Here is a 109,211-nt window from a genome sequence, read left to right on the forward strand (position 1 = left end):
ATATGTAGTAGGAGAGGAATGAACGAGAAAGGAGGAGAAGGGGAGTAAAATAATAGCTATTGGCAGTAATTTTTAAGCCCCTTTGAATGCTTCACTGCATTTTGTAAGGGAAGTTTGTCTTTTTTGTTCACTTTTTTTTTGCACATACATGCAATTTTCTCATGACTGAGACAATTCAATGAAAGCCACATTTGAGAAAATAATAATGTACACAATATACTGGCAGGTAAATGTAGACATTGGCCAAAAAAGGGGATAAATAGGAAAAAAAAACCAGTTCCACGGGAATGTTATGGCTTCAACCACAATTCAGCGATGAAAAAATAATTCCTCTGGCTGCTGAGAGCAAATAATTAAAATTTTCTGGGAGCTTCTGGTGAAAAATAGTGTATTTCTTGATGTATATGTCAAAATCCAGCACAGAGCATGTGGTGTTCCTGTGGCTAATGAATTCCAAAGCAAAGGCAGGAGCTGGAAGCACACAGAAACTCCCCACTGCAGGGATCTTTGGCACCATTGTGTGCCTCTGTGGCTGAGACAATGGGAACAATTTTATGCTAATCAGCGGAAATAAAATGCAACATTTTGGTACAAGAGAAATTAGCTGACACCAGCACTTGAACTCCTCTAAGCACAAGTTTGGTGTGTAGGTTATCAAAGTGGGTAATGGTGTGAGGCACTTCAAACCTCATGCAAGTTCTGGCAACTGCATCATGTACAGGAGCTTCTTTATTTTGCCTTTGTTTTCTTGGGTTTTTTGGCGGCTAAAACACGCAAAACCTTTTTATTTTCCTGGCTTTGCTGCCTTAAGGGACACAAACTGCCCAGAGCAGTTTATTTCTTTGCACGGCAGGATCTAGCACTTTCACATGCCTAGGTTAAATGTCCTGCTTCAGGGTGCTTAAAAGTGATTGATAACAGGTCCTGAGAAAACAAATACAAACCCGGAGGCAGTGGCAGAGGGAGGTCAAAGGCAAAGGGCCAGCGGGGGTGAATGTGGTCAAGGGGGTGGCAGGCTGCAGGAATGGATCTGTGGGGAAATGCCCGAATTTTGCATTGGCTCTAAGTGTTCCCAGCCAGTTCTGCTTCCAGGCTGGAGGTGTTTCCAAAATTTTATAAAGCCCAGGCTAGCACAGGGGACAGTAATTAACTGAATGTGCACATCAGCAGGACGTGCTGCACAAGCCTTGGAGACACACACACACACACATTTACATGGGCTGCTCTCCTTGTAACCAAAGCCCTTCCGCTTAAAGGAATAGTGAAAGAAGTAATTGAATGGATTACTTGTTAGAATTGTTATACTCGTGCTGCTTTCATTGGGGTTTCTGATTTTGGAGGGCAAGATAAGGAAGCAGTGTCAGGGCACGGGAGGGGGAGCCTGAGTGATGTCAGAAGCTGCCCTTTCTTTGGTTAAAGAGGTTACCCACCTTCATGAAACCAGGACAGCCAGTGCATCTGCCCCTGCTGGAAATGGGGTTTGTCTAACAAAGCCTTCCCTGGTTAATTTGCATTAGCTTGTGCTGGAGTATTTACCACTAGTGATGTTTCATGGTTCAAACAGCGGAGAAGTGCTTTGATTACCAGGTAACAATAATCTATATCCAATGTCCAAATGAATGCAGGTGTCCAGCCACTGGTTTTGCATAAGGTACAAGAAAAAAATCAGAATAGCATTTAAAAATTGAAGCATTTTATGGCAAAATACAGGCTGTCTGAGAAGAGCACAGAGTGTGAATGCAGTTTGCAATATTGGCATCCAGCAATATCAGTGGAACTGGTTGAAAAAGAATCTTAAAATATATGGAGCATTTGTGTACAGTCTGCTGGATTCAAAGGGCTTTTTCACAGAAGCAGAAGTCACTCTTCTTTTTCTTGATTTATCAATAAAGTGGGAAACATTGATACTAATAAGCTAAAGGGAAAAATGTTGGTATTACCCACACTAAAAAGAAATTGTAAAAATTATCAAAAGCATGTCTTTCAAAGTATTTTGACTAATTTTTACATGCTGAAAACAACTTTGTAGACACTAAAATAGAAACAAATTGCTTACACTAACAACTAAATATTCTTCAAATGAAAATTCTCATTCCACGTGTTTGATAAACTCTGAGCAGGAGAGGATTCATATCTCTATAATGTAAGCCAGCCTGGATCTTGCAAGACTGCAGTTCTGACTGTGGGACAATAAGTGAATATTTAGGTAAACAGTAACTTTGGAAATAGTGACAAGAGACAGTTTTTCTCTGACACTAGGGCAGATCCCATATGAGGATGAGTTTTTAGAGATGACATCTTAGAGATGAGGAATTCCTCAGTTGCAGCCTGTTATTAGAGGGGTTATTAGAGATCCCATCACACCTCTCACCCCCTATCAAATAAATGAATGGTATCCAATCATTCCACAAGTAAAATCTTTGTTGTGTTGGTGCTTTGGCTGACTTGTTCAGGATTTTATTCTGGATGTGAGTTGATCTATTTTTTAAGAGAAGCCTTCTTTGTACCTCAGATAGCCTCAGGTGCTGGTGTGATAGACTTACTGTGTGCAGACTCAGTCCAACAGGGTTTAGTGGAATCAGAGGTGATGGGCTGCAACTTTGTTCATGTTTACATTTCCATATTGTGACATTAATGCTGTTGAAAAGTTTCTTAAGTTTCCCCTGCTGATTAAGGATTGAACCTTCAGGATTAAATTTTCATTACACACTTTTTACACACCAGTAAGGTGTTACTGGTACATGTGAGATGCCTTTGGTAGATTGGATTTTTGAGTATGGAATTTCAGCATTATTTTCTTTCTTTTAGCATTATTGTCTTTCTTTAGAGAAATTGCTCAATTTTTTCCATTCACTTCACATGAGACAACACCAGATAAGAATGCTATCAGTAAAAGCAGTCACATCCTCATTCTGCATTCTCTACAAACTCACAGAAGGAAAAGAAAAATACACCCTTACTTACAGAAAAGTAGAAAAGAATCTAGAAGTCCTTAAGGCACATTTGGCATGACATAGTGGTGCAAAGGGGGAAGAATTTGGCCTTTATACAAGCTGAACTAGGGAGCTTTTGTGCTTGCTGCTGCACAGAAGTATCCACAGGATGTGCAAGGTTTCATGTTTTACTTAGGGAATGGGGAGTTCGTTTGTCCCCATTCCTGTTCTAGGATGCACCAAAACCTTTCTGGTCCAGGACTGTATGTAAATTGACATAAGACTACCTCTGCCTTCCTAAGGTTTGAATTTTGCTCTGCAGCACACATTTTCTAGAATCAAGTAGTGACAGGAGCAGAGCAAGAGATATAAGAAAAGGGCAAGGTCAGGAAGAGAAAGGAATGGGGGTAAACACTTTGCTTCAGGTTTAAATTACACTTATGAGTCCCTGCTTTCTTACCCTGAAGTCTTTCTCTGCTGTCCCAAGGCTCTGTGAGTTTATCTGAGCCAGGTCCCCCACCCAGCCCTGGCGTGGCAAAGAGGTGTCCAGGAACTCTCTGCTTGTCCTTAGTGCCTGCTCAGGGCAGCTCTGCTGGGGCCCCTTCCCTCTGGGACAAACAGTGATGGTGTGGGTGCCCAGGCACACGTGTGCAGCCTCCTGCACCCTGCTTTGTCAGCACTTGGCTCACTGACACGGCTCCTGGCCAGCGAGAAAAGCTGGGGAATGCACAGCTCACATTTTCATTTACTTGCTAGTACTGTAATGCAGGAGGAGTTAGGGGTACAACAACAGAGATGAGATGCAAGTTTTCTTGTGTTAGTTCATATTCCAACTTTGCCAAAAGAAGGGAGACTGCTGAAGACCAATGAAGAATGTTGATCTCTTATTTATGGTTGGTTTTCGCGTGATACCACGACATTGCAAGAGTGAGAACTGACACTTAGAGAAGAATCTCTTTTGATGTAGAGATATCAAAATACATTGTGTGCAGTATCATTCTTTTCAGGCCTGCTCCAGCCTTAGAAGAATTGCCACTTTTGCAGTCAAATCCAAGTAACATCTGCTCTGTGCAACCAGTCAATATTGTGGAAAAGTTCAAAGAATGAAGATCATTAGTAGTGTCAGCTTTACAACCAGAAGGTAATGGCATTGAAGTGAGCAAGGATAATACCCAACAATACCAGGCTCATTAACCAGTGATTTATCATGATGAAAAGACCTGTTTAACCTTTAGTCTTCACATGCTTTCTGTTTTTAACAAAAAGATCTATTATTTCTAGTTGTCAAGTGATAATTTGTGGGTTGTTCAAGGGATGTATTAAATTATACTTTAAACTATTATGCACAATTACACAAATATTGCTTTTGCAATGGGATGAGTTGATGCTAAATATGATTTTTATTTTCCCCTCCTCTTATAATTTTGTTCATCCATTTGGGAAGTGAAATGATGGCATTATATATATTAAGGGTACCACTATGTGACTTCTAGGCAAGTTAAATGGAATTTGATGGGTGCAGCAAGTGACAATGCTGTTTCACAGAAGTAGCAAAACCCACATAAAATATTTTAATAATAAAATATACCAGTGCAGAAAGCTTGTTTGTACCTCTGAGTAAAGAGGTGCATGGAGCTGACTGTCCCATAAAACTAAGTTTCATTTATGCCTGTGTTGGGTTGTTTCATTAATTGATTTTATTTTTTTTAAAGACAGCACTGCTGATTTTAGACAGCTTTTGGCAGCTGCCATGTAACATTTTCTTCCAGAGAAGCAGGCAGCACAGCTTCTCCTGAACCACAGCATCTGTGCCTTGCAAGCAATAAGCCTCTTGGAAAATGTAATTGTGTCAAAATGTGGCAAACTGTATGGTGACTTTTGTCATGCAGAAAAACATCCATCAAGGGTTGCAAAGTCCATGAGACCCATTTCAATCTAATAGATGATTTGTGATCTAATTCAGATCTGCATTTCAGGTCACTGGAAACATCATATTATCTCCTGTCTAGTTCCACATCTTTTCTACCCATTTGGTGCTCTGTATTAATTGATAACTGGTTTAGTAATTCTCCAAATATTTTTGTACACTAATAGACTCTAAACCAAGCTCCAGGAGCAGATAATACAGAATGATTGTGGGCTTCCTGCCTGTCTTTTATGCCTGCATTTTGTACATCATCCATTTAAAGGTATTGATGTTTCATATATAAATTTGAGAGAAATCAGCATTTAAGTTAGTAGGAGCAAAATGAGAGGGCTTAACATGGTAGTAGAGACAGCATATACAGTATTCAAAATGAACAATAAGGAAGGATTTTCTGATCTATAATTGTGATTTCTTAGTTGTAGGGCAGCTTGGTAATTTATAGGCAATGCAGTATTTGTGACAGAGTTCTTCTGAGGTTTAATTGCAATACTTTTAATTGCACACATTTAATTGCAATACTTTTGAAATGAGCAGAGATGTGAGATGTTTTCTTTCCCTCCAGCTTTAACATAGATTTCAATCAATTATTGAGAAAATGTCTAGGTACACCTTTTTAAGTAACAAAGACTCCATATAGATCTCTGTAGGTAGATCTATATGGAGTCTTTGTTACTTAAAGTTCCTCTGTTCCTACAATACTAAAATACCGAGCTCTGTTTTCTACTGCATTTGTGGTGTAAATTTTTAGGCAGAACACTTGAGATTGTTTCATTCTTAGTGATGCTGATCACCATGTTTGATGATCATTTCCAGGTCTGAATGAACATTTGGAGATGTACCACTGTCTACCAATTTGACTGTAAAATAATCTTGGTTGTCAAAAAAAAAAAGTGAAAATCTTGCTGCATTTCAGAAAAAGCTTGGACTGAAAATAAGTCATAATGATCTCTTTTTATCTAATATTTTAGTAGAAGTGTATTTGTTCATATTTCTGGAGTGCTAGTTTTGTTATTCTCCTGAATCTGGAAAAAATCAAATCTTGTCTTCCTTTCTGCAAGGTGACCACCCCAAGCCCCATGGTGAGAGGGTGAGCTGAGCCTCCCTTGCTTCACCATGTATGGAATAAATATTCAGTAAGAGAGAAAATGAAAAATGAGACTTGAAGAACCTCACGTTCTTCAGGTTAGGACCCTGCTCTGGCAGAAAAGGACATTCCTGCTGCTGTCTTCAAATACGTGTTCTCTTTATGCATGGTGGGAATGCAGTAATACAAGAGACTGCAATCACAAATCAAAAATCAGACAGCACCCAGGTCATTGCATGTCCTGGTGCCTTTACAGTCCGATTGTCTCTGAATGCAAACTTTCTCTCTCTTTTTTAAAAATGTTTTTTTGGTATTTCTATAGTTTGTGTTTGATTAGGAAGCTAAAAACTCCCGTGAGTCTGAAATGAATGCTTCACATAAATTGGACTGAAAAGCCCACCACAGACATATTTGAGAGGATCAGGCTCCTGACAAACAGTGCTTTTATAGCATTCTATCTCAGCCCTTTCCCAAGAATCTAGTAAGAAATGTGGACCCTTCCCTGTCTAACCAGCAGGCTCTGATTGCTGCTGCTGATGCAGGACCCAGCAGATTGGGTTAAATTCAGAAATTTGACCATTGACTCCTGTAGGAACAGGGTCTCAGCTTCTGTGGGAAGGGCAGGGGCAGAAAGACAGACATCTCTGAAGGGAAGAAAGGACAACTTCTGTATCTTTTTTTTTCCTGTTTGCCTTTGCAGTTACAAGATTTGAGCAATTGACTGCAATATCTTCAAAAAGGAAAAGCATCTCTGTCTCTTGGCTTGCAATTTTGCCTGAAAAAGAACTTTCAGTACATTTTAGCCTGTGGAAAAAGCCTGCAGCGCAAAATGGGAATATGCATAAGCTTGTAATTGTCCTTTAAAAATGTGGAAAACACCCAAATCTTGTGTTTGGCTTTCAAAAAATTGTGAATGATGTGGTTGTGAATTCTCACAGGGAGGGAAAAATAACCAAACAAACTAACAAGAAGAACTTGATAGGTTCATCTTTTGTTTGCAGCTATTTGTAGCACTCTAGTGGTGACACCAGAGCAGTTTCACAGCTGTAACAAACACCTGCTGTTCTTGGGTTCCATTTTGTGCATTCCTGTTTTGTCTCCCATGGACCACACATCTCAGAGCAGCTTTCCTCAGAGATGCCTCACATGCAAGTTCTGCTGTACATCTGGGTGGAAATGCACCTTTCCAAATCCTGTGCAGAAACACAGTGTATGGGATCAGGAGCAGCACAGTGCCCCTAGCAGGAGCCAGTGTGGGAACTGGAATGTGGTTGAGGCATGGTCTGGGCTTTTCTTTGGGGTTGTCTGTCCAGTTAGATGGACTTCTAGTAATTCTGCAACAGCAAAAAATGGATATTCTTTTATCACCAGCCAGGGTCTGTGCACAAATCACAAACAGGGCAGGGCTGCTGGGAACATCCTTGAGCTGTTTGATTTTCCAGCATCAGCCTCATTCCATGGTTATGGCAATGGGAAGATGCCACCAGCTCACATCCCAGGCAGCAGACCAAGAACTCAATGTCACAACTCACTTTATCAGTTTTTTGCCCAATCACACAAAGCAAAAGCACATTGACAGTAGCTCTATCCAACCACTGTAAGCACAGGTACCTTTGCTTAAACAATGCTTGCTTATTTCAAACACAATACCTGCTTGTGAGCCTTAAACACAATGCACAGAGCTCCAGTGTTAAGCTTAGAACTTCCTAATATCTTGCTAGATAAACTTTCTGTAGCTTAGGGAGTTATTCTAGGCAAGTGTTAATACACAGACCATTGTTCTATTTGTCCTTGCTTTTCTACTTTTTAAATAATTTTTCTGCTGACCAATCTCATGGCTGCTGCTCAGCTCTGATCACAGTTCTGCTGTCTCTGAGGCCTGCCTTTTGCAGCTTTCCCAAACCCTCTGATTTTGTGGATTCCCGCATTCTATTCTTATTGAGAAAAAAAAAAAATGTGAGTCGATTTTATTTGGATTTCAGTCTCATTTGGTCTAACAAACTGAAGTAGCAGCATGAACAGGAGCAAAGGAAAGGACGACGAGTGGCTGTGAAAGATGTGCTGAGGGCTCAGAGGCAGCCCAGAAACGCAGGGCTGGCTCCCCCACAGCTTGGCACATCCGTGGTGTCTGTGCACACACATTAAAATGACATTAAAATGCGCCTGCTCTCAGAACCGGCTCCCTGCACTCCCTCCACCCTGCTCCCCTCCCCGTCCTGCGCCGCCAACAAAAGGTTTCCCACAAAAGAAATTCTTCCTGGTTTGTAAAACAGTTGTGTAAAACTCGGACTGTAAAGGCACAGTTGAGTGCTTTAATGTGGAACAGTTGGGAGGGTGGGGAATTGCTGGCAGGTTGGGACAGGACACAGCCATGGTGCCCCTATTCTGTCGGGGCTCTGCTTAGTCACACCACCTGCTCCCCCTATTCTTCCAGGGGCAAACCAGCCCTGACAGGATGAACAGACGGATGTTTAAGCTCAATACCTTGGACACACTGCACCAGACGGAGCAAGGGGAGCTAAGAAAAGATAAATTAAGTGATCAATAAAGATAAGGGACCTGTTTAGCAGTAAATGGCGGGGACAGAGCGGGCAGAACAAGGGGTGAACGTGTGTTAAATAATGCAAGTGTGTCTGTGGGCACACACAGGCCCCCCAATATAAGCTCTTCCAGAGTCACTGATGCTGTTTGGTGCTGGCTGGAGGGTGGGGAAGGGGAAGAGAGAGGGGGCTGTGGCCAGGGCTGTCAGTGACCCATTTGCACCTCCCACCTCTGTGGCAGCTGGGAGAGAACAGCAAGGAGCAATGAGGTTCTGATAGAGGATCAGTAACTGTGCTTTGACGGTTGATGGACAGTTAGGTGATGCAAAAGAGTGGACTCATTTTAATCACCTATGACAGTCAGGAACAACCCTTTGTTCTGTCATTTTGCCCAGCACAGCAAAGGTCTTGATTTCAGGATCAAACTTCTAACCCCTTCTCTTCAAGAAGATCTAAAAAGCAGCTTACAATCACTTCCCATGACAACTGACCTGTGACAGGTACAAAAGATGCCACCGATATAAATAATCACGCACAGCCCAAATGAGAGTTGGTTTTTAAATATGAGCATGTCTGTGGTTCTTCTCTAATAACCCAAAAAAGGATGTGCTTTCCTCTGTGAAAGACTCAGGGTTACAATTACATTCATTACTGCCACGGAAGTGATGATGTTTCTTACTGAGCTGCAACTGCCCTGTGGCAGCAGCACTCAAGGGAGCAACTACTCTGTCTTTGGCCAGGGGGAGCCCTGGAGCAAGCACAGACACAGGGAAGGTGATACCAGGTGTTGGAGGTTTATAACTTGCCTTGTTCTTGTGCTTAGGCCACCAGTATCAGCCACTCATTCAGGAAATTGCACTTTAGGTATTACTAATCATAGAATAGTCATGCAGTTAGTAGGGACCTAAACAATCATGCAGTACAGTGTCCTGAGAATCAGCAAGCAAGGTGCTCACTGGACTGGAGCTTTTTGCACTCTCAGCTCTCACATTATGGTCCAAACCCCAAAGAACAAACCCCAGTCCATTAAGGTGATCAATCTTTTCTGCTCATTGTTGTCCCACCATGATTACAGACATTGTAATTCTGTTTAAATAGATAACTGCCAGGTTTTGCTGTTACATAGCTCCTATCCTTTCCATTATTTTATTTGTATACCTGTTATGCAATGCTGGTGGTGTAGAATAAATAGTAAAATGCTGGGAGTCTTTCAGGTGTCATTCACCAAAATGTCCCGGGATGTGAAGGTGAATTGTAGTGGTACAATGGGGCACAAACTCTATTTCCATATTATAAAGGTATATTGAAGTCTGTTCCTTTTCACTGGCAGAATAAAATGCAGAGCCCTACAAGGCACTGTTGGGTAGGCAAAAGGGGCAGGGAGATAAAGTCAATCCACAGAATTATTCAGCCTTTAAGCTTTGGTGATGGCTTGTAAGTGCAGCTGAGCCTCAGCTGTTCTCTCAAGTGTCATCCTTGGATTTTTGCTTTGCAGCTGAAATGTTTCCCACTGAGTGTCCCCCCCCAGCTGATCCTGTGCAGCTGTGGGGCTTGGGCAGCAGGAATGCATTTCCTGAGGGGAGGGAGGCCAGCACAGCTGCATGGACACAGCTGCTAGGGCCAGGTGCTTCCCATCACTGGGGAGGTGGAGGTGTCCTCACAAACCATCCCAGCATTTCACACAGAGAGCCCCAGGTAGCAAGTGACAGGACAAGAGCTAAGGGCCACAGGATGCACCAGGGGAGGTTCACTTTGGACGTTAGGAAACATCTCTTTACTGAAAGGTTGTCAAGCCCTGGCACACAGGCTGTCCAGGGGAGTGGTGGGGTCACCATCTTTGAAAGTGTCCAAAGATGAGCTGGACCTGGGGACGTGGTTTCATGGAGGGCTTGGCAGTGGTGGGTTAATGGTTGGACTCCATGATCCTAGAGGGCTTTTCCAACCTAAATGTTTCTGTGATTTACAAGCACTCCACAAGTCATGGCAGTACAGGTTAGCCCAAACTTACAGCCCAAACTGGGAGGTCTCCTGTGCTCCAGGTAGTGCTGTCACAGCCTCTCTCCAAAGACCACCTCACATGATATAGGTTCCACTGACACCTTGCTGATCTCATTAGGAGGATCCTTCTTTTTTTTTCTCTACACTGCTTTTACTGATCATGAGAGTTCCAATATAAAGATGGAAAATGTAGACAACCTGAGTAATGAGCTTTCTGCCCATTTTACATGTGAGCCACAGGCTTGTTGCAGACATCTTTTATGGAAAATCCTTTCCTTAGGATTTTTCCTCCTGAGAAGCTGAGAGGCCTCAGGAACAAAATGTGAACATTGATTATCTGCTGCTGTGGAATGCAACAGGTGCATCTGGGATTGGTCTCATGTGGTTGTTTCTAATTAATGGCCAATCACAGTCAGCTGGCTCAGACAGAGAGTCTGAGACGAAGCCTTTATCATTCTTTCCTATTCTATTCTTAGCCAGCCTTCTGATGAAATCCTTTCTTCCATTCTTTTAGTATAGTTTTAATGTAATATCTATAATAAAATAATAAATCAGCCTTCTGAAACATGGAGTCAGAGCCTCATCTCTTCCCTCATCCTCAGACCCCTGTGGACATGGTCACACAGGCTCTTTAGGGGTACCTGGTTGTATGCAATATGGAAAGCTGGACAAATGTTTGGAATAACTCCAGCAACTGAGAGTTAGTGATTCTGGACCAAGGTACAGATCATTTTTTTATTTCCTCCCACATGAGACAGCGGAGCTTTCTCTCAAGGTGTGTCTGGGCTGCCCAGAATCCCAGGGCTAAGCTGTGCTTTGGAGAATAGCCTAGGCTGGATTTTGTAATAGTATTTCCCCTCTTATACTTGTAATGGTTTTTTGGGGGGTTGGTGGTAGAGGGAGAAGGTATGAGGGAAAAACATCTTCCTGCAGTGTTGTTAAACCCGCTTGAGAGTCTGAGTTCAGAGAGTCTGAACTCTGTTCTTGGCAGGAACGAGTGGCTGCCACAAATGTCATGGTAGTGTTGGACATGGGATGGTGATGCTGACTAGAAACAAAATAAATTGTCAAAGATGGCAGAAATTAAAATTATTAGCAGATATCTTCGTGCAAAATGTTTCCATTTTAAAAGTGAGTTTGGTCTTCATATACAAAGGTTTGAAGTGAGGAGAAAAACAACTCACTGCCCTCATTCTGTACTTCATTCTCTCATTACTCACCAGCAACAGAATTGACAAGGAGATGACAGCTCTGTGAGAGTCAGGCCCTTTTTCTGGTTTATGAATTGCACCTTGTTGAGCTTAAGCATGCAATGAAGATTTTTTTGGTTCCCAGCAGTGATGTTGAGATGTCTGCATGTGTGCTAAATGAAAGTGACAGGGGAAGGTTCAGTGCAGTACACTGATAGAGCTGGGATGAACGTGGGCTGGCTGAACACTGGCTTTACTAACATCTGATCCTTGTGGGCACTGAGGGATTTCAGCCGCAGGCAACTGCTGTCTGCTTTGTGCAAAAAGAACTTAGTCTTACCCACAAACTCCATAAAACAGATCCCTTCTTTGGTAATTACCTGATTAATGGCTTTTCTCTGTGGGATTATCATTCCTGGTGAGCCTGGCAATAAAGCTGGTTATTTTTATGAGATATTTTATGAATCTAACTCCAAGAACAGCATGATGCATTAGTGTTGGTACATCAGCTAAATGTGCATGCAGCACCATAAGATGACTCAAAGAAACAAATGGGAGCATTATTATGTGCTCTGGAATTTAGCACAGTGCAGCCAGAGCATGATTCATTTGGCAGCCTTCTCTCACAGCTCAGTACAGTCATTTTAGAAAACTGTTGGTCTTTCTGCACAAAGAGTCAGCCTAATAGTAAGACACATCCCATGAATAAAGTGTGTGATCACCAACAGCAACCATCATCCTCATCTACTCACAGGACATTGTGACTCTTAACTAAAACATGCTGAATTGCAGAGGTGCTGAACTCCCTTCACTTTGGGGCACAAAATGATTTTTGTCTTCCCCCAAGTGATTGAACAAATTTAAGTGGTTTATTTTCTCAAATTCCATGAAGTGTGTGCTCTGCATTTCAGTTTTTATCTTGTGGAAAGGCACATCCATAGCAGGCCTGAGGGATTTCCTCCAGTGAAAGTACTACAAGGTGCCTCTGTAATCTACAAAAAATGTTCTGTTCCTTAGCTTGTTTCTGAAGTTGTCAAGCACTTTGGTATTTATCTCTCCCTATCTCTCACAGCCTGCTGATTTAATTCTTTCTACTGCCTCACAGACAACAGCCCAGCTTGGAAGGGAATTGAGGAGGAAATGTTGTTCTGTTTAGAATTTAAGCATTGCCCTTTACATCCACTCAAAAATACAGAAGGGTGTTCTTGCTTTATGATCTTCAGGCAATAAATGACCACAGAACCATTCCAATATGCACTGATTTACATGGAATCAGTAATACAGACTGAATCACTACCTGATAAATAGGTTCTGTGTCATTATAACTCCATGCTGATAAAACTATTGCAGTGAGGAAATCCTGGAGTAACACAAGGACAGGTCACACATTATCCCTAATGCTGCATTGCTACTGTGCATTTATTGGTTCTGATGTTTAGCCATAAATGCCAGAATATTTCCAGCTTTCACACAACTCTAACTAAAGGAATTTTTAGTTTCTCTTATTCCAAAAATCAACTACCATTGTTTGGGATAAAAACATAAAATAAAAGAGTGGTATAAAACAAACTATCATATTTCAGGGAAGTGTAATTAACAGAATGATGATGTTATGTTTTGGGGATGAAAATGCTTTTTAAAAAGGGAAAGGATATGCTGCCTGTGGGTTATTGTTTTTACTATTTTGAATAGCCCCATCTTCCCTGTGCCCCACAGCTTCATTCTCATAGGAATTTTCCAAAGTTTTAGCTATCCTGAACAAAAGAAAGCATCCCCCAAACCATTGTGGAAATGATGTAGCAATGTTAAATGCCTGAATTGTTCCTCCCATCTAAATAATGTCTGTTAATAATGTCTATTGCATGTAACTTGTGCCTTGACACCCTGCCAAACCTATCACTGGCACCAGACTTCCCAGAACTATTTGGTTGTTTTCTTCCTGTTGTGGCTGAAGGTGCATTTTTGGCACTATGGGAGAGACAGGCTTGCAATTATTTTTTTTTTACATCATCACACAAAGTGATTACTCCAGCTGTACAAATAATGTAGGAAATGGATTTTTTTTTGCATTAGAATTATGCAAGCCCAGCAAAGAATCCCAACAATTGCTTCTTAAGTCAGTGAAATTTCAAGCCATTCAGTTTACTTGTAAGGAGCTCACGGCTTCTTTGATGATGGGGTTTGCTAAGCCCAAATGTGGAGAGCTAATAAAATAATAAAAAGGCTCCGGAGGTGTTTATAGATTTCAATTATCTCTTACTTTCTCTCCCAGGGCTGGGCTGGGCAGGATTGGGCTGCCCTCAAGTAGCACTTGAGTCCAGGCTGCATTTGTGCTGCTGTCTCGGAGGTTTCTCCTTTGTGGCTGAATCCCCTCAGTGCGGGCAGCGTACAGAGGTGCTAAGGGCTTGCCTAGACAAAGCGCCAGGCCCCACAAAGGCAGGGGAGCAAAGGAAGCCAAATTGAATCCCCAGCACCCAGCTCCTGGGCAAACAGACAAAACTAATGGATCCACTCCTGCTCCTCCCATCCAATTACTGTGATCCAGTGGAGAGAATATGGCAACATGAGTTCACACAAGCTCCAACACCGCTAATCCCTTCCATACATATAAACCTCACATTCAGCGCCGTGCCTTCATTACCGCGCCAGCCACCCAGGCAGCCACCCAGGCCGCACACCCTGCCTCCTGCAGCCCCCAATCAGCTAATGAGGGTATGCAAATGAGCAGCTTATGGGATTAGGCCTTGTCTGGCAGCAGAGCTCCTCGCAGCGATGCTGGGCTAATACAGGTGTTGGCAAACTGGCTCTTAGGCGCGGCCTCATTCAGGCCCATTCCAGCCGGGATTGTGCAGGCAGCCCTGTTTGTGCTGGGGTTTGTGGCCCGCTAGGACAGCTATTAGGGCTGTGGTGGGTCCGGGCACACCTCTTGCTGCTCGATATGAAGTTAATAAATCCGGTTGGTTTGGTCTTTAGCCGTAGACAAGGACCCAAGGCTGACGTGGGGATCTCCCCCTCCACCCCAGCTGCCTGGGAAATTGCCACCGCAGGGCAAAGGGGAACTTTAATTGACAGTTACTTAACATTTATATGAGATTCACACATGCTTTTGAATAAAATGTAAAGCACAGAACTATGATTAACCTGTATTTTCCCTTGGTCACAACCAGCCAACTCTCTTCCATGAAAAAACCTGCAGCCCAGAAATCTGCAGTGAGAACAAAACACACTGTGTCTGGGAATGAGCCATTTCTCTGGGGTTTTGGACATTTCAGCGGTCCAGTACATCTTTCTGCTGTTTAATTTCTATTATTCAGTGATATCTCTTTAAAAAGTTCCTTCGCTGTGCAAAGAATCCTGCATTGCAGGACGTTCACTCGCCAGATCAGTGAAGAAAAGTGGAGTGGCATCAGTATTCACAGAGCAGAGCACACGATGCCAACACTGTTAGCTGATAGCCCTGCTACAGGTTTGTCTAAAATCTCCTGAAATATACTCTTTATGTAAACAGCAAATATTCCATACACGTAAACAAAAGTGCCAAGCCTACAGCAATTTTCATTTTTTCCCAAAAGGACTTTGGTGGAAACTAAGATAGGACTAGCAAATTATTTCAAAGATCTCCACTTTATGAAGAAGGACATATAGAAGCATAGTTTCTTCTGCCTAGGAGGGACACAGAATGTAATAGAAGTCCATAAGGACATCATCTGACAAGTGCTAAAATTGATTAGAAGATGCTCAATTAATTACAGATTTTATCTCTTCCAGTCATCAGAGGAAAGGTTGTATTTTAATGTAGATATCTGTTTAAGACCCATTTTGAGGATTTTGCCAAAAAAGATGTGATGTTTGGGGTTTCTTTTCATTACAATAGTAATACCTCCAGCTGTACCTTGAGCTTCATTTAAATACTATTTAAAATTGAAGGCCCTCATTAAAGTATTGAGCTGTTCTAGTAAAAGCCAGAAATTCAGGGGCACAGGTAGCTTTTAATGAGTTCAAAGGTCTGATTTCATCTTTCAATCAATTAAGTTGGAATTGTGATCTTCTATATTGGGAGTTTCAAACAAAGGTTTAAAGGGCAAAGTATTCAAAAGTGAGCCCAGGAATGTCAATAAGCAAAGCCTCTTAGCTTTAATGCCCACGTATCCATTGTTCTGTGTTTGCTCTGACTGACCCTAACTAAATGTGTATCTTTAGGGCAAAGTTCTGTGCTGAACTTTGCTCTGCCTTTCACTTTCAGGTGTTTGAAAATCAAATATTGATTTGAAATTTGAAAATTCAGATCAATGATCAAGCTCTTGAATCTGAGGGATCTAGATAAGTGAGTCTGGCTCATCTGCTCATCCATCACCTGTACTAAGGTTGCCTTGTTCTCCTGGTCTGCAAACTGAGGTGTTCTGTGGCCACTGTCCTGTCAACCTTTGCCTTGGGATAACCTGCTCCTGTGTATAATGAATTTGTCTGCGACACACAAGATCTTGTATGAGCTAAAAAGCACTGAGTAATGGGTGGGGAAAATCCAGCCATAATGGAACGGTTTACATGGAGCATGTATTTCTAGTTTATCTATCATTTGGTCACCCTGCCCTTTCCCTGCCTCTGAAATAACCTGGAGGATATGATCAGGAGAATGTGAATTGTATGGATTAAGCCCAGTGGAGTCCTGCTGATGGAATGTTGCTGTGCTATTTATAGATAACAAAAGAATCACTTCTATTTATCCTTATGCTTTGTCATAAGGATAAGCATGTTGTTACTTCAGACACTGAGAAGGTGAGGAAAGTTTAGCAAGTCTGGACTTATTCAAAATCCCAGAAGCCAGAATCCCTGAATGTTCATAATGAACATAAATCCTCAGAAGGATTTAGAAATTCTTTAGAACAACAGAAAAAAAATATGTTTCTTTCTTTTAATATTTCAGTGATCAGCAGCACCTCCCTGTCACTATAGGACATGAAAGAACACAAGTGCACACCACTGTTCTCAAAGTGAAGAAAAAAGGGAAGTTTAATTTCTGACTCCAACATTTATAGATTTCCAAAAGTGACAGTGGATTGGAGGGTGACAGTGCCACCTCTCCAATGACACTGGACAGACCAACAGTCCATCACATTTCTCTTCTTCTATAAAGGAATGCAAAACAATGAGTTATTTACAGAAAGTGTGTAAAAAAGTTCACTACAAGAATGTTAACATAGAAGACTTAGAAAATCTTAAAAAACTAGGGTGACACCTCCCAATGCTGATGGCTCTGTTTTAGTTGAGAGCTGAGAAGGTGAATCATATTAAATTTATGAAATGCATCATACCTAAGTAAAAAGACATGGTAGGAAAAAAGCCTACTTGCACCTGGACAGACCATATCAGAAATAGTGTTAAAGCATTAAAGAAACAATTGATTAGTTAACAGTAGTAGCTGCCACAAATGGGAGCAAAAGAATTGGTTCTAAGAGTGTAGTTACACAATAAATTTTCTTGTGTGTTTCTTTTTATCTCTTGCTTTTCTTTTCTCCTTTAACACACAGATGATTAACTCTGACACCTTGAGGAGAGTGCATGCTGCATCTGAGAAAAAGGTAGCACCTTCATTGGTCAGGAAAATATAACAATGCACTGTTCCAGAATGAATGTGTGTGTGAAAAATTGTCTGTGCTCCAGTGGAGAGAAACACATGGGCTATGGGAATGAAAACATGCTGAGGGATGAAATACTGATGGTCAGTGTTAAATGAAGATTTAACTGAATTTAGAATCCACTCATGCTGCTTTCCATTGGATGACAGAATATACATTATCCCAGAAGGGTAAATCCTGGAGGCTGGAAGAGAAAGGAATATCGGCCTTCACTTCTGCCCAGGAATTATCAGCCCCTAACACCTGTTTAATTTCCCAGATACTATTCATTTGTCTCTTGGAAATGAATCCTTCAAATGCTAAGTGTCCTTGACTTCCACATAGATTGTAATCAAAGGATCAGTGAAACTGCAGCTTCAAGCATTCCAATTAAACCTGCTTTATTGAAATGCTCTTTGAAATCTGCTTCTTTGGCTCTAAGATGGACACAATGATATTGCCAGGATTCATAACAGTTTTATTTTGAAGAGCATTCTCTTCTAGATTTCAGGAAATAAGTTTTTCTGCCTGATGTTTTACTTAATATTTTTGCCAATAGAAGCTGGGAGTTTGATGAATCATACATCTGTTTTGAGGAATGTCACAGACATCTTTTATGAAAAATCCTTTTGCTAGGATTTTTCCTCCTGAGCATCTGAGAGGCCTCAGGAACAAAATGTGAACATTGATTATCTGCTGCTGTGGAATGCAACAGGTGCATCTGTGATTGCTCTCATGGGGTTGTTTCTAATTAATGGCCAGTCACAGTCAGCTGGCTCAGACTGTCTGGTCAGTCACAAGATTTTATTATCATTCCATTCTCTTCTTTTCCTTTCTAGCCTTCTGATGAAATCCTTTCTTCTATTCTTTTAGTATAGTTTTAATATATAATTTTCTTTTAATATAATAGATATAATAAAATAATAAATCAGCCTTCTGAACCATGGAGTCAAGATTCTCATCTCTTCCCTCGTCCTGGGACCCCTGTGAACATCCCCACAGAGGAACTCACTGTAAGACATTTATTTCCCATACATGTAGACGAAATAGACGAAATAAAAATTAAAACCAAACACAAACTGCCCTTGTAAACAGGACACAGAATGTTTTATGCATCTGACTGGCTGAGAGTTTCAGCTTGAGTTCCAGGTGCTGGGATAAATCTATAGCTGCAAGAAATCTAATCTAGTAGAGTAACCTAATCTGGGATCTATCTACATGAAAGTAATTTTTAAATTACTTCATGGAAACAAACAAATTCATAGAAAAGTGAATCCATTTTTGTCCTCCCTTACTTTGAAGACAGTCCTTCACCATGCTAAACAGAATATATTATTCCCAGCCTACCAGAACTATCTTTAAGGATGTTGTGGGGCCATCAGCAAAGAATTCTATACTGCTTAAAGAAATCCTGTGTTCTGCTCACTAACAGAAGAAAATATTTCAGACAAGAGGAGGTGCCTAACCAAGCTAACTTTGGAGCTCCAGACTATGAATTTAGCTGAGTAAGTGAGTTTTGCCCTGAACTGTGTCTCAGGGTGTCACCCATGAGCAGGTGACACACTGTGGAGCAGGGCCCCTGCTCTGGGCCCTTCTACATCTGCATCCTCCCCACTGTGCCTTTGCTTCTCTCAATGCTGTGCCTTCTTTTCAAGCGAGTTTCCATATCTGGATGCAACAGTTATACTCTATTTATTTGTTCTAGATGGTCATTTTCTATTACACAACATTTTTATGGCATCTGTCTGGAACACAGAGTTTTCTTTCCAGTGGCATGCATAAGGCAGGTCTGTACCAAGCTTTTCACTTTTCCCAGAGGATGATTTCTGGTCCCTTGGGATAACTCTATTATCAGAAAGATCAGTTGTGAAAATCAGCTTATGTACCCCATCCCAGGGAAAGTAAATACAGCTTCTTTCTTAGGCACTTCTAAATCCTAAATTGTTTCTGGAAAGAATTCTCAGTTCCCTCACTGCTGAAATGGGATCACAAAATGGGAAAAAATAAAAGAATAGTAATGAAAATACCATGAAAAGTGAGTTTGTTAAAATTCTTGTTTAAGGAGTTATTTGCAAATGCAAAAAGATGTGAGAAAATTAAGTCCAAGTTACCTTCAGAAAATCCTGAGGTCAAACTGCCTTAATGCTACTCCTTGTGTATCTTTACAATGAGAATTGTAAGCGGATTCCTCCTGCATGGCAGTACACAAGGTTAAAGGTTAACAACTGGCCAATTCCTTGGACAAGGTGTTATTCAGAATCAGGTACTTAAAACATTTGCCAGAGGACTTAGCCATTATGGCTGTTTGGAATCAGTGCATTTTCCAGCAGGGAAAGCATTTAGGAGAACAAAAAGAGTGCAGAGACAGGGAATTCCAGAAAGCCTGTCACCATATAAACTAAAACCCACCATTAGAAGCTGAGTTCTCTTAAGGAAAATCTGACAGTATCCAAATAGGTTGTGTGGAAATCGTGGTCACCAGAAAGAGATGAGAGCATTCTCCACAAATACTTAAGCCTGGCTCTATTTAAGCTCTGTTTTCCATGTATACATGAGTTTTCTGTTCCCATGTTGCTTTCCTTTGATGTAGTTATGCCCCTCAGGATCTGGCTTCTCTTTTTTTAAGAGCTTGTAAAGCAAGCGGTGATTTTACAGCCAGGTCTGAATCAAAGGGCAAAGCTGTGTGAGGTTTCTATCTTGCAATGTTCAGAGTAATGTCTCTCTAGGGACTGGAGTTTACTTGGTGGAAACCCGAAATAATAACAAATCTTAAAGTTATATTGTCCTCTTTTGAGGTAGAGTTTATAATATAGGTGGCCAGAGACATTCTAATTGTCTAAGCAGTGAGCACAGGTGTTGGATCTCCTTTTGATCTGGGTTGCAGGGTTTCTTCTCTCATTTTTGGGGATTTGTATCTGGATCTTTTGGGGTTTTGAGAGGTTGGCTGTTGTGGACAGCACAGCTGTTTCCTTTGTTGGATATGGAAAAGTCCACAGGGGTTTTGAATGTGGTTTAGGGAAGAAAAGAAGGCACTTCCACAGCCTTAAAGGACCAGTACAGCTATCAGGACTAAAACTTTGTGCATGTGTGAAAGTGAATGTACTTTTAGAGCTAAGTTTACAAAAATGTCACTATTGGATTCCACAGCTGTCACGAGGGGGAAGATGTTCATTCCACCTTGCACTAAAACACTGCCTTGACTCAGGACATTAAACAGCTGCTCTGCTGCTGCTGCAATGTGGCTTTTCCACAGCAGATCTGAGCTGCAGCCTCATGGTGGCCAAAAAGGCATTTGTGATGTCGAAATCAAAGGCATCCTGCTTGGAAGGAAGAACAGGAAGTGTTATATTTAGGTATATTTTGGAGAAAGTAATACTGGATAGCAATGCAACACATATATTTTCAAGAGCTGAATATAGAAATGGGTTCTTCAGTGTACTTGCTTTAACACACACGTTCATATTCAGGAGAATTCTGAAACCCCAATCAAAAACAGTTGTTTCTCTAAAAAGAATATAAGAAGAGTTGAGCTTCAAGCATGATTCAAAGACTAAGCAAACAATGATAGCTTTGTATAGTTTTCAAAATAAGGGTTTTTTTTTTAATCTCATACTCTTCTCATTGTGGAAATAAATTTCTCAATGAATATTTCAAGGAGATTCTTTTAACCTGTTTATCTCTTCTTCCTGCAGATATGAAAAAAGTTATTAGAATACTAGTCTTAGAGATGAAGTTTAGGAGCTGCTATTGTCTCACTGGATATTAGTCAGTAGCCTTTGGTTCCATCCAACCTTAAAATGCATTTTGAAAAGAATAATAACAAAAAAATAGAGTGATTGGTTAAAAGAATGTATTCATGGGAGCACATGAAATGATGTTTAGAATTATTTGCTTAAAATTACTTTGCAGAACAGGATAGTCAAACAAACAAACAAACAAAAAAAGACAAAGCAGAAATGTAATCTATCCAAAGTCACAGATGGATAGATCTATTTCAAATCAGTTCTGAGGCCAGGACCAATAGTTGGATTTTATGATCTGTAACTTAACTCCTTGTCTAAACAATTATTAATGGTGCTGAGTAAGATGAGTGTGCCCAGCCTAACCAAACACAGCAGAACAAGTAGGGGGAATGCATGTAGAGAAAAGAAAAGAAAAGAACCTTCATCTAACAAGAATAAATGTTTTTAACTTATGAAATAGGACCCAGGTCCAGCTCCCCAAACTTGAATGATAATTTGCACTCCATCATGTAAAAGCTTTTTATTTATTGTTATAATGATTTGTAATTTGGTTGAGATATATCTTGCTATTCTGTAGAATGATTTCTAAAGAACTGTAGGATGAGGAATTAGAAACAGAGTTTTTAAATCTCTTTTTCCTAGTTGAGTTATGAAGATAATTTGGTGGGAATTGGGGCTGGTAAGCAAGATTGGGTTAACCAGAATTTCTTACCAAATGTAGGTAAGACTGTAAAAGACCTATTTGTCATTTGTTGTAGTGCATGAATGCTCCTGGGTTGATGGTTTTGCTGTTGACTCCAAAGAGATAACATGTGGGAATGATTTTTACTCAAGTGCTACTACTAATTCTATTCAAGTACTCCAGCTTAACTGCAGTTTTAGATAAAGCACATGAATTACAGAAGCTGTGATGATTTCTTAGAGGAGAACAGCTCACTCCATGAAAAAGCAGGATTGGAGCACTTTCATTTGTCATGCAGCATATTTCCTTTTCCAATGAGACAGCAGGTTGTGGGGCTGGAGCGTGTAGCAGGAGAAGGGGATGGTGAGATGGTGGATTTGCAAAGGGAGTGACACCTCCCACTGCCAGCTGCAGGAAAGGGGGAGGTCACACATTCAGCCCCCAGATGAGTAAATTGATATGGGTGTGAATCATCTAAACACTTATTCCACTGATGGAATGGATGCCTTCTTCCCAGATGAACCCCTCCTTGCTTTTGTGCATTTATTGTCACGGATAATAAGGCAGAAACAATTTCCTATGTGTAGAAGACAAACAACAAACCCCAAGAATTATGTCCCTGTTTTCATCTGGATATCACTTGGATTTCACTTCAGGAGAAACCTCTGGTGTTTAATTGTGTGAATATCCAAGGCTCAGGATTTATCCCTCCTGCAGGTTGCCCATGCAGCCATATATTTATGTTTCAGGGGTGAGCAGGAGGGTGTGCTCTGTACCGCCCCAGCTCTGGAGGGCCAGGTTTGTCCCCAGCTCACTGACATGTCTGTTGTTCTAAGGCACAGAGAATGGCCTTTCTCTTACTCTGTCACTTCAGTTTGAACAATACACAAGAGGCAGCCCCACATCCACTTTGCAGGTATGGTTTAGGCATTATTGTAGCTGTGGAGGTAACTCAGCCTAAATACCAAAACCAGGCAGATAGGAAATTTTATTTGACCTACAGGTGCTTCCATGACCTCTTCTAAACTCCCACTGGTGTTTTAAAGGGCTTAAATACTGTAGAAATTTGAGTAAGAGACCAGATCCTACTCCTTTGGACGTTGGCATCAAAAGACTTGTGAGAAGAAAAGGGAGACATGCTTTGTGGAGCTGGAAATGCTGGGCCAGTTACACCCAGCTGTGCAAGCTCTGCCTCTGCAGTGTGGTGCAGACTGCTCCATCAGTCTGGGCTCTCCTCTGAGCCCTCTCCAGCCCTCAGCGTTTTGTCTCTGCACTGAGAATAAAGCATTTCCAATTCTGCTTATCAGCAATGCCATAATAAAACATTTATTTAACACTTCTTATGAGAAAGTGCCTTAATTTTTTTTATTTTAAAGAGGTGAAGTTAATAAAGCAAAGTCAGTTTTCACCAGTTGGGTCTAGCAGGTATTTTGCCTACTTTTCCCATTCTTCTTACACATTATGAGAGGTATTAAATCAAGTCAGGGATTTTTTTCCTTGTTCAGCTCCCTGCTCCCTGACACAGCTACTAAAATTATGTATTCTTTACTGCTTTCTAAGAAGATTATTAAGCCAGCTGACCCAAACAGTAGTGGCACCAATTAGACATCATTCAAAATTAATAACCACTACGATGATAACAAATCAAAAGATTGATTCTTCTGATGGAAGAATCATTTTAATTAATTTAATCCTTGTTGAAAGATCAGCTGTGCACAGTCCTGCTCACCAGTGGGGCCCATTTGTCCCTGTCTATCCCTGTCAGCTAAAGCCAGTGAATATGATCAGTAGCCAGCACTTAGGGAACAATAAGAAACAGATTGTACTGTCAGGCTTCATTAAAGATCATCATTAGTATTCCAATTTGGAAACAGTCAATCTATCCTAACCTTTTACCAATTCTTTTCAGCTGCTTTTGTGAAGTTTGGTTCAGCTGCTAAACGTAGAAATGCTGCAGAGGCTTTTTTAAAACAACAAGTTGTGTCTGGCTGATGCCTGTCAGGCAGCAGCTTAGGGACAAAGCTCGGGGGAAATGCGGGTTACGCAACCAGGCTCTAAATGATATCGTGTGCAGCTGCTTATCATCAGGGCATTTATGGGCAATGAAACTTTTCCTAAACTTGGAGCTTAGCGATGATGAATGCAAATGCAATGGATATGGCACTTTCTTTCATGCCCTGCTGGGGCTTTGTGGTCCCAAGGGTGTTTGTGCAGGGCTGGCTCTCCCTGCGCCCCTCTCAGCATTTGGGGCACGCTGATCCCACGTTTGTCTGCAGTTCACTTTGTCTTTTCTGCCGAGGTCAGATTGCTTTGTTTGTTTGTTCTTCGTTTTGGTGGCTGGAAATAATTATGGAGAAATGGATTACAGGATTTGGAGGCATATTTCTGGACAGTCACCCCTTTATCTCAGCCATGTCCTGTGGCTGTGCAGGAGATGCATCTAGAATCCTTAAAATAATGAGATGCTTGCATGGCAGACAAACTGTTTTGTAAACAGGATCTCATTATTTTAATATTCTTGACATTTATGATTTGATAACCTTCCCAGTTGTCCAACCATCTTCCTGAAAACATTTCAGGAATGCTCTGCCTGAAAAACTAAAAGAAAAGTACAATCCTGTCGTTTTGAATAATCTCCTTCTAAAAGTGCTTTTTTTTAAAAAAAGGCAAGTTTGATTTCTTCTGATGTTCTTGTGTATCAGAAGGGATTTCACAGAGATTGCAAAGGAAATCAGAATTAGCCCAGTAAAACAGAGAGAAACATTAGATTTCACATTTCTTCTCAAAGGAAAAAAAGGGAACAACTCACTCTCCAAATTTGAATTTAAAATATTATTATTACTGTAACAGAATGACCAAGAAAATCCCAACCAAAAGTACAAAGTACTTTTCAGCTGCTTTTGTGTAGTTTGGTTCAGCTGCTCTCTGTAAAAGTTCAAATACTTTCCTATAGTTTAGGCAAGTATAGTATTGTAAAAGTTCAATACTCTCCTATAGTTTAGTACTAATCTAACTTCTGAATGCTTCATACAATTCCCTAACCCTCTTGGAAATAATTATTTGCAATAACTGGTTGCTCATTGCAGACACATGAAGATTTCTGCTATTTAAATCCATGAATAGGTGGAGTTTTCTGTAACAAAAATAGTCATAATAAATGTAGGTACTTCATAAGGATGATCCAGCCCAAAATCCACATTTCAAATGTTTTCCAAAACTAAGCCAGCATAGTGAAAACATCAGTTTTTCACCACAGAAGAATAGAAAATCCCTTAGTAGAGAATTGCAACTGAAACCAATGTTAATGAAGATTCTCTGTGAACTTGATTACATTTTCTTTAGTTTTATGCTTGCTATCTGGGAAAATACAAAACCAAAACCAAAACCAAACAAAGAAAAATTCAGACCTCATTATTTTTCTCTGAGGAAATGAAAAACCTAATTTGCTGAAAAAATAAGATTCTGCTGTAACTGAATTTCAGATGGCTTGGGGAATGTTTTTTGCTGTGTATAAGCTCTTGTATAATTTTTCACTTTGACAAGATGGTTTTAATCTGAGTTCAAAGCCTGTCATAGGTTTTATAGGTTAGAACTCATTTATTGCAATGTAATTGGCTATGTAAGTAACTACACAAATAATAATAATTAACAACATACATTGCAGCGGTGAATAACACAAATATTGATAGGAATGTAGATTAAAATATCTAGCTCTCACTGAAGAATGTCAGTCTTTCAAACAACTTATATTCTGGGGGTCCTTTCATTCTAGAATTTATTTCTAATTTTCCAGTGACTGTTTTGGTTATTTTGTCAGTTTTGCCCATGACAAGCCTGTTACAAAAGGAAAAGCAGAGGGAGCTGTTCCATATTTTATATCAGTGCAGCTGAGTTCCAAAGTATTGGCTTGTTAGATGTTTTTAGTTGTTTCTTAATGTATCTCTTTGTGAAGTCAATCTTCTCAATTTCAGTCGTTTTTCTTTTTTTTTTTTTTTTTTCCCTGAGGCTACTGATTTTACTGTGATTTTTTTCTTTTACCACTTGATTTTTAGCCTTTTTTTTCTTTTTTACATCACATACACCCTTCTTTGAAAGGAATCCTTTCAGAAGAAGTATATGCAGTGTGTTATTACCTCAATATTTTCAACTTGTTTTTGTAAAATGGATTTAGCTTTTTTTGAAAGACTTTTTGAGAAAAGGGCCACAATGAAAGGCTCTCAGAGTGCCGTGACTCCCTTGAACTCGATGGAAGCTGGTCTCAGGCTATGGCCTCGGTTTACACCAATCTAAATCAAAGGTGTTGCTGATAAGAGCAGTCCCCTCCCTGCCCTGAGCAGCACCATCCCACCTCTCCTCTTCACCAGGCTGTTGAAACAGCACTGACACCAACCTGCCTGATCCATTCTTTGCACATTCCGTTTTCAGACAAACTAGGTTTTCATGCATATGGGAATGTGTTAGTGCAGTAGGAATGTGAAACCGCAAAGAGAAACAGGGTACCTCCTCTCTTGTCAGAAGCTGCTACTACTATTATTATTGTTATTATTATTATTAGTTGATTTACTAGGTGGTTGTAAAGGTGATATTCTCCTAGTAAGTCTTGTACTATTTTTTTACTCTTCCTAAGATGTTATCTAGAAATGTTCCTAAAACAACAGCATAAACCAATGGTTGCAGATATATGTAGTCACATTTCTCTTCACACAGAAATGCAAGGCACTATTCTTCCCAAGAATATTTCTAGGATTCACATTCTCTGAACCTCAGAGAAAGGAAAAACAATTATCTCATTTGCTGCTCCTGTGTTGCTCACAAGTGGAATGCATTGTGGAAGATGGTTTGCCTGAAGGGAGTTGGTGACTGGATTCTGGGGTAGTGTTGTGATTCACTGACCAGTTGGATCCAGGTGTGTGTGGGACTGTCACTGACAGCCACGGATGCTGTGCAGGGAGTGCAGCTGAGTGCTGGGCAGGTCCAGTTCAGATGTAATGTAATATAGTGTAATATAGTATAATAAAGTAATTAATTAGCCTTCTGATAAGATGGAGTTCTCTCCATCATTCCTTTCCTTTGTCAGGGCATTCCCTGCAAATACTATAGATATAGTCAATGATTTCTACAATTTCTTTATAACTCCAAGGAACAATATCACCTACCAAAAGGATCAAAGAGAAAAAGGCTAGGAAATGCCACAAGTGGATGACCTGCAGAATTGGTATTTCCCAGTTAAGAACTATTGCAGCACCAAATCTTCTCTGCCAATGTGGCTGCAGAAGATTCTGTGTGATCTTGTGTGCTGTGCATGGAATAAAACATGCTGATAAAACCTCATGTGGCTGCATGTTCTCAGTGGTTCCTAGCCCTGTGGTTTGTGATGGGATCCAGGTAAGAGCCTGGTTAAAGTCAGCATCTTGCCAACTACAGACTTCTGCTCCGAAGAGCTGACTTGGCTTCAATGTGTTGTGGGGGGAAATAAGTGCGTAAAGAACCAAATTATTGTACAAAACAAGGCACTCTACTGCACCAAACTACTCCTTTACTTCAGTGATTAACTTGTTTTGGTGGTGTTAGTAATTTACCTGGCAAAATGCCTTTGCACTAGGGAATCTGGTTGGAAGAACCCCTGTGAAATGAATACAGTGAAAGTAACAGTGGCAGTGGAAATCCATTTCACAGAGGAAATTCCAATGAAGAGGCTGTGACCCATCAGAAGGAACCTGACCAAATCTGCCAGAGTTAGCAGGTATTTTTATCCTGGATACCCTTTACCTATTTCACATGTTTTCAAACCATGCAGCTACTGTTTATGCTGCAAGTACAATTTCTGAGCTGCTCTTAGAGGTGTAGCTGACTTGACATTTTTGATGCCTTTGAGTCCAGCAGCGTGTTTATGTGTGGTACAGATAAATGCAACAGCAACTTCGTTTATTTTATTTTAATCTTAAACCCCATCGTAAACTCCCCCTTCTTCCTCCCCTTCTTTCCCTTCTCCTCTTTTTCTTCCCACCTTTTCTCCTCCTTCCCCCCTTCTTTTCCTCCCCCTCCTCTGCCTTGCATCCTTTCTTTGGCAGTACCGATTTGCTGCTCATGTAAAGAGGGAAAATAATTTCTTTTTTAAAGTCTAGCTACAGGTGGGTTGCCAAGTGTAATAATGAAGAAAAGATTAGAAATTCCTTTAACTGGAACTGGAGGCTTTACGTGGACTAGGGCTGAGCTTTGCTTAGGACCATCTGAGGCTCCGAAGATGCCTGGATCCAAGCTGGAATTGCACTGCCCTCCTGCGTTCACAACGGAAAAGGGAGAAGTTTGTGACTTCCCCGGCACAGAGGAAGCGTCTGGTTTAAATACCATGAACGAGAAACAAAAGGAACACAATTATTCCTGCGCCCGCCTGCTTAGAAGAGCCCAGAACCGAACTTATTTTGGCTAATCAGAGCAGGTTTTGCTCTCAGGCTCACCCAGAACATACAGAAAAAGTGGATAGTCCAAACAATTTGGAGTGTTTTTTCCTGCTATGCATTCCTTGCCTAAACACTGTGGAAGTGTTGCAGGATGCTCTGCTTTTACAGGCAGCCAGTTCGGGCTGCAAAGACTTCGGCAGTTCTGAAGAGACCATCTTGTAGCTGATCAGATTCCAGAGCCATCCCTGACAACACATCCAGCATTAAAAAGCTCCTAGCACATATGGAAGCTGCCCAGTTATTTCCTATCATCTCCCCACATGCTGAATTAGACAACTCATCCATTTCTGGGAAGCAGCAAAGGGCTCACGGCACAGCCAGGCTGTACCACACAAAGATGTGCACGCAGCCATGAGCTGCTGGAGCTGGCAAGATCTATGGATATTATGCAAAAACATTTTTTGCTTCTTTACCCCGGACTTTACTAGCAGCAATTCCAGCTGCAGCATTCTCCTTATATCCCTTTTTCTTTAAAACCACTTCCCTTCCTCTCCCTCATCCTGCTTGCAGCAGAGTGGGCTTGCAGGCTCCTGGAGAGGTGATACTTGTGAATGGTCCTGGCCCCAGCTCCATCCACAGTTCTGCTAGAAACGAAATAGCTCCTGAGCATTAGGAAAACAGGCTCTGGAGCAACCTTCTAATGAAAGCCCAGGAATAAGAAGAACAGCTCATTTTAAAATGAGTCAGTTAAAAGGGACTTAAAAGGGCTTAAAAGGAACCAGAGTGGCCTGCAAGAGCAATTAGGCAGAATGCGAACATCTATGTAAATACACAGAAAATGACACCGGCACAGGGTGCCCAGAGAAGCTGTGGCTGCCCCATCCCTGGAAGTGTCCAAGGCCAGGTTGTCTGAGACTTTGAGCAGTCTGGCCCAGAGAAAGGTGTTCCTGCCCGTGCCAGGGGGGATTGGAAAGAGTGGTGAGGTCCCTTCCAACCCAAAGCGTTCTGTGATTCTGTGAAAGATGTTGCTTGTTAGGGAGTGCTTCATACAAATCAGGGGTTATACAAATCAGAGGTTCCCTGAAGGGTCACACACTTTCTCATTTAAGGACCTTACACCACATATTAGGTAAAGCCTTCCTCCCTCTATTATGCTGCTGTATTTTGGTAATGTCTCTTCAAAATGAGTTTGTTCTTCGAGGACAAGGAGTGACACCTGCACAAACAGAATAAATAAATAAAGTATGCAGGCAAGGAAAGCAGGAAACAGGAGACCAAACACACCTTTAGACACTGTGGCTGATAGAGATAATCAGGAGAGCTCCTGGGGAGGGCAGATTTGGGATAACACAGCAAAGTATTAGGTCAATAGGGTTGCACCAGCTTTATTGTAATGGTAACATAAAAGTGGCAATTGACATTTTTGGAAGTTTTTTGAAGACAGACTCTTTCATGTTTTTGCAGTCACAGATTTTTTCTGGGGAACAAAAGTGAAAATAATATTGATAGAAGGATCATTCATTGTGAGGTGTTTCTGAACATGGAAGCTGGAAGTCAAAATAGACCAGAGACTTAATCTAAGTTTTATTGAACTGCTGTGCATCCAGATGAATTAGTTTGAAAATTGGCTGTTGGCTCAAATTCTACCCTGATCTAGATTTCTAGTCTCCAGCTACTCTGACAGTTATTCAGTTGGGGGCTTTGAAGTTCAGAAGACAGAATTTCAGCATGCAAATATGGTCATTAAAGAAACCAAGCAAATACCACCCAAACCCGTGTCTGATCAATTGATAGCAAAGCTGCACAACTGTTGTCTCCAGCATGCTCTGAATGTTGCCAGAGAGATGAAGCAGTGGTTTGGAGAACTTGAGCAAAGCAGGAAATCTCCTTGCTGCTCATGTAACTTGGACAGCAGCTGCTTGAGCATCTGCCTCCGCTCTCAGCCATAGGATTTGGCTGCCAGCTCCAGTAAACAAGTTGGGTGACCTCAGTTTTGTAAAAATGCATGAGCATCACTAATCTCAGTCTGCAGAGGCAGGTGACTTGTAGCACCAAGTGAAACTTCAGAGGAATTACTCAGAATGTGTAATGACTCACAGAGATTATTCCTGTGGGGAAGAGCTCTGAACAACAGCTCGCTCAATGTGACAGCAAAAAATAGTATGTTTACAGGGTTTCTTAGGAGCAGATCAATAAACAGAAGCAAGGCAGATGTAAGAATTTCAGCTTCTGAAATTCTTACATCTACAGCACAATAAATTCAGTCTTTCTGTACTTAAAGGGGCCTTATAAGAAAGATGGGGACAGGCTTTTTAGTGGGGCCTGTAGAGATAGAACAAAATGTGATGGTCCTGACAGAGGAAGCTGCTGAAAGAAGAGTTGGAGAAGAGCCTGTAAAAGACCTGAGTTTATATGGAAGAATCATTTGAAACAATTACTGAACAGCCAAATTTAGAGCTATTTTAACATTACTCTCCAAGTATATATGCTCCCAGTAATTGTGCTGAATTTTGGAAGTCCCTGACCTGAATTGTTGCCTCTGAGACTTTACATCTGCAGTCTGTTTCAGAACCAGGACCCTGCTCTCAAGGCTGATGACTTAGGAAATCTATGTTTTGTTTCAATAGACTTTCCAGAAGATTTTATCAGCTGAAATAACTTTCCCCCTTCTACTTAAAACACAGCTTGGGTATTTTAGGTCCCTGCACAAAGAGCATACAATGTGTCTCAGTTCATTTTTTACTTTTATTTAAGCCCTTCAGTGTCAACAAGAACTTTTCCTAGAGTTAGCTGCCTTTTACTGAAGACTAAAGACCCCCCATTTCAAGACTTGTTTCAGGCAGGGTATGTGCAACATTGCCAAGGCACCAGCTTGCCCACAGCCCTTCCTTCCCTGTTGTGGCAGAGGGAGCACATCTACAGGAACAATCCAGCAGGGGTGAGAACAGTAAAACCCAGAGTAAAACCCAGGCTTGCAAAGCCAGCTCACCGAGCCAGCATTGTGTCCCTGGGTGCTTCAGAGGCTCAGTGTGTGCCTGTGGACACTGCCTGTCTGCCTGAGCCCTGAATTGTCCTGCACACCTGAGTCAAGTGCCATTGGATCACAGCTCTCACACCCAACGTCCCCAGGGCAAGGCAGGCAGTGAGGAGGAGTAAAGCCAAGAGGAGCTGTGTGTAATGCTGCTCCCCTCGTGCCTCACAGATGTGTGTGTGAGCCACCATGCACACACAGGTAACATCCCAGCCTGTGCCTGTGCCTTGCAGGTGAACTCAGCACAGGCAGGCAGTGAGGAGAAGTAAAGCCAAGAGGAGCTGTGTGTAATGCTGCTCCCCTCGTGCCTCACAAATCTGTGTGTGAGCCACCAGGCACACACAGGTAACATCCCAGCCTGTGTGCCTTGCAGGTGAGCTCAGCACAGGCAGGCAGTGAGGAGGAGTAAAGCCAAGAGGAGCTGTGTGTAATGCTGCTCCCCTTGTGCCTCACAAATCTGTGTGTGAGCCACCAGGCACACAGGTAACATCCCAGCCTGTGCCTGTGCCTTGCAGGTGAATTCAGCATGGCCCAACAGTGCGACAGCTGCTTTGTTGGCATTTCATATACTGCAAATCAAAGAAGCTTACTTCTCTCACTCCTCAGTGCCCCAGCCCACAGACTAAGCAAGATTTTACCATATTGCTGTAAAAAGAAAAGGGAAGGCTCAGGAGCTCTTGTATTCTAACATTTCAAACTGATGGATTGAAAGTGGAGGAGGCAGTAAATGTGCTGAGGGTTTGGTGGCATAGGCTTGCTCATGTTTAACTGTGAAACATTTGCAAATGTCTACTTAAAGGCAACATTAAAACAACAGGCCTCTTTTGCTTTTGGGGCTTTGCTTACCAGTACAATGTGCCATATCAGAGTGTGAGGGCTGGGAGGACAGATCTAAAATTTAGCAGCTTAAAAAAAAAGAAAAAAAACCAAACCAAAAAAAACCCAAAAAACAACCCAAACGTTTTTAATCAGCTTGAGAGCCCAGTGGATTTGTGAAATCGTTTGGGATTAACAGGCTATTGATTGCTAATAAAACAATATTTAGCTTTGTGTGATGAACAGCAATGGAAAAAAGGTGTGGGCACCTTGTCAAGCAGGCCCCATTGAGGAGGGATGATGGGTTAAGTGTGGGGCCCTGAGTGGCAGCGTGGGTGCCCAGGCTTCAAGGAGAACTTGTCAGTTGTTAGTGAGGCTGCTGAAAGGAAGGACGCCAGCGCCTGATGGCTGGGGTAGTATTGATGCAAGTTAGCTGACTAATCAGATTGGAAAAGTCCCATGGTATTTATGTCACTTTAATTTTCATCAAACAATTGGAGACGACAGCACTCTATTAAGAGGAGGTTGATCCAGAACTAAAGCTAAATAAATTAGGGTCTCAGTTTAATCAAATTATCCCTCTGCTGGCCTTGGATTAACCGAGGGAGACAGCATCAGTCTAGGCACTTTTCATTGGCTGGTTTATTTTTTTTTAAAGAAGCTGGTACAAAGAATGGGAGATTTAACACACAGCTACTACTCATAATACCTCAAATAAGCACCTTTTAAAGAAGCAGGAATTAATATTTATCAGGAAAATTTGCAGTTTTAGTGAAGGATATTTCCATTTTTACGTTAGGAGGTTTTTTTCCAGTGAAATGAAGTGAGAATGAGGCTAAACTTTGTCAACAAAAATCTAGACTGAGAGAACCTGAAACAAACTGGCACAGAAATGGAAACATTAGCCTAATGCTACCTAATGATTCCTTGTTAGACTTATAATATTTTAGTTTACCTGCTCTAAAAAGGCTTTGGTTGCACAGTTACATTTTGCTATTGTTTACTTACATTTTTCGTGCAGGGTAAGAAATTCTTTTTCCTCTTCCCTACATTCTTTACACCTCTAGGTGTAAAAATCTTTGAGGTATCCAGATTGCCTCTGAGAAAATAATTTTCCCAAGCTGCCTTATATCTTCTGCAAAGTTTTCACTAGAAGTTTACAGCAAGAGATAGTAACTGTCTTTTCAATAGTATTAACATGAAAAAAAAAAATCCCATGTTTATATTTCTTCTACAATGATTTAACTGAACTGTTGCAATAAATCTTTCAAGATCCTGAACTCTTGAAATATTCCAAATCTGTGTGTTGTCATAATCGTTGTAAAAGTAACTCTGGATTTCTAGACATAGAAATGAAAGTAAAATATTACATCCTTTGCTGGAAGCAATGAACTGAATTCATCCCAGTTAACCACAACATTTTTTTTTACAAATGCAACACGATGAATAAACACCTCCTTCCATCCTTGTTGCAAAACTAAAAATAATTTTGTGAGAAAAGCAGTGTAAACAGATGTAGTATTGTGCCTGAGTCTACTTTCTGAGCACTTCTATCTCTGACTTCTAACTGGGGTTTTGCTGCCCATGATCATCAATGTTGTTCCTCATTCTTCTGAGGCAATCCCAGCTTAGGGAAAGTGAAGTTGAACAAATGAGTACTTGTATTTTTATTACATCTGTCAAAATGGAAGTAATGGGATCAGCTGTGATCTAGTGCACACTCAGGAAAATAATTTTCACTGCATGTGTAATAGACCTGATAAGTATGACTGGCTTCTGTTGTCCCTATTCTCCCATAATCTACACAATTTCATAGTCTTCCTCTGCTTGCATGTCATTTCTGTTCTTATTAAGCCCTTGGAAATGCAGGCACTAAGCACCTGGTTTCTTACACAGCTATGCACACATGTCCAATGCTCCTTTCATTTAGGATTTATACATTTCCACTCAAACAATTTCCTCCCTTCTTTTTTCTCACACGCTTCATGATTCCACTCTTTGGTCAGCTCTGGTGGACCCAATTCAGAAATAACCTTGCAGATGCTCATCCCTGCACAAGAAGGTTTTATTTTTCCCAGGTAACTTTTCTACTTATTTCCTTCCAAATCTTGCTAAATGCCTGACATCCACTCCTGTGACGCTAAGCATCTTGCAGATGCTCTTAAAAAAAGTTAAGGGCCAAATAGTTGCTTTTGGGGAGTTGTTTTTAATGCACAGCACTCACACTTCTGCTAGTTTGACTGAAAACTTAACGGAATGCCACCTGTCTTTGCTTGTTTTCTTACTGTGGATGAAAAAAGATCGTATATTTTCATTGTAAGAGGTGATCTAAGGTAAATGCTTCATTTTACTTCAAACTGGGATAGGATTTTTGGTAGTTTTTCTGCACAGTCATTTACTCTAAGTTCAGGTATTTTTTCCCTGCAGAAAACAGACATTTTCCCCGTAGAAACACAAATATTATGAGACAGAAAAGTTTGAGATGCCTACAGCTGCTATCTCTGTGAACAACGGCTTATCCTCAATGTGCTGATGAATTCTTTTATCTGCTTTTACCCTTTGGACAGAAACAGTCAGTGTAACCCTGAAGATCAGTGATTTTCTAAGTATCTCATTATTTTTGTAACAGTACCTGTTTGGAGAGATCTCAGTTGGATTCCGGTGACCTGTAGCATCTGACATGATCCCATTTTCCTCAAGCTGCTCCACAATGCCCATTTTATGGAGGCACTTCTGTAGAGATATAAGTGTGTGTGCAACACGCTGAGTCCCACATTTTGTAATATAACCCTAAACCTAATTCCAGGGTGAATTTTTGTTAAAAACTAAACCACAACAACCCAAAATCCCCCAAGTAAATAACACCTGCCACCCACTCCCCCCCCAAAAAAACCAAAACCAAAAACCCAAGAACCCAAAACCTGCCCCTGTCCAGATAAGTTTAGTTTTGCAGCCCATACTTTCCTTTGGCAGCCCTTTCCAGCCCCACTTCAGCTCCAGACCTAGGCTTACCTTCTCTCTTAATCTTAAACCTAAGCCTGGTTTGAGGTGAGCCCTACTAATGCTCTGATGGGCTTTGTCCAGATAAAAAATGCCTCAGTCAGTTATCTCAGAATACTAAGGGGAATATGGTCGTCATTTTCTGAGACTTTTAAACTGACTGAGCATTTACATTCAGAATAGCAATTCTGCTTTCAATACTACTAACTTTTTCTTAGTATAGGAATAAAAAATACCTTTGTACTACAATTCATTCCCTCTGCACACAAACTGGCACTCACATGTTCTGATTTATACTTAATTTAACTCTTTCCAAGCTTTTATTATTTTAACAGATTCTGAATTCAGCCTTTGGCTGTGAAGGCAATAAAGGGTGAAGAGGTAACTGTCATTACTGATGTTTTATTGCAGGGATACCATTCTGCAAAAGGTGAGGTGTCTGCACCTGGTTCTGTTGCACCTAAGGCCTCTGGAGCTGTGCTTTTCATTGCTGTGTGATGTGGGGAAGTGGCAGCTTTGTGAGAAAAACCACAGCTTTGATCTCTACACATCTTAAAGGCTCAATGGAAAAGCCACTATCTGTTTTTGGACTGCTGGCTACAGAGAGTTTCCATCATTGAATCAAAAAAATTACAACAAACTGGGGTGGGAGGGCTGAATATAAATGTATCTGCTTTTGGAAGTGTCATTCTTGGCATTTATGTGTAGCAGGCCACCTTTAATATCCAAGGAGTATAAAGCAAAATTTTGGACAGTTTGGACTTTCTGGAGAGAAAATGCTTTTGAAAAATTGTCTTTAGTTTTGAGTTTCATTGTTGTGAGCTGTTGTCTGCTCTGTTGGTGACCTTGAGTAGTTAAAATTTAAAAAATACAACTCTGACTACACAACTAGGAAGTAATTTGTTTTGTTAATGTGAATTTTTAAAAATCTGATCTCTCTCTTTTTTTTTTTCTAATATATTTTACACAGGGTAAAGTCATAGCCATTTAATAATAGTTTGTTTTAATTTTTTTTTCCTACACAATTTCTGTGAAAGTATTTCTTTGGTTTTGTATTATGGCAAGCACAGGAGCCACAAAAAAGTGACGCAGGTAGAGAATAAAGTTACACATGCTTGGAAATCCAGATGAAACAAGTGATATGTCAATACCATATTTTGTATGTGAACACCCTCCAACATTCTCCCCAGTGTTGTGTTTCCAGAACTGAAAAAAAGTTTGAAATGCAGTAAAAAACCCAGCAAATATTTGAAGTTTCTTCCCCTTGGCCCAGATTATGAAATAGTAATCCATTACATTGTAAATCTTCCTGTACCATGCAAATCCCTTTACAAGGATTAGGAGATTGTAACAAAGATGGTCATATTTCAATAGGTACCGGTGTAAATTACATATTTCTGCTGCAGATTTCATACAGTGTTCACCCAACACATTACATACGGTGACCCACACAAACAGGTGCTTTACATTTATTGAGAACCTTCATTCCAGAACAATCAAAAAGAAGGCACATTCAGCCTGTGCTCTCTGAGGGCACTCCACAATAGCTGAGGGTGTGCGATGGAGCAGAGACTGTGCAATCAGTGACCCTTTGGCCTTCGGGGGCGGCAGCGGGAGAGCAGAATCTCACTCAGACACAAAGAAGCTGCTGTTTCTGCTTTTGCTGCTATCAGCCTGGCTGCTGCTGACAGAGCAGTGCCTGCTCAGTCTATTTCTGCTCCTAACTGCTTGGGCAAGAGTAGAGGGAAACTGTGTTTTATCATGCTGCATCACTTCTGTTTCTTTCAGGGGATCAGATCCTACTCGGGGGGCATAAGGTAGGAGCATCTGACTGGGCTAGATTTCCTCTGTACACTAAGGGAATGCAGCACTTTGCTAGCATTTTGCACTAATTCTAATTCATTGGGTAGTACTGAATTGCTACGTAGGAAAAAGAATTCCTTGAGAAGCACTTAGTTCACAGCACTAAGTAGTCTGTGCAAAATTGGTGGTGTCTTCTCATACCTGTAGAAATCTGAATGGATATAGGATTTTTAAAAAGTGCAGGACGAAATTTGTGAAGGAGTTTGACCGAGTTGCTCTTAGACCCTTCTTCAAATTTGGCATTCTGGTCTTATTTAAAACCAGTTTCCAAATTTAGGTTTTTCATGTCCCTCTGGATTTGCCTATAACTAAGCAAACCTTATTTGTTTAATTAGTACCATACTTACAAGTCTTTGTTAGCTTTGTAGCTCCTGGCTGTGCTGATGTCCCCAGGACAGGGCTGGCTGTGCTGATGTCCCCAGGACAGGGATGGCAGTGCCGATGTCCCCAGGACAGGGCTGGCTGTGCCGATGTCCCCAGGACAGGGCTGGCTCTGCCGATGTCCTTAGGACAGGGCTGGCTGTGCTGATGTCCCCAGGACAGGGATGGCAGTGCCGATGTCCCCAGGACAGGGCTGGCTGTGCCGATGTCCCCAGGACAGGGCTGGCTCTGCCGATGTCCTTAGGACAGGGCTGGCTGTGCTGATGTCCCCAGGACAGGGATGGCAGTGCCGATGTCCCCAGGACAGGGATGGCAGTGCCGATGTCCCCAGGACAGGGCTGGCTGTGCCGATGTCCTTAGGACAGGGCTGGCTGTGCTGATGTCCCCAGGACAGGGCTGGCTGTGCCGATGTCCCCAGGACAGGGATGGCAGTGCCGATGTCCCCAGGACAGGGCTGGCTGTGCCGACGTCCCCAGGACAGGGATGGCCCTCCTGGCTGTGCTGATGTCCCCAGGACAGGGCTGGCTGTGCCGATGTCCCCAGGACAGGACTGGCTCCCCTGCTGCAGGGCACTGCTGCCCCACATCGTCAATTTCTTCCGCCGAACCCTGACAGCGGCTTCGAGGCAGGAAGAAGTCAATTTCTTCTGATAAGAGGGCAATAAATTCTTTTTCTCGGAAAGATTCAGGTGTCCTGTGGCTGCTATCTCGCTGCGAGTCCTTTCTTTAAAAAAATCACCGTACATAGCATAGTTTCCATTTCAACATTTTTTGTAACCTAAAACTATATTTAACACACTACTTAAGAGAATTAATACAGCGTTGCTTTCTAACACAACACTTATAATATTCATTTTAATATTTGCCAAAAGCCAATCATAAAATGCATGCATTTTTCACGCTGAGGGACGGGGCCGCGGCTGAGGGACGGGCCGTGGCTGAGGGACGGGCCGCGGCTGAGGGACGGGCCGTGGCCGAGGGACGGGCCGTGGCCGAGGGACAGAGCCGTGGCCGAGGGACAGAGCCGTGGCCGAGGGACAGAGCCGTGGCTGAGGAACGGGCCGTGGCCGAGGGACAGAGCCGTGGCTGAGGAACGGGACCGTGGCTGAGGGCCGGTCCCGCTGCCCCTCTCTCCCGCAGGGTGGCGCCGGCCCGGGCCCTCAGCGCGGCCGCGGCCGGAGGCTGCGCCAGGGGGCGCTCAGCGCGGCCCGGTCCGTCCCCGCCGCCGGAAGCGGCGCGCACGGGGCGGCGGCGGCGGCGGGACATGGATGCCATGGAGCCTGAGCAGGAGGAGATGCCCGAACTGTCCGACGGCGAGGGCGCCTGGGACGACGAGCAGGAGGAGGAGGAGGAGGAAGGCGCTGCCGTGGCCCAGCAGACGCGCTGCCTCTTCTGTGACAGGTGGGGGGACGGGGAGCGCGGAGCCCCGTGCGGGGTGCGCTGCGCTGGGTGCGCTGGGTGCGCTGCGAGCGGCCGGCGAGGCCCGCGGGAGCGGGATCGGGATCGGGATCGGGATTCGCTGCTTTGGGGCTCGCTCTGGAGCGTGCTGATCGCGTACACGGCTCTGCGGAGCCAAGCGTGCGATTGAGGATTCGCATTGAAGGAGGGAGTAGCGTGGTAATCCCTTCCCCTCGTGCTGAAGCAGCGTGGAGGCTCGTCTCCTTTTCTCTTTCATCTCTTCCCCATCGCCAGTATCGAGATGAGAGATTTTATTTCCATCAAACTGCCCCACCCAGCTTGTATTGGTGTGCGTTTTAGATCTCAGGTTTAACGCAGGCTTTGCTCTCAGACAGTGTTTGGAAATTAACAGGATCTGTGGTTTTGTCAAACAGAATTGTTGTGTTCGTTGGCTTTTGTTTCAGAATGTTTGACAAACGAGGTAAAAGCTTTGTCAGGCATGTGAGCCAGTGCCTTTCTCAAAGGCAGGAAATGTGTTCTGCATTGCCCAGTGAGTCAGAACAGAGCATATAGCACTCATAAGTTAGAACTTAATGTGTCAGTATTGCACTTTTAATAGTTTGTTATTTACAGGTTATTTAGTTCTGCTGAAGCTGTGTTCTCCCACTGCAAAACAGAGCATCAGTTTGATGTTAGTGATGTGATCCAGAAACATGGTAAGTTTTTTTTCATGATTTGTCCTTTCCTTTTGTGTATGAGTATAGGGGCCTGAGTAAATGTATGTATTGCAGTGAGAGATCTCTGTATTGTAGAAGTGACCCTGCCCCGATTCTAGTTATTGTAAATGGGCTGCAGCTGTGATGGCCTTAATTGGGCAGCAGCTGTGGCTAATGAAGATAACTGGGATAAAAGGAGTGGGGTGGTCAGGGAGGGCCTTGGAGGAGTTCTGGTGAGGAAGCAGGAGCAGCAGTGCTGTGAGGAGCTGTGTGTGAGGAAACCACTCAGGAGGTACAGGACTCTAGAAATATGGTAACAACAATATGAATACAACATCTGAGTATCTCATTTAAAGTAAATTGCAAATATTAATTTGTTTAGAACTGATCTCCTGGTTTGCAGTTGAAGCTTCCAAGATTGAATAAGATGAGCTATTGTAGAAAAAGGCTTATACGTTTTCTTAACGCTGGCTGCTTCCTGTATGCCTTTTCTACCAGTAAAGCTCTCAGCCAGTGACAAAAGTGAGCTTGATCTTTGCTGGCTTGTGCTGATTCCTCACTGCCTACTTGATTGATCTGAACCAGACACTGCATGATTGATCTGATCTGATCTGCTGGCAGCTCTTGCCTGACCAGTGATGCTGTTGGGCTCAGCATTTAGCAGAGCCCCATGGCTTGTGTCCTTCAGGTGATCACAGGGAGGCTTTCCCTCCCGTGTCTGTTAAATTCTTTTTAGTCAAGTTTAAGGGTGTCTGTCACTTGAAGCAGTCATTATATATCCTAAGATCTAGTCTGGTCTGTTTTCTGTCTAAAATCCAAGAAAAAGTATTTTGGGTTTATCTTTGCTGTTCCTGGGGAGAGAACACAGTTAAACTCCTATTACTTTTGCCAAGGTGGCAATTTTAAATCAGTATTGGTAGGTATTCTTAGTGAGTGGCATCAGTTTACATTCTTTTGAGCAGAAAGCTAAGAATATGAACAGGGGAGCACAGCAGCCTAGAATGCCATCAAGGTAGCTGGAAGGAGATAAGAGTGGCTGTCCTCATGTACTTGCTTGCCAAATGAGTGAAATCCCTGTCCACAGTTCCATTTGGATGTGTTCCATTCTTAATTTGTGGCAAATGTATTTGCCCTGAGGGTGAGGATTTCCTGGGTTAGTACAGTAGGAGTCCTAGTAAAAAATCTGTATTGTATTTGAATATCTGTATTGTATGTGAATATCTGTATATAGGCCTTGCCCTGATAAGCCCTGGTTGTTTTTGGTGGGCTGCAGCTGCGATGTCCTTAATTGGGCTGCAGCTGTAGCTAATGAAGATAACTGGGATAAAAGGGGCTGGGCTTGGCCAGTAAGGGAGACCCTGGAAGGAGTGCTGAGTAGGAAGCAGCAATGGGCAGGGGAAGAAGTCAGAGCTGTGAAGAACTGCCCCAAGAAGTATTGCCAAGAAGGTACGAGGCTTTAGAAATCTGAAATACAACAAGATAATAACAGGTTAGTCCTAAAGAGAAGAAGAACGCAGATGGCAAACTTTAGATAGGAAGAGTGCACTGCATAGTGGTGCACACCCGAGGGGAAGTTTGAAACAGTTTCCAGTTGAACAGGTAATTAGTAGTCACATAACTGTAAAACACGTGGTCTTTTCTGCGATACAAATGCTCTCCCCCCCCTTTTTTTTTTTTCCACTCAGGACTCGATTTTTATGGATACATTAAACTAATAAACTTTGCCAGATTAAAGGTAGGTGTGCCACTTATTACTTCTGTGTTCTGACTCTGGAGAATAGTGATATGCTTTCAGTTTGCCCATTTCTAATAATAGTGTGAGATTTTGTATTGAAGTTTTAGAAAAAGAAACCATGGTAATTAAAGTAGCTGTTGATCTGTTTATGTAGATATGAGGCTGTTTTAGTTGTAAACATATTTAATTAATGTGAAATTTTATTTTCAGAAGTGGATGTTGAGATTTGCATAAAGCCTCCATGCTGTGTAGTATCATCTTGTTTTATTCATGTTTTTTGGGCCTTTGACTCTGCTGTCTCACTTCAGAAATGGGTTCACTTCTCAAGAACTCAAGTTTCTCAGTCCTTGCATGTGTGCTGATGTAAAAACCTTTCCTGAGGGTGTGAGCTGGCCAGACCCCTACTTAGTAAGGACAATAGCTGATCCCTCAAGTTACAGAACTTAAAACTCTGCTAAAATTATACCTGAGTCTGGGAAGCTGATGGGAACCTACAGTTTTAAGATAGGCCTTCATATATTTTGTGTGTCTTGTGACTTTGTTCCTTCATTATTCCCTTAAAGTTTAGGTTAAAACTCAATACCATCTTATCTTACTAAGTAGTTTTTACTTCAGTCTACATATCTTAAATCCTCGAGTAGTTATTTAATGCATAACTGTGTAGAGTAAACACAGGCAAAAACTGAAGTCCAAAACTGACTTCACTTTTCTTAACCAAATATTAACTGGATGCAAACAGGAGAGACAGAAGTTTCTGACTTCTGTTACTACAGCACTGTTCATGTAAGAACCTGACAGGATTAGTAGCTTGGGTTTTTTGATTAGCCACATACCTGAGTGGACTTGGTTCCTGAGAGCAGTGCAATCCTGCAGGTATCCTTCAGCATCTGTCAATGTGCTGTGCATTACTGCTGGCACAGAATTCCTTGGTGTCCTTCAGCATCTGTCAATGTGCTGTGCATTACTGCTGGCACAGAATTCCTTGGTATCTTTCAGCATCTGTCAGTGTGCTGTGCATTACTGCTGGCACAGAATTCCTTGGTCCTGGAGCTGCCTGGGCTTTCCCAGCCTTTGCTGCAAAGCTCCTTCAATAATACCCTGCATATTTCACTGTGTGAAAGAACATGTCTTTGCCTTGTTTTCTTGAATGAAACTGGAGGGCTGGTGTTTTCAAAGAAACTTAGTGTACGTGTTCTTCTCCTGTCTAGAAACCAACTGCAGCATATTTGAGTTCTCTCAGCAGCCCACTGCCTTGGGAAGGAGAGGAATATTTGAAACCAGAACTTGAAGATGATCTCCTTCTTCAGTTTGGTAAATAACTGCTTTAGTGTGAATCCTGCTTTGTGGGGTAAATGTATTGTCAGAGTTGGTGAGCATTGTCACTGTTACTCGATTTATGTGTCTGAAAAAGTCCTGTACTAATTTTATCTAATTTAATTTTGTCTAAACCAAATGTCTCTTCTAGAAATAATCCAACAGTGGTATTTAAGGAAGCCTGAATTCTGGATTTATTTGCCTTAACTTAGACCCTGCTTCTAGCATATTTGCTTCTTCCTAGGCAGAAGAATTGCTTTTTGTGTTTTGTAGTTAGCCCTGTCAAATTCAGTTGTGCCTTTTGTAAAACAACCAGCTTGTACAAAGACAGAACTAGCATGAAGTGTTTATGATCTGCTGCAAACAGATCATAAACATGATCGGTAGGTATTCTTTTTCCTCCCTGTTTTATCAGACATAGAAGATCTTTGTGAGCCTGTGAAAGTTTTTCCTTCTAATGGCTTAAGTGACACCATGGTGCTCCTGGGACAGTTAAAGCATGCAGAACAGAGAGCCAGAGCTGCAGAAGCAGCCTTGGCTAGGGCACAGGATGATCTTCAGAAGATGAAGTAAGTGTCTGAACTGAAGTTTGGGGCTGTTTTTGTTTGATGTGTTTTAGATGTTCATGTTCGAAGACAAACAGAAATTGGAGGAAATAGCAGAATGTAACATGAATGAAACTGACCTTGGGATGGGACTGTAGGTTTGACTTGTCTGTTGCAGATGGTTAGTACATTTCTTGTAGATGGTTAGTAAAAACTGCACAGAAACCTGCACAGATTGAAAGGACAAAGTATGCTTGGGAGAGCTAAGCAAGCACATCACTCGGGTTTTTTCCTTCAGACTGCTCTTTGTCTTTTGAGATACCTTTCTGTTAATTCTTTAGGTAGGCATTTGAACACTGAGGATGCACACACCGGAGAGGAGAGAGAGCAAATTAAATACAGGACTCCAGGGATGTTCAGACTTGGCTTCAAACAGTAGTTGTCAGTAGAGTTCATTTGCAGTCTGGAGAAGCTCTCAGTGGAATTAATAAATCAGCTTTTTTCAGCTACTTTTGGTTTTGGTATCAGATGAGGGTAGTAAGAGTATGCAGTCAGGACATCCCTGTAGCTCTTCTAAACCTTGAGGTCTGCATGTGGATTGATGATGCTCATGGGTAACACAGAAATATAAACTTCATTTAAATCCCCCACAAGCATGAGATCACACTGACTGGGCACTGAGGAACTGAAATTATATTTAAGAGACTTGAAAAAGTAATTCATGTTCTTTTGTGTGAGAAGTTAATCAGAAAACCCTTGTGTTGTAAAGTTTGAGTGTTTGTTGTACATTTTGACAGTACACACTTGGAGCTACAGGTAACTAAGTACACCAAAATATTAAATGTATTCAAATCCCCTAGCTGTGAACAATTATTTATGTCAAAAAGGATCCATTTTGTCTTCAGGTGAGTTTGAATTTTGCACACACTGCTTTTCTGGTATCTCTGTATACATTATGCTTTAACTGATCGTAAACAGCAGGAATTAAAGAAATTTATCATTGTGCTTCAAAAACTTGGGGGTGTTTTCTGTGTATCTTTTTACTTTATGTTCCATTCATTTTAATTTAAAATAAAAAAATCCTCACAGGTTATCAGTAGCAATTTGAGCTCTCTAAACTTCAGTGAGGCTTACAGATTTTTTATTTTAAGTAAGTATATCAAGTTATCTGCTCTTGTAAGAGGGAGCCTTTAATTTTTCTTTCTCAATGCAACATCTTCAATTCAGCAGGGGTCAGCTGGCAGCAAAAATAGCCAGATGTAGATCTGATGAAGCAGCACAGTTTTAAATTATGGACAGACGAGTCAGTTGCATTGTAGCAGTCTAAATGCTGTAATTCAGTGGTTTGTGCTGGAGGTTATTGCACAGAATATCACCTGCTCCCTTTCAGGTAAACCTCTGGGAAATAACGACAGTAACATTTCTATAAATCAGATCACCTCTAGTGTTAGATGTAACTTGGAGACTTCACAGCACAGCTTGTCTATGCTGAGTTTTTAATCTGTCACCTATTTAGAGGTGATGGCTTTTGTTTTTACTTATCCTTTTTCTTGATTAAGAAGCCAGCAGGACAGCTCTGTCTTTGGAATTTCTTTGGTGCTTGTGTTGCATGCATATATTAGAGGAACTATTGGCTTAAATAATTTTGAATTAAGTAATTTAAATCTCACACAGTGCTAATTATATGTAATTGTATGTCACAGAATCCATTTTATGAAAGTTTAAAACTGTATCATGTGGATATTTGTATGGAAGTAAAGAAAATGCAAAGTACTGTAAGGAGCAATATTAAAAGAAGATCCAGACCATTTCTGTGTAAAAAAATATAGGAAGTTTCTGAAACTGACAAAATTTCAATACAAAATCCCTTACCATATTCTCTTCCCCATCCAAACTAGCGGAGCAGGGAAGTATTTGAAATATCAGGAGTGAAATAGTATTTTTGCTTTTGTTCTTCTATAAGGAAGATACTGGTAATGAGATTGTTCCCTACAGTTCCTATATGTGAAGGTCCCATTTAAGGAAGTGTGATTGCTGTTAAAGGTGAGTGTCAGAGGCTTTGGAGTGGTCTAGGATGCAGCTTTTGTTGCTGTTGGACTGCAGACCTTGGAGGAATATTGTCTGGCGGAAGTGTTTGCTTTTTCACTTCTTTGTGGGTGTAGTATGATCTGCTTGTTAATGTCTAATAGTGTTTTCATTATAAACCCCTTGATTTGCGTATTTTGTCATCCAGCCTGCTTTTAGGACTGAGAACATGGAGGGGACCCTAAGGCTCATCCAGTTCCAAGCAGGAACACCTCCCAGGTTGCACAGAGCCCCATCCAGCCTGGCCTGGGACACTTCCAGGGACCCAGGGGCATCCCCAGCTTCTCTGGGCAATCTGTGCTGGGGCCTCACTGCCCTCACAGTAAAAAATTTCATCCTAATATCCTTTGAATTTAAAAGCCACTTGTCCTTGTCCAAAGTCCCTCTCCATATTTCTTGTAGCCCTTTTAGGCGCTAAGAGACACAGTGGGTTCACCCTGGAGGCTTCTTTTCCCCAAGCTGAGCAATCCCAACTCTCTCAGCCTTTCTTTACGTGTTGAAGGAGTGCAGGAGCAGGGAGGAGGGAAAATAAGCAGCATAAAATTCAAGTAATAAATGGAATTTTAAGCTCTTTTTCCTTTTCACCCAAATGCCTCAGTTTTAAAATGCTTCCTTCTCCCTTCCAGTGGTCACCCAGTGTCGTGTGGGCAGCAGTCCTTGTGCTCTTTGAGTCCATATCTGCATTGCACAGCCTGAAGCACCTTGGCACTGCAGTGCTGGCTTTCACACCAGCAAGTTCAAAACAGATCCTTCTGCCTTAGAGCTAGAAAGTGCCCCCCGGTATTTCACCGCTGAGAGCTGCTTGGAGCCGGGCCTGCCGGGGCGCTGCAGCAGCCGCGAGGCGCCTGCAGAGGGAGGATGTGCACACCCAAAGCTGCTGCCGGTGTTACCCGGCCCCAGGGCAGCCCGCATCCATTCCTGCCCCATCCTGGGCCCTTGCCCCTGCCCGGCCTCCCTCCCGAGCTGCCATAAACGCGTCTCAAGGGTGTCTCTCGCACTGATTGCAGGCAGTTTGCTCAGGACTTTGTGATGAGCGCGGATGTCAGGAGCGGCCCGCCGTGCGGCGCCATCGCAGACCTGCGGGAGGACGAGGATGGCGTTTACTTCAGCTCCTACGGGCACCATGGCATACACGAGGAGATGCTAAAGGTCAGGAAGCCAGCGCCGCTGCCCCTTCCTGGGACTCGAGAGGAGAGGTGGAATCAAGTGGGCCGTGTGCCCATAAATATACTGCAGAGCAGCTGCATTTTTAACCCTTTCTGTCCAGGAGAGGTTTTTTGGTGGTACTTGGACTAAGATCGTTTTTCAGTTTTATTTCCTTTGTGTAAGCTCTGTTTACAGGAGGCATTAGGAACAGAAAATCATTTACAGTTGTGTTGATAGTACAGTACCTGTGCCACAGCCCTAACCTGCCAAAAGCAGCTTTTTCCTGTTGTTTAAAACACGAAGGATAAAACATAGTCCAGACAGTGAATATTTTTCTCCAGTTTTACATTTTCCTTATAACTGAAATTTCTTAGGCAAGACCATTTCTCAAATATTGTGGTTGTCTCTTGCACTTCATAAACAGAAAATGTTACTTGTGCATGGTTAGGTGTATTGATAGCATGACAACAAACTGTCGTGTTCATGAACATGCTGGAGCAGTTCCTTTCATATGCTAAAGATTAAAAAAAGTTTATGCTCAAAACTTCTCTAAGGCAAACCTATGTATGCCCTTTTAACTTTAAAATAAGAAAAGCACAAAGCCCAACAGCTTCAAATTAACTTGTAAATTAAAATGTCCTAATGCTTCCTTTCAGAGAAGATGTCATAGTTGTGAGAGTTATAAGCAGTTTTATCATTTTAAGGTGTAAATAAATAAAAATTCCTGTCTAAAGTCAAGGCAGAAATACAGAGCTGTGCAGTGAATTTGTGCCTGCAGCTGGCATATAAAGCTTTCAGCTTTGTAAATCATTCAGTGGCCCCAATGCAGAAATACATGTGAGTATGTGTTAAGAGTAGTGTGACTGTGAGGTTATTATTAAGAGGAAGAGATTTTACAGAAGTACAGAGATGGCTGCAAAACTAAAAATGTTTTCTGAAATGTATGGTCTATGGAAATACAACTTGAAGATAAATAAAAAGATAGGTGTTTGGTTTTGCAGCTGTGTAAAGCTGTCATTTGAGATAATGTAGGTATAGGATGAGGAAGCCTTTCAGTTGGCAAATAAAGTTTACAGTAAATCTGCATCTCTGCACAAGGAGATTGGTACAAAATTGTATTTTACTGATTTAAGGGTATGTTTGTCAATGCTTTTAAGGAGACTTTTGACTTTCCAAAACGTAGGAAAAGTATTACTTTTATTGTGTGCACATTGAGATTTTTTCTTTATGCAAGGCATTCACTGTGGTTGTTTTTCCTGATTACCTTATTTACATAAATACAGTGGCTTACTACATGAACATTTTTAAGATAGCAGTCTTGCTGTCTGAATGTAAGCCCATTTCTGAAACCTTTTTTGTCCTTATGCCTGGTAGTGGTGAGACAGAATTTCAATTTGGGGTATTTTTCTGCAAATACTTGAGAGGAGGAGCAAGAACATTGTTACTTCACACTTGCCGGGTCACTGGTGTTTCCCTTACTCTGCCTTTGTGTTTGAGAATTTCTTGGCTGTCATCTTAATAATGTTTTTTCACCATTTTACTTAAACCAAGAAAGCATTACATGGAAAAGTTGAGTGGGGAGGGGGATTGGTGAATAGAATCCCCGAGTGCTTGGCTGTGGCTCCAGCTGCTTTGGGTTGGGACAGGAGGCAAGGCTGAAAGCTTTCCAGCTGGCTGCTTTCTCTATTGAGTATTTATTTTTACACTTTTTTGGTCCTCCCAGCAAATCCTAATACATACTGCAGTAGAGGTGAAGTACTAAAAATAGTTGCTCTGAACATCATAGCAAAGCAATATGGTTTTAAAGAGTCGTGGTTCTGTTATTAATATTAGTTATGCAGGATTTTAAAGCAGAATTTTCTAAAATAAACCCCAGCTGGTGCTTTGAGTTTTGTGTGTGATTATACTCTTACACATAGAACTGGATTTTAGGATTTCCAAGCCTCAAAATAATTTTTTGTCTCCAAAATTTTTATTATCAAAAGATGTTCCTGTCACTGTTTATCTTGTTCTTTTATTAAAATAGACTTTGTTCTTTCTCAGTGTAGAAAATTTCTGTTTCTCTGTTATTTCTAGAAATTCTTAACTTGCTGTAGTAGAAAAATCCTCTAGATTTAATGGAAGTACTAGAATTTTATACTTCAGCATTTTTTGCACTAGACAAAAAATTGCTGATTTTTATTTGTCTGTAACACTTGAACTGTGACAGCAACTCCAAAACCTATACTTGGCTGTCAATTTGTGTACCTGCTGATGCATGTTGAGAGAATCAGTGTTTTAGTAGGTTACCTTGCTGGTAATCTGAGCTATGCTGCAGGCTTTTTTATACTAAGATACTATATTTGTTTTGTTCTAGGCTTGAAAATATTGCAGCTTCTCTGGCCCTGCTGTATTTCAGTCAAACTTATTTACTGTGTTGGACTTTCAGCAAATGGGCTTTAACTACCAGCTTGTCATCAGGATTGCAGATCTGCAGCTTGTTCAGAAATAAAACCAAGTTAATTTGATGCATAACTTTTTTTTTTTTACTGAAATCTCCATGTCACAGGGGTGTTAGAAAACAAAATGATACAAAACATTTTATGAGCACGTGATTCAAATTTTCACGGTTTCCTGTTTAAGCTGGTTTCTATTTAAGTTGCTGTAATATTGTCACTCTATTACTGCTGTTCCTTGTTAGTGATGAACAGGTATTTAGATCTTTGAAACATTCAAAAGAGAAGGCAGAATCAGGAAACCATAAAATAGTTCCTTATTTTTCCTCCAGCTGAGGCAAATGGCTTCATTTGCTGCAGTGAATTCTGCAATATTATCATACAGAAGTGCCATGATTGCAGTGCCGTGTAAGTACAGTATGTGCAAGGCGTCTGCAGGCCCGGTTGAAAAGCCAGGTGTTCAGCATTTTTGAATTGCGTGCTGTACCTGAGCAGAGCAGTGACCCCTCTTTGTTCTTTGGCTGCCAGGATAAAGTCCGTACGGAGAGCTACCGGGACTTCATCTACCAGAACCCACACATCTTCAAGGACAAGGTGGGTGAACTGCTCAGCAATCCAGTCATTGCTGTGCTTTGTTTTGTCTCAAATGGCAGAAGAGCTGCAGGCTGGCTGCTCTGCAGCTCTGGGGATGGAGGTTCCAGTGGCAGGGTTTGATCTGATGCGCTCTGTGTCAGTGGTGGGGAGCTGCTGAGGGTGCAGCGTGCTGATAAGAGCAGTGCTGATCTCCATTGTCATTGTGCTGTGTGCTGTGGCAGGCAGCTCATTCATTATCCTGGCAGGGTGAAGTTGAGCCTCTCTTGTCGAGGATATTATGTGCAATCTCTCTGAGGGCTCTTTACCAGGATTAAGTGAATTTCTATGTATGCCTGATACAGTAAAAATGTCCTGGAAGCCCTGTGTAATTAGAGCTGGGAAAGAATTGGTGTGGAACTGATTTTTTGGAATTAGTGCTGTTTCCTGTCTCCAGACTGGGTGGTTATTGTTAAAGGGCTTGCAACTGTGAGCTGGTACTTCATTTGCAGTGAGGAGGGATTTCAGTGATGGATCTTACAGTGGTTGTGACCCCTGCACAGTAATAATCCTCTTGCCTTTTGTATTTCTGCTGGCTGTTTCTAATGAGTTTGTTGTGTTTGGAGCTTGTAGAGCTGTAGGATGGTTTGGGTTGGAGGGGGCCTGCAGGATCATGCAGTTCCAGTCCTTCTGCCCTAGGTAGGGACACCTTCCACTAGACCAGGTTGCTCAGAGCCCCATCCAAACTGGCCTTGAATGTTGTTTTTTCAGGGATGGGGCATTCACACTTTCTCTAGGCAACCTGTGCTGGGACCTCACAACCTCACAGGGAAGGATTTTTTCCTAGTATCCTATGTAAGCCTACTCTCTTCCCTTTAAATCCATTCCCCTTTGATCTGTCACTCTAGGCCCTTGTGGAGAGTCTCTCTTCATCCTTCTTTTAGGCTCTTTTCAGGTACTGGAAGGCAGCAATAAGGTCACCCCAAAGCCTTCTCTTTTCCAGGCTGAGCAATCCCAATCCTCTGAGCCTTCCTTTGTAGGGGAGGTGAGAGAGCAGTTTCTGTCCTGACAGAAAGCATTTCAGTGTTTGACAGTGCCTGTGCCTTCTATTCCTTGTATGGTTTAGTTTTCAATTGGCAACTATGGCAAAAAAAAGAAAGTAAATACTTTTCTTCCCTTTTTTGCTTCAATTCATGTCGCAAGCCTCTTTCTACTAAACATTTCTGAACTCTTTGGTTATAGTGAGAGAACAAGCAAAAGTGTCATGGAATTATGCCACCAGGTGACTGTGTAGGTGGGCAGCTCATCCACAAAGCAGAAAGATCAATAAAGGAAAGAAAACTTTCCCCAGAGAAATGTAGTTTCACGTTTTAGCCCCCAAAATTGATAACTGCAGGTTTTTGCAGGTTGAGACTGATCTGAAGTTACTTGAAATGTGAGGCCTTGTGGAACAGTAATTTTTCATGATGGATAGTGTCTCCTGTGCTGCATGGACACTCTGGGAACATTGAAAACAAACCATGGAGTAACTGTTGGAGTCAATGATGCTTCAGCCCCAGGAGGAGATCCCTGTGCTCAGGAAGCAGCTCAGGCACTGTGTGTGCTTACTCTGGTGTAAAAGCACTCAGCTGCTCTGGAGAAGGCTCACAAACTGATTTCTGAACGTGCTTTTTGCAGCAGTTTATTGATCAAGGTTCCCTCAAATCATGGTGCATCCAAACCCATCATGGTGTGTTGAGGTTGAACTGAAAGAATCTGGATTGCTTTGAGTTCCCAGTGTGCCCCGCCCATGTGACCAGTGTCCTGCTTAACTTGTGTGTCTGGCCACATGATGCAGCTTTCTCCTGGGACATTGCTAGAGAATAAATGAAGTTGGCTGCAGAAACCTGGCGTTGGAGTGACATCTGTTACACACTTCTGCTGAAGGAGCTGTGTAGGATACTTTGTTTTACTTAATGTATTTGTATAATGCTCTCAGGCTATACTAATGAATGAAAATTCCAGAGGCTGTTTTCCCTTTAATTTTAATAACAATTCAAAAAAATTGAGGAAAAAGTCTGTTACTGCATTTCCTAGAACTCTTTTGGTAGTCCTCCCTGGAAAATACCTACTGATGCTTTTTGGTTTTTTCTGAGTGGACTATTATGAGGTAGTTGGGGAGGGGCTTGTTCAAAGAGCTGAATTTTTATACTCACTTTTGATGCAAGTCTGCATCCTAGCATTTAGGATACTAAAGAGGTGTGATTGCATGCTGATAGATGATAACATAGTATCTAGGTTTGTTTATTATTTTATTCAGAATCAGCCAATTAGCTTGTTCTGTCTCAGCTTTCAAAATAAATTAGTAAAACTGGAACAAATCCTGCTTGCTGCCTTTGTTTTCAACCTGTCAAATGTATTTGAGATGAGAATAGGGCAATTCAGATTACCTGGCAGGAGTAATGAAGGTGGCTGTACTCAGTAAAAGGAAGTGTGGTCCATTTTACAATGAGAATATTTTTGAGAGGAAAAATAATTTAGTAAAGCACTGTTGCCATGCTTGAGTTTTCATTGTGAGACAGAAATCTGAGGCAAGCATCAGTGCCATATTCAGGGAATAAAATGAGCTTTTAAACTACTGTCCCACTAAGGGTTCATTGATGAAATGAGTTTAGTTGGCCACAGTCCCTGGCCTCCTGTGTTTCTGAGTTTAAGGTAGGCTGTCACTGAAAGCAGGATATCAGTTTTGCTCAGGCTGCAGAGGAGCGTGTGGAGCTGCAGCGTTGTGGTGTGGTGAAATCACCTGTGCAGCTGCTCAGCTCTTTGCTGAGAGGCCATATGTGATCCCTGCAGGAACATGTGGGCTGTAGACCCTTGTCCTCAGGCTAATTGATGATCACTCTGCTTGTCTTTCCCTTCTCACACATATTCCAGCCTGTGTTTTCCCTCCAGTGCCTCCTTTCCATCCCATCCCCTGCCTAAGGCTAGATGGGTTCCATCTGGGTTTTTAAGTGACCAGGGCAGCTGTCCAACATGGTGTCTGTTTTGATTTTTTTTCAATTTGTGGTGATTGCTCTCTTTCATGCAACTGCACATCAAGATGATTCTTTCACAGTGGTTTATTTTTGGCTGTGACTTCCAGCTGTCGTGGCTCAGTGATTTTGTTAACTACCACAGGTGAAATGTTAGGTGATGTTGGAGGGTGGGAGATTTCAGCAGCTGCAAGAATATTGATTTTTATTTTCTATTCCTGTCTCCAGCAGATGGACGGTTTAGGGATTTCTCTCATTTCCGAGTTGCAGAGTTGACTCCTTTTGAAACAAGGCTACAAAAGAGTTGCAGGTGGAACAAGTAACTCTATCCACAAGTTCCCTCTGCACAAGCTGCTGTAAAAGGCCACAGTACTGTTGGGTTTTGGTCTGTCTCCAGGTTCTGAGTGGCTCTACAGAGACAGGTAGTGTCAGTGTTGCAGTCACTGCTTCCCAGAGCACCACAGCAGCAGCTCCCTTGCTCTGTACTGCTGAGGATGAGCAGCTGGTTTTGTTCATGCTGCCTTCAGGATCATTGTTCTGTGTCCATCCTCAGAACGGACAGAATTGTATACAAGGAAGGGGCAGAGCATCCCAGTATTTGCTTTGCTGCTCTTGGCCAGGTGAAATGCCAGGTTTTCTTATGCCAAAGCGAGAGTGATCAGTAGATGATAAGCTGGAAAGTGTATCAGCAGCAGGGTGCATTATTGCTTTATTTTTTGGTGTTTTTAGAAATATTTTATGGGATTATAGTTCTCAAATGTGGTATTGATCAGTGAGCGATTGGATGCCTTCTTTGGGAAAATGTTTGATGTGATGAAAACTGTGAGGGTAGGTTTAACAGCACTGTGCTGTGAGGACAGAGACAGTGACATCAGTTTTCCTTTCTAATAAATTCTTGCTGTGACTGGTAATTCTGACTCTGTGTTCTTGTTAACTCAAGCATGTTTTAAGCTGTACTTTCATTTTAGGTCTTATGTATGGGCAAGTAAGTTCTTTACAGTTCTGGTTCTGTTCATGCTTAAATGCTGTACATGAGATGAGTGGCTCTACGTAGTGTTTAGAAAACTTATTTTGATTTTCAGACTTCAGAACACTTTTGGGTTTGGTGCTGTGAGTTTTTTTACACCATTAGTAAAGCTTAGTTATATCAGATATGAGTCTAACAACAAGACCATTGATGATCTGGCCAATCTAGTAAAATGCACCCTCAGAATCTGCAGAGATGCCTTTCAGCTCCAATTCTGTGAAAACAACAAGCCTGGAACTCGGCTTAAAAATCTGCTCTAACACATTCATTAGGTTTGTAGCTGTTGAGAATTTCCAGCAGTTACAAGAAATACATTGTTGTGATAGCAAGGTCTGAAAAATACTAGTTAGTGAAATATCTGTGACGCCTAAAACTGCTGGCAGCTCAACACCACTTAGTCGTAAATTTGGTGCTCTTTTCCTAGTTGCTTCACATTTTTTAACTTTTCAGTCTTCCTGTAGTAGCTGATACGTGATATACAAAACCCCATGCATTTCCATGGATCTTATGGCATGCTTTTTCCAGCTGTAGTGGTGAAATTCACTCTTTCATGAAAACTCTAGGGATTCCATCCTAACTGGATTCTTTTCACTCTGTTTTGGTTATAAGTAGTGCTAAACAGAAATATTTCCAGGTGTTAAAACTGTGCCAGTGACCATTTTAAAATTTAGACATCTTGAGCCATAGCTGTTTTGAGGCAGTGTGCCCATGTCTGGCAGAGGATTCCTAAATAAAGTTTCTGAATAGACTTTTAGTTAAAAACTGCAGCTAGAATACATTTTCTCAGTTCAATCATTAGTGATTCAGTGATGAAAATTGCTCAGGCTATAATTTCCTTTTTTTTCTCTTCATGTAGCATTTTAGGTGTTTCCCACATGATTGCTTGCTGCTGTTTCCCATGGGACTGGGCTAATCTGCAGCTGGAATTTGTGGCCTTCATTGTCTGCCTGGAAAAGGTGGTAGAGTGGGAGTTAGACCTGCAGTGTGACTTGGGTGTCTCGGCATGTAACAGCAAGACTTTATGCCTTCTGTTGGAATGTGCCATCTCACTGATGTAGAAAGAAGTGTGGAAAAATCATAGCAAGGAAAATAAGATTGTTTTGCTTTTGTTTCTCCCTTTCAGGTGGTTTTGGATGTTGGCTGTGGAACTGGAATTCTCTCCATGTTTGCTGCCAGGGCGGGTGCCAAGAAAGTGATTGGAGTTGACCAATCTGAAATCATCTATCAGGCCATGGACATCATTAGGTAGGAGAAGTTGTGGTTGTTAGTTTTGTTTCTTTATAGGAATTTAAAATAATTTCTATAATTTGTCTGTGTTACAGAAAATAAAAGGCCTACCCTGTCAAGTGCTCTCCCCTAATTCAGCAGTGCTGAGGGTGCACGTTGTCCAGTTAGGTCTCTAAAGGTGTTCATTAACACCAGAACCAGCACTGAGCCCTGAGGGACACCTCTGGTACCTGGCTACCTGTGAGGATTTGTACTCCTCTCAGCTCTTGAACCTCATGGCCCAGACCCATCTCCTCGTTCATTTATCCACTCCACATGTCGCATATTTGCCTGTGGAGGATATTTAGGGAGGCTGAGCGTGTGTAAAAACCAAGCAATGACGTCTGGAGACTTACAAAGGATTTCCTAGGATGAGGTAGGAGGAGTGTAATGTCCATGTGCACTGCTGATAGCTGAAGGCTGTATGTTTTTTCATTTAGGATGATTTTGTAAGAGTAACTGTGAGAATAAAATCCAGGTAGATACTGAAGAACTTGGGAGTGAAGTAATGTTGTCTGTGGGGAATTTGTTGGGTACCACTCACACACTGGTGGTGCAGCACTGCACACTTGGGTGCTGTAAAATTACTCAAATATCTGCTTGGGAAAAGCACCGTGTTGAACCTTAAGTGAATGTTTGACTAAAATACTTCTCTGGCACAAGAACTCATTCCTTAGAGAGAACCTTGCCTCTGAGTTCCTGACATCTTCAGAATGGTTGCAGATGGGAAATAGTGTTTTATATCTAATGTGCTAGATGACAAATTTGGGGCTGTTTTAACTTTCAACAAGTGCATAAAGTCTTTTGAGTGTTATTTATACTTGGGGGAGAGTAGAAGTAACAGTCAGTATGTATTATTCTTTGGGGAGGAGAAGGGCAGGCCTCTAAGAAAAGCAATGAATCAAAACTCTTAAGAGTGATGAATTGCCACTTGAGGTATGCAGCAAATAATCAGTAAGGCTGCACATTTAGAGGTACTTTCTCCTATACAAGGTGCAATTCACATTAAAGTCTGCAGTTCACATCAAAACAATTTATATTTGTCGGTTTAAAGCTACTTTTCCTAAAGGAATAAAGCTGACAAAGTTGCAGTGGAATAACAAATATTTATTGGAGCACTAAACAGCTCTGTAGCTTAAAAAATGACTGTTGAGGCACGCTTCCACCTGTGATTCAAGTGTGTGATCAATGCTTCTGTCCTTCCCAGAATTCAGGTTAATTTCTAGCATGCTAATTACTGGAAACAGTGCCACCCATGTGTGTAAGTGAACCAGAATACATAGCCTGAGTAGCCTTAAAAATAAATTTACTTTAAGCTAAATGATTGCCTTTTCTTTTTCTTGCTGTGAATAGTCCCTGTAAAATTTCAAGCACAGTGAATTACTTGATTTTTGTCATTCATCACTGTTAAGCTAAAATAGAAAGTTGAAATAGACCTCCTAAATTACATCTCAATTTTTCCTACAGTGTGTAAACTACATTGGTTGGTTTGGGTTTTTTAAACATTATAATTGAAAACAAGTATGTAGTGAATGAATCCTTTTCTCTGTTGTTTTAAATCATGTCCTTGGGTCTGGTCATTTAGAAAGTTATCTTTAAATCTCTTAGTTCTTCTTAAATTATTGTTGTGGGTGGTAGCTCTTTAACATTCCTCGCTTTGAACTTCTGATTTTACTTCTGTTTAGACCACTGAATATGATTTTAGTAATGAACTGCTGTCCTCTAACAGAAGACTGTCTTGTGTAGAGGATTTAATTTGTCTTTGCAACAGCCCAAGTGTTCAGGGAGCCCTTTGACCTTTTCCTTTCCCTCCCTTCATAGTGATCGTTCTTCCATTGTCTCTTGGATTGAATTTGTAATGTCATTGCTGGTCTGCACTGAAAGCCAGACAGAATGTAAGAGTAAGATATCAGGAGAGGGAGGGAAGGGGCAGCGATAAGAACTGCGGTGGGAAGATAAATTTCTGTGCTGAGAGTACTTCTCTGCCCTCTGTAGCAGCAGCCACGGTGATAAAGAGAAGTGCAAGAAAGGCTGATATGGTTTGCCAAGAGGAGAAGCAGTGCATTTCAAGCATTGCACACTCGCTGATTTCACCATCGTGCAGTTGTTGTTTCAAAAGCTGTGTCCCGTCCCTCCCTCCTTACGCAGGATGGCTGTACCGTGACGTGGTGTGAGCTCAGCCCTGAGCACTGCAGGTGCTTCTGCCCAAATCCCCGTGGGGAGGGCGCCTTTGCTGTGCAGTAACTGCAGCCCTGATTTAGGGGGGAGCTCTGTTCTCAGTGACTTTGCAGCTGGTTTGGTTAAATAAAAACCGAGTCGTGCAAAGCAGCTTTGTGAGGGAGTTAATTTCCACTGCCATCCTGGGGTGGTGAGTAGGCTCTGATTGCTGTGGAGGTCAGAGGAGGAGAAACGGAAACAAGCAACTTCTAAATCAAGAGGAGCAGCAGTTTTAAATTGTCCTCTTCCCTGTTTTCCTGGTTTCTGAAGCTTGCCTGTTTGCATGCATGGCACGTTGGAGGTATACAGATGTACTGCCTGCCATCTTCTCCCAGCACTAAATCTGCTGCAATTTTTAGCTACTTGGAAATGTTCCCTCTGAAATAAAACTGAGGAATAGTACATTCCAGTGCTTCTTGATTAGTTAAGCCAAAAAGTTTGTGAGGGGAGGAATGTGAAATATAGATGTCAGTATGGCTCTCTTGACAGCATAAATTGGAAATATAAACTAATTTGTTGATGTTTTGACTTGCAGATTAAATAAACTTGAAAAGATTATTACATTAGTCAAAGGAAGAATCGAGGAAGTTGATCTGCCTTTGGAAAAAGTGGATGTAATTATATCTGAGTGGATGGTAAGGTGCATGGCTATTCTTTTCAAGTTATTTTCAGGAAAAAGATGTGTTTTATTTCATTTGAAAAGTTGGATTTTTTTAACCAAAGCATCTATCATGACTCCAGTGGTGTCTTTGACAGTGTCAGAGATGGGATGGCAGTCCTGATTATGTGCACACAATTCCTGGTCCCTCTTGCTCAAGCTCTTTCAAGTCAAGCTTCTCTAAGTACAGTTGAGCTGCTGTAGGTGCAGCAGGTTTCTGTTATGGAGTTGGTTTGGAAATCTATAAGGCACTAAGTCATACTGCTGAAAGCAATGGAGAAATATTGTATTAGTCATCTAGCCAGCTCATTCTGATAGGTAAAATACCTCCAGTCTGCAAATTCAGCCAAGGACTCTCCTGACAGTGCAGGAAAGGTGATAAGGAGGGGAGGTGCTGCCTCTGGAAATCTGCAAACACTGGGAGAGCTTGAAAACAATGTTGCTTTCATTGCTGGTTTCAGCGTGGCAGTAAAAACACTGATTCAAAGGTACAAAATGAGTGTGATGGACAGCGGTGTCTCAATGAGCCATCTCCTGGAATCCACTGGGTTTCAGCTGTTACCTGTTTGTGTGGTGAGCAGTAACTGTTACACCCCTGTCCTTGCTGCCTGCCATTAATCCTAACAAAGAAGTCTGTGTGACAAAACCCAGTGCCAGCCTGAGTTTCATAGTGACATAGGAGTGCCTGTTGCCTGTCAAAAAAGTGGTAGGAAATGTCTCTTTGAACTGTTTTTTGTGAACTTCTGCTATTCAGGATCCTCACAGCACAGGCCTTCAAAAAGCACATCAAAGCACAGGTTTTCTTCGTGTTACTTCCAGCTGCTGGGACTTAAAAATTCCTTTCTGCCTGAAATTTAAGATCGGGAATGAAAGCTTATATTCAATGTTACTTGTTTCTTTGTGAGGTTTGTTTCTTTTTTTAACAAACTGGCTGTTCTGTTATATACAACAGCCTTTGGTGGGGAGGTCAGGCACTCATCTATGAATCCATATGTATCTACCTGTTTTTCAGGGAAAGATGCAAATAAATTGGTTTGCCTTTTTTGTATATATTTGTTTAATATTACATGTGTCAGTGAACTAGGAATTAGAAATCTGCAGTTTTTCCTGCCCTGCTGTGATGTGTGTTATTTGAAGCATGAGCTTAATTTAGTGTTGAGGTCACTAGTTTCAAGGATAGTTTAAGCCATTGGCTTAAACCAGTGATTTAAAAATAGCACATTATGGTTGGTGATTTCAACAGTATGGTGGCTTCACTAGAAATGTAATTATAGTTTTTTCAGAGAAACTTCTGATCAGCCTCCTAATATGTGCACCAAGATTAATGTTCCCAAAATCACGTTTCTCCTTCTGGAGCCCAGATTTGGGTTTATAGAGAACCTGGATAGGTGAGCTGAGGTCATGTTGTAAATCAGTGCCTCTAAGATGAACTAAAGGATTTCAACACTCAGCTCTCGTGAGAAAGTATTGAATGTTGGATATTTTTGTTTTGTGTGCTAATTTACCTGTTTTATGTGAAAATTACATAGCCATGTGCACTTCAGTTAATTAGGTATTGTAAATAGTTTGGAGTGTTAGGATTTTTATAGGTTACTGCATGACAGAGATAAAGAGGACAATGCTGTGCAAGTAAGATTGATAGCTGGATGGGGTACACAATGTTCCAGCCCTGTCCACAAAGGAACATTATGTTCTCTAACGCAGATGAAGATTTTTCTTTGTCTGCCTTTCTTGTGTGAATTTGCTTTTTCATTTCCTTCCCTACATTATGTAGTGTGAAATCACTTCTTAATATGTGAGTGTGAGAGTTAAAAAGAATTCAGTATATGTCAGATTTTGCCTCTTTATGCAGAGAATCTGTATGGGCTGGCAGGAAAATTCTCATGCTTTTCTTCGTAACAAAAATATGGAAAGTTGCTGTTTCTGTTTAGGAAACAAACTGCTTTTAGATTAGTGAATATCAAACCTTTGGTGGAGCCATAGCTTTGTTTTGCTTGATAGAGAATGCTGCTTAAGATCAGTACACAATAAGCTTTTCTTTTTTTTGTGGCGCTGTGTCTGGAACATCAGAAAATTAAAAACAAGTATGAGGCAAGAGAGAGGAAAAATACTGCATTCTCCCAGGATTGTTTTTAGATTAGGCTTTCTGAAAAAGCTGTCACATAGAGCAGTGTCTTGTATTATGAGCATCTCAGTGTGATGGTTTCTAATGATCATTTACTTAATTGCAGAAGTGACCTATGACTGCCACAAACTGCTTCTCTTACTCCCTCTCATTTATAAATTTGTTCCCTTAAATTATGGAAAAATGGGAGAAGCATTTTAAATACTACACAATGGGCAGGTGTGTGTGAGTGCATGTGTGTCTTTGTAGAAATTTGTATTTGAAATGCACACGTACCATCTTCCAAAATAACAGTTTCCCAATTTAAATTCCTTCTGGATATGGTTTTTTTTGTGTTCCAGGTTTAGGGGCTGAATGAAGAGCAGCTGTACCTTCAGTGATTTTCTTTAAGGCTGTGAAAGAAATTAGCATGTTCATGAAATAGTGAACATGTTTGTAACATTCTAAATTCAGCTTGTGACACCTGAAGTTTGGTTACCATGCATTCTATACTGCATCTTAATGCAGTAGAACCAATCTATACCTTAACTATTATCTCTAGCCTATCATAACTGCTGTAATCACCATATTCATGTCACTGTTCTCCAATCACTAACAGTCAGTACATTACAGTCTAAGCTACAAGTTATTTTTCAGTTTTCTTGCAGTGGAAAATTTTGAAATCTTTTTTCTACTTGCAACATTTACTGACTTGTTTGCCTGTGCTATCTTTCTGCTTGGTAAAAACATCATCTTGTTTGGGGTGGGTTTAGCCTTTGCTCTAAATCTTAAAAACTAACTAACACACCCTTTGCCTCCTTGGTTGTCCAGTAAGACTGGCTCAGCCATTCTTTTCTTCTACATCAGAACTTGCTTCCATCTCTATTCCTTCATCAGACTCTACATTCAAAAATCTTCCTGCCAAGCATCCATATCTGTGAGACTTCCTTGTCAAACTTTCATCCTTCCCAACACACCATCCTGCCTGCCTAGAGCTCTGATATGTGAAACCTTTAAAAACCTTAATATGCATAACTAAAGATTTGTATGCTAGTACCAGGCTCTCGTATTTTGTTGCTTGTGTTACAAGTCACCTACAGATAAATCCATTACTTATTGTAAATCCCTTACTTCTTATTCAGTGTGTTGACTTACATGTATTCCTGGGCAGGAAAGTATGACATACAAAAGTGACTGAATTACTGCTCCCATATTTAGGTAGAGTAATTGTAAACTTCATAGGCTGCTTATTGAAAAGATGAGTGCAGAAAGAACCAAAATGTATGTAGTGCTTTTTGGAATGTCCTTGCACAGCTGCATCTGTGTGCAGATTTTTCTTGCCATCAGTATTGTTTTTGCTTCCTTTCTCTAGCTAAAACTATAATGCTAAAGGTTGCTAGTTTTATTCACTTGAGAATATCTGCATTTCTTGTTTGTAAAGCTCTGCTATGAGAGACAATTGTCTGGGAAGGTTGTCTCAAATACAGTGTTAATGTACAGCACGGACTCATAAATTGGGGGTTTTAAATGCAGTGCTTTATGGTGCTGAATGTGCAGCAGAGTTACACAAGATAAAACTGGGGAAGAGATGGACTGTCAGATTAAAATACACTTAGGATACAACCCGGTACTTGTCTTTTAATCATGTCTTTGGTCAGCTAATGTTTTCTTCTCTCCTTTTTCTTCTCTTTGTATTTCTTTCTCTTTTTTTAAAAATACTTTTGAAAATACATGAGAATGGGCTGTGAGCAGAGGCATTCAAGATCTAGGGAAAGACAAGGAAATGAGGATGTCTGAAACACTGGAAAGCATCTTGTCTCTCCTTCCTCCTTTCCCCTGTTTCTGTGAGAGATACACAGTTCTTTCCTTGCATGATTTTTTTTTTTTGTCAACACAAGTAATGGGGATCACACTTCTGCTCTTCACATCTTCCCATTTGGTGTTCTTACTTTTTCTGCTTTAAGGAAACAACAGGGTGTGCAGAATGAGAGTCAAGCTGTGACACTGACATTTGTGAGCTTGCTCTGCCAGTAATGAATTACTTCCTCTTTTTTTTAAAATGAAAATGTTCATGTGAGATCAGCATGAAGGCAAACTTAGCATGTGGGAGATGGTGCTGCAGCAGAGCATGCTGAAGTGTTTGTGTGGCTGCTGCTTGGCATTTAACTGTGCTGCAGGTTTGGAGGGAATTTTGTCAAATAAAAAATATTTTTCCATGACTTAGAGTGGACCACATCAGTTTTGTGCATTTGTTAATGCCAGACTCAATTTTGTGTCGGAGATCAGAATCTGTTGTCTAATCTGTGTTGCATACCTTCTGTAGCTTGCTTTACTCTGTGGGCCCGTGGAAATCTTGTAGTTGAAAACTTCAATTTAAGACAATAATGCACTTTTTTTTTATACCACTGGGCGTTAAAAAAGATAAAACTGACTCTCTGGGCCTGTGATTTGATAGCTGTTTTTCATCTCATTAAATGTTTGGGATTGGGCCTTACTAAATCTGGAGAACCAGATCAGGTTCTGTAATTTAATAATAAAATAATAAAATGCATCTTTGATAGCAAATGGAGGGGAAACACAATGCTTATTCAAGTAGTTAAACAATGCTTCTAAATTCTATCTTTATGCAGGTTTTTTCAGCTGCACCAACAATTCTGCTAATTCTTGCTTGTTCTAAACATGCTAATCCACTTTGATGCTTTTAAAGAATTTAAACTCTTTTTCTCTACAAAGATTATCATGTAAATACTGAAACATTAAAGCTAAAAGAACTTTAATACTTATGTTTTGATCAGTTGGTAAAATATTTTTATGTAGCTTTGAATTAAAATGAAAATGAATATGACAATGCTGTAGTATATTTGAATATTAGGGAAAAATTAACAATGCAAAATATGAAGGCATCAAAGAGCCAGGAGCCTTTTATAATTCTGTGAGGAACACAGAATACAGATACAAAGGAAATATGAGAAATGTAGCAATATTCCCATTCCTAATGGGCTCAGGGGGCTCAGTGGGTGTCTCCTTGGGCTGACATGGGGCAGAGCAGTGTGCTTGAACAGAGTTACAGTGCTGTATTTCTGTTCCTGCCACATCTGTTTATATGGGCCTTTGGTGGTAGCTGGAGAACATTTAGTTTCTGCTTTGGAAATAAAAAAAATATGTTCTTTCTGAGAAGGAAATGGCCAGCTCTTTAGTAGAAAACATGCCATGGGACAACATAAAATCTAAGGAGTTCTCTGCATTCGGGTTGTCTTTAACAGAGAAGGTCACCTTTGCTGTGTCTTAGTTTAGCCACCATCAAGATTGTTCTAATAATATGCAGCTCACAGATTTGTATCGTAGACATCTCTTTGCAGGGATTGATTTTGAGGATGTCACTACATGCTTAAGGGAAAAATAAACCCTCGACCATTTTTGGGGGTGAAGCAAGAGTTCCCCACAGGAGCATCCCAGGATAAGCTGTCAGGTGTAATTCTCTTTCCAGAGAGCTCCCCTACAGGTGGGGCAGCAGGCTGTGAAATTGCATTCTAACTTACACTACAGATGATCACAGCACACTGAGCAAAGCGTTTTGGTGTAGGTAGTAAATTACTTGGTTCAGTACCATTGATGGTTTGTGTAACTTACAGGAATGCTATAATGGATGGGGAGAGAGAAAACTGGGAGTGGGGGAGAACCAGCAGTGCCAGAGTGGAAAGGTCAGGAAAAGGATGGTGAGGATGTCTCTGTATTTCTCCTGAGTGTTTCCAGCTGTTCTCCTTGCACAGCCTGGCAGGCACAGGTAGTGGGCAGAAAGAAGGACCTGCAGACCTAATCCATAAAGATGTCATTTGTCAATTACTGACTCTTGCCAGTGACTAGTCTTCAATGTGTCCTAGAGGTTATCTTTAAAATACTGTGAAAACAGCTCATTTTCACTTAAAGGCATCTATAAATACTTTTTGTGAGCTAAACATATTCTATTTTTAACTGTATAAAGAAGAAAGCCGTGGTTCTATGCTGTGCTTTTGGCTTGCTGTGGGCATCACATTATTCCTGCCTGATGCAACTGGAGCTCCAGGCCTTTTCAGCTGTTCAGCAAGGCTTACTAACAGCAATTGCTCACAAAGCAGTACTCTTCATTCTGGGATTCATTCTGAGGATGTACAGAACTTGGGCAGTGAAACAGAAGAACAGATAAGATTGGGAAGAAAAGTTTTCAGTGAAGCAGTATTACCAGGAGAAATAGATTGAGAAAATGACATGGCCATTATTTTCACACTGTGTTCCCTTTGGTTACAAATATGTCCTGCTTCAAGTTTCTGGGGTTTTCAGTTTTGGTTTTTTGTTCTGAAGGCTGCAGAAAATGGCACTTATAAGCAATTCTGAAGTTTAAGCATTTTTTAAAGATCATTGAGTCTGACCCAGCACTAAACCCTGTCCCCAGTGTCACATTCACATGACTTTTAGATCCCTCCAGGGCTGCCCTGGGCAAGCCTGGTCCAGTGCTTGATAACCATTTCAGTGAAGAAATTTTTCCTAAAACCCATCTGAAACCCCTCTGCTGCAGCTTCCTAGCTTTTCTTTGGTAAATTACTGCAGGTCCAAAGTCTGGGCTTCAGTTGTCCATTTTGTTCTTGCCAACTAAATCAAGCCATGTGGCTGAGCTGTGTTTTAAGTAAAATGAAAATGAGGTTGCTAAATGAAAATTCAAAACCTTTGTTGGTGTTTGTCGTAATTGGTTTGGTGTTGTGAGGCTGTAGATGAAATATGTTACAGTATTGAGTAACAGTGATGCTCAGACATGGAGGACAGGAAGGGTATAAAATCAGTATATCGATGGGAAAACAAAGGGTTATATATCATAAATGTGCAGTTTGTTTATGTTTAGAAGTAATTGAGAAAGGGGATAAATGCTTTGCTCTATAAAATGCAAATTTTGTTTGATACTTCTATTTGAATTTTTTAGTATCTCAAATATTCAAATAAGGAATGTTTCCCTGTTTCAGCAAACGAGTCACTGAAGTTTACAATAAATTATTCTGAACACCAATGGCAGTATCCTATGCCATAAAATTAATTCCAACACAAAAAAGCCCTGTGCAGATCTAGTTATCATTTTTATCCTGGAAATTTTGCAAGTCTGGGTGCTGCTAGATGGTATAGAACACCCAGAAAACCAATGTTTGGTACATTATTTATTTCCACCTCTCTCAGTGAGCACTGCTGGGATTGATGCAGGGCACTATGAGGTTGCAAATATGGGGAAGCAAAGATGCATTCCATCTGACCTTCCTCTGACAATAGTTTCAGTGTTACTTGCAGATCTGAAGCAGAAGGGCTTTTATTTTTATTTATTTTTTTTTATTTTTCTTGGAACCTCACAGTTATTACTAAAAAATCAATACATGCAGCTTTTCACTTACTTTGAGTTGAATTCCATGTCTTTTGTTGTTGTAGGGCTCTTGTTGGGTAGTTGTTGGTGTAGATGGTGTGTTTATTTTCTCTGTGTGCTACGTACTTGCAGTTTGGGAAATTAAAGATGATACTTATATAACAAGTTTTGAAGTGACAGTGCTGTTGTTGTAAAACTCTCTGGGTGTATGGTTTATGATGTTCTTAAACTATGTTGATAAAGCCTCTCTGTAGAATGACTAAGTATAAGAAACACAATGATTTCTAAATTCTTTCCCTTTTCTCTAAACAGGGTTATTTCCTTCTCTTCGAGTCAATGCTGGATTCTGTCATCTATGCCAAGGACAAGTACCTGGCAGAGGGAGGCTCAGGTTGGTGCTCAGTTCTTTCAATAAATTTAGCTCTGGGGGAAGCTAAATGAACTCAGAGCCTTAGAATAAGCTATGCATGGATGAGAAAGTTGCCAGTCTCAGTGAAAAATGTTTCCATTAGTAGGAGCTTCAAGATATTAATTTACTGTATGGGCAATAGGAGAACATTAGATGGGGTACCAATGTCTCAAGTTAATGGTGTTTTTAAGAATAGAGGGGGCTATTTATTCTTAAGTACAGACTAAATTTTTCCTCCCTATTTCTTCCCACACATGTGGATATTTGTTTTCCCCCCTGAAATCCAAGTTTCTGCATAACTATGAACAGAGGAAAATAAGTTTTATCTTGTAAGGTGTGATGCTGTTTGAGTAAGCTACTGTGGATTTGAGGGAAAGTGGATAGGGTGTTTTCCTGAGGGAGGGAAGCTGTGTAGGCAGGATATATTTTCAAACATGAAATAACAAATGGAATGACACTGTTTCAGTTCAGCGTATTTATTCTGGTGGTGATATGGTCTTTATTTTTATGGCTTCAGGGTAGGGTTGTGACAAAACAAAAGTGTTTGCTTTGGAGTTCTTTTACACATTTAAGTAGCTTAGATATTGTTATCTTAGGTAGTGTTTAAATGCCTGTAAGTGTTTATTTCCCATGTGGTGCAGTTTTGTGCATGAGTTCTGCATGTGCTTAATTCCTTTGTCAGTATTTCATATTGACCTTTTCAATTGTAGTCATCAGTCTGGGGTTTTTTTCCCCTTTTGTGCTAACCATGCACACAGTTTCACTACACTGACCTAATGATTGGATTAATGACTGTGTCACAGTGCTTGCTGCAGTGCTTTCCTCTGGTTGCAGTGAGTTTTTGTGTACTACTGACTGCTGCAGGAAAAATGGGCTTTATGCATTTGCTCACAAAGCTGAACATACAAACAAGCTGTGTCTTAGAATATTTAGTAGCCACTTGAGAAATGTGACAGAATAAGAGTTTTTTTTGTTTTCAGTAATAGTCCAGCCACATCAGGAACATGGGGTGCACTCTGTGTATGTATGTGCTGATAATTTTACACTGCAGTACAATTAAATCCAGGGACATTCCCTAAAATCATAAGGAAACATTTTGTTTAGCTACTACTTCCAAAGCCTTCTGAAAAGGGCCAGAAATTTCTGACCTCTGTTTAGACTGTATTGTTGGTGGGTTTGCTCTTGTTTGTAGCTCCCAGAGGTTCCTTTGAGAGATGGGGTGTCCTGGTTCTGCAGTGCACTCATCCTTTGGGGTCTGACAATGATCTTGGGCCCTTCTTTAACTCATGACAAAGCACAGAGTGTTGTACAGGCACTGATGGGATTTTCAGTTCTGCCAGCAGTCTCTTTAAGGTGCTTGCAGTTCCTCTGCCAGCTTGTCCAGCAGGTGAAAGGCTGTGCCCTGGGTCCATGAGAAGCTGCTCAGCACCACAGACTCTCCTGCAGCACAGCTGAATTGCACACCCAAATCCAGATGAGCCAGAACTAAGAGTTCACTCTGAGGTGAAGCCTTACCAGAGAGACTCCTGAATCTGCTTAATTTTGTCTAATGCCACTTGGTACTATTGAGCCCAAGGTCATTATTACCGAGAATGTTTGAAAGCTGAAAAAAGCAATAGCAGCAGCTGCAATCTGACCAGATCTTTCAGTGACTGAGCCGGGAATAGAATCCAAATTTCCAGGTATGTGTGCAGTCAGTCATATCATCATTACTTCAGCTCATCCTATTGCCATGCTGGCGTGGATTGTGTCACACTGTCTGGGGTAATGTGTACAGTATGGAATAGCTTTGGTTGGGAACATAACATTTTTGCTGCCCAGGGCCCATCTGTTTGTTCTTTAGAGCTGTTGCTCAGGTAGAGAGATCTTTTCACACACTTGAGTGGAGGGGTGACAAAGGTAAGGAAGGTGTCATTCAAAACAAAACACATGCAAAACACAATGCTCCTTCACATCACAGTGATGGTGGCATCCATGTGGAGTCGAGGGGTGACAAAGGTAAGGAAGGTGTCATTCAAAACATAATACATCCAAAACACAGTGCTGCTTCACATCACAATGATGATGGCATCCATGTGGAGTCACTGCTGTGTATCTGAGGATTGCTCTCCCACTCCAGCAGCCCGTGAGGCCCTGCTGGGGCCGAGGGTTTCCCATCCCTCTCTCCCAGCACGTGGAGCCATTGCTGTGTATCTGCAGCCCGTGAGGCCCTGCTGGGGCCGAGGGTTCCCCATCCCTCTCTCCCAGCACGTGGAGCCATTGCTGTGTATCTGCAGCCCGTGAGGCCCTGCTGGGGCCGAGGGTTCCCCATCCCTCTCTCCCAGCACGTGGAGCCATTGCTGTGTATCTGCAGCCCGTGAGGCCCTGCTGGGGCCGAGGGTTCCCCATCCCTCTCTCCCAGCACGTGGAGCCATTGCTGTGTATCTGCAGCCCGTGAGGCCCTGCTGGGGCTGAGGGTTTCCCATCCCTCTCTCCCAGCACGTGAGCTGCCCTGGTGACGGATGGCCCGTGGGCACCCAGTCGAGAAGGACACAGATGGTCAAAGCCATGAATCTGGGAGAGCTGGGAGCAGTGCCTGCTCCTGGCCAATCAGCATTTTCCTCATTTCACCTGTGAGGGGGAATAATTACTGAATTATAGGCTTAATGGAGAAAAAAATGACAAGTCTGTCAGGATTGCACAGGAAAGTGTTACAGAAAGAGCAGAGGATTTCCATGAAAATCAAGGGCAATGGGGAAATGGCAAATGCAGTTTCATGCAGGTGCTTTTAAATATGTACAAAACTCCACACTGTTCAGATGATTCAGATAGCATTGCTCACATTTTCAGTCAAATCTCAGTACTGTGTGTAGGACATGGGTGCGTCTGTAAATTAATGAATCTCTGTAGTCTTCTGCCTGAGCCCTGTTGGTGGAACACAGATTTTTTTTTTTGTGAAGTCTGAATAGACATTGTCTATTTTTGCTGCTATTAGTAGTGAAAATGCAAATTAAATTGGAGCATTTTGTGTTTACATTTTCCCTTGTGTAATCGATCATGAGTTCCACTGCTGATTTAAGGATTTCCTGTAAGAACAAAGATTTAATAAAAACTGATTATGATCCAGTTCAAATATTTTATGCTTGATAGAGGTCATTAAATTTCTCCTTGGTTTACAAAATGTGTATGAAATTAGGGCTAGTCAGAAGAAGAAATTTTATAAAATAGTTAACCACATTGTTGTGGCTTTAATTTTCATTTCCAATGGAACTGCAATGCTCCTGTGTGTTCTGTAACCAAGGACTGCCAGTCTTTTCGTCTCTTGTCACCGTGCCATTGCATCCTATGGAACCCATTCCCCTAAAAAATAATCCCTGAAAGGCTCTTAGCCCTTGCTTTTGTTGCTTGTATCACTCTGTCTTTTCATTTTTGGACATCGGTGGTTGCTGTTGAGGGTGAGAGTGCTGCGGGGCAGAGCCCAGTGTTGTACGCAGGCACTGTCAAACAGCAGCGGAAAGCTTGCAGAAGCCATCTTCACCCAGTGGTGGCTCAGAAGGTACCTGTACGTCCTCCCACCACCACACATGGTGCTGATGTGTGACAGCTGGCAGCTGAGCTGGAGCCAAGGGATTTGTTTGGGACAGGACAGTTTAACCCTCCTCCTGTTAGGATTCTTACAGTTATCTTTGAGCTGCTGAGGGAGTTGTAGGCTGTTCCTGAGACACCTTCTGCTCCCACTTCCTCAGCTGCAGAGCAGGGGTGATGATAGTTTACCAATTGGATTCCAATCTCAGCTTGCTGATGCTTGTTTATTCTGCTTGAAATAGTCAGCAAGTGAGAAAAATTGCAGCGTACTTACTTGAATGTCTTCATAGAACAATAAAAAACTTCTTTAGAGAAGGTTATTCTTTACAATCACTATTTATATTTCCTTTGGCCCAAAACTGTATGAAAGGTCTAATTTTAATTTGCTGCCTCTGTCTTCAGTATTTTGCAAGGTAGAAAATACTGCTTTTCTGACCTACCATCCTATAGCAATGATTTATTCATTTTGATAAACTGTAATTTCAAGCAGAGCTGAAGACAAAATTAATTTTACAGTTCACCAGATTCTGGGGAGGAAGAGAGACACTTGCCTTCAGTTGTATTAACACTGCTCCTTTCATGTATTAATATAAGATTAAATTCAATAGGGTGTTTTAGTTGACACTTTTTTCAGAAATCAGGTCAAGAATTTAATGTATATGACTTTAGAGGCTTTAAAACTCTGAAGAACAAAACATGGGAATTTCTTTGTGAAAAGAAACCTGCCTAAATATAAATTGAGGTTCTTTTACTATTTGTTAGGGTTATAGACAGCCATGTAGATAGCAGCTGTTCTTTGTGGGTTTTGCAGTCAGGTGAGATTGTCAAGAGATTGACTGGCTTTGTTGGCAGCTGTTCAGAAGGCAAATGTCAGTTTTCCACTACTATTCGTAAAGCTGTAAGCAGTTCCTTGTTATGAAGATGTTCTTGGGAGAAGGAAAAGCACAAATGTGAAAATAGTGTAGAATGATAGCTTTATCCTGCAAGTGGGAGGGAGGGAATCCATGAGGTTCTCTTCTGTCTGTTGGGCCACTTCCAGCTCTTCAGATGCAGGCAGAAAAGTGGTTATTTCCAGTACACAGAAATAATTGTTTAGGTTGTAAGGTAAGAATCAGCCAGAGCTGACAGCAAACAGGAATAAAGCTCTTGAATAAGAATATATGCTTTTTTCTGAAAATAAGATCTTTCCACAGAGGTTTCCTGGTATTACAAAGCCCTTACCTGAATTTCTGTTTGGCTGTCCTTCTGCTGTTATGGAATATATTTAAGGTTAGTCTCTGTATGGAAACCACAACAGGCTGTTCCAAACTATTTTCTTCAGACATCAAGTTTCCAGTCATTTCCTGGTAGTGGGATTCAACTACAAAGATATTTTGTTATGAATAGGAAGTACCAGACTAGTGTGTGAAAATTAAATTTTTGTTTGTAGTCTCTTCCGTGGACAAATGGGACTCTAGAAAGTAAAGCAGCAGAAAAAGTGTCTTGTCCAAGAGCTAAAAAAAGTTATGTTTTTATTCTCTTGAGATGTTATCACTTTCAGACAAAAGAGTAAAAAATCCTCTGTGTGTATAAATAAAATTTCACTGCTCTGTTTGTGTTGTTGCAGTTTATCCTGACTTGTGCACCATCAGTCTGGTGGCTGTTGGGGACATGAATAAACACGTGGACAAGCTGCTTTTCTGGGAAGATGTGTATGGCTTTGACATGTCTTGTATGAAGAAAGCTGTCGTTCCAGAAGCTGTTGTGGAGGTGCTGGATCCAAACACACTGATATCTACAGCCAGTGTCATTAAGGTACATTGGCATTGAGCAGGTTACTTAGTGCTTAGGAGGCAGGTGAGAATTTTCCTTGGTTTATGGAGGAGGGGCTGAAATTCACATGGCACACACAAACTTTGGCCTTTATAAAAGTGCAGTGAGGTTCTTGCTGCTGAGACTGGAAGGTTTGTATTAACTGCTTTTCTTACCAACTTTTGAGCTTTTTGTAAGGTACTTTTCCCATATTCAGACTGTTCTGTTCTATGGTTTCTTCTATCCAAAGCCACATTTACTTTGGCAATGCTCTGCTGGTAACAGTGCATGCATATCCCTTTCTAATCCATGCTGTCATGAGCAGTCACTGTCCAGCTCAGATGGAGGGGCTTATCAAACTTTGTCAGCATGCAGCATAGCTGTTGTGCTGAATGGCTTTATAGCAATTTGTTCTCATTTAGCCCTCGTGCTTTTTAAAATAACTTAAAATCAATGCATGTGCTTGTTTGCTGGAGTTACAGTACAAAGTAGTAAAATTAATGAGTTGAGGAACAGTGGCATTATAGATAAATTGTTTTAATCAATAGCTATCCCACAGAACAAATGGATTATATTTTGTAGGGAAAGTTTAAAAATGTTCCCATTCATCATTATGATTATTACAGAAGGCACTTTGGTGTATTTGCTCACATCAGGTGCTGCTTATTCTATATAGTTCATAATGTAACTTTTCAAGAAGCAAAACATTCCCTAAAGAAAGACAGGGCAGCATGAAAATTGATTTGGGTGTGTGAGGAAGAGGAGTTTCAGGTGCTCTGTCACGTGGGATTAGGTAGTTGTTTAGTCTCTTCCCGTTTTTTGGAAAGCTGAAATAGTATTGCCTTATAGAAATTGTCTCATAATGAGAACAACTGAACAGCCTTAGTCTAAAGGGAGATCTTAATTGCCATTCCTCACCTTTACTGACAGAATTTTATCATCCTTTCTGACAGCATATTGACTGCAATACTGCATCTACTCCAGACTTGGAATTCTCTTCAGATTTCACCCTGAGCATTACAACGAGCACACAGTGTACGGTAAGACAATTTCAGTTTCTTCATCCATGGCTGGTACTGCACTGGACTAAGAGACAATCCATTAATTATCCTTCATTTATCATCAGTCCTTGCCTTGAAACATTCATTTCTGCAGTACAGAGGTGTCAGATGAGCTCTTTCTAAAGAGAGATGGATGTAAAACTGCAGTAATGGTGTTATGGGGCAATGCAGGTAGGTGAGGAAGGGGAAGGAGCACTGGGATTTTTCTGTTCTCTGGCCCATCTTCTGAAATACAGAAAGTCTGATGTTGGCTTGCCTGAGTAATGCATTGAGCTTCCAAACATTACATTATAAGCAAAGACAGGATGGCCCAATTTCACAGTAATTTTCTTTTATATGCAATACAAATTCTAAATGCTTTCTAATAATTTATTCAAATCCCATCATCAAATTTGACAAAAGAGCATTACGCTCTGAAATCAAGAGTAGGAACTGAAATTTTTGCCCTCTGGAGTATTGTGAAACCTCTGGGAGTTTCATGCTTAAGTCACATCACAAAATCAAGTGTAAAGGGGTAATTTTTAATTTAGTTCTGATATATTGAGATAATTCTGCTACAGCTGGTTTATTGGGATTTTGCGTGAGTGTACAAAGAGGAGCTGCATGCTTCCTCTGACATGGACACAAAGAATGTTTCTGTATGATAGAAGCTGCTTGGGGTGATGACAAACTCTTGGATGCCTGCATCAGGCAGTGTAATTCCTGGTTTGGATGTCAGGTCATGCTGCTGCATTTACAAACATTTTTGCAGAGTAGCAGTCTGCATGAGAGCTTGTTGATGTCAAAAAGTGGAATTTTCCCATGTATACAGTTTAAATCATTATCATTTTTAATTAGTAGCTGTGTACAAATAATTCATATTTACTTGTCATTTATCACCAAATTGGGTGAATACACAATAACATTTTTGAGTTTATTAAATGGAAGTCTGTATACTTTACTGTGCATACAAATGGAACCCCTCCTGTTTCATGTATCATAGGATAAATCTAGTTGCCTCAGGGCAGAGTCAGATTTGAGATCAAGCTCCACTGCAGCCCTGGTTTAATTTTATTAATTTGGCCATATTTGAATAACTGATTAAACAGGAATCTTTACAAATCTTTCTGATGTTTGGGTAAAGTAAAATAGCTTATTTTATAAACATTGTTTTCCCCAGCACTAAGCTCTTACAAAAACTTCATTTCTGCTCTGTGATTCTGTGGCATCATTGGCATATAAATCAAGATGTGTACCTGCATTTTATGACTTCCAAGAAGAAGGGGAGGGAAGTGGGGTAAGAGCAGTGTTTCTGAAATTTTGCAGCAAATGCAGCTTGTAAAAAATTATCAGAATGCTGTGAAGTATTTTGCACTCCATCATTTAGGTTTATTGACACTTGGAGTGAAATTTCCACAGTTTCTATGATGGATTGTAGAAGTTTAGTTGAAGGTTGGCAGTTCATCCATCATATCAGCCTGCCTAACCTTGCAGTAAATGAACAATAAAAGTCCATTATTTATGTCGAAATTTTTGAGGAGATGCTTTAAGATTGCAATTTGCCCTTTAAAAATAATATTTGATGTTTTTCTTGTTTGCATATGTTTTGTTGTTCTACTGGCTTTTCATTTTCTGCACAAAAAGCGAAAGTTACCTACATTTCCCCTAATTCTAGGGTTTGGTACTTGTGTCTCAGGATTTTTCAGGGCTTTTTTAGAATATGAACATTTTAAAATATCTTTGCTTTATTTACAAAAAATACTCCACAAAAATAGCAATTTGGAAATCCATCTTTATATGCTTGCATTTGATTTCAAAGCAGCTTTTCCTCAGCCATGCAAGTGTGGAAGCAGATTTGGTTCTCTTATTCCCGATGTTGCCATCAACATTGCTGATAGCGAAGCGATTTTACCATCAGAACTAGGGCTGTCTGTTGAATAATCTGTCCTTAGAAACCAGGCAAATCATTATCATTTTTAATTAGTAGGTGTGTACAAATACTTCATATTTACTTGTCAGTTATCACCAAATTAGGTGAATACACAGTAACATTTTGGGGTTTATTAAATGGAAGTCTATATTAGACATCTTTTAAGACATCTTTTTAGACATCCTTTTAAGACCTCTTCTAAGACACCTTCCCAGACATTTTTTGTCATTAAAAGATGACCAAAGCAGATGTAGGGGCACATGTTATTTGGGGTACATGTCATGTAGGGTTCTGTTGTTTGTTCTGGGGACCCTCCTGCAGAGCAGCTGGGGGTTTGCAGTGTCCCTGGCTGTGTGGGTGGCTTTCCCTGCTCCCTGCCATGCCCTGTGTGCATGCAGAGCAGTGTGAGGCAGACATTCCTGCACTGGTGTGTCAGCAGCATGGGGTGCACAGCTGCTCTCGCTGAACTTGGGTTTGCAGAGGCTTTGCACTGATGGAGTAATTCAGCAGGTAGTTAGAGACAAGGCTGTGGGCTCCTCTGGTTGGAGTGTGCAGCATGAGAGTTGAATAGCTGAGCTCTCAGCTGGCATCTGTAGCAGTAACAGCCTTATCAGGGTCTGCTGCTTCCTCCTGCAGCCTGTTGGTCTGTCTTTGCTAACAGGACAGAAGGCTGGAAAGGCTGACAGGAGTCAGAGCCACAATCGCAGTTTGTTAGCAGCTCATCACCACACTGGCTTTGGTCATGGCTTGGAAACCCCCAGGGTCCCTCAGGCAGGAGAGGCTGCCCTTCATGGCTCTGTGGCAAAGCCACAGAGTGCTTTGGCTTGGAAGGGATCCTAAAGATCACCTGGTTCACCCCTGGCATGCCCAAGGGGTGCCACCCTGGATCTGGTGGCTCCAAGCACCACTCAGCCTGGCCTGGGACTGCAGGGCTGGGGCATCCCCAGCTTCTCTGGGCAACCCGTGCTGGGCCTCACTCTCCTCACAGGCAGAATGTCCCCTAATCCCAACTCTGAATCTCTCCTCTTTCAGTTCAAAACTATTCCCCCTTGCCCTGTCACTATCTGCCCATGTAAAACAATGCTCAGTTCCTCTAAAATCTGTGCTCAGTTTTTCCTCAGCTGTTTTCTGAGTTTGGATGAAATGTGCTAAGGACATGAATGCCCAGCCACTGTGGTGAGCTTGTGTAAAATAGAGAAGCTGTGCAGTTCACAAACCAAGAGCATAACATTGACACACCTGATTTGTTTGTCCTTCCACCTATTTGAAACTGCTCTCATACTTCTGTGTGACCAAAAAAACCCCTAGCAGAGTACTAGGTCATGCTCATCAGAGATTAATCTCATGTCTTACTGTTGGTGCATCTTGAGTATATTTCAGATTCAGTCCTGTAATACATTGAGTCATAGCCTTAAAAAATTATTAAGGCTCTAAATAGTTGTTTTTCTTCCAGATGTTCAAGAAATTAAATAAGTCTTCCCAAAAAATTCTAATACACATAAGAAATAAAAAAATTATTGAGCAAAAAGAAACATTCTAAGTATGATCTTTTATGTGCTGGTTAGTCTTTTAGAAGTTTTGAGACAGGGTGGTGAGGTAGTTAGTGCTTTTTTCTGAGACTATATTGCTTCTGTTAATTTTTTTTCTTCATTCCTTGCATGCTTTGCCACAAAAGAAGCATTTTGTAGCATTACTTTTATATATGATTATCTTAGCTTTCAAAGATTGAAGGTTTTCAAAGTGTGAAATGGTTGCATGGAATAATTATTTGAAATTGTTCCTAAGTACTTTTATTGCAAGTTGACTTGATTTTGATCCTACAAAGATAATAGCAGAAAAACCTCCATCAATTAGCCTGCAGAAGTGCATTTTCCTAATAAAGAGCTAGAGTTTGTCACTGTTGATTTTAATGAGACATCTGGCTAATATCAGTTAGTAGATGCTGCTAGAAAAATACTCCATTAATTGTATTCTAAGTTGATCACTGTGTGAGCTTTTGAGATAAAATATAATGGTGATTACCCTCAGCACAGAAATCAATTGACAAACTTTCTCTTTTGTTTGCAAGCATTTCCCCTGGGAGTCCATCAAGGTTGATCTTTCCTAGCTGAATAACAATATCCCCTGAGAGGAAAATGGCAGTGTCTCTTCATTGCTCCCAGGAGATTTTGTCAAAGAGCAGGGTATGTGTGTATAAAAAGTGGGAGGGAGGAAGGGGGTGAAGGAAGGATAATGAACTAGAGGACGTGACTGACGTATTAAAACCTTCAGGAGGAAAAAGGAAGTTGAGTTGACTAGAGAAAATAATTCTGACTAAGGAAAAAAATATTTTCTTAAGTGTTTGGCAGTTTCATTTCTTACTATCACGTCTTCCATTTGGGAGCCAACTAGAAGTATTACCATATGAATCTTTGGTTCCAACCTTAGGTGAGAAACGAAATTTATTAAGCTAGAAGTTGGAAATTGGTGTGGGTACCACAGTTAAATGCACCTTGAGTGCCTGATTTCTGAGTAAAGGAAATACTGCTCTACCATGTTACAAAGCAGGCTTTATCCTTCTCATCTCTTTACTTTCTCTGCAGTGACATCCAGATTATGAATCTTTAAAGCACAAAATTGCTGGGTTTTAATTGCCAGGGGTTTCTTTTCCCCATTAAAAGCGCAGCAGCTCTGCTGCATGGATGACAAACATTCCATCTCCATGCTTGGATAAACTCCATCAAAAGCACATTATCTCCCACTTCTGTGGCCAGCTGTCTAATTGTATTTGTTGTAGCCACTCACTGTTGGAACATGATACTGGTGAGGAGCAAGAATGATAAATTACTCACTGTAGGTGATAGTGATGATGATAATTTTTAATTTCCTTGTTCCTAAGTGAATTGGTAAGGCTGCCTTTGAGTTCTCATAAGGAAAGGAGCAGTCTCATTTGTTTTGTCCTGTTAAAATGCTGCATGTACAGCCAGCCATTTTCTTTAGGAAAAAAGCCTTTGTACTCAGATGTATTTGAATTAAAATTTAGATTTTTCTTTGCATTTCAGCTAAAGGCTCAGAGTGGAAGATTGTAAATAATGCATACTCATTTACTATATGTTAAAGCTTTTTCTGGTTTTATTATATTTGGTACATGTTACGTGAATAAATGGGGAGAAAAATAGTCCTGAAATCATTTCTTTGGGAGGGAAGAAAACCAGTGTGAAGACAAGTGAATCTTACTGGGAGGATCTGCTTAAATTACAGGTTTGTCATGTGTTTGCATGGACACTTTAGAAACCCTCAGTAATAAATGAAGACCTTAGGCTACATGAACTCTTCATCAGAATGGTGGCTTGACAAAATCAAGCAGGAGTTTGTGGCTGCTATTTTAATTTGAGGAATATTTTATTCCTAGCTTTTGAACTCTTTGTTGACCTTTGTGAGATGTTGCTCTGCAGCCTCAGTAGTGTATATCTATTAATGTATATCTAATCCTTAATGTTTCCTTCATTCCTTATTTGGCCACCTTAACTCCCTGGCTAAATACATTGGCTTTGTTTTGGAGTTTTTGTCCTCATAGCTTGCCTTTTCTCCTGGCAAGTTGTTTGAGAACAGGAAGAATAATATTTTGGTAGCGTTTTCTAATATTTACTGTCCTTTGAGGCTCGAGCATGTGTCAGGCTGGAGTTGTAATTACTTATTACCAGTTTAGAAGTCATTTTTTTGTATTCCTCTTTCATGGTATTCAGGAGACTGGCACTTGAAAGATTTTTCCAAAGAAGGTTTAAATTCTTACTGATTAGTTGTAGGTGAAGTTGTAAATGAGCTGTCACAGGTGTCACAAAAAGATGAGAGAAATTGCAGTAGGAGAAAAAACAGCTATCATTATGCTTAAAAAAAATAAAAAACAAGAGGAAAAAGAATCCAAGGCAGTAGATGTAAAGCATCATTTAGAATTCATGGAGAAGTTATTTTTCTTTAGTTTGACTTTTAAAAAAGATGTTTAGTTTGACTTGTAAAAAAGATGTTTAATGAAAGTCTGGGCAGCCCTATATTTCATTTTGATATGCATGTGTCTGTGATTGCTTCTAGTGTGCCACTTGTGATTTTTTTCCTTATATTTTGCTGCATGTGATAAATTACACAACAAGAGGGGAAGACTGACTTACTTCAAGTAGTAGATATTGGAAATCTCTTTCTTTGTAGTATTGCATATGTAATAGATGCTTGTGATTATTATAGCTGCTGTAATTTGGAATACTGTTCAAAAGTCAATGAAAGGAAAACATTTTGAACTTCACTTTTACAGAAGTATTTCTCTGAAATGCATTTAAACATAAAAGATACATAACTGTACATTTCAACATAAACATCGACAAGTTACAGAAAGAAAGAAGGGAAGGTATAAATTCCTTAAAAGAAGATAGTAAGCAAACCCACAATATTACAGCTAGTTTTTTGTTATCAAGTATTTCAGCTTTGGTTTGTGTCAGTTTTTAGCAACTCATCCGTTTCTGAAGTGGTGCAGGGTTTACATAGTACAGCTGGAGAGTGGTGGTGATGTTTTGGTTTAGGGGTTTCTGGACTCCCTGTGATGCTATCAGATTTTGGTTTTGCACAGCTCTTTCAGGGAAGACTGAACCATTGGCTCAGCTGGTCAGAGCACAGTGCTCACAATGCCAGGGTTGAGGCATTGATCCCACATGGGCCATGAGCTCAATGATCCTTGTGAGTCCCTTGCAACCCAGAATATTCTGTGCTCCCACTGCTTCATGTAAAAGCAGAAATTCTAATGGTTTGTATCGAGCTTTTTGCAGAGCGCTGAGAGGACAAATAATTAGAACTGTGTTGTGCCTCTGTGCCCTTTGATGCTTTTCTGGAGGCATACATAGAGTTCTTTAATTGGAAGAGACCTTCAAGATGATTGAGTCCAACCTGTAACCCCGCACTTCTGAGTGCAGCCCTAACCCATGTCCCCAGGTGCCACATTGACATGACTGCAATCACTCCAGGGATGGTGCCTCCACTGCCCAGTTTGAACTGACAGCATTTTGAGGAATTCCCAGAGCTGTGCACAGGAGCACATCCTCAGGAACTTGAGCAATAATATTTTTCTATTTTTGGTTTCTTCCGGCTCAACAAATATTTCAGTGTTCAATATTGAAGGGCATCTATCCATTTTAGAGCATAAGAAATTAATGGGTCAATGTAGAGCTCTTGTTCTCTGTAATCCCTGGAGCTCTGATTAAGGTGATCTTTGTGATGTGTAACCATTATTATTACTACTCTGGATTAGCTATTCAAAGCCAGTGTTTTGGGTTGTTTCAGATGGGAAAACCACTGATACTGTAAAGAGTGAAATAGTTATTTTACTCTTAAATCTAGTAATTTACAAAAGGTACAAATCCTGTTTCCCTTAATGCAGCAGAGGCAGAAGGGAACACTTTCTTTGCTTGTAACTTTTCAACCTGAACTTGACCCCAGAAAATATTCTCTGGAGCCTTTTCTCAGGGTAGCACATAGGGTGTTTCTGTCACCTCTTGTTACCAAGTGTATGAACATTTGCTTCCACCTTGGCTAGGTCTGTCTGCTGGAGCTCTTGGCTTTTTGATCCAAGATGTAGCTGGATTGGCTCATTTTCTCTGGAAGCCAGGTTTTGTTTTTTTTCTCTTCGGTTTGTTTTCGGTGTCACAACTTTGTTCTCATGCAGTAATCACATCCTAATTCTTACTTGTAAGTATACCAGCAGTATTGAGCTGATGGTTGAAAAATATTTTCTATGACTTGCTAGATCTCTGACTAATGTCCAGAAAAGATTGTGCATCAATAAAAGTAGTCTGATGGGTCAATAGAACTTTGTCAAAACCTTCTCATTCTTTACTCAAAAGGCATATTAGAGACAAGGCTTTAATTCACTTAGGAATGAGATTCTCAGAGTGAGTGATAGGACTTTACTAAAGGGCAGGAAGAGTTGCTGTTTCCACTGTGTGATGCTCATTTGTCATGGAGGGCTCTCAGTGTCTCCATGGCTTGTTTTGTATTTTAATCCTTTAGCCACCACATTGGAGTTTGGAACTTGCCAGGCTTGTCTAGAGTGCCCTTTGTTGAAAAGCAGCTACTTTAGCACAGTTTTACTGGTTTAATGTATTTAATTCTTCATTGTGTTGGCAACATCTGCTTTGGATTTAGACTAGAGAGGAAAAATACCAGAATGACTTCTTCATATTATATATTACATAGTGATAAAACCCTATTCCCTAGTTCTGTAAACATGTTTTACTTTTTTCCCCATCACTATCTTGTGTGAATCTGTATGAAGGGTGTGCTATAGAAACTGTCCTTTTTAGCTCTTCAGAACAGGCAGTTTCCTGGTGCTGGCCTAGGAGAAGAGCCCTGGTGCAGTGAGAGAGGTTCCAGTGGGTTGTTGGCAGTGAGTTTTCATGGGACAGGCTGGCCATCACTGCACTGGTACATCCTTCCTTTGGATGTTGTTGGCAGTGAGTTTTCATGGGACAGGCTGGCCATCAGTGCACTGGTACATCCTTCCTTTGGATGCAGTTGATGGGGGAGAGTCCCTTGCTCCCATGGCAGCGATGGAGAAAGTCCCCAGCTGAGTAACTTCAGCCCACTGTGGTCACTCAAAAACTCTCTTTGGGTTATTTCTTCAGGCTGGTGTGATAGAAAAGCACAACTGCCTTGGGACCAGGGTCTGATGTGCTTTAGCCTTTTCACAGGACAGGACAAAGCAAATAAAGGTGAGCATGGACAGGATTTCACAGGAACTGAAGTGGATGTTTTATTAGCATCTTCCAGGTGTTTATTTGGGTTTCTGGGACTCTAACAAGGCATTTTCTTGTCAGGAAAGCAGTCCAGCATTAAAAGACTGAGTTGTGATAGTGTCAATATAGTGTTTTGTGTGTGAACATTTTATATCTATTAGTATTAGGAGGATATTCTTCCCTGTGAGGGTGGTGTGGCGCTGGCACAGATTGCCCAGAGAAGCTGTGGAAGTGTTCAGGGTGAGGTTGGATGGGGATGGAGCAACCTGGCTTGGTGAAGTTGTCCCTGCCCACAGCACAGGTTTGGGAACAAGATGATCTTTTAGGCCCCTTCCAACCCAAAGTAGTCCATGATTTCTTTTCCTATTCAAACTGGAAGCAAAGTCCCACTGATGAATTAGGCACTGAAGAGAAAGTCTGTGGATGCTAGGAGTGGGATGGCAGGAGGAGCAGACAAGGAATCATATGGAGAGCTGCTATTAGAATCTGTTAGCTGCTGGAAGGGCCAGCAGGAAGCATTTGTGAGTGTTTTTCCTGGTCTATGTGTGTAGTAAGGAAGAAGAGGATTCCCTGCCTGGTTGTGCTCTGCCTCTGTTCGCAGGGAGCTTCTGTGGAAATTCCTGTTTAGCCTCACAGGGAGGGAACAAATCCTGCAGAATCCCTTGTGGGAAGGATATTGGTGTGAGATTACTGAGGGTCATGGGCAGGAGAAGGACTGAGTTTTGTGTTTGCACACCTGAAAGGCTGTTTTCTCACATATCATTCTGGTTGCGGTTAAGGTGAGTGGGTTGTTTTGGAAATTCATACCAAGATCTGATGTGTAATAAAATGCAGTTACAGTGGGCTGAATATTCTCAAGTGGAGCAAAGGTATAATGGCAGGTTTTTTTTTTTTTAACCTAGAATTTCTAGCATACTTGAAAGCATAAATATAAGCTTGTTCCTCTTGGTAAACACTTGAAAAGAAGTAGAAATTCCAATAAATGCATATATGAATCACAGAATTTTTCTTGAGTGTCATTGTTATTCCTTTATTGTATTTACATTTTCAACTCTTTTTACAGGCAATTGCTGGTTACTTTGATGTATTTTTTGAGAAGAACTGCCATAACAAGGTGAGCATTTGGAGTTATGCATTTTAAAAATGTCTTTGAGAGATGAAGATTTTATTTTGTGTCAAGGTGTTTGGCAGTGAGTCTATTTTGCTGTAGCAAAGACTGCATATGCATCTGTGTTTGGTAATTGATTGATGTGGTGTGATATGAAAAAGATTGTTTTTAATCAAACTCTTGAACTCTCCCATTGCAGGTCTTATTTTCAACGGGTCCCCAGTGTACCAAAACACACTGGAAACAGACAATTTTTCTCCTGGAGAAGCCAATTCCTGTAGAAGCAGGTATATTTAAATTCAGTTGGGGTACAACAACAGTTCTGTTACAGTGCTGTTACCATTAAAGCTAGATACAAAATACTTCAAAAATTATGTAAATTTCAAGTTCAAGAAGAGCTAGTAAATAAATCTTTCAGCTGCTGTTAAAGGAATTTTTTTGTCTCATCAAACCGGGGAAGCATCTGCGTACAAAATTCTGGTCTAAAATTATACATAAATATGTGCATGAGTATCTTGCCAGTGGGCATATCTCTTATACTTGTATAGCTGCATTCTGGAATTTTAGTGAGAAGAGTTCTGTATCAAAGCATTTCTGATGCAGAACAATGTAAGACCAGAACACTGCTATGGACATTCTCTTAATTTTGACGTTACTAATATTCTGAAGTATCAAATTTGTCAAGTGGTTGCACAGGATTCCTTGTAGCCCTCCTGAAGTGTCCTGTATGTAAAGGGATCATGAATATATGCATGGGTTGTATCTGCCACAGTGGGGTTACTCTGGAAAATGAAAACACTTTTAACGAACTCACAGCCATGAACTTCAAGTATTGAATAGGTTTGCTTGGTACACTGTGAAGTTTTATAAAATGGTTAAGTACTGTAATAAGTTTCACCTTGAATTTGATGCAAGTAGAAGGGTTTTCACTGTCATCAGGGATAAGCAAAATTCAGATGATAAACTGTTGAGATGAGGTTTTGAAAACTATAAAGTGATGCTTGTTAGTGGTTTAATTAGGTCTGTTCTTGAGGTCTTGAAAGCACATTTTGTACAAATAGTCAAATATTCCTTGCTTTATAGCAAGGACACAAGTATATCCATGAGTCTCATTGAATGGCCATGCAAGAGGATGGACGTGCCACAGATGAACAGACCCTAACCTCTTATTCCTGTAGAGCTTTCTTTCAGACTCTCACGGACTTTTTACAACGCAAGGAAATGGAGCAGTTACATTTTCATGCTGTTATTTTATTTGTGGCCATTTGGCCACCAGATATTTACTGTTGAACTCTCAGCCAGTGATGAATCTGTTGTCTTTGGGAACCCCTTTTCTTTACACACTAGCAGAACCAAAGGAGGAGCCTCAGAATGGGGCTCATTTTTGCTGGGCAGTTAATAGACTCATGGTAATGTGAGGCCCTGACCAGAGCAGTTTGTAAATAGATCAGGCATACTGGGGGGAAAGCGTAGAAAATGTTGTGTGGACGCTTCTGCACTCAATTGAAGTGCTTTTAGAGTTGCTTCTTCCAGCTACCAGACATGACAACTTTTTACCAGGAGCTTCTTTCCTGGAGGCACTGAGGTTTGTGATACCTGACATACCACTTTTGTCTTTCATGCTTTGAATTTTTATTCTTAAACAATTTTTATTTGCAGTTTCTTAAGTCCTGTCACTTCCTGGGGTGCACCTGTGCTCTGGTGCATTTGTACTTGGCTTGTGTTCTCTGCAGATTCTCTTTCTAGGCAAGGCTGACTAAGATCTCCTTGCTGCTCCTCGTTAAATCTCAATGTCATAGAGTGATTTTTAAAAAGTGCGGTGACATTTATGCACATTATTTCATATTACAGAGATCATTTGACATTTTTCAACTGTGTGAAATTACTGGAGGTGTGCCCCAGCCTAGGTGTGGTGACTTTCTGAAGGCAGCTGCAGAAACAATGTGCCCTGCTAGTGTGAACCCAACCAACCTGACCTTCAAGATCACTTGTGCTGTAACTCCTTCCTTCCTTTTTATTAGCTCGTATTTCTTAACGTTATTCCCATAGCAAATCTTGTTACAGCTGTTTCTCTTTCTTGCTGCCTGTCTCCTTCTCTTTGTAATTGAATTCCCCTTTCCCATCCTTTTGCGCATTCTGTCTGGTTTTCTATCTTACATGAAATTACCACTTACATCTAGGATTGTCTGCCTTTTGCTTCTAGTGTTCAAGAAGATTGAGAGAAACTCCTGATGTAATTTCCTTTTCTTTTGTAATCCCAGTCTTATTTTCTGTAGGATATTTGTTGGTTCTTGATGACATAAGCCCATGCAGAAGGTGCTTCCTGGTACTTACATAGGAATGTATGTTAATTTACATGATTTTTCTGGAGAAACCATTCCCTCTCTTGATCGCTTGACTTTGATCCTTCTCCTTCATTGTTCCAAAAATCTTTCTGCTCAAGACATGTTGTGAGTACAGATTTCCCTATCTTCCTTTTTTATATTCTTCTCTTTGTCTAAATAGTGACTTGAATATTCATCTTGATAATTTGTCATTAGCCAATTTTTTTTGTTTCTTCAGTCTTTCCATTTTCTCAGCTAAACAAACTGTTCAAGCTCATTTTGCAGCCTATTTCAACATGCACTTCCAGCTGTTTCTCTGGTCCCACTTGTTAATGAATTAGCACCACTCCTCATTGAGCCTGGCACGTTGGACTGAGCTGCACTGTGAGTGCCCTGAGCTTTTTGGGAAGCCTTGTCTTCAGAAGGGCTTTCCTCAGTGCAAATGAACTGGAGGCAGAAATAACTGTATTTAGATTAAACATATTTTTGTGTCATTTGAAGCCTTTCTATCTATCCCTGTGTTTACTGGTGTTCATCAGCCCTCTGGAGAAATTCTTAGATTCAGAAATACATCATGGCAATTGAAGGAACATCAAAGATGTACTTTTGACTAAATATATTCATGGAATCATTAAGGTTGGAAAAGACCTTTGGGATCATTGAGTCAAGTCGTTAACCCAGCATTTCCAAGGACACCACTGTAAGAGCCTGAATGAGAGAGGCAGGACTTCAGGGGTCTCCAAAATGCAGTTTATTGTATCCAAGATGTTACAGCAGTCCAGAGTGGTGGGTGACAAAGCTGTGCCTACAGCTGTCAGCTCCAGCTGCAGGCAGGCCTGGAGACCCTTTGGTTTTGGCTACAATGCATTATATACTTTTCTTTTGGTTACAATGCATTATAGACTTTTCTTTGCTGAGCATCTTCATACAGCAGAACCAATCTATACCTTAACTGTTATCTCTAGCCTATCATAACTACTGTAATTACCATATTCATGTTACTGTTCGCCAATCACTAAAAGTCAGTACATTACAGTTTAAGCCAGAAGTTGTTTTTCAGTTTTCTTGCCGTGGAAAATTCTGAGACCTTTTTTCTACTTGCCACATTTGCTGCCTTGTTTGCCTGTGCTCTCTTCCTGCTTGGTAAAAACATCTTCTTGTTTGGGGTGGGTTTATCCTTTGCTCTAAGCCATAAAAGCCCTTCTAACTAATACACCTTGGCCTCCTTGGTTATGCAGTGAGACTGGCTCAGCAATTCTTTTCTTCTATATCAGAACTTGCTTCCATCTCTATTCCTTCATCAGACTGTACATTTAAAAACCTTTCTGCCAAGCATCAATATCTGTGAGACTTCTGTGTCAAGCTTTCATCCTTCTGAACACATCACTAAACCATGTCACTGGGTGATGCATGTACAGTTCCCTGGGCAGCCTGGTCCAGTACTTTACAACCCTTTCCATGAGAAATTTTTCCTAATGTCCAGCCCAGGTGCAACCTGATGCCATTTCCTCTTGTCCTGTTGCTCATGACCTGGGAGAGCACCAGCTCCCACCTGGCTACCAGCTCCTTGCAGGGAGTTGTAGAGAGCCAGAAGGCTGTGGAGAGCCCTGAGCCTTCTTTTCTTTAGGTTGGGCCCCCCCAGGCTCCCTCAGCCCCTTCTCATCAGACGTGTGCTCCAAAGCCTGCCCCAGCTCAGGGCACTCTCCAGCACCCCAAAGTCTTTCTTGTGGAGAGGAGCCCAAAACTGACCCCAGGAGTCAAGGTGGGGCTCAGCAGTGCCCAGAGCAGGGGGACAGCCCTGCTGGCCACACTGCTGCACACCCAAGCCAGAATGCCATTGGTCAAGATAAACTCTTCTTTGTTTCTAGTAAATGTGTGAAAATAAACAGAAATAATGCAACATGAGTCTTACAATAATCTGGCCAATGTTACCATGATGGCGTTCGCTTGTAGCTTTTTAATAGGTAGTGAAAGAAGAATTTGCTAGTGGAAAACACATTTTAAATGTTTTCTTGTTTTGAATGCATCTTTCAGACAGGGCAGTGGCTGTTTTTCCCCAGTGAAGAAAAATGGTTCCCTCAGATTTTTAGTTCTGAGTAAAATAGTAAGGCTGGCTAAAAGCCCCTTATCAGATGCTTTATAGCTTCTGGGGCCATGCCTGGAGTGGTTATAAAGCCCTGATTGTATTTGGTTTTGCTCTGTAAGAGAGGTTGAGCTTACAGATATCCAAACCTGCTGGGTATTTAACTGGAAAATGCTCCTTTATGCCATGGCAAAATTGTTTTGTTCTGCAGTATGAACTAGCTAATTTTCTCAGCTGTTTGATGCCAGGGTGTTTGTTGTAAAAATAGATCTATTTTCTCAGCCATAAAAAGGACTGAATGTTTGATCTACTCTAATGATAGCAGAATCGAGCAGTTGCAAGCCAAAGGATGGGTCTTGGAGCTCATCCTGCCTCCTTTGCTGCTCCTGCACTCCAGGTGTGATGTCTGTGCATCTCTGGGATGGGGTGGGAGAGGTTCATTCTGGCTCCAAAGTCTGGAAAGTGAGGCAATAAAATCCACACCTAATTAATACTGATTGTTTGCCACTGAGTTTCACTGTGATACCTGTGGTAGGTAGATCTGTATATAATGGGAATATGCAAACTGATATATTTAATAGCTAATTGCTGTTCACTTCTCCAGATATAATGTGTGAGTGGGGGATAGCCTCTCACTACTCATGTGTTCTGAAAAACCGGTTTTCTTCCTCATGGACTGTGACAAGAGACTTGAAGCTGATTTTCAGCCAAGTGAAACGAAATAGCATCAGCATGTTGGATATGCTTTAACTGTTTGGCAAGCAATTAAAATTAAACTGGAGAAAGAAGCAATATATCCTGGGTTTTCTCAGACAAAACAGTGATGTATTGTAGGCTCCCTATAGAGTACAAACCTTCTCCTAGAGCCCTTTTAATAGCTTGAACATGTCCTTATTTTGAAGATGGAAATTGAGATCCAAAGCAGTGTCTTTTTCTCCTCAATGGTCAAAAATGAGTCTCTTCCTTTTGTTGTTTGTTGAAATACTCCTGCTAAGCAAACAAAAAATTACATCGCTCTCATTTGGTTGTCTCAATAATTTACTAAATAAGTCAAATGCTTACAAAAATTATTTTAAAGGGCCCATATTTTAAAGAATCTTTTCAATAATAATGCCTTAAGTTAAAACCCAGCTCTGTATGCAGGCAAATTCTATTAGCAATAAAACAGCCTATTGTCAACATTGTGTGCTTTTGCTATTGCCTTGCAGTGCAAATAAAACCTTGATTTGTTTTTCTGTGGTGTTAAAGGGGCTAGCACAGCAAAGCTGGAGCAGAACTCACATGACTGAGCTCCTGTAAAATCCTTGATTATCTTTAGTCCCTCGTCTCTGTAATTGGAAAGCTGTTTGTAAATTTACAAACTGAAAGAATGTTGATTTGTCTACTTAGACAGCACTGTTAAAAGTAGGAAAACAACACTAGCACGATTAATCTGTCTGAATGTTTTGATCCTATACTGAAATACTTCTATATTGTGCATCCCAGTTGGATAATTTGGCTCCTAATTAAGATTTTAGTGTCTGTTTTGCCTGTCTACAGCTGCAACATGGTGTCTGTAGAAATGTGTCTCATTTATTTGCAAGTGGCACCTCCAAAAATGATGCTGGCTTTTAAAATCTAAATGTTAAAACCTGAATTTTGAGGTCACGCTAAGTCTGGCAAGTCCTATGTTGTGTTTATCAAAATCTCCATTTTAAAATGATCATGCTGACTTTTCAGGAACATTTTTGGGTGTGTGTTTCAGGGCACTAAATGGAGAGAATCTCTTCTCATGGCTGTAATAGAGATCCCATATTTAGACAGGAAAACCTGGATGGACTGATGGCACAGATGTTATTTTGGGTGCCTCCCTTTGCAAGTTCTTCAGCTGTGAGGGAATACGGTTCAAACAGCAACAACAATCTGGTTTTCTCAGAATTTTGTCAAACTGCTGAGAGAAAGCTTGGGACAGGGCTATACAGTTTGGAATCTCAGTACAAGAGGTGGTGAATTAAGCTAGTTGTAGGTGAGCGGGTTTGGGCCCTGCAGCTGTGCACTGAGGAGGAGCTGGCTGTCACCATCGCTGTGGCAGCTCTGCGTGCTGCCTGAGCTGTCTGGGCATCTCTGCAGTGCACACAGCTTACCTCAAGCAGCCACACAAACCTGGCTTGCCTCACCCAGCTGGCAGTGCTCACTTCTTTGCAGCAGCCTTGCTCCTGGTTTAAGTTATACATAAATATATGCATAAATTATACATCAATATATGCATGAGTATCTTGCAAGATATGGGCGTATCTCTTATACTTGTATAGCTGCATACTGGAATTTTGGTGAGAAAAGTTCTCTATCAAAGCCTTTCTGATGCAGAACAATGTAAGACCAGAACACTGCTATGGACATTCTCTTTATTTTGACATTGCTCATACTCTGAAGTATCAAATTTGTCAAGTGGTTGCATAGGATTCCTTGTGGCCCTCCTGAAGTGTCCTGTGTTTAAAGGGATCATGGACAAATGTATCTGCCACACTGGGGTTACTCTAGAAAATGAAAACGCTTTTAAAGAACTCACAGCCATCTTTCTTGAGCAGTTGAAAAGTGTCAATTTGGTACCAAAAATCCTCAGAGAATGTACTCAGAACGTGCATGGAGTGGACAGAGCCTCAGGGTAGTTGCAGCAGAGGGTGAGCAGTGATGCAGCAGAAGGCAAACAGCTGATGGGAGCAGCCAGCCCAGAGGGAGGGCACCACAGATGGGTGACACCAAAGGGCAGTGGCTGCTGCTCAGGACAGAAACTGCTGCTTGCATTGCATCACTCTGGCTTGGGGATTCAGTGGGAGAAGTGCCCAGAGGGGAAGGGCGCACTCTGCACTGCTGCAAGTGCCTGAGTTCAAGAGGGTGAATGGGAAGATAAGGATAAGTTCCTGAGTTTAAGGGAAATGCTCTTGGTCCCACTGCAAACTGTGTCAGTCTTTCCTTGTTTTCCATTGTCAGAAGATGGGTGGAATATGCAAACCATTTTCTACCCAAGTAATGCTTTTGAGACATGCTTTTTTTTCTGTTGCATGCTACAAGTCAGTGTTGCATCAGTTATCTAAACTAGATCATGGTTTAATTGTCAGCCTCCAGCAAGGACAACCGTGCTGTGCAGAGCATATCAAATCCTGCTGGTTTGTGACTGGGAAGGCAGAACCCCCTCAGCGGTTCTTTGCATTGTAGGGGAATTGTAAAGGTTCTTTTCACCTGCAGGGCAGTAGTTTGGGTGTGTTCAGCCCAAAGCCCACTGCAGTTTGCTAGCAGCTCTCTGAAACAATTCCAGTGAGCCCTTTCATAAGTTTCTTAGATTTTAATGGTGTTTAGAATAAATAGTGGTTTGAGTACTGTGTTCTTACTTGTCCCACTGTTAGCTTCATAAAACTTTTCCAGGGAAAGAGAAGAAAGAAACCTAGAAGACCTTGATTGCTGGCTGCCTTTGGCAACTCTTTTGAGCCTTTTTTGGGGTCAGAGAGGGAGGAGACACCAAGTTGTGTTGACAGGCAGGGTAGTTCCTCATGTTACAAACTCATTGCCAGGGGTCGTTCCAAGCTTTAAGTGGATGTGATGGATATGCATGCAAGGGACTGTGGATTTCATTTCAGTCTATAAAGGATTTAGGTCAAAACCAAGTCTTTAGATTTCAGTCTATAAAGGATTTGATCAAAACCAAGAATCTTTGGTTTTGATCAAATCCTTTGTAGACTGAAAAGCCATGATCTGTTGGGCCTGGACTCTCCTGATGCTGCAGGATCTCTGCTCTGGGAGATGCCTTGGCTCACAGACTGCAGGCTGGCCCCTGTGTGATTGTATTGCACAGACACAAGTGACAGATGCAGTTGTTTATGGTTTTATGGTGGTAAAAGCCACAATCCAGATAAACTGGCTCAAGTGTGCAGAGCACAGCACTGCAGAGCCTGCAGTCAGACATGCAGTATGTGACAGGGATCAGGATGGACACAGGGATGCCTTTTTTCCTGTGCAGGCCAAGCTTACACAGCACTTCTCCTGAATTTTTCTGCTTTTTCCATTTGGGGGAAAATTTCAAGCCTCTCTGGGGGATAATAAAAATGCAGGGAGGGGATGGTAATGGATTCAGCTTTGTCCTAATCAAACTGCAGTGGCACTGTGTGGTTTACTTGCATTCAGCTGAACGTGATAAGAGCAAGGTGATGCAGCTGAGTCCCAGGGACAGCTTCCTCCAGGCAGCTCCCAGGACAGAGAATGGGGAAAACATCAGTCATTTTCTATCTACATGACATTGATTAATTGTTCAGAACTGCCTTTCAGCTACTGCTGTTGTTTGCTTCAGCCCTCGGAAAAGGCTGCTCCAAAAAGCACATTTAATGTGCTACAGCATGAGGAATAGGGGGAAAATGAATGGATTGCTTTGTTTCATTAACTGTCTTTACTAACAGAGTCTGAAGGTTCTGTTCTCTGAAGTCAGCTATTTATGAAATTATATTTAAGTTTCTGCTTCATTTTTACTGGTTTTTATTAATGTTTGAAATGGGAAGATTGAAGTGTGAATTAATTGAAATAATGGAATTTTAGTTTAGAGAGGCTCTTTAGTCTTACTGAATTGTTATCACAGGATGTTAAAATAAATAGGTCATTTTGTAGCAGTTTTGAAAATCAATGTGTTCAAATCAGGTTAAATTTCCTAGCTGGAGTGGGACTATAATGCCTTTTTTCCTTTATCTTGTCCTTCTCTCTGGCAAACCTTTCTCTGTTTAAATAATCTGTGAAACCGTTTTCACAATTCTCTGCAAGTTGCATTGTGTTATGTCAGTCTTGTAGTGGTGTCTCCAGCTAACTGTTACATGATGAAACAACCCCAAAATGATCAGATTTATTTTTTTCTTCTGATCCTTGGTGCTACAGTTATTCTTGTAGATAAGCCTTTTTGATATTTGAACTGCAACCTTTAACAAAATGTCCTGCATTTGTAACTTACGATTGGGACTTTCTGTCAGTTTACTGTTTGCAGATGCCAGTTGTGCCAAATGGAGAGCTCCAAAATGCTTCCTAAATTTGAAACCAGCTTAGTTTTGAAATTACTATTTATTTTCTTTTTTGCAATAAGGAACCTTTTTATCAGGATATTAACAGCGGCTTGTAGAATCCCAGTGAGTAATGAGCAGCTGGAAGATGCCTTGGATGCAGTGAGATGGAAAAGTAGCAGCAGTGTGGGTGATGAAGATGAGGAGGTCTGATGGGAGAGGAGCAGGGACCTTGCTGCTCTGGACTGGGATCACAGCCTGCTCTCATGTGCTCAGCAGAGTCCTCTGTGAGGATGCAGCTCCTGCAGGTTTAAAATGGGGGGATGAGGTGGCTCAGCAGTGAACTTCCTAAATGTACACATTTACAAGTGTCTGTGTTTATATTTCGTGGGTTACGTATTCCTAATTGACAAATATTCCTTAAATGAAAGGCTTTAGTAAGGACTGGAAAGAAATTGAGATTAGGTTTTTGCCTTTTGTGTAAAAGCATTTGCTCTGGGTGTAACTGAAGGACATGCCTCTCAAATGTTATGACACTGACACCTTCCTGCAATTAATAATATATATACTCGAAATGCCACAGAGATTTCTGTGGTAGTTTCCTGTCAGATTTAGAAAATACGTGGTCAGAATTTAAATGAAATGCAGTGCAAAAACTGAGCACATGGCCCATGCAGCAGGGAGGGAATGTGCTTTTGTGGCTGCATGGTGAATATATCCCAGGGCTGCAGTGGTTTTCCCCAGCCACAGGTGAAGTATTTGGCACATCAGTAATTTGGGTGGACCTCTGAGAAGTGAAGCATCAGCCACAACTTGGCACCTCTCCAGGTTTAACTGCAGTAAAGTTTGACTTAGGCTTGTTGTCAAGAGCTTCGAAAACTTAAACTCCTTTAGACTTTTAAAAATCTGATAATTGAGAACAGCTCCTTGTGCAGCACGGATGCAGCGCATCTCTGCTGTTGCTGTGGGTGGTTGAACACTGTAACCAGAGCCATTCCCTCTTGTTTTCCAGGAGAGGCCCTGAGAGGGAAGGTCACGGTGCGCAAGAACAGGAAGGATCCGCGCTCCCTCTGCATCAGCCTCACCGTGAGGGACACCCAGCAGATCTACAGCCTCCAGTGACACTGGCCATGGCTGGGATGGCTCCTCTCAAATGCTGCACTTGGCTGCTGGTAACTCTCCTGGAGCACCCAAAAATAGTAAACTCCTGTGTTTGTGTGTGTGTGCGCACACAGGAATATGGAAAAGTTACCTGGAGCTGAGGTTTACAACAAAATCAGATCCTGCTGCTTCACGTGGTGTGAGGAAAGCAAGAAAGATGGGTTTGGGTTACCTGAGACTGCTAGGTGAGGAAAAATGAGCCTCAAGTCTTGCTGTAAGGAACAATAAACATGGTCTCTCAAAAATGTTTTATTCTTCCACTGGCAAAATCCTTGTATAGTATTTTTTTGTGAAAGAAGCAGCTTAGTCATGTGTTGAGTCTGTTACTCAACAGTAGCTGGAAAATCCCAATGGGAATAACTTTTGAATTCCAACTGCAAGATTGGGGCAACAAAGATGGTATTTTTACTACACTTCTGCAGTTGAAAAGTTGTACACATTTCAGTTACATTTGTCTAAATAAATGAACCCAGTGTGATATATAATGCAGTTGCTGCTTTCCTTGTGTTCTGTGTAATTGGAAATTCTGTCTATCCTGTGATGGCTCATTTATTTGTGCCTGCAGTTTTTTCTCTACTAACCTGTAGGGCCATAGGTGGGTGGAAGTGTGTATCTTAGCAGCTTTGGGGAAAACACAACAAACCACAAGCAGCTGGGAGGGTGGGTTTGGTTTGGCTTCTTACAGAAACATTGGACACTCAAGGGTTGACTGTTCAAGGGAATGGGGTGTGCATGTAGGGATTCATTTTGATTCCCTTTAGGCTCCTTAAATGTCCTGGTTAACATGTGGATGTTCAGGAGCTCAACTCACATAGCAGGAATGCTCAGGTGCTGATTTTAGATCCCTCAGTTCATGCAAATGAGACTGCACACAGTTCTTAAATTCTATCTGTTTTCAGAATAGGCTTTACTATAAAAAACTTCATTAAAAAATGAGACACACAGAAAAAGTCAAAGATGCAAGTTTTATTCATGCTGAAGCAATTTGCATTATACTTAGCCCAAAGTCAGAGGAGCAAAGATGGATCATGATTCACAAAACTTCTTTTAACATTCAGATAAAACCTGAAGGTTGGTCTGCCTTCTACTTGCAAATCTGTGCCCAAAGTCTGTGTACTTGAAGATAAATAACCCACCTGAAAATTATATGGATGCTCACAGCTCTACTGCTTATTTACATGTATGTTAGTTTTGGGTTTTTTTAATCCTGTCTTCTGCAGTGCTTTTAAATGTTTTGCTAAGCTGTAAAATGATTTTGCTGCTTCTGCCCATGAGAGAGCAGCTAAGCAAGCCCGACAAACCTGGAAGCTTCTGAATGACTCTTCAGTGAGCACCATGCTGGGGTCTCTTAATAGGATTTTTGTGTGTACACCTTGGTTTGACCTTCTAAATTCTGTCCTGTGGGCTGTGCTGTAATGAGACAGATCCAGAGAACCGCAAAGCCTCGATTTCTAATAAAGCTCTACAGAGGATTTGGAGAGCTGGTTTGGGAAATATCGCTTCTGACTAAAAATGTAGGCTGCTAGTGAGGTTTGAAGGGTTTTATGTCAAGGATGTTTCTCTGCTCTGTGTTTAATAGTGCCTGAAGTTCCCAGCAGTAATGACTCTCTGCGTTTTCTGTCCCTGGTTGAAGTTGTCTGAAGGAGGAATTGCAGCAGTGTGTCTTCCCCCAGGTGTGTGGAGTGACACAGCCCTGCTGCGGCTGGCTGCGGAGGACGAGGGGGATTGCAAAATCAAGGGTTGGAAGTCCAGACTTGTGTGAAAAAAGTGATGATTTTAGTTTTAGAAACCAGGTTTAGAAGTACAATTTGCTGCTGCTGTGACAGTGTTCACAGGGGGCCCAGCATGAGGGAAGGGACCAGGATCTGACTCCATGTTTCAGAAGGCTGATTTATTATTTTATGATATATATTACATTAAAACTATACTATAAGAATAGAAGAAAGGATTTCATCAGAAGGCTGGCTAAGAATAGAATAGGAAAGAATGATAACAAAGGCTTGTGTCTCAGACAGAGTCTGAGCCAGCTGACTGTGATTGGCCATTAATTAGAAACAACCACATGAGCCCAATCCCAGATGCACCTGTTGCATTCCACAGCAGCAGATAACCATTGTTTACATTGTGTTCCTGAGGCCTCCCAGCTTCTCAGGAGGAAAATCCTAAGAAAAGGATTTTTCATAAAACATGTCTGTGACACTACTGCTTTTACTACATGGATTAACTGCATAGTAACAGCATTTGGGAGTTTTCAAAGGCAACCAAAAATAAAGTCATGGGTGTATATCTGAGTACACAAACTTTGAAAGGAATGGCAAAGACATTTTACGTTATTTTGTTTATCCAGGCATTGACAGATGTTAGAGCTGGGGAAGTAGTGACATCTAATTAAAAGACAAATACCTTATTACATGGAAAGGGAAATTAGAGGGAAATCTGGCTTTTAATGTTATGAGAACTACAGACAAATTTGCAGAAGGGCTTAGGTGATTAAATAGGTGTAGAAAACATCCAGTTTGAATTGCTTTTATATAACTGGGCAGAAACCTGAAGATGGTTCAGTCCTCCCAGTTTAGTAATGAAGTTTAAACACATACTGTTTGATACAATTCTTGAGTTTATATTAAATTCACAGGTTGATAATTAACTTCACAGAGAAAAGTTGTATTGGTAAATACTAATTTAATTATATTGTTGAGCATCAAAGAGAGGAGAAGCCTTCCTGCTGGTGAGGTGCAAGGAATTAATAGCATATTTTAAAAGCTCATGCTTTTTCAGCGCCTGAATGTAATGTGTAAATGTCTGTTCCCAACTGGCTCAGAATTTTTACCTGCTTTGCTAATTGCCATATATCAAACTGGAAACAACTTCATTTCTCTCCCTTTCTGAATGGCAAGGGTGTTCCTGGGTTTCTTTGAATTACTGATGCCTCCAGGTCCCAGAGCTCTCTGAACCCCTCCCTGCTAAATGAAAAGGCCTCACTCACCCCATGGAAAAACTACCATGAAACAATCAATTTCTGGATTTATAACATTCCTCTTGCTGTTCCTCTAACAATTAACCAAAGTAAAATAAAAGACTGTTAATGACAGTGATAACAAATTAAAGAGGAATAAAGCTTACTCAACATGTTAATTCTATTTTCCACTTGGGTACTACTCAAAACATCAGAGCAAATAGAGTGAGAGCAAATATGTCCCCTGGAAAGCAAACTGGCTGAAGTTAGCCTTTCACAAGTAAGAACTACTACCCAAATACGATTACTCTCCTTGGATCCAGCTGGCAGATGCTAAAATAATCCCCCTTCACATGGTGGTTTGAGAGGCCTTTTCAAATTGCTTTGTTTTCTTCCAAGGAAAAACAGATGAAACGGGATACCCATTTTTTCAGGGCTTTTTTTTTTTACCTTTCTGTTATCTTGATACATGATCCCTTCCCATACAACAGAAGGGATGGGTTTTCCCAGAGTGGCTGGCATTAACTGAGGGAGATCTCATCTGTGTGAGTGATCCAGGTGCTTAGAGCATACCCAAACTGGCTGGAGCTAGCCCTTCACAAGTAATACTAAATAAAGCCAAACAAGATTACTCTCCTTGGATTCAGCTGGCAGATGCTAAAATAATCAAGTGCTTAGAGGATACCCACATCTGGGCAGTTTCCACTGGTGAGAACCCTTCTGCTGGACATAATGCCAGTGCCACTGGAATATAATCTGTGCCAGTGGGATCACTGCACCACTTGAGCAGGTGGTATTCATAGGCTAGAATTAAAAACCAGCAAATAAACAAAGAAAAACCTGTAAAACTGACAGAATTCATCCAGTATTGCCCAAGCAAATTAATACATGTTGGCCTCACTCTTTAGAACCATCCCTCCCTGTTTGCAGTGCTTTTCATTGTGAAGTCAGTATTGCTGAGAATTTTAGCTTCTGCTGCTGTTTCCCTGAGTGCTGCAGACTGCCTGGATGGAAGAGGGGCAGGAGGAAAAGTGACCTGGTGGAGACACAGCAGCAGACCAAAGGTCCTGCAGGGCACGGGGAGCTCCTTCAAGCAGTGCTGATCCACTTTGGGTAATGATGGTTTGGGTAATTAAGCCTGAAACACAAGTAGGATTCAGTAAGTAGAACGGAATTTTGATTTAACCTTCTGACGGGTTATGCAAAGAGAGGAGCAGTGAAAAGGGGGAATTTCTTAATGGTATTGACTCCTGTCACAGCACTGGGCATTCTTGGGACAAAGGCTACTCAGCTGGAAAATTGGATGTGAGGAGGAGGAGGAGGAGAAGGCTCAGATGTTCAACTGTGCAGTGCTGCTTGCTTGCTTGGGAATTAACACAAAGCAGAAAAAGCAGTGCACAGTTAAGTTTCTTGCCTCATAGTGATGCATGCACTGATGTTAATTTTGGCAGCATTTTGCCTTTAGAGCAGTCCCAGCCCTTGTGTTTGTGGAGACACCAAAAAAAGGATTTGGCTTAGAGAAAAACAGATACTGTGTGGTGTGCCCAGAGGTGGAAACAATGCTGTTACCATTGGTTTGCAGCGACTGTGCCCTCCTTCAGGGTACAAATAATGCTGTTACCATTGCTTTGCAGTGACTGTGACCTCCTTCAGGGTGTAAATAATGCTGTTGCCATTGCTTTGCAGTGACTGTGACCTCCTTTGGGTACAAATAATGCTGTTACCATTGGTTTGCAGTGACTGTGACCTCCTTCAGGGTACAAATAATGCTGTTACCATTGCTTTGCAGTGACTGTGACCTCCTTCAGGGTGTAAATAATGCTGTTACCATTGGTTTGCAGTGACTGTGACCTCCTTCAGGGTACAAATAATGCTGTTACCATTGGTTTGCAGTGACTGTGACCTCCTTCAGGGTACAAATAATGCTGTTACCATTGCTTTGCAGTGACTGTGACCTCCTTTGGGTACAAATAATGCTGTTACCATTGGTTTGCAGTGACTGTGACCTCCTTTGGGTACAAATAATGCTGTTACCATTGGTTTGCAGGGACTGTGACCTCGTTCAGGTACAAACAATGCTGTTACCATTGGTTTGCAGTGACTGTGCCCTCCTTTAGGTACAAATAATGCTGTTACCATTGGTTTGCAGTGACTGTGACCTCCTTAGGTACAAACAATGCTGTTACCATTGCTTTGCAGTGACTGTGAATTCTTTAGGGTACAAATAATGCTGTTACCATTGGTGTGCAGTGACTGTGACCCCCTTTAGGGTACAAATAATGCTGTTACCAGTGCTTTGCAGGGACTGTGCCCTCCTTTGGGTGACAGTGACCTGGGCTGAGCAGCCTATGGGGACAGGCATCCCCAATCTTTGTAACTTCTCTCCTGGGACAAACCAGCATCCCTGGCAATGACAGCAGACCACAGCAGGGAGCTCACTGCCAGCTGAGGAGGATGGAAGGAGAGGAGGTTTGGTTAGCCAAGGTCATTTAATGGTGTCAAAAACAGAGCATATTGAGGTATTACAAGCTCCTTCTTTAATTATCAATTCGGCTCTGATCAAAATTTTCTGATGTGACTAGGGATTTTAATTTTCTTTTTGTTTTTTTTTTAATTGCTCTGATGAAACTGAAATGTATATTTTTACAAATTTTGCCTTTCTGAATGCAAGCTCCTCAAAAACGTGAAGACAACCTCCTTTGTAGTGCCTTAAATGAAAGATAAGATTGTTTCCTCTAAAGCAGACTTCCTGAATGTCATTTCTTCAGAACAGGTTGATCTGTGTTTTAATATTAAAAGATGTAATGTTTTTTTCTTGTCTTCCTATGTAAAAAAGCCCTACAAGCAGATGATGAGGGCAGGGGTAAATACTCCATCTTCCATGGCTTTTGGTCGCCTTTGAATCCATTATTTTGGTTAATTCTGAGGTGGAAACCCAAATGCAATATCTGGCTAAGGAATGGGATTAGGGTTGTGGCTGAGCCCAGCCCTTAATGGAATTTTGTGGTTCTCACACTGAACTGTTTTCTGAATCAGATGTTCCATGCCTGATTTATTCATGCATGTGACACTTAATTACTTCTGCAGTAATTGAGACATCATTGAAGGAAGTGGGTGGGAGAGCTGTCAGCAGGAAAACCTCCACAAAATCAATATTGTGCCATCATTTGGTGCCCAGAGAAGCTGAGGGTGCCCCTGGATCCCAGGGCCAGGCTGGATGGGGCTCGGTGCCACCTGGGGCAGTGGGAGGTGTCCCTGGCACAGGGACAGGAACCGGAGCAGCTTTAGGGCCCTTCCACAGCAGAGAACCCTGTGATCCTGTGTCCTGCAGCTCTGTAGCTGCCATCTGAGCGCTTCAGGCAGTGGAGTGAGCAGGAAATGCTGAGCTGTCACCCCAGTGCCAGCATTTCCCTGCTCACATGGATTTATTCCCAGCAAGACATTTCCAAGACAGTCTACAGAGTTGAGAGAAGACTTTCAAAGAGCTTAGAGGGGAGTTTATTAGGTTTTTTGATAAAATGCCAGTCTTTGATATGCCTGCCAGGACGTGGTTGCTTTGCCCAAGTTCTGTCATTGCTCCACTCTGTGCTTGAATGTTTTTAATGAATTCCTGTGTTTGTGCCTCATGTTGGAGCACTGAGAGCAAAATGAAGCCGTTCCCATCAGTCAGAATGCCCAGCTGATGCATTACCAACAAACCTTGCTTTCAGCAGCTCATTGCCAATCCATTTGCTCTGCAGCACACTCTGATGTTGCTGGCTGTATGTTTAAGGTGCTGAAGTGTACTGATCCCTGGGAAGAGGACAAATCCTTGTTTTCAGATCTCCTTCCCCGCGTGCATTCCGTGTCTGACATGTGCAGCTGCTGCTGTTATCGGGGAGGAGGGGAATGGATCCAGCACCAAACTCTGGTTTGTTTGAGGTGAGCTGTGCCCTAAGGAACCAGGCTTACCTCACACCAGGCCTTGGGAAAAGTGGGGTGCTGAGAGCCAGGGAGCCCGAGGCACTGGGGACATCCGGCAGGTGCTTTTTGCATAAAATGTTTTAAATACAGAGTGCCTCACCTCTACCTGTCTTCCAGAAGGAATAAAACCTTAGATGGGGTTAGCCAAGTGCCATTTACGCTTTCTCTAGAGATGGAGCTGAATTAAGGAGGGGAATGCATAATCCTAGCTGATAACAAGAGGGCAGGTGACAGGAAAAGTTAATAAAAGCCAGTAAAGCACCTCCCTGCACCTTGGCAAAGTAATTACCTCAACCCAGAGCAGCGTGTGGTTTAAGAAAACATCTCCAGATCCCATTACATTTCCTGTGCTTCACAGACACCTCTGCAGGTCATATTTCTCTTTCCCCCTCACTCCTGTTGCAGCTCATAAAATGAAGCCATTTTTCATGCCCAGTAGCAGGGAATGGAAGGGAGAGGGATAAGCTGTCACCTGGAGGCTTTTGCAGGGGATCTGATGAAGGGCCAGGAGAGATGGAGCAGGTGACAGTTCATCTTTCTGCACTGCATTCCAGGCACTGAGGTTTGCTCTGATTGTGGGATCTGAGAGAGAGAAATAAACCACAGGGGTTTTTAAAATATATTTTTATATTATTATTCATTATTTATATATTGTTTATATATTTATTTACATTATTAATACAAAATATTAATATATTTATATATTAATATATTTATATAAAATAATATATACTTGTAAAATACATAAAAATATTTATATATTTTATATATTTATGTATTTTGTCTTTTATTTATTATTTATATATTATAGTATTTATATATTTATTTATACTATTAATATTAAGTATTAATATGTTTGCATATAGAATATTTATATAAAAATAATGTATATAATTTTTTAAATAGATAAAAAATTTTATATATTTTTATAATTAAAATCCCATGTTGCCATGGGTTTTAATCCCATTCTGGCCTCACATATGAGCTTTCCATGCTTGTATGTTCAGTGATCATCACAGCAAAGGTAAATACTGGGCATGCACATGCCCCTCTTTGCTGCCTGACACCGTCCAAGGTGAAGCCATATGTTCAAGTCCTCCTGCCTGTTGTATCCAGATCTGAGTTTTGAAGCAGGCTGTGGTGGCCTTGATAGCCTAGAAAAAATAATTAGAGCTTCTGGATCAGCCCTGTTGGAGCCCTGCTGACTGTGTCAGCTGGCACCAGGAGCTGCTGGTGGCTTTCAGATCTCCCTGCAGAAGAAACAATTCTGTTTTGCACATTATTATTACCTCATGTCCTTGGAGAGTTCATCCCTTTCCAGTCTGATTCTGGGGGTTTTTGTTGTCTGTGTTTCTTTCCCTGTATTTCACACCTGCTCCCAGTTTGTCTCAAAGATGAGGTGTGTGTTTGTATGCTCCTTCTCTTTTTTGGGGATTCTTTGCTTTTTCCCAGGATCAGTGCAGGGTGCTACCTGGAATTTGCTCCCCTGCCTGCAGCTGACCAGGCTGGCTTTGTCTCCCCTGTGCCTCAAGAACAACCACTAATAATTGTCAGCCCCAGCAGAAAGCTGGAGAAAGGAACATGTGGCCAAGTTCTGTGAAATTCTCCAGGCTAAAGTCTCCAGACATCAAAACCAATTTAATTTGTCTGTCTAAAGGTTATTGCTCAAAGTTGAATAATGATGTGTTGCTTGAAGATGAGCAAATTGGATAGAAAGAGACAGGACCCATCCTCTAGATCCGAGATATCTCTGTGGTGTCAGCTTTGCAACAGTGCCTGTAAAGCAGCGAAAAATCTCCTCTGGCCCAGGAGAGATGAGTGTGCTGACACTGAAGTAATTGGTTGGTCCAGGTGGTTATAGTGCAGTTATCTGGGCAGGAACAACTCGTCTGGGGTTTGACCCTCGTGGCCATTCCCTTGTTGGGACCAGAGTGCGGAGAAGGCAGCTCAGCCCCTTGTCTCACCTGACTGGGCCCTGCAGAATGGAAAAGCAAGTATTTGCACTGTCAGAATGGAAATCCAAGTATTTGCACTGTCAGAAAGTCTCTTCAATCATCTCACTAAATGTCTTTCCATCCATCTGCCCCGCTGCAATTAGAGGGGGATGTGTTTGTGATTGTTGGAGAGATGTTATTGTCAAAATGCAGGCAGCACAAGAGAAAAAAAGGCTTCTCTCAGATTTTTGTATCAGCTTGAAGAGAACTGAGGGGTTAGCCTCAAAACACTTTTGTCACAGACATCTTTTATGGAAAATCCTTTCCTTAGGATTTTTCCTCCTGAGAAGCTGGGAGGCCTCAGGAACACAATGTGAACAATGGTTATCTGCTGCTGTGGAATGCAACAGGTGCATCTGGGATTGGTCTCATGTGGCTGTTTGTAATTAATGGCCAATCACAGTCAGCTGGCTCGGACAGAGAGTCCCAGACACAAACCTTTGTTATCATTCCTTCCTATTCTATTCTTAGCCAGCCTTCTGATGAAATCCTTTCTTCTTTTCTTTCAGTATAGTTTTAATGTAACATATATAATAAAATAATAAATTAATCCTTTTGAAACATGGAGTCAGATCCTCGTCTCTTCCCTCATCCTCGGACCCCTGTGATCACTGTCACACACTTTAAACAGAGAGTAAGAAAAGGAGAAGGGAAATAAAAATGGCTAATAGAATTCTTCATAGTGTCCCTCAGTGAAGCACCGTGCTGGTAGCTGTAATCCAAAAAGGTGCAGTGCTGCAACAAGGGCACCTGGAGATGCTCACAGGCCAAGTTTCAGCAAAGCCTGTGCCTGTGCTCACAGGGGTCTGAGGATGAGGGAAGAGACGAGGATCTGACTCCATGTTTCAGAAGGATTCATTTATTATTTTATTATATATATTACATTAAAACTATACTAAAAGAGTGGAAGAAAGGATTTTATCAGAAGGCTGGCTAAGAATAGAGAAAGAAGGAATGATAACAAAGGTTTGTGGCTTGGACAGAGAGTCCGAGCCAGCTGTGATTGGCCATTAATTAGAAACAACCACATGAGCCCAATCCCAGATGCACCTGTTGCATTCCACAGCAGCAGATAACCATTGTTCACATTGTGTTCCTGAGGCCTCCCAGCTTCTCAGGAGGAAAAACCCTAAGGAAAGGATTTTCCATAAAAGATGTCTGTGACAATGGTTCTTCTTTGTATAAAAAAAAAAAGAGGGAATTGTGGAAAGAGATGGGATAGAGTTGAGCTGCAGGCCGTGGGACAAAACTGCAATTTTACCTGAAGAGGTATCTCTTGAGGGGGGACTTGTTCAGTGGTTGAGCTAAGCTCAGTCTGGAATTCACTGTGGCACAAGGAAAAAGTATCCTTGACTTGATTGCGTACAGGTAAATCATGGAAATCTATTTACAGCTATAAACAGTATCCACTTACCATTTTTTTCATTAAATAGATGGGATTTTTTTCTTTAATGTCCTGTTCTACTGCAAAGTGAAAGTTCAAATCTGTGGTTATTATGTCCCATGCTGAGATTGCGCCCTGTGATTAAGGCAAATGTCCAGACAAATGAAGAAACATGTACATCTGGGGAAATAGCTGTCAGGAGCATAAATGCCTGGCCAGTGGTGCAGAAACTCCCTCCAGATGCTTCTGCTTTCCCCCCACCTGATCCCCCTTTCTTTTAATTCTGTTATTTACAGTGGTCTCCAGAGAAGAAGTCAAACATCTCAGGGAACTGACTCCTTGTACTACAGGATACCAGACTTGGACAATTATCTGGGAATCCAGGGCCATCCAGCAGGTCCTGTGAGTCAAGGCAATTGGAAAGTGTGCAGGAGAGCTCATAAATACCGGGATGAGACTGAGGCATTTCACAGGATGGAAATAACAGCTAATTATCACTTGAAAGATTTTTACAGTCTCTTCATTATTTGAATATAATTAACTGAGAGAAGTAAAACATTGCAGCCTGGTGAGGTGAATCTTTGCCTTCAGAGAGGGGCCGTGCTCTTTGCGTGGGAAAACTGTTCATTGGAATTAAGGCGGCACGATTTTTTGCATATAGGTAGAATTAAAGGGGAAATACAAGAAATTGAAGTGTCCCTTGCAAGGTCTGGCTTATTGACATCTACTTTTGCTGGTGTGTAACTCTGCTGAGTGAGTACAATATTGCTCCTGGCTCTGCATTATGGATTTCTACATCACAACGGTTTAAGATCATTTTTGGTTATAGGAAAAGGCATAACCCTTTCACACACACATTATCTTCTCCCTGCTGTTATCCAAAAGTGTAATTTCCCTGTGGGATCCCCAAGCCTTGGGTGAAGGCAGGTTTATTTTTAGGTGTGAGAAAAGGCGTAACCCTTTTCACACACGCATCAGCTTCTCCCTGTTGTTATTCAAAACTGTAATTTCCCTGTAGGATCCCCAATTCCTGGGTGAGGGCAGGTTTATTCACCGGGATAATGCAGCTCCAGAGAACCGATGGAAGGGGCACCATCATGTAAAAAGCACATTTTACTGCAAGCCAGATCCACCTGGTCCCGAACCGGTGATTTCACAGCTGTGGTTTATCACCTCTGCTCTGATTGCCTTCAGGCTGTCCATGGGGGTCTGAGGCGGATGTGCAGAGGCATCCCCGGGCTCCCCACACTCATCCTCACCCTCACTATCGGATTTTCCTTTCGGGTTCAAGGGAGAGAGGAGTGTGAGCGGCTGTCCCTATGGAGAGCTTCAGCCAAAGAGTTTTCCCCTGGATTTGCCAAGATTTCCCTGCCACAACAACAACAACAACAACAACAAAAGAGCCCGAGGAGAGGAGGGGAGAAGGAAACTTGCCCCCCTTTGGGGGGGTGGCACTTTGGAGGGTGGCATTTTAGAGGGTGGCACTTTGGAGGGTGGCACTTTGGAGGGTGGCACTTTGAGGGGTGGCACTTTAGAGGGTGGCACTTTAGAGGTTGGCACTTTGAGGGCTGGCACTTTGAGGGGTGGCACTTTGAGGGGTGGCACTTTGAGGGCTGGCACTTTGAGGGATGGCACTTTAGAGGGGTGGCATTTGCGGGGGTCGCAAAGGGGTCGTGGGAGGACCCAGCCGTGAAGAGGGTGTGGGTCCTTGCGGCGCTGCCTCCATCCCTTTCAGGCCAACTTTCCGGCGGCAGGGGACGAGAACGATTTCCGATCTTTAGCTGCCGTGCTCAGCTCCGTCACAGGGATGCCAGGACGGGGATTTTAGCGCAGGGATTAAACCCGCACGGGTGCCCGTGGGCGTGCTCGGGGCGGCTGTGGAGAGGCGCCACCGCTCGCTCCTGTCGTGACTTGGCTTTGTCTGCGCCGAGGCACGGCACGAATGCGGCACGGGGCCAGCAAGTGCCGGTGATGGGGAGGCAGCAGCGGGGCCGGGGGCCGGACACAGCCCCGGAGCCTCTGCGGGCTCCGCTCCGCCGCCTCCCCTCGGGCCCCTGCTCGCAAGGGGCAGGCAGCAGGAGAGATGGCCGGCGAGGGGAGAGAAATCAATCAATCAATCAATCGATCGATCGATCGCTATTTTCCATCTTTGACAAAGCGATCAGGGCTCGCTCGGCCGCTCGGAGGGGCCGCTGTGGGGCAGCCCCGTCCGGGGGGCAGCGCTCGCAGGGGTTCCGGGGCTCCCTCGGGGGCAGCAGCGATGTCCCCCTTCCCCTTGGCTGGAAACACCGCCATCCCCCCCTGGAGAAACCGCCAGGGATTCTGCTCCCGAATCCCTGCTGCTCCCGAATCCCTGCTGCCCCTGAATCCCTGCTGTTCCTAAATCCCCTCTGTTCCTGAATCCCTGCTGCCCTGAATCCCCGCTGTTCCCGAATCCCTGCTGCCCCGATGAGGGCTGCGAGGGCGCTTCGCCTGCGGGACGGGCAGCCACGGTGGCAAGGGGCTCAGAAAAATCATTTCAATGAACCTGACGGCGGCTAGCTGGTTAATTAAACTAGCTGGTTTAATGAACCCCCCACGCTGGAGGGATTTGGTTGGGTTTTGGAATGAACCGTAAACCCAAGCTCGGAGTTGGGACCCACGCAGGTGTTTCCATCCCGAATCCCTGTGGGAAGGCAGGGGCGGCACGGGGCTGGGCTGCGCGGCCCGGGGCCGGTGGGACAAAGGAAATGTTTGCAAACCGAGCAGGGCGGCTCCAGGGTCTCCATCCCTGGCTGTCAGTGACAGCCCCGGCCGTGCCCCTGCCCGTTCCCCTGGGGTACAGGGGAAGGAGAAGCGCTCCTGACTTCCCAGAGAGCAAAGGAGATCGACTCCCTTCTGCCGGGGGTGAAACCTCGATTTCACCTTTCACTGCCGATGGAGAAAACAAAAATATAACTTGGAGGAGAACGTGAAGAGTGAGTTATCCGAATTTCGGAAAAACAAAATAAGATAATCCAACGACTCTAGAAGACGTTTAGGAGCCTTCCCGACCAGAATGTCCCTCGGGCTGCTGTCCTGTGGCGTTGAATCCGGCCTTTAGAGGGGTGAATGTGCCCGGAGGTCAGCACGGCCGAGCTGAGCAGCAGCAGATCGCTCTGCGGCTGAGGGTGCCTCGGCAAGGGGACGCTGCCAAGCACCGCCAGCCTCTCCCCTCCCGAAAGCCAAAGGCAGCTCCTGCCAGCGCCCCTCGGATCCTCACCAGCCCCGCGGGCAGCGCACGGAATCGCGGAACGCTCTGGCTCGGGAGGGATGCTGAAGTTCACCCAGCTCCGTTATCCGGGGCAGGGACACTCCCCCAGCCCAGGCTGCTGCTCTGCGTGACAGAACAGAGGCAGAAAGGTGATTTACAGACAGAAACGTGCAACCATGCACGGGCAGTGTGTGTAAAATAGCTGTACGTGCACACAGTGATTATCTATCCATGGTATAGATAGCCCCGTGTTTGGGGATGTGCGAGGGAAAACATCCCAGCTGAGCGAGCGAGCGCGATGTGCGGCTCTGCTGGAGCCAGAAGCGTTCCTCAGCTGCGGGCTGGCCGATCCCCTCGGCAAAAAGCGATTTGGGCCGTTCTGCTTTGCTGGCCCCGCTCTCCGTGGGGCTGGCAGTAATTGCGGCAGCGAGGTTCGGCTGGGCCGCCGCAGGGCCGGCCTGACGGGGGGAAACAAAGCTGCCCTGTCCGTGTCCCTGTCCCTTGTCGCTGTTCCTGTCCCTGCCCCTGTCCCCATCCCTGTCCCTGTCCCCATCCTTGTCCCTGCCCCCATCCCTGTCCCCATCCCTGTCCCCATCCCTGTCCCATCCCCATCCCTGCCCCTGTCCCCATCCCTGTCCCTGTCCCCATCCTTGTCCCTGTCCCCATCCCTGCCCCTGTCCCCATCCCTGTCCCTGTCCCATCCCTGTCCCCATCCCTGTCCCCATCCCTGTCCCTGTCCCCATCCCTGTCCCTGTCCCATCCCTGTCCCATCCCTGTCCCTGCCCCTGTCCCTGTCCCATCCCTGTCCCTGTCTCCATCCCTGTCCCTGTCCCATCCCTGTCCCCATCCCTGTCCCTTGTCGCTGTTCCTGTCCCTGCCCCTGTCCCCATCCCTGTCCCTGCTCCGGGTGGCGCCGCGCAGCCAGCGGCTCTGCAGCACCGCCTGCGCGAATTCCTTATTGACTTTTAAATATTTTTATTTACTCCGCCGTCCGAAGCAAAGGCTGGCCAGCCGTGGAAGCCTGAAGGGCGCAGGAGGAAGGCGAGTGTGCCGGCGGGTCCTGCCCCCCCGCTCCGCTTACGCCAAGGTGTGAAATACTCTCCGGAGCAGCTGACACCAGCACGGGCTATGCGGATGAGCAGCGTCGCTGACGCTGAAATAACCGGGAAGGTTGCGTAGGGAGCATCCCGATTCGCCAATGCGCTTTTCATCCTTTACTTTCCTTTTCTTTTTTTTTTTTTTTTTTTTTTTTTTTTTTTTTGTCGGAGTGAACAAAATCATCTCGTGCTCAGCAAATCTTTGAGAAAGCCCCTCAAGCAGCAAATCACACCTACAAGATGTGGGCAGGTGTGAAACATTTCGTGATTGTCAGTCAACACCTGACTTTTAATGATGAATAATTTCTCCCCCAATAATCGAACGTAAATGCTTTGATGGGTGGGGGAAGAGCACCAGCGATTTCAGGGCTGATGCCGTCATCTCTGCTCACACTGAGCTGCTCTTCAGACAGTTTTGATGACAGAAAACCTTGTTTTCTTGTGTGTATCGTTTAAATTTAATTGGAGTTTCCCCCATGAGGCACAGTAAAAATAAACGATACAATGCAATTTCGTGCAACGAGACCGAGAAAGACACAACTTAAATGTATTTGGGTACTTTATACATAGTGAGCTTCTCGCTGCGTGTGTACGTATGTGGTTAGACACAAACCCGATAATGTTTATGTTTTTATTTTTATATCCGTGTATAGAAATTGTATATATTATATACAATATAATATCTATTGATAATATGTATATATGAACGTATATATGTATATATATACATACATATATATTATATATATTATATATGTATATAATATATATTAATTGTATGTATATATGTATGTATATTTGTGTGTATATATACATTTATATAATACAAGATACATGATATATGTATATAATATATATTGATTGTATGTATGTGTGTGTATATACAAATAGATAGTATGATATATGTATCTAATATAGATTGATAACCTGTATAAAGGAGCTATTATAGCACCTGATCTGTGAACTGCGGAAATGCAGGTTTTAGAAAGGGAGCAGGATTTCGCCGCAGTGAGAGGGAGGAGGAAGAGGAGCAGCAATGGAAGGTCTGTCCCCGTTGCTGCCTGCCCTGGGTGCAGCAGTACGTGTTTCTCACATGTTCCCAAAGTTGTGCCGCGCTGGGTTTGGGGCTGGCCGTCAGCCCCCACATGAGTCACAGGGAGCACGCAATGCCCCTGCCGCGGCAGCGACAGCCAGCCCGGCTCCCCGTGTCCCTTTAAAACCCCAAACCGAGCCTAATGATTTATCAAACTCCTATTATCAAGAAAATGTCACGCGAAGGGCACCTTGCTATGCACTGACGCAAAGCCGGTCTTTCCCAAGGAGGTATAGAAAGCTTTGCTGTGAACTGGGCGAAATCCAGTCTGACAATCGCCCGTCCTGCTCCTTGCACCTCTGCCGGCTCCAGGGGGGCCGTTTCACACATGGTGAGTGCGGGTTTGTTCTCCGGATGCCGAGCGGGGCCGGAGGCGCTGGGGAAGGGGAGCTGTCCGCGGTGCTAGGGTAGGGACGGATGCTGCGGGAAGGGCAGAGCGGGGACACCCCAAAATGCCCTCGTTTAGTGACCCGGTCCCTGCAGACCGCATCCCCGGTGCCGGGAGAGTGGGGTTACGATGGAGAGAGAACTTGTGGGGAAATGGTGATGGGGAGTTTTGCGAGACGCTGAAAAAATAAAGGGCGTGTGTAAAGCTAACATTAAACTGATGGGAAAGGTGAGGCTCGCCTTCGGGTTGCTTAGTGTATAAAACGAAGATAAATTTTAAATTGTGGTTTTAAACTGGAGGGAAAGGTGGAGGTGAGCGTGTGAGTGTCGTCAGTAATCTATCTAACGAAGCTTAAATAAAATCTTCAGCATTATGTGAATAGGAAAGATAAGGAAAAGAACGGGGGAAGGCTGCTGTTAGTGGCGTTAATCCCACTGTGGCAGTGCGGTTATGTTTTTGGGTTTTTTAGCATTTCACTCTCTTGCTGGCGGGCTTTGAAGCGTAGCAGCCAGCTCAGAAATCTTCACCAGCACTATTTCACTTGTTTTTTAACATCCCCGGCTGCCTACAGGGCAGCTTGTCTCTTGCTCATATATATTAAAAAAAAGGCCGATGTGCATTGTTGAATGACAGAAAGGAAATGGGGCGTAAAATTAAAGAATCTTTCTACACTGGTGATAGGGAAGGGAGCATCCTACAGTCGTGATGTGAAATCTAACGAGGTCTGGCGGCGCAGTGCTGTAGAAACACTTCTTTAAACTTGAATTACGGGTTTGCAGATGCCGGTGTTGGGTTTTGTTTGAGGTTTGTTGTTTGGGGGTTTTTGCGGGGGTTTGTGGTGAGGGTTCTTTGTGTACCGCGCTCTTTGCCCCCCAGAGTATTAACGTGGAATGGGAGGGCAAGCAGGAGGCTCCTGAAATTCTGCAACACTCCTGTATCCCGATTTTCTGGCGCATGCGTTTCCCGCACGGGGACAAAAAATTCGTGTAATCTCCGCAGCGCCAGCACTTTTTTTTTTTTTTTCCCCCTTCTTCTCCTTTTGGTAAAATATGTGACGTTCTCATTTCAGGATTACGCCAGTCAAAGGGATATGAGCAGGCAGCTCGTGAACAACCCTGAA

The 109,211-nt window shown here is 42.0% G+C and overlaps 1 protein-coding gene across 1 annotated transcript; it reads left to right on the forward strand.

Moving 5' to 3' along the window:
• The first annotated feature begins 38,456 nt into the window (after positions 1-38,456).
• Positions 38,457-92,469, forward strand: PRMT3 (protein arginine methyltransferase 3). Its single transcript, XM_054283720.1, has 15 exons — positions 38,457-38,604; positions 39,235-39,317; positions 41,003-41,052; positions 42,261-42,363; positions 42,782-42,935; positions 46,004-46,145; positions 49,106-49,171; positions 54,309-54,430; positions 57,204-57,303; positions 65,120-65,198; positions 70,387-70,574; positions 71,525-71,611; positions 81,360-81,410; positions 81,604-81,691; positions 91,836-92,469. Exons 1-15 carry the CDS (start codon positions 38,468-38,470, stop codon positions 91,943-91,945), a joined length of 1,560 nt encoding a protein of 519 aa, XP_054139695.1. The 5' UTR covers positions 38,457-38,467; the 3' UTR covers positions 91,946-92,469.
• The last annotated feature ends 16,742 nt before the right edge of the window (positions 92,470-109,211 follow it).

This window comes from Melozone crissalis, unplaced genomic scaffold (genome assembly GCF_028551555.1).
Source record: "Melozone crissalis strain CALT ecotype California unplaced genomic scaffold, PUWL_Pcris_2 ptg000038l_1, whole genome shotgun sequence".
NCBI classification, from domain to species: Eukaryota; Metazoa; Chordata; class Aves; order Passeriformes; family Passerellidae; genus Melozone; species Melozone crissalis.

Coding starts and splice junctions, on each gene's coding strand:
- PRMT3 (XM_054283720.1), top strand. CDS start 38,468: ATGGATGCCATGGAGCCTGAGCAGGAGGAGATGCCCGAACTGTCCGAC. Junction 42,936..46,003: donor GATGATCTTCAGAAGATGAA/GTAAGTGTCTGA, acceptor CACTGATTGCAG/GCAGTTTGCTCAGGACTTTG. Junction 71,612..81,359: donor CAACGAGCACACAGTGTACG/GTAAGACAATTT, acceptor CTCTTTTTACAG/GCAATTGCTGGTTACTTTGA.